Source organism: Lygodium microphyllum, chromosome 20 (genome assembly GCF_053477565.2).
Source record: "Lygodium microphyllum isolate KBCC chromosome 20, Lygodium_microphyllum_v1.1.10, whole genome shotgun sequence".
Taxonomy (NCBI): domain Eukaryota; kingdom Viridiplantae; phylum Streptophyta; class Polypodiopsida; order Schizaeales; family Lygodiaceae; genus Lygodium; species Lygodium microphyllum.
Window position 1 is genome coordinate 138699329 of NC_141154.1, and position 144179 is coordinate 138843507.

Sequence of the window (144179 nt, forward strand, 5' to 3'; positions counted from 1 at the left end):
TCAAACCACTCATAAACTATCTCAACCTCTCATACAGAAAGAAAACAAACTCCCACAGAGGCAAATTAGACCTAGCACCAAACAGACACACCACAGAACCTATCATAATATCATAACTCAACAAAAAACCATCATGAGCTTCTCAAACCTACTTAAACCATCCCAGCACACTCCAAAACACTTACAAGGCCATCAAAAACCAATTAATCAACCACAAAATTAGCCATTGAGCTCACAAAAACAACAAAAAAATGTCCAAAAAACAAGTCAGTTAAGCCTGCAACAGTACGTTTACATTTGTACATTTGGAGGTTAGCTTGTAGATCTATATTCTTGATTAGATTTATTAGAATGCATTTTGGTTAGTATATTAGTTAGTAGGTTACTACTTTTGTACATTAGTAGTTATGTTTGTTTATAGGCTAGTAGACTAGTTTACTAAGATAGTAGCTATTAGGGTTATTAGACTAGTTGTAGTTTAACAAGGTCACAATTGTATAGGCATAGATCTCTCTCTCTCTCTCTCTCTCATTCATGAAATACTAGATAAGAAGAATTAATAATTTTAAATTAGTATTTTGATATTAACCATTAGATTAGACTAATTTTTATTTAAATTAGCTGATTATTACTTGGTAGATGTAAATAGTGGATTAAAATAGTGTATTTAATGTTTTCTAATTAATTTTAAGATTAATAATAAAGTGTCATTAACTTGCCAAAATGAGTGTAGGGTTTTAGCTTAACCAACTCATTTATAGTTACAAGAAACTTAAAATCAAGTAAATTGTAGTGGTGGAGGTAGAGAATAATAAGGAACTCAAAATGGTGGAAAGAAGGTGATCTCACGATCCCTAAATTTGTAAAACAAACTTTAAAAAGGCTAACATGAACCCCTCACAATAATTGGATAAACCACCACAACGTAGGAGGGGTATTTTATAAGCACCCTCAATATAGAGATAGAGAGGAGCTTTAGAGCTAAGGCTTAGCACCCTAGTTCCTCCTTTGACCAAGGTTGATGACCCAATAGACTACTATGCTAGGAGAAACCCTATGTCATTGAAATATCTAGATCTTTAAGGAGTGGTTATCTCTAAAGTGAGCCCATCGCTTGTTTAGGAGAGATTTTGAATTAGTATTGCACTACTCAGTTGAGTGGGTGATCTAAAGTGAGCCCATGGCATGCTCAAGATAGCTCTTGACTTAGTATTGCACTACTCGATTGAGTGGGTGCTTGTGGCTTTAGAAATACTAAGTGTGTGGAAAGATCTCAACTCTTATTGGCCCAAGCGAGACACTATCCACCCTTTGCATGAGGTTTGGTTGAGCTTAAGTTTATCTTAGTAGGTAGATGAAAGTTGGGTGTTTAGGAAAAAAGGGAGAATTAAGTTTTTATTGTAAAGATAGTGGAGTTATAAGATGCCCCCATGGACTAAGAGGTTTGCCTCAAGATGACCCCAAGGACTTTAAAAGGTTTGTCTCAGCACCATTAATATACAAAACCATTATTAGATACATAGATTGATTGGCTAGATTAGTAGATGCAAATGATTAACTAGCAGTAGATATAGGTATAGTAGCAAGTTAGTTGTAGCAGGTTAGTAGATCTAGGGCATAGAAGGCCATTGGGCCTAGGGTCTAGTAGAAATAACAATAGTAGGTTTAGAGTCTAGGCTTTACTAGGTTATTAACTTAGGGTCTATTAGCTTAGCAAATCTAGCAAGTTAGTATTGATAGCTGAGTAGGTTATTAGGCTTAGAGTTTAGGGCTTTGTAAGTTAGTAGGCTATAGATTTAGGGTTTAGGGTTTAGTAGGTTCGTAGGTTTAGGGGTTTAGGGCTTAGGATTTAGTAGATTAGTATGTTATTATGTTTAGGATGTACAATTTAGTAGGCTAGTTAGTATTAGTAGATTAGTATGTTATTATGTTTAGGATGTACAATTTAGTAGGCTAGTTAGTATTAGTAGCTTAGCATATTATTAGGTTTAGCGCCTAGTATGTTAGTAGGTTTAGCATCTTAGAATTAGTACTAGGTTTAGTAGGTTAGAATCCATAGCTTATCATGTTATTAGGTTTAGGGTCTAGCAGGATTATAGGTTATATATATAGTGATTGATCTAGAATCTGTAGCTTAGTAGGTTATTAGGTTTAGGGTCTAGTAGGTTAGTAGGTTATAATTATTCTCATTGATTTTGAATCTAGGCTTTTTTCAACTTAAGGTTTCATTAATATTTTTTTAAATTAGAAATGCATTTATAACATATTCTTGGATAATATTCTAAGTTGACAATCCTAGAGTTTCTTCTACTAAAGATCCTAATGTAATTTTTAGAAATAAAATTGGATTTTCTAAATAGGTTTAATTAAGATGATGGTTCTATCCTTATAATAAAACTTTGATCTAAGATTGAATTTGCCTTAAGTGAATTTTGAATTTATAAGTTTGTAGATAAAGGTTGAGGAACAACTTTAACATTCAAGGGTGTTGTCATAATCTTTAGTTGATACCCTAAAATTTTGTGTATAAGAAAACATGACATGCCTTAGGAAATGAGTTTCATGATCTTTAAGAAATCTAGGAAACTTGAAAATTTTTGTTGATGTAAATTGTGGCTTTCATAAGTATGAAAAATTTGATTGTGAGAGAAAATGTTTTGCCTTTAAAAACTAGAGACATTATAGCATTTTTCTTAGTTGAACGCTACACTTTGGGTGCCATCTTGTTGCTAGTGGTACTTGATGTAGTGGCATTAGGGGAGTTTCGAGGTCTCGAAAATGCCATGTAAGAGATCCTAGAGAGAGAAAACATTCTAAGAAATAAAATCATTTTATAGAGTTTTTAAAAGATTTATATTTTGGTAAGTAAAAATATAAAAAATCGTTAATAAGTCATTGTCGTGATATTCTCATGGTTACATCAAACCTAGAAATCTAGGTCGCCATAAAGTTGGCAAAGGTTGTCATAATGAAGATCTTACCTCTCCTCATTAAAGTAAAAACTAATATTCAATTTGAATTTTGGTTGACATTTGATTGCCTCCCTCCCTTGTTTTCGAAGCCATTTGTGGTTAGGACTATCAGACAGAGAGTTAATAACAAAGTGATGGGATTCTAGGTGAGCCTTTCCATATCAAGACTAGCTTCAAGGGCAAGAAAAAGGAGGTTACATTCAATGAATTTAACAATATTTTCCTTGACTTGTCCACCCTACAATGCTTAATGATCAAATTTTATGACTTGTCAATAGTAGAGGCACAGGGATTGACTAGATTTGTGATTAAACTTGACGAAAGTGAGATTCTGAAATGTAAAAATTTGGAGAGGATCTCTATCATCTTGATGAATAGAGCACTTTCATCAGGTCATTGCAATCACTCAATGTTGTTTAGTGTTCAATCTGAATATAACATCTAGTGGCTAGGAGCATTTGAGGTAGATACTGAGAATTTTGATATATTATATTTTTACATCAAATATCAATACCTGATGTTATTCAAAGGCAACAAGAAGGGAAAGAGCTATTTGTTGAAGGATTTGGAAACTACATGATTGAGTGGCACATAGCTGGCGACTTAAAAACACTCAAATGTATGTATGTGCCAAAGGGAGCTAACTCTAGATCTCCTTGCTTATACTGTATGTTCCTAGGTGTAGAGTTAAACTCAAGAAATTGGAATAGAGCTCCCTCTAGGCACAATAAGGATCCACAACTTAAACTAGTCTTGGACATTCCTTCAGCGAATGCCCATTTTTGTACACTTCATGCACCTTGTAGGATAATTGAAAAGTTTATTTATCTCTATATAGGATTTGCATGAAAGCTGAAGCCATTATTAACTAGAACATATGCTATAACAAAGATTGAAAAAGCTCTCTCTGCAATTGGTTTGCATGGTGGCAATGTTGTTATTGAACCAGATCTTTAGAAGTCTAAGGATGGCAATTGTGTCCCAAAAAACTATCTATTGGTGGAGTGAAGGCTAGAAGGTTTCTAGGCTTTCATGGGAGACTTGGCAAGATAAACTTGAGAAATGGTGGCTCAAATATTAAATATAATCAGTGGAAGTCCCTACATAATGTAGTTAAGGACCACACTGATAATGGACAAGCTCGGAATAGAAAAGCTAAAGTTTGGGAAACACTAGACAAAGTATTTTTTTATTGTGATAAGACTGAACGGAATGATGACGATCTCAAAGACTTTAAAAACCAATTGAACCTTTTCAAAAAGGCAATGACAGAAGCTTGGGGTGATCAACACTTTACTCACTATATGGTAAGAAGTTTGCATATGTATAAATCCATTGACTTCTAAACCCTGCACATGTCTATCATAAAACTCTCTATAGTCCTTGATTTTATCTTCAAGATCAGCTTTGCAAATCAAAGGGAACATTAAAAATTGCTTTGATATAGCTGAACTTAGAAGAATTCCCAGTTTTATGAAAAAAATCAAAAAGCCTATCATCAGATGTCTCCTCTAGATCCTCATCATCCACTCCTCCAAAGATAGCTTCCTCTTAGTCATCTTGACTCCACAGAAGATATATCTCTGAAAAGGAAAAAGGAAGTTAAGCTAGCTGCCATGACCGATGAAACACGAGACAGACAAGGTCTAGAAGACAAAACACAATATCAATCACGTTTCATCCGACAGAATCAGAAAAGAACAAAAAATCCACCAAGAACCGGTGAAACGCGAATATGCTTGACAAATGCTGGTTTCTTATAGTAGCTATTCTCGTGTCTCACCAGACAACAATTGAGAAGGCAAAAGAAAAAATACTAACTATCAACTTGTAGCATATAAAACGCAAAAACTAGCATTGTAGGTTTTTTAAGCAGCAAGATATTGCATTTCACCAGCAAAATAACAAAAAGCAAAACAAACGAATTTCTTTTCAACATCTCTCAAATTTTTTTCAACATCTCCCAAAATTTTCAACAAATGTTACATTTTTCTGATTATATCGATCAAACATTCTTCGAATAATAATTTCCATAATGAAATTTAATTACCTGTAAAGTTTGGAGGTGTTCTTTCCATTCAAAATCGTTGATTGCTGCTCGCTCCCTGTTTGAACAACTCTGAAAAAATTTCGAGAGAAAACAATGACAATTGGAAAAGATAGTGGCAAAAAGATTTTTATATTACTTAAGTAACCACATTAAATTTGGAACGTCGGCCTAGAATTTTGCGCCAAAAGGTACTCTTGGTGACTACAAAATAAAAGCCTTCTCCAATTTTCAAGAAAATCTTAAAATTTTCGCGGGTCTGGCGGTGCCATTCTACTTTTTAGAAAGAAAATCGCATGGAAGCTCGTGCACACTTGTGCGTGTTGAATTTACCATTATTTATGGCATGTACCTTTAGCACGTGCAAGTAAATGCCTAAAAAAGGCCTCAAATTGACAAATTTTCTAAATGTTTTTCAATTTCAACGCTTATCAAGCCAGCAGCTTAACAGGAGACCAAAACAAGCAAGAATCTTGTCTAGAGTTCTGAGCTTACAATACGGTAAGATCAACCATTCCATGGCTCAAATTCCTAGTTCATTTAAGCCTTACTTCGGTCCCTAGGATACTTACTTTGCTAACAATTTTAATAAATGGAATGAAGCATTCTTGTCAAATGCAAGAGAGCTGTGCAAAATTGTCACTGAAAAAGAGCTTCGCATTTTATACGTCATTTTGGGCAGATTTATGTTCTCGCTTTTGCTCCAGTTTTGCAAGGTGCCGTTCTAGTGAAACACAAAATTCCCTTTGCACTACTCTTTCGGTAGCCTACTCTTGCGTTTCACTGGTAGGGACTACATTCCTTACTTTGGAAAGCATTGGTTCCAGTGAAAAGCGGGACGTGTTCTAAAGGCGTATTTTTATGACGTTGCCTTTCGTGTTTCAAGGGCAGTTGTGGTAGTGATAGAGATAGGCCTGTTGGTTAAATTTTTTTTAATGTGGTGTGATTGATAGTTTTTGTCCTAGATTTACACAGTGAGGAGATTATGGATTATTTATATTTTTCTGTAAATTTTTACGTGTCGAGTGAAACGTGAATTTCTCTTGTGCAAAGGAGGGTCTACTTGAAGAATTTGTGTTTCACTGGACATTGTAGAAATTTGTCATTTCTTTTTTTCCAGATGGCCAAGACCAAGTCTACTACAACAAAGGAGAAGATTGATCCTAGGGGCCTTGCATTAAAGATCCATTAGTCTTCCAAGCCTACCAAGCATCCGAGGAAATCAAAGCCAAAGAGAAAGTTTTCACAACATGTCAGGTGCCTGAGGGAGATTAGGAAGGCAATGAAGGCTCTAAACAATGCAATTCCAAAGCTGCCTTTCCTAAGGCTTGTCAGGGAGATTTGTGACAAGTATAGTCTTGATAGTTTCAGATGGACAAGGACAACTTTTAATTGCATACATGAAGCCACATAAGATTTTTTAGTTGAGTTTTTTCAAAATTCTTATATTTGTATTGCTAATGCTCATAAGCTCATACTTATGGACAAAGACATGGTAATTCTTAGGAGGCTGAGATATAGATTCTCAAAGGTCCTTGAGCCAGTTCCCCTTACTGATGAGAAGACATTTAATATTCTTAATGTCCCCCATCTAGGAGAAAGAAAGATGATCTTGGTCCCAAGGTTGAGGATGGCACCCATGAGAGGGACACAAGGCAACATGAGAAAGAGGAGAAGGCTAAAGAAGAACATGCAGATAAATGGAGGGAGTATAGGAGGCAAAAAGATGAAGAAAGGGAAGCAGAGGAGCTAGAGTCCTTTGAAAATGAGCTAACCACCCTTCTTGAAGTAGCTAATCATTTTGCATTTTACCTCGTGACTTAGGCAAAAGAGCTGACATTATCTCCTTTAATGTTGAGTGTGTTTAGATTCTTAAGGATAAAAGAAGAGAAGTAAATGACTATATTATTCTTGCTGGGCCATTAGGGGAGTTTTGAGGTCTCGAAAATGCCTTTTAGGATGTGGAGAGAGAGTGCTCTAGACCAATAGGAGCAAAGCCTCCATAACGAAACTTTTATTTAAAAAAATTTAAAAATAATTTTACAAAAACATATAAATATAATAATATTACGAATTTGTATTTTTATTATCTATTTTTAGTCTCTTGTATTCATGATTATGACATCTTTTGCATTAATGGCATAGAGTCTCGGCTACTTTTATTTAATGATATATCTAGATTAATGATAATGACTGATATAATCTAAATTCAAATTAGTGAAAAGCATGGCATTCAATTTTTTCCCTCCTTTCTTTTATTTCTCTATTGTTTTTCCCTCTGTTGTGATAGCCTAGTCCTCTATGTGTGTGTGTGTGTGTGTGTGTGTGTGTGTGTTTCTCTCTCTCTCTCTCTCTTCTACCATGGATACAAAAATTCGACCTTTAACAAGGCGTCCAAGCTCCCAAATCACATCCATATCAGTGTTTAACTCATTCCAAAATGATGGAAGATGGATTCCTACTATCATTAGCAAAGGTAGTTGAATCACCACGCAACAAGCAAAACGTGGAAAAAGGCAAAGACATGAGAGCTTGTTTATCTCTGCTTGGAAGGGTAGAATCTGAGATTTTAATCTGGGAGCAAATAAGAATAGCATCAAAGAGGTACTAGTGCAACATGTGTTCATGCGTAGAGAGCTGTGTTTGGAACCTGGATCTTCAAAGCTTCTAATGCATAGACCAAATTATAAGAATTTGATTCTTAAAGTTTTTCCTTTCTTAAACATGGTTTAGGTTTTTCCATTATAATATTTGTTTGTCTTGTAGATGTCTATCCCTCTAATCTTGAGGAATGGCAACCAGTGGAGTCTATTGTTGATGTTATTGATGTTATACATGGTTAAATTGGAGAAGAAATGTATAGAGGGAGAAAGAAGACAGAGCTTGCAGAGAATGGAATATTCTTTTATGACCATTCTTATGTTATTCCTATGCGGCGTTGCCAATGGAGATCAATAAACCTCCTTCCTTTGCCAGATTTTTCAAGCTTTGAGTGGCCTTTGCCAAGTCCAGCTACTAGTGAGGGCTATAGATGTAAGATATTTTCTGAGATCCAGAAAGCATTAAAATCTAATATCTCAAGTAGCCTAAGCAAAGTTACTTTGTTTATGCCTATTAATATATTTATTGATTTCTTCTCTAATATGGAGATAAGAATAACAAAAACCATGCTCTCAGGAGACTAACATATGATCATGTCATACAATTTGTTGATGAAGGATGGGATACAAGGACAAAAGGAAAAATTATATGTAAGATAGATCAAGACTCTATAGCTTGTAAATATATGATTGCTACTCAAAATTTTATCCTTAGCTTTTACTATAGTTGATGGCATTTTGTTGGTAGTAGTCTAGTTGCTTTAGACCAGAATCTTGATGATTTTAGCAAAGATCCTATAGTGGATCTTGATATTTGGTTTAATGAGGATACTATTGCAATATTAAAGATCAGAAAATCATGTACGCTACATCAAGTGAGGATGGATTTACAAAATGAAGACATTGAACTATCATGCTCCTTTGTATTGTAACTTGACAAGAAATGAGTAAGTTTTCACATCATATTATATCTACTTAGATGTATATCAAGATCTCACTTTCTAACTAACAAACATTTGTAATTTATTTTTTGCAGATATTGAAAAGGAGAGAAAATAATATACATTGCAAGGAAATTCAAGAAAAGATATCTTTACTGTCAATATAAAATATATGTAAAAATTTTGTAGCAGATGTCTATCTGCCATGTCTATGAGATATATAAGGGCTGAAGGGCAAATTTCTATATATGAAGGCTTACAAGGCGATATGGCAAAGCTATTTCTTTTTTCGAGAACTATCCTTTCTAGGAGTCCTTTTGCCTTTCTTTGATGCCTTGGGTATAGAAGATGTGGGTAAAGGTGTTGAAGATGTGGCTTCACCTTCCGTGGTTATAGGCATCACATCTCCTTCATTGTGTAAGTCCCCACCAATCTCTGTTGTTGGTTATATACAATTGACCATTATATACTTCAAGAGGTTTGCTCTGATGTACCAAACATGCTCAAATGCATAGCAATCCTTCGAAAACTTTCACACATTTATAAGAAAAAGAGTTTTAGTTTATTATTGTTCTTACAATAGACTATATTTTTATCATCAATGGACTATTTGCAATGAATATCTATCTTAAAGTTTAGCATCTTTCATATTACATTTACATGTTTATCATCATTAAGATAAATAACATTAACCATTCTTCTAGCATTTGCAATCACCCTCCATCTACAAGAATGGCTATCATCCTGATGAGGACACTACAACCACCAACACAAAGTAAAACTATGAAATTTACAAATGGTAGTTCATAGAATAAACTTATGTTTCAATTATTTTAATCAATAACTTACTGCAACTTTTCTATATTGCATTGTTGCAAGCAAATCAGATGGCATAGGGGGCCTTTTCTCTAGCTCTTCAATTAATCTTTTTGCACCTCTATATATAAAATATATTGAAATTTAGAGTACTTACAAAAAAAAAGAATTGAAATATCAAGGAGCCCTTGGATAATATAACTTACAATTTAGCATTTCCATGGCTTCCTTTCATAGAGTTGATTAAAAAACATTGCTTATCCACACAGTCTATTGCAATCAAGCTCCAATGAGAACTAAAAGCAATCATATATCAACAAATTAGTAGGATAAAATCTCAAAAAATCTAATAGAATATTGAATCACTTACTTTTCATTATATGGAATTATAAGGAGCTCCAAAGTATCGAAGTCAATCAGATTGAACCACTGCTCAACAAAACTTGTATCAAGCACGTTTCTCATAAAGTATGAGATAGATGGATCAAGAACCTCAATTTTTTGTTGCATATTCAAAGGAAACTCATGCATTACACACCTAGAAAAGGCATAGAAATAGTGAGTATAAACAAGAAAAATCTTATTGTTAAAAAAACATCAAAAAGTAGAAGTAATTATGGGTGGATATAACTTAGGCTAGCAAGAGTAATATTGTCATTTATTTCTCTTCTTTTATCCTTAAAAATCTGAACACATGCAGCATTAAAGGAGATAATCTCAGTTCTTTTGCCTAAGTCACCAAGTAAAAAACAAAACACATTGAATCCTTTTGGATTAGCTACTTCAAAAAGGGTGGCCAGCTCATTTTCAAAGGGCTCTAGTTGCTTTGCTTCCCTTTCTTCAATCCTTTGCCTCCTATACTCTCTCCATTTATCTGCATGTTCCTCTTTAGCTTTCTCCTCTTTTTCATGTTGCCTTATATCCCTCTCATTGGGTGACATCCTCAACCTTGGGACTAGAATCATCTTTCTTTCTCCTAGCTGGGGGCACATTAAGGATATTAAATATCTTCTCATCAGTAAGGGGAACGGGCTCAAGGACCTTTGAAAATCTATATCTTAGCCTCCTAAGAATTACCATATTGTCCTTGTCCATGAGTGTGAGCCTATGAGCATGAGTAGCACAAATATAGGCATCTTGAAAAAACTCAACTAAAAAATTATCTGTGGCTTTCTGTATACAATTAAGGGCCGTTCTTGTCCATCTAAAACTATCCAAAGTATATTTGTCACAAATCTCCCTGACAAGCCTTTGAAAAGACAGCTTTGGAATTGCATTGTTAAGAGCCTTTATTGCCTTCCTAATCTTCCTCATGCACCTTACATTTTGAGAAAACTTTCTCTTTGGCTTTGACTTTCTAGAGAGCTTCTGAGGCTTTGAAGATTGATGAATCTTTGATGCTAAACTCCTAGGATCAATCTTCTCCTTCCTTGCTGTTGCTTTAGTCCTAGCCATCTGCAAAAAAAAGACATGTTACTTCTTGTCCAGTGAACGCGAGTTTCAGAAGAGAGACCTCCTTGCAACATATTATTTTCACGTTTCACCAGACAACACATAAATAGCAAAACAATCAACAAAACTAAGGAAAACAAAACATTAACCTAAGGAATACCATAACAATTACCTACAATCTCTACACCATTAAAGCCATAGAAGCAATGTTATAAAACATTAGGAAAAAAATAATTCTTTATAGTACCACTAGATTATATCATAGACATTAACTTTTCAAACGCGAGTCAAAGGAAAAGTGCAGAAAACCATACCTTGTCTTGCGCTTTGCTGGAAAAAGTCCAAATTTTGTGAATAACTTTGGTGAAATGCAAATACGTTCTTCACAACCACAGCTCGAAGACCCTGCTGCGTGACCACGAAAATGTGCTCCATGACCACGAAAATGTGAAACAAATTTGGCCGTTGTTTTCCTTTATTGGGAGACTTTTCTAAAAATTGATGGTACATTCATTACTTGGCGATGTGTTAAGTGGAACATGTGCGACGTATTTTGAGACTGTTATTCTCAAAAAAATGGAGTGCGCACGTCTTCTGAGATATTGCATGTGGTGTGTTAAGTGAAACACATGCGCACGTATTCTGAGGTATTTCATGCGTGCGGAAATATTGGAAATTTCCTTAAAATTTGCGGTCGCCTTTGTTTTGCCATCATTACGTTAACTTTTTCGTTGGAACTATCAACACACGTTTGACAATCAACATAAAATCTTTTCGAAATCATCTTCTCTGATATTGTCTTTCTTTCTCCCAAAAATTTGCTTCAATTTGCCTTCAAGGTCCTTGCTTCCTGTTTGAAGAGCACTTCAACAATTTCTGATAGATAACAAAATTTTGTTATTACAAGTATTTGAACAAAATTTCATTGATTAGTATGGAAATTTTTTTTAATAACACTTGGAAAAATCACAAATGTCATGTGCTTTGTGTCTTTCAAAAGGAGCATGGCACTTCCAGAAAGGAATTTATCATAAATTTCTGTGTTTTAATAGAATTAATTCATAGTTTATGTTTCTCTTCTTGTTCTGCATCTATTGATCAATGAAACGTGAAATAATGTCTCTGGTTAGTGATATCTTGCTAACTGTCACGTTTCACCCATCAAATGTTGAAATAATGCTTGTTTTCAAGTAGTGTCTAGTGAAACGTAAGTTCTTCACCGGCTTTGGTCTCTGGACACCTGTTTTTGCGTTTCACTGGTCACATAAAATTTTTTCTCATTTTTCGATCTTTTGTCTTGTGAAACACAATTTTGGGGCCTCTTTCCATGGTTCTATCGCGTTTGATTGGACATTGTTGCCATTCTGCTTTGTTTGCAGGGATAAATCTTTTGTTGGTCAAGATGACAAAGAGAAAGCTATCTTTGGAAGGAATGGATGAGAATGAGCTAATGGAGACTTCTAATGATAGGCTCTTTGATTTCTTACACACAATTAGAAATTCTTCCAAGTTTAGCTATATCAGGGAAATTTTCAATGTTCCTTTTGATTTGAAAGAGTTATTGGAGGATCTTGAAGATAAACTCAAGGAGTACCTATTTTTTTATGATAGACATGTGCAAGGTTTAGAAGTCAATGGATTTGTTCATTATAGTGATGTCATGGGAGCCATCAGTATAGCCAGATCAACTTTGCTAGGCAGGTTCAACCTCATTGATGAGGAATTTAGGAAGAGAGAAACATGTTTCCCTTTCCATAGGTATCAATACCAATGCCTTCTGATCCACAAGGATGTTGGATTTATTGTGTATCTTCAGTACTTGGAAAATTCTTCTCCAGATGTAGCCCAATAGAGAAAGCTAGAGGATATTGCAAGTATGGATAAGGAGGTCGAAGAGAAGGAGGAGATGTTCCAAGAAGATATTGAGAATCAACTTATCCAAGGTTTTGATGTAGGTTTGTTTAAGAGTGACAATATCACAATGGTGGAAGAAAAGGAGATCAAGCCAAGTGCACAGGTTGATGAAGAAGGTCCTCTTGCATGTGTTCCAATATTTTCGACTTATCTTATCAACAAGAAGAGATATGTGTTGCCAAATGATATTCAACATCTTTTTGATCTTAGAGAAGATTATTGCTTAGCAATCCTTGTAGGTTGGGGCCAAAATGATATGAATTTTATAGGTTATGAACAAGAACCACTAGCAAGTCTTGATGTTGAGGGAGAGAATTTCCAAGATAGCTCTATAGCCTTACATACATGTATTAATCAGATCGTAGAATACGAAAAGGAGGGGCTACCTATAGAAGAATAGTTATTGCAGGTCCAGCAGAGACTTCATATTGATGATGTAGGATATGAAGAGAGATTGAAGTCTCCATCAGATGAGAAACCTAAGATTTTCAATAAATCTTTATGATGATAGTCTTCTCGAAGAAGACGAACACCCTAAGGTATGAAATATAATTCGAAGTTACCCATTGAGTTTATGTTAGACTTTATTATGCATTATAAATAAATATCTTATATCTTATACTATTGTGGTTTGTTGTGTAGATTGAGATTGAAGATCTAGACAACTTTCTTGAAGGGCCAAGGGCTCTAGGCCAATGAAGCTTGGGAAAAATCAAAGCCTTAGCCATTATATTGGAAACTTAAACAATAAAACAATTGTAATATATCATAGTAGATTGTCAAGCTCTCCAAGTCTACCAATGATGGCTTTGAGAGCTATCTCAAAGGTAATTGGATCTCAAGTTTTCAGCAGAGGTTTGGACAAGATCTTTTTAGTGGAGAAGGAAGAAGCCATAAGAGTTTTTGGCTTCATGCCTGGATACAGTGGATCTAGAGTTGGATATTTTGGAGTTCTTGGCTCCTATTTGCTCTCTTATGTAGGAGATAGTAAGAATTTGAAGCTTCTTCTAGACAATCGAAAACAGGAGTTTTTGAAATATAGAGGTTTTATTGAGTGGGATGAAACAAAAGATTCCTCTAGAGGCCCTGTCGAGCTATCTGAAATCAAGGACTCCTCTGAAGGCCCTGTTGAGGTGCCTAAAACTAAGGAATCCTCTAGAGGCCCTGTCGAGGTATTTGAAACTAAGGACTCTTCTGCAACACAATCAAACTAGAAGATGCCAAAGATCAAGGGTTTCTTGAAACCCATATTTTCCCAACTCGTTGTTTAGTTTGTAACCATTCTGTAAATCTTTGCTTTGCGTCGAATTTAAATTTTTTTTGGGTAACAATTTGTATAGTCCTTGCTAAAGATGATATATTGCTTGATGTGGTTGTATCTTTAAGCTTGAATTTATGCCAGATTTGTCGATAGAACCATTGAAAGACCTCTAATAAACTGTTGGCTTTGTGTCTTCCACCTCCATGTTGTTGAGATATCGAGCTCCACTCATGATATGCCAGGGTGACCGTTGTGCATTTATGTCACCGACTTGTTAGCTGTAGATGCGGTTGGTACACCGCCCATGAATAATAGCTAGATGACAGCTATCCTTATCTACTCTAGTTCGTGGCTTAGTTAGTATGCCACCTTAGTTAGTTGAGTTTGGTTTGAGATCCATATATAGGGTTTTTCTACTTCTTTGTATTAGAGTTCTTTTGGCTTACACAAACTAAGAAGATGAAAATTTTTTTCAGCCTCCACCCTTGTGTGTATTCCCCCATTGTGCAAGCAAGAAAGCTACAAGTGAGACTCCTTCCTTCTCTCCCACAATCTTGACATGGTATCAGAGCCTTGTTCATGGTAAGGAGCTCAAGAAAGCAAGCCAAGTTCGCGGTGTTCTGGTAAGAGGACCAGTGTTGCTTTCATTCTTCTGTTTTGGGAGCAAGTCTCTGAGGTAGCACAGCCGGAAAGTACAAGAGTGCATTGTCTCAAGTTGAGACGCCCTTTGCGGTGAAGCAAGAGGGCAGTATATGCTGCGGGGGAAGCCTTTAGCCCTCGGCGACCCTGTTTTTTTTATTTGAGGCCATTTCGGGGCCTATTTTGGAGGTAGAAGTTTTCTGCACACACTCAGGAAAAGGCCTAGTTTTATGCTGTGCGACCACTGTTCTACAAGTCGGTGAAAAGTTACTGTAGAAATTGCATCGTATGCCTGTGCGCAGAGACATTGGGAGTTACAGAATCATCCTTTTTGCCTGTTGATGCAAAATCGTCACTAGGAAGTGACTGTGTGGTCAGATACCACTTTCGCCAGTTTTGCAGATTTGCCCTTGTGAGGCTGAAGCTGTGTTCTTTGCAATGACAGAATTTTTTGCAGTGTTCTGTAATGGCGTCTGATTCTCTTTCACAAATTGTCACTGAAAAGCTTGACAAAAACAACTTCCAAGCATGGAAGTTCAGAATGATGAATTTCCTTATGAGAAAAGGATATTGGGAATTTGTTGCAGGAAATGAAGAAGAACCAGTTCTTCATGATGTTCCCAATCAACAGCAAATGCAGGCATTTAAAGCATGGCATGAGAGAGCCAGGAAAGTTATGTACTGGTTGTCTATCAGCATTTCAGACTCTATGATTGTGCATATTCAAGATGCAAGTACGCCAAAGGAGGCATGGGATACTTTGTCAAAAATGTATAGCACAAATACGCAAGCCAGGAAAATGCAGCTCAAGCAAGAGTTGCACAATGTGCAAAGAGAAAACATGAGCATCAACAACTACCACATGAAGGTGAAGAAGATTGCAGATGCACTTGCTTCCATTGGATCGCCAATGAAAGATGATGATTTAGTTTCTGTGACCTTGAATGGTCTAGGAAAGGATTATGCACAGTTCTGAACATCCATTTCCATCCGTGAAAGATTTCCTGATTTTGAGGAGTTGATTGCTCTTCTAATTTCCGAGAAGCAGAGAAATGGTGGTGCATCTTCTTCAGGAGGAACTTCAAAAGAAGCTGTCTTCTACTCAAATGCTGGAAGAGGTAGAGGCAGAGGTAGAGGAGGCCGATCTGGAGCCCGTGGTAGAAATCAGAATATGCAGCAAACTCAAGAAAACCAGTCCTATGGAGGAGGACGTGATGACTCTAGAGGCAGGGGGAGCCAAAGAGGTCGTGGTGGATGGCAAAGAGGCCAAAATGCAAACAGTAATGTTGAATGCTACTACTGTGGTAAAATGGGTCATATGGCTAAAGACTGCTATAAAAAGCAGAATGACATCATGAATGGAAAACTGCAACAAGGGAATTATGCATCTTCTAGTAGACAGGGTGATGACAGAAATGAGCATTTGTTTATGGTGCAGCACATGAACAATTCTGTGACAAGTGCAGAAGAAAGCAATGATGTATGGTATGTTGACTCAGATGCATCAAACCACATGACAGGTCATGCAGAATGGATGGAGAATGCAAGGAAAATGGAAAAACCAGATTTGTGGAGACTGGTGATGATACTGCACATCCTATTGTGCAGATTGGAAAAATTCATTTGTCTATACAGGATGGGAAAAAGAAATACCTGTCCGATGTATTTCATATCCCGAATATCACCAAGAATCTGATTTCTGTTGGTCAAATGGTTGAGCAGGGCTTGCAGGTCAGATTTAATCCTCATGGATGCTTTGTTGAGGATATGAAAAATAAAGGTCGCTTGATAGCAAAAGGAAAGAAGAAGGGCATAATGTTTACATTGGATGAAACATGCCTGAATTGAGTGCAACAATGTTTGCACATGGGACTGGTGTAGTTGCAGATATTGATATCTGGCATAAACGCATTGGTCATGTTAATGTACAGCGACTTAAATCAATGTAGGCCCAAAATATTGTTGCAGGATTGCCTAAATTCAAGGTTGCAGAAATGCATAAGGTATGTGAATCCTGTCAGTTTGGAAAACAGGCAAGGAAACCATTTCCTAGACATGTTCAAGAGAGTAAGAAGCCATTGGAATTAATCCATTCTGATGTGTGGACTACTAAAGCTACATCTCTTGGAGACTGTCATTATTTTGTCACTTTTATTGATGACTATAGCAGAAAAGTTTGATTGTATTTTATGAAAAAGAAAAGTGAAGTTTTTTGGTATTTCAAAACTCTTAAAGCTATGGTTGAAAAAGAAACAGGCCTGCAAATAAAATGTCTAAGGTCAGATGGAGGGGAAGAGTACCTCTCAAATGAGTTTGCAAGGTTCCTGCAGGAGCATGGCATAAAGCAACAATATTCATGCAGTCATATCCCACAACAAAATGGAATTGCAGAAAGGAAAAACAGGCATATTGGAGAGGTATCTCGTGCCATGCTCAATGAAAAAGACTTGTCAGATTTTTACTGGGCTGAAGCAATTGCTACAGCAGTCTACATAATGAACAGGACTCCCACTGCAGCAATACATGGGATGACTCCAGAGGAGAGGTATACTGGTAGGAAACCATATATTTCTCATTTGAAGATTTTTGGTTGCATTGCTTATGTCCATGTGCCAGATGAGTTGAGATCCAAGTTGGGTCCAAAAGCTGAGAAGTGCATCTTTATTGGTTACTCTCTGCAGAGCAGAAAGGGTATATATGCTATAACCCTTCTACTCGTAAGTTTACAGTGAGCAGAGATGTTATTTTTGATGAGATGAGTAGCTGGTATAAACCAGTAAATGTGATTGATAATGTAGATGCACAAAATGGTAATGCTGCACAGAATTCACAGCAGCAGTCACAAGATATTAGTGGACCTGGAGCGTCCTCTAGCAGTGGTTCACATTCTTCGCCATGGACAGGCAGATTGAGATCAGGAGAATCTTCTCAAAGCAATGCAGATAGTGGTATGCAGGTATCACGAAAAGGAAAAGAGAAGGTAGATCAGCCCATGTTTGATGTGAATGCAGGTCACTCTTATGTGGATGGTGAATCCAGTGGCTTAGAACAGAGCATTGATGATGAGTTGGGTATTCCTTCTATTGTTGCACCTGGAGTAAGGAAGACCAGGGATGTTTTGAAAGTATCTGGGAGTGAACCCACTTTGCGCAAGTCTATCAGAGCTAGATATCCTGTGGATAGGCTGAAATATGATGGATTTACAGCCATTCACTATGCATATATGGTCAAAGTGATACAGGAACCAGAACCCACTTCTTTTGAGCAAGCCATGGAAAAAGAAAAATGGGAGAAAGCCATGGATGAAGAAATGGATGCCTTGGAAGCAAATGCTACATGGGAATTGGTACCTTTGCCTAAATTTAAGAATGCAATTGGCTGTAAGTGGGTTTATAAGGTGAAGCACAATGCAGATGGTTCTGTGAACAGATACAAGGCAAGATTAGTAGTCAAGGGGTATACACAAACATATGGCATTGATTATGAAGAAACATTCAGTCCGGTTGCAAGGATGGCAACCATAAGAGCAGTCATTGCTATGGCTACATCAAAAGAATGGTCTTTACATCAGATGGATGTAAAGAATGCCTTCTTGCATGGTGATTTACAAGAAGAGGTATATATGGAGCAGCCACCAGGTTATGTGCATAGTGTTCATCCTGAGTTTGTTTGCAGGTTGAAGAAAGCATTGTATGGCTTGAAGCAAGCACCTAGAGCATGGTCTGACAAGATAGGACAGTATCTTGTCACTATTGGCTTTCAGATTTCCAAGGCAGATTTCTCACTTTATGTGAGAAAAACAGAGAAAGGTATTATGCTACTTGTCATTTATGTTGATGATTTGATTATGACAGGTGACAGTGATGAAGATATCCTTCATGTGAAAATGCTATTGAAGCAGAAGTTTGAGATGAAGGATTTGGGAGAGCTGCGTTATTTCTTGGGCATTGAGGTGATTAGATCACCAAGTGGGATACAGCTCTTGCAGAGGCAGTATGGATTGGACATGCTATCCAAATATGGGATGACAGGTTGTAAGCCTATTTTAGTTCCTTTGGAGCAGAATGTGAAGCTAAGCGCAGATGCAGATGAGCTTCTGGAAGATCCTACTATGTACAGACACATAGTAGGAAGTTTGATTTATATGACTATTACCAGGCCAGATTTGAGCTATGTTGTTGGATTGGTAAGTCAGTTTATGCAGGCTCCAAGGAAACCGCATTGGGATGCTGCTAGATGCATACTCAGGTATATGAAGTCCACATTGCAGTATGGACTATTTTATGAGACTGGGGTTCATATATAGTTGCATGGATACACTAATGTTGATTGGGCTGGTAGTATTTCTGATAGACGATCTACCAGTGGATATGTTTTCTCTTTTGGGAGTGCTGCAGTCACTTGGAGCAGCAAGAAATAGCCTACAGTTGCCTTGTCGAGCACAGAGGCTAAGTACAGGGGTGCAGCAATGGTTGCATGTGAGGTAGCTTGGTTGCATAAGCTACTTTATGATATGCATCAGCCTACAGATGGGCCAGTTGTCATTTATTGTGACAACATGAGCAGTATACACTTGGCAAATAACCCAGTCTATCATGCTAGAACAAAGGACATTGAGGTGCATTATCACTATGTGCAGGAGAGGGTTTTACTAGGTCTTATTGATCTAGTTTATGTCAGCACAGAGGATCAGGTAGCTGACATATTTACAAAGGCATTGGGTGCAGACAAGCTGCGCAAGTTCAGAGACCTGCTTGGTGTGCAGGAATTGGGATTGAGCTCGAGGGGGAGTGTTGAGATATCGAGCTCCACTCGTGATATGCCAGGGTGACCGTTGTGCATTTATGTCACCGACTTGTTAGCTGTAGATGCGGTTGGTACACCGCCCATGAAGAATAGCTAGATGACAGCTATCCTTATCTACTCTAGTTCGTGGCTCAGTTAGTATGCCACCTTAGTTAGTTGAGTTTGGTTTGAGATCCATATATAGGGTTCTTCTATTTCTTTGTATTAGAGTTCTTTTGGCTTACACAAACTAAGAAGAGGAAAACTGTTTTCAGCCTCCATCCTTGTGTGCATTCCCCCATTGTGCAAGTAAGAAAGCTACAAGTGAGACTCCTTCCTTCTCTCCCACAATCTTGACACATGTCTTGTGTGTCTGAATAATTTTGTTCTTACTTAATAATGTGATTTTTCCATACCTTGGGTTGACCAGATAGATAGAGATCCATATTGTTTAATAAAGTATGGAGCATGGTTGTATAAAATATGTTGCATAGTCAACAAATAAAGAAAGTTATTAAAAAATATTATACGAGTTCGACAATGAAGAAACAAACATACACAAAATTCTTACCATATAGTGAGTAAAGTGTTGATCACCCCAAGCTTCTGTCATCGCCTTTTTGAAAAGGTTCCATTGGTTTTTAAAGTCTTTGAGATCATCATCATTCCATTCAGTCTTATCACAATAAAAAAACACTTTGTCTAGTGTTTCCCAAACTTTAGCTTTTCTATTCCGAGCTTGTCCATTATCAGTGTGATCCTTAACTGCATTATGTAGGGATTTCCACTGATTAAATTTAATAGTTGAGCCACCATTTCTTGAGTTTATCTTGCCAAGTCTCCCATGAAAGCCTAGAAACCTTCTAGCCTTCACTCCACCAATAGATGGTTTTTTTGGGACACAATTACCATCCTTAGACTTCTGAAGATCTAGTTCAATAACAACATTGCCACCATGCAAACCAATTGCAGAGAGAACTTTTTCAACCTTTGTTATAGCATCTTATAATGGCTTTAGCTTCCACGCAAATCCTATATAGAGATGAATAAGCTTTTCAATTATCCTGCAAAGTGCATGAAGTATACAAATATGGGCATTCGCTGAAGGAATGTCCAAGACTAGTTTAAACTGTGGATCCTTATTGTGCCTAGAGGGAGCTCTATTCCAATTGCTTGTGTTTAACTCTGCAGCTGGTGACATGCGGTATAAGCAAGGAGATCTCGAGTTGGCTCCCTTTGATACATTATACATACATTTGAGTGTCTTTAGGTCACCAGTTATGTGCCACTCAATCTTGTAGTTCCCAAATCCTTCAACAAATAGCTCTTCTCCTGCTTGTTGCCTTTGAATAACATTAGGTATTGATGTTTGATGAAAAACCCAATATAATATATCAAAATTCTCAGTATCTACCTCAAATGCTCCTAGCCACTAGATGTTATATTCAGAATGAACACTAAATGATGTTGAGTGATTTGCAATGACCTGATGAAAGTGCTCTATTCATCAAGGTGATAGAGATTCTCTCCAATTTTTTACATTTCAGAATCTCACTTTCATGAAGTTCAATCACAAATCTAGCCACTCCTTGTGCCTATGCTATTGACAAGTCATAAAATTTGATCATTAAGCATTGTAGGGTGGGGAAGTCAAGGAAAATATTGTTAAATTCATTGAATGTAACCTTCTTTTTCTTGCCCTTGAAGGTAGCCTTGATATGAAAAGGCTCACCTAGAATCCCCATCACTTTGTTATTAACTCTCTGTCTGATAGTCCTAGCCACAAATGGCTTTGGAAGTATGCAATTGCGTACCTGTCCTTGCTTCATATTTGATTGTAAAAGCTGGATAAGTTGCATATAAGCATCTCAACTGATACCAACACTATCTAGTGTCTTCTGTACTAACTCAGAATCCAAAGAATGATTCTTTACAAATGACTCCAAGCATTGTTTCTTTGCCTTTTTAAATTTCTTCTTCTCCAAAATATCATTTGAAACTACTGAAGGAAGAATATGATAATAAAATTGAGCTGCTTTTAAAGGATCTCTTTCACTTGCATTTGGTTGTAGAAGAGATCTAAGCAAAATTAACATCACAAATCAATGCAAGTAATTTAAATAAAGCCATATTTAAGATTTTCAAAGTAAAAAAAAAATATACCTTACTACTTGGATTCTTTTACCACAGCCTCCTCCTCCTCGTTTGAGATTCTCAATATTTTTAAGAGCTCTTTGTCGATTTCGAAGGCCTAATAAAGTTTGCTTTCGTTGATAAGCTTTGATACTCTTTTCCAATGAATGAATTTTTTGTTGACAATCCTCTAGCTTTTGCAACAACTCTATATTGTGTTTCATCAAAAGATGATTCTCTAGTCCAAGGATATCCTTTTCTGTAACAAGGTTAAGTGTATAACCTAAAAATCCATTGTAGCCATCACCAATAAACCTCATTAATGATGAGCTATTATAGAAAGGAGGAGTCCTATTTCTGCTAGGATCTTTGGGATATAGCTTTCCATCTAACCAAAGATCAAAATTCTTATTTCCTTCAAACCTCAATATATGTTTCATAGACTTTGTAACCGTGATAGATTTTGTTCTCTTTCTTATTGGTTCATACTCACTATCAACTCAATATGAAGATGATAGAGAGGTATTTTATGAGAGCTACAGAGATCATTGGATGATTGATCCATAGCCGAGTTACAGAGATCATTGGGTGATTGATCCATAGCTAAGGATATGATTAGAAGCAAGAATGAAAACAAAGAAGAGACTACTAAGAAGGAGAAAAAAAGAAGAGAGAAACGATGGAGGGAGGCAATCGAGTATCCACCAAAATTCAAATTGAATATTAGTTTTCACTTTAATGAGGAGAGGTAAGATCTTCATTATGACAACCTTTGCCAACTTTATGGCAACCTAGATTTCTAGGTTTGATGTGACCACGAGAATATCACGACAATGACTGATTAACGAATTTTGATATTTTAACTTACCAAAATATAAACTTTTTAAAAATTCTATAAAATGATTTTATTTCTTAAATTTTTTTCTCTCTCTAGGATTTCTTACAGGGCATTTTTGAGACCTCAAATCTCCCCTAATGTAAGGTATGTCCACCCATAATAATTTTTACTTTTTGATATTTTTCTAACAATAAGATTTTTCTAGTTTACACTCACTATTTCTATCCCTTTTCTAGGTGTGTAATGCATGAGTTTTCTTTGGATATACAACAAAAAATTGAGGTTCTTGATCCATCTGTCTCACACTATATGAGGAATGAGATTGATACAAGTTTTGTTGACCATTGGTTCAATTTGATTGACTTTGATACTTTGGAGCTTCTTCTAATTCCATATAATGAAAAGTAAGTGATTCAATATTCTATTAGATTTTATGAGATTTTATCCTACTAAATTATTGAGATATGATTGCTTTCAGTTCTCATTGGAGCTTAATTGGAATAGACGGTGTGAATAAGTAATGTTTTTTCATCAACTCTATGAAGGGAAGCCATGGAAATGCTAAATTGTAAGTTGTATAATCCAAGGGCTCCTTGATATTTCAATTATTTTTTTTTGTAAGCACTCTAAATTTCGATATCTTTTATGTATAGAGGTGCAAAAAAATTAAATTAAGAGCTAGAAAAAAGGCTCCCTATGCCTTCTGATTTACTTGCAACAATGCAATATAGACAAGTCACAGTAAGTTCCTGATTGAAATAATTGGAACATAAGTTCATTCTATAAACTACCACAAATAAGTTCCATAGGTTTACTTTGTGTTGTTGGTTGCAGTGTCCTCATCAGGATGATAGTCATTCTTGCTGGAGGGTGATTACAAATGTTAGAAGATTGGTTAAGTTCACTTATCTTAATGATGATAAACTCGTAAAGCTAATATGGAAGATGCTAAACTTTAAGATAGAGGTTCATTGCAAACAGTCCATTGATGATAAAAATATAATCCATTGTAAGAACAATAATGAACTAAAACTCTTTTTCTTATAAATGGGTGATAGTTTTCAAAGGATTGTTATACAACTGAGCATGTTTGGTACATAAGAGCAAAGCTCATGAAGTACATGATTGTCAATTGTATACAACCAACAACAGAGAGTGGTGGGAATTTGCATGATGAAGGGGATGAGGTGCTTGTAACCACAGTAGGTGAAGCCACGCCTTCAACACCTTTCACCATGCCTTCCACACCTAAGGCATCAAAGAAAGGCAAAAAGGACTCCTAGAAAGAAATAGAAGTTCTCAAAAAAAGAAATAGCTTTGCTATATTGCCTTGTAAGCCTTCGTATATAGAAATTTGCCCTTATTAGCCCTTGTATAACTCATAGAGATGGCATATAGAAATCTACTACAAAATTTGTATATGTATTTTATATCGAAAGTAAAGATATCTTTTCTTGAATATCCTTGCACTGTATATTCTTTTCTGTCCTCTTCGATATCTACAAAAAATACATTACAAATGTTTGTTAGTTAGGAAGCAAGATCTTGGTATACATCTAAGTAGATATAATATGATGTGAAAACTTACTCGTTTCTTGTTAAGTTGGAATATGAATGAGTATGATAGTTCAATGTCTTCATTATGTAAATTCATTCTCACTTGATATAGCGTATATGATTTTATGACCTTTAAGATTAATAAAAGCTAAGGATAAAATTTTGAGTAGCAGTCATATATTTACAAGCTATAGAGTCTTGATCTATCTTACATATAATTTTTCCTTCTGTCCTAGTGTCCCATCCTTCATCAAACAAATTGTACGACATGATCACATGTTAGTTTCTTCACTGAAAGCATGGCTTTTGATCTTCTTATCTCCGTATTAGAGAAGAAATCAACAAATATATTAATAGGCATAAACAAAGTAACTTTGCTTAGTCTACTTGAGATATTAGATTTTAATGCTTTTTGGATCTCAGAAAATATCTTACATATGTAGCCCTTACTAGTAGCTAGACTTGGCAAAGGCCACTCAAAGCTTGAAAAATCTGGCAAAGGAAGGAGGGTTATTGATCCCCATTGGCAACGCCCCATAGGAACAATGTAAGAATGGTCATAAAAGAATATTCCATTCTCTGCAAGCTCTGTCTTTTTTCTGCCTCTATACATTTCTTCTCCAACTGAACCATGTATAACGTCAATAACATCAACAATAGACTCCATTGGTTGCCATTCCTTAAGATTAGGGGGATAGACATTTGCAAAACAAACAAATATTATAATGGAAAATCCTAGACCATGTTTAAGAAATGAAAAACTTTAAGAATCAAATTCTTACAATTTGGTCTATGCATTGGAAGCTTTGATGATCCGCATTCCAAATACAGCTCTCTATGCATAAACACATGTTGCACTAGTACCTCTTTTATGCTATTCTTATTTGCTCCAAGCTTGAAATCTTGGATTCTACCCTTCCAAGTAGAGATGAACGAGCTCTCATATCTTTGCATTTTTCCACGTTTTGCTTGTTGCATGGTGATCCAACTACCTTTGCTAATGATAGTAGGAATCCATCTTCCATCAGTTTGGAATGAGTTAAACACTGTTATGGATGTGATTTGGGAGCTTGGACACCTTGTTGGAGGTCGAATTTTTGTATCCATGGAGAGAGAGAGAGAGAGAGAGAGAGAGAGAGAGAGAGAGAGAGAGAGAGAGAGAGAGAGAGAGAGAGAGAGAGAGAGAGAGAGGAGTAGGCTACCATGATGGAGGGAAAAACAATGGATGAATAAAAGAAAGGAGGGAAAAAAATGAGTGCCATGCTTTTCACTAATTTGAATTTATATTACATCAATCATTATCATTAATCCAAATATATCATTAAATAAAAGTAGCTGAGACTCTATGCCATTAATGCAAAAGATATCATAATCATGAATATAAGAGACTAAAAATAGATAATAAAAATACAAATTCGTAATACTATTATGTTTATATATTTTTGTAAAATGATTTTTAAATTTTTTTAAAATAGAAGTTCCGTTATAGAGGCTTTGCTTCTATTGGTCTAGAGCACTCTCTCTCCACATCCTAAAAGACATTTTCGAGACCTCAAAACTCCCCTAATATAAGGAATGCGGCAACCTCCACCTTTGAGCTTCCCTTCCAGCCCATGCTAACAACTTCCTAAGACACCTAGTGAGAGGGGGGATTGTGGAAAGTGGTGTTTGAGAGGGGGATGCTACACTTTGGGTGCCAGCTTGTTGTGAATGGTACTTGATACGATGGTAAGGAATGTGGTCACCTCTATCTTTGAGCTTCCCTTCTAGCCCACGATAGTAACTTCCTAGTACACTTGGTGAGAGGGGGGATTGCCAAAAGTGGTGATTTTGAGAAGGGATAGTCAATGCTCACTACAAATATATCTAGCACTCACCTTGAAAAATGTTTGTCATAGGTGCCACATCTCATGTTTCATTTTCTTATAGTATTGTAGTATTGGTGTTTGGGAGGTGCTTTGTGGGTCTAGTTCTTGAAGTGGTTAGTGTCTTGGGATCTCATTTTGCTTGTTTGACATTGTGTGACTCTCCAAGTGCCACATATGGTTGAAGAGTATTGGGTGGTCTTCTTTTGAAATTTGAAGAACTTTTTCTTGGTCTACCTTAGAACTTGGTGAGCTACAACTTGAGAGATTTTTTTCTTAATCCCACACTTTATCCTTGAGGAATATACTTTGTGCTACCTTTGTGGCACATCTAGTTTTTATAGGATGGAGTCATCCATGCTTCCTACACATTGTTGACTTCTTTATGACATTGTATTTTGTTGGTACTCATCATTATTGAGTATCAAGAGGGGGTGTTAGAAGATTATATGCTACTCTAGAAAGTGTTTTTTGGGTATCTCTAGGAGAGTGCTATAGTAAGTTTTATTGAGTTCTCATACCACTTAACTCTCTTGAATCTCATCAAACTTCTTGTCAAACTTGTATCCTGTATAAAGGCTCCCCACATATAGTGTGCAACAATAAGTGTCATTTTCTCTAAGTTGGTTTATCATCATCATCATCATCATTACTTTTGTTTATGCTTTATACTATTTTGTTACTAACAAAGTGCATGATCTTGTGATGCTATAAACATTAATTGTTTAGGTCAATCTCAGTTTTGATAGCATAAGAGACATCCTTTTGAGTTTCCTAGACAATGAGCAAACTATTTATGGCATACGTAACTAGGTCACTTAAGGAACTAGCATGATCTTTGGTTGTTTAAACAACCACGTGTTTAGTTTCTTGGTGATTGTGAACTAAGTTGTCACCTATGTGACTACTATCCAATTTACTTTTATCACTATTTCTGTGGCTTACACGTATGTTTTTGTCATGTGATAATGAGGAAATACATTTGTCTAGAGAGTGACATGGTGTCCCTAATCAACATGCAATCACCTATGCCCTAGTGGCTAAAGGGAAGGGAAGGGAAGGAAATCAATATGCAATCACTAGTGGCTTGAATTGGTTATTTTTTAAGCCACTTGTATGAAATTGTTTTCACATTGGGAAATATTAGAACTAGTTCACTATTTTAGTGAATTGGTTCAACTAGTCTATGTTCACACTACAGAGACGAAAACTAGTTTTTGGAAGGCCTAAAAAGCTATTTCTATGCAAGTTTTTGGGGGTTGTTTTTCCTTGGAAAATCTATCAAAAAATTTCAAAATTTTTAAAGAAAACTTAGCATGCATTGAGAAGTGCTTGGAATTTTATTTTTGGGCATCAGAATTTTTCTATTTAACATTTTTTTGCCATTGGTTGGGTATTATTGTAGTACTCAGTTTATAGTACTATTGGTATTCTTCTTGGTGTAGTTGACGTTATTTTGGTTGCTTCTTACTTTGTATCTATTCCAATGGTTATGGCTTCATCATCTACTTTGCAAAATGCACTATTTAACATTGAAAATTTGGATGGTACTTATTTCTCCTATCGGAAGGAACAAATCTATAATGTTTTGGTGCAAAAGAAACATGTTAAGCCCATTAAATGCAACAGTGTGAAGATTGAGGGCATAGATAGAGATGTTTGGGATAAATAAGATGAGCATGTATGCTCTACTATCATGTTGACACTCTCTAAGTTATTTTACTATAATGTAAATGACACAAATATTGGTGCATATAGTGTATGGAGAAAGCTTTGTAACCTCTATGAAAAACAAAGTCATGCAGTCCAAGTTTACTAGTTGAAAATGTGCATTGATCTTTTTATGAAAGAGGGGAAATCTATGTCTATCCACTTAAATAATTTTGATACTTTTGAGGACTCTGTCATAGCCATATTTTTGCTTGTGACCTTTCCTAAAAGTTGGGATACTTTTATAACTACTACTAACAATTTAGCACCTACTAGAGCTTGACTAGTTCAATGTTGAGAGCTGTTTGCTTACTAAAGAGGTCAACCGAAAGAATAAAATGCAACTCCTAAAGGTTCCAATGAACTTATTACAAGAGGGAGGTAAATGCAAGGGGAAAATCTTGCGAGGAAACTCTAGAAGCAAGTTTTGCACAAGGATGGATATAGAATGTTTCTACTATGGAGAGAGGAAGATTGCTTCAAACAAAAGATTTCTGAGTATGGTAAAAAGGAATACAAACCCAAGGAAAAGATTGAAGAAGTAAATACCATTTGCAATAATAATGATGATCAAGATGTCTTGTATGTCTCTACACTTGATCTGGCATTTCTACTTGTCTTTGATGATGGCATTTTGCAGGACTAGATCATTGACTCATGAGCATCTTTTCATGTTACTCCACATAAGGAGTGGTTTGCATTATATGATATGCAGGTAGAGTAGGTCGTGTTTGTTTGGGCAATGATCATACATGTAAAATTTTTGGAGTGGGAACCATTAGCAAGAGATGTATACCTATCTCTTGCTAATGGTTCTTCCTTTGTGCTCAAGAATGTATGACATGTACTAGATCTTAAAAAGACATTGATTAGTACTCGATAATTAGATGAATGTGGATACCATGTTGTATTTGATAGTCACTCACAGAAGATTTGCAAGGGGTCTCTTGTTGTTGCACAAGGGCCAAACTCTAGCACTTTATACTCTGCATGTGTCTAGTGTAAAGGATCATATTCTAGTTGTGACTAAGCAACTGTCTGCATCTCTTTGGTATCATTGTTTGGTCCACATGTCTGTGATGGGATTGAAAACTCTTTCTTGTTTGTAGTATCTTCATTTTAAAAAAAAATTAGACTTTGAGATATGTGATTATTGTATGTATGGGAAGCAAACTAAAGTGTCACATATTTTTGCCTCACTTATACACTTGACCCATTGACCCTTAAGCCTTTCACAAACCCTCTTTGTAAAGATGCTTGAAATTCTATGAGCATTCGTGGTAGGGAAATCACAAACTCTCTTCCTAGATCCACTTGCAATACTCAGTAAGTTCGTGATGAGAAAATCACAAACTCATGGATCAAATTTATTTAAAGAATAATGAAAAACACTTTATGTTCAGCCATGAAAGCTCTACTCACACATAATCACAAAATTCATTCAAAGCCCCAACATTTTCATGGAAACTTGTGGCCTCACCTCTAATTGCATAGTTATGACATCAATTTGGTGATTGGAAAACTCGGGCTTTCTACATCAGTTCACCCTCATTCTAATTTTTTGGGAGGGCACAGAGATGCATGCGGTCTTGCCAGTTTTAGGACTAGGGGATGCCACAAGGAAAGGGATTGTAGACAGAGGGGCAGGAGTCAGTGTACTCAGCTGCACAATGCTCCAGGCTTGGGGTAACCCACCTATTGAAAATGCTAGGTTTAATATCACGTTGGCCAATGGGATGAAAGTAAAGCCATTTGGAGTGTTGAGAAATTGGCCATTGAAGATCACAAGAGTCAAGTTCTCGGTAGACTTCATCATCATGAAGGGAGTTGACTATGATATCCTGCTAGGCTGACCTTGGATGCGGAATGCACGAGTCATCGAAGATTGGGGAAACGGTCTAATATTTTTAAGCAACTGAATGGAAGTAGTAAGGGTAGAGATGGATACCTGGAAGACTACGCCAGTTGATCTAGACACCATTTCAGCCATGCTGAAGGGAGTTGTGCAAGTTAGAAAATCTTACGGACTGCTAACAAAGTATATCCCTTGCCCTGAGGATGAACGCGATTGGATGCATGTGCTAGCCACAATCGATCTACCATTCTCGGACAATGAGAAATACAAAAAAGCTACTAAAACAATCAGTGAGCCCAAGGATAAACCCTCAGTATTAGTTTGTAGTATGATGGCTAGAAGCTTCGGTAGACGGCCCACACCTATCACATTTCATATCCCAAAAAACAAAAGAGATCTCCACAAGATCTTAGAGCACTTGATAGACAAGCTAGCCAACAATCCAACCACTAATCTTAAACTCCTCAAGGATCTCTTGGATGAACCCAAGTGGAGGTGGACCAAGGTGTACGATTTGAACTTGATGTACAATTGGGCCCTAGTCACCAATGAGAAGGAGGAGAAGTATTGAGACCTAGAAGATGACAAGTAGTTAGATAAAGATAGTTCAGATGACAAGTACGAAGGTTGTTGTTCCTTTAGTGAAGAGAATGAAGAGGAAATCGGCACGATAGAGTACGACAATGAAGGACACATAATCAAGAAAATATGAGTGGACTCCAAACCGCAGAGAAAGAATATCTTTAGGATAAAAAAAGGAGTCATGAGAACGGAGTGTGATTGCATGTGGTTCGAGCGCATAGGGGCGATTGACTACGAATAAGTAGGCCTCGCCCAACCAAGTGTCACACCACTGTTTCGAACAGAATCACTGACAGAGCTACAACCACCATGGGAGACTCCCTCTTCTAGCAAGGATGGAGAGTTCAATTCCGAGTCTAAAGTAAGCTCAGATAGCAATCCTGAGATACCCTGACAACGTAAGACCAAATGCACCAAGGGAGACCTACCAGTCCACCTAAGGCGCCGATGGTTAAAGGAGGAAAGAAAGAGACAACCTAGAAATTCAGAAGGTAGAGAGCAGAAAAACTGACAAGACCTATCGAAGTGATTCACAAAGTTTAAGAAAGGCAATATAGTAGTGATCTTGCTGGATGCCAAGAGGCAAGGACAAGCGAACGAATCTATAGAAGGGCATGTCAAAGTCAAGGAGGTTAACCTAGCTGAGAAAGGGGAGAAGTCTTGACCTATCTTCATAGCGGATGACTTGACCAAGCAGGAAGAAGCAAGTCTCATTGCTTTCTTACGAGAGTACATAGATGTATTTACTTGGTCCCTTGACGAGTTGCAAGGGGTAGATCCGAGTGTAGTGACTCATAACAACCTCATGACAGCAAATGCGACACCAATCAAGCAGCAACCATACCCGATGAATCCCAAGCACGCTCATGTAATCAAGCTGGATTCATTTATGAAATTGAGCACACAGACTGAGTTTCGCCCATCGTAATCGTCCTAAAGAAGAACGGAAAAATCATAGTGTGTGTCAATTATAAGAAAGTCAACGCTACCACAAAGAGAGACAATTATCCATTGCTATACACTACTAAGCATATGCTCAAGAGAGTGGTTGGCAAAGAGGCCTACAGTTTCCTAGACGGCTTCTCAGGTTACAATTATATGCAAGTCTATTCGGATGATAGGAATAAGACCGCATTTGCTACCAAGTGGGGAGACTTTGCCTACATAGTCATGCCCTTTGGGTTGACAAATGCCCCAACCATGTTCCAATGGCTCATGTGTGCCATCTTTAAGGATATGCTTAGGCAAGAGTTAGAAGTATTTGTTGACGATTTTTGTGTTCACTCAACCTGGAGGGAACACCCTTGGGAACACCTAGACAAACTCCACATAGTCTTTGAACGATGTAGATTGTATCGTCTCTCGTTGAATCCCCTTAAGTCGCAGTTCTGGATGAAGCATGGATGCATCCTAGGACACATGGTGTCCAAGAATGGCATTGCCAATGACTTCTCGAAAGTTTGGGTTATTTTCAACCTTTCACCACCAACCGATTACAAGGGAGTTCAGTGCTTCCTAGGGCATACAAGATACTACCGACGATTTGTGTTGAACTATATGTTAATCGCTAGACAACTCTACAAACTGCTCATAATATTCGAATGGACCGAGGAATGCCAACGTGCATATGAAGAATTAAAAAAGTCTCTGACGACTGTACCAATCCTAAGAGCCCCAAACTGGACCATAACCTTCCACGTTCATATTGATGCCTTGAAGTTTACTGTGGGAGCTGTGTTGTGCTAGCCTGGTGAACGTAATATTCGAATGGACCGAGGAATGCCAATGCGCATATGAAGATTGAAAAAGGCTCTGACAATTCTACCAATCCTCAGAGCCCCAGACTGGACCATAACATTCAATGTTCATATTGATGCCTCGAAGTTCGCTGTGGGAGCTGTATTGTGCTAGCTTGGTGAACAAAATTTATACTACCCAGTGAGCTTTGCTCTAGCAGACAACTCACTAATACCGAAATGAACTATTTCACGACTAAGAGAGAAGGTTTGGCCATGGCGTTTGCTGTAAAGAAATTTCAGCATTATCTTCTAGCTACGCCTTTTACTTTCTTTGTTGACCATCAAGCCTTGCTTTATCTTGTTAATAAACCTTGCGCTACAGGACACATTGCTTGATGGTTACTTCTGCTTTTAGAATTTGACTTCTCCGTGGTTGTAAGTAAAGAAAAGTAGTACTACATGGCTGATCATATGTCTCACATCCCCATAGGAGAAGCCGTGGGACAAGGCATTATAGACACTTTGCTAGAGGCGCATCTACGTAACTTGTCTAGGGACAAGGACTTGTTTAGAGCTTATCTAATGCCATACTAGGCAGATGATATAGTCCAAGTGCTAGAGCACGGACTACTTGAAAGAGCTATCAAGAAGGCTCGGTTTAGGCGACTTATCCTCAAGATACAACCTTATCAGTTGTTTTAATAGCTAGTCAACTTTATAGGTTAGGACAAGATGGCTTACTATGACGATGTGTGTGTGAGCATGAAATGCATGATGTACTTGTAGAAGCACATGGACGAATTACTGGAGGACACTTCAGCAGAGACATGATAGCCCGCAAGGTTCTACACTCTCAACTATGGTGGCCTATGCTTTTTCGAGATGCTACACGTTTTGTGAAGTACTGTGATGAGTGCCAATGGACCAAGGTCCTAGTTTGCAAGGACAATATGGAGCTAACCCCAATCATCGCAAGACAACCATTTGAAAAATGGGAAACTAACTTCATCGGGATGATTAGTCCTGTAGCACAATACTCACAGGCCAAGTACATTATAGTTGCCATGGATTATCTCACAAAATGAATAGAAGCACGAGCCACCAGGAAAAACGATGCTAGAACCACTGCTAAGTTTCTTTGGGAGCAGGTGATCACGCGATTTGGCTGCCATATCAAACTAGTTAGTGATCAAGGTACGCACTTCATCAATGAGTGATTGCTCACCTCCTGTCTATCTTTCTGATCATTCATAAAAAAATCCTTACCTTACTACCCTCAAGGAAATGGCTAGGCTGAATCTACAAAAAAGATCTTGGTAGACGTCCTGAAGACCAATATAGTCTCTGCCTCATACAGCAAGACTGGGACAACAAGCCGATGGCATTGTTATGGGCCTATCGAATAGCCTATAAAATGGTTGTAGGACAAACTCCCTTTAGGTTGACCTATGGAACTGAAGCTATTCTACCTGTAGAGTTCTTTGTCCCTAGTGTGAGAGTGGCCTCAAGAGAGATGGGATGAAAAGAAGGTATGGACGGAATGCCTAGTTGAGCTAGAACTCATATCCAAAACTCGACTTCTAGCTACCCATGGGCTGATTTGCAAAAAGGCACAACGTAAGAGCTGGTTTAACAAGCATGTCAAGCAATAAGACTCCGAGCCAGGCAACCTTGTATTGTTACACTCAGTGAAAGGCAATAAGTAGAAGATGAAGTTTATTGACGTGTAAGGACTTAGGCATTGAGTGTAGCGCCGAGCTCGATATTTGTGTCACTGTGCCGTGGTCATGCAAATCAGTTGCCCCTTGCTCGATTGGCCCTTCCACCCATTACTTCAACTCTTGCCACAATGTCGGGTGCTACTTAAGCAGGTCTCCTAAGCTCGAGGTTACAGGGGTGGTTACTAGCGTTGTAAGAAGATTTCTAGCTGCTTGCTTCCTTTCTAATCCCATGCTTCTTGGCCAATGGCCCTGGCTAGCCTGATGTCTCATGGCATTCAAGCTTTGTCTAATTGGTACTGCTTGAGGTGTAGTGGCATCTCTCGACTTTAGTCGTGCAGGTGAGACCGGTGTGCTCATGCTAGAGAGATCATCGAATTTATCTTCTAATATGGGCTCACCATCCTTCAAGTGTTCTTGGGCTTCTCTCACTCACTCGTTGACCTTATCTATGGCTTCGAGTTGACGCCTCGAATTGGGATACTCCTCGACCTTAGCACTCCCTTTTTCCGTAGTCTTCGGAGCGGATGTTTTTGCCTCTACGTCCATGACTTTCTTCCCCATAGGTAGTGTTGTGGCACTCTCAGTTTTAAGTGTGACCTTTGCTTCGATTTTCTTCTTTCGTCGCCTATGGCTCTGTCTTCCTATTGAGGCTACGTCTAGGTTACTAGGCCCTGGTAGCGATATGCTGGCTCGCTTCATCCGTGCTCTAGTCATAACATGCAATGGGATGGGCATAGCCTCTCCATTGAGTGTTTTGACTCCAAACATCCCCAATGATACTATGGTCACGATTGCCTAGCTAGAGGATGGTTTTCGTCTAGGGAAATCAGCAAACAGGTGGGTGATTTTGCACAATGTGTATCTGAGGTTATATTTTTCTCAATTCACTTGCTCTCTCTCGAGGTAGTGCGAATAAATGTATCTTGGGTGACCATAAGTCCAACAAGCAATCGATTCTTGGGTCTGTCCTCCTAGGTATCTACCTCTACCTTTGCCTAATGCCATCACACTGGTACTGGTTGATAGTCCATAAGAATTGGATTATCCTCTTCGTCGTAAGAGACGTAAGAGTTCACATATGCCTCCTCAACATTTGGATCCTCCATGTAGTGGACTAGAGCATCGCACGGTGGGTGGGTTACGAAAGGTTTAGGCAATCTAGTATGACTGTGGGATTAATTTCCATTCTAGGGATGGCTAGTTTCACATCATTAGGTGCCAAAAGAGCCAATGGGGCTCCCTTGCCAAAGATATTTGGTGGCCTATTCCCTAGGTATGGCTGCTTGTAAGGCTTCGAGTATGGAAGTTTCCTTGGTAGTTTACAATGCATGGCATCATGGCCGAATCTATTGTAATTGGCACAAGGTCAAGACCGAGGGTCTTGACACTCTATTGGAAGGCGGTTTCCACCACAATGTACGCATTGGACATGTGGGCGCGCATGTCTCCTCACAATCTCTTGCACTCTAGCTAGCTTCATCTTCATCTCTACTAGCTCTTAGCTCTAGTCAACACTTTTTCCTTTATCTTGGGTGCTCGGGACTGACCGTTTGCTAGATGTTGTGGCCCTTTCTAAGGATCTAGAATTAGCATCATCTTGATTTGAGCTTGTGGAGCTTCTCTCCTTGAGCTGGTTGTCCACTCGTATGGCCTCTTCAAAGACCCTAGCTAGTGCGTCTCTTTGCAAGCTCGAGTTTCCTCCAAGGCCTTGGCCTTGGAGGGTTCTTCATTGCGTATTCCATTGATAAATACTGTGGAGACCGCTCTCTCGGTGGGTCGTTTGTAGTTGGGATTCTCTTATAGAGACTCCGCATGTGGGTAATGTAGTCCCTAATGTCTTCTTTGTCCTTTGGCTTGACATTCATCAACTGAACTATGAGATTATCGGAGTACCTAGCCTCAGAAAATCTCTTAATAAAGAGATTCTTGAGGTTGTTGAAGTTGTTGCATTCTATAGTGTCTAAGCTCGTGTACCATATTCTACCCTTGTTGCCTAGGCACAGGCCAAAGGCTTGTGAGCATTAGGTAAGATTAGTGAGGTCTTTAGCCTTGCAGACTTGCTCGAACTACTCTACAAATTAGTATGGGTTATTGCCTGGCTGATATTTGTGTAACTGCTTCGCAACTGTGGGGATTTTTTATTGGCTCTTGGAGCCTTGGGTGACTCCTAATCCTGTAAGTAATGAGGTTGCTTGGTAACCATAGGCGAGTGTGACCTCCCTAGATATGTCCTACCCTTGATTTGACCTAAGCGGGGTTAGGGATTGGCTGACCGAAGCCACCGGACACACCTAACTTGAGGGCCCCTAGGTGCAGCGACTATGACCTATGTGGAGTGAGGTGATTCATGTACTTTTTCTTGTGATTCTTGTGTGTTGTGCTTTTATTCTTTTCTTTTCTTCTTTTCTTTTTCTCTTTCTTCTTCTCTTCTCTTTTCTTATTTTTTTTGTTTTGAATAGAAGGTAGTCTAATCCGTATCATCAGAGTCATTATGGAGAGGACTTGGGGGCTTAATGGATTTATTAAGGAATTGCCAACTCTACATGTACCCCTTGAGGTTCAAGCGTACTTGGAGAGTGGTGGTGGAGAGAAATTGATGATTGCAATAGGTAAAGCGGCTATCATTTATATCTTCCAAGAGGGCTAGGCAAAATGAGGGGAGTAGAGTAGCTCGCATCATCAATCTAGCCATAGCGCAGCTGTCTATGTCATTGGGATAAAAAAAGAGTACTGGGAGGCGATGTTTCTGTGGCGTGGGATCTTGTCTAAGTAGAATCCTAAGCAGTCTAAGATAATTACATGTAATGACGAAGGCGGGGTTGAGGCAAGAAGAGAACTCATCTATGAAACAGACTATTGAGTCGTATAGGTCCTCTGATATAAAGATGAGGGTCTCTTCAAGTTTAGTAGCATTTGCATTATAGATTCATGGAAAATCATAGCGCCCGAGGATGCTTTTGTTAAAGTCCACTTATTACGAATCGTGTGGTGGGGGGACTTGCTCAAGATGCTACCCCGAACACACACAAAATGCACAAGGAGAAGCTCACTCAAGAGACAAGAAGAGAGATGGAGGCCAAATTTTTTTCTTGCTGGTTTCTTCTTCTTTCACACACTTTACAATGTACACAAAGTATAGATAAGATACAACATAAGGAAAGTGTCCTACTAAGTCAAACAATACATAACCGACTATACTAGTCGACTGGTGCTATAACTATGCCAGCTGTAAATAGGTGTAACAACCTGAATTTAATAAGTAATGAGTCAGTGGCCATGTGAGAGTCATGATGACCACTGACATGCTACATGTAGACGTGTGGATCCATCTAACCAAGCGGTCCATCATCAATGTCCGCATGTGTTGAGCTTGCCATCCCAACACTCCCCCTCAAGCTCAACTGCATCTCTGCAACTCCAAGTAAGCTTCGAAACTTTTAAAGCTTCTCTGTACCCAATGCCTTCATGAAGATGTCAGCTATCTGATCATATGTGCTAACATACACCAAATCAATCTCACCTGCTAGTACCTTCTCTCTCACAAAGTGATAGTGTACCTCAATATGTTTTGTCCTGGAATGAAACACAGGGTTCCTAGCCAACTGTATGCTGCTCATGTTGTCACAATAAATGACAACTGGACCTTCGATCTACATATCTAAATCATCCAATAACTTTTGCAGCCATACTACCTCACATGCTGCAACAACAACACCTCTATACTTAGCCTTTGTACTCGACAAAGCAACTGTAGATTGCTTTTTACTGCTCCAAGTAACTGTTGCACTACCAAGAGAGAATATGTATCCACTAGTAGATCTTCTATCAGACATACTACCAGCTCAATCTGCATCTGTGTATCCAAACACCTGTACATCTGTACCTGCCTCATAGAAAAGTTCATAATGTAATGTGGACTTCACATATCTCAATATGCGTCTGACTGCATCCAAATGTGGCTTTCTAGATACCTGCATAAAATGACTCACAAGAACTCCATATTAGTGAATTTGGAAATCTCCCAATTCCAATCTTTGAATTTTTGAAAAAGGGGGCTCCAGATAACATATCCCTAAGTATCTCAAAATCCCATCATATGACCTATCATTGGAAAGTGCTTTGAAAATGAAATCTAATGAGCTATTGACTGTAAAATTTGAAGCAATAGTATTCAAGTTATGATCAAAACAAAGTTTTGACCATGAGTCCCAATCTTTTGGGAAATTCCCAAATTCACCAATATTGTGTTCAAGACCAACAATGTAGCTCAAGTCTGGCCTTGTAATGGTCATGTAGATCAAACTCCCCACTATTCTCCTGAATATAGTAGGGTCTTCTATCTCATCCCCAACATCAGCACTCAACTTTACATTCTACTCCAATGGGACTGAAAGTGGCTTGCATGCTGTCATACTTGGACAACATATCCAAGCCATACTGTCTTTGGGACAGCCATATACCATCATCACATCTGATTATCTAAATACCAAGGAAGTATCTTAGCTCACCTAAATCCTTCATCGCAAACTTCTTCTTCAAAAGGTCCTTGACTTCAGAAATCCCACTACCACTATCACTTGTAATAATCAAGTCATCCACATAGATGACTATGACGACCAAACATGCATCTCCCTTTCTCACATAAAGTGAGTGATTAGCATCAGAAACATAAAAGCCAATATTGACAAGATACTCTCTGATCTTGTTAGACCATGCTCTAGGTGCTTTCTTGAGCCCATAGAGCGTCTTCTTCAACCTGCATACATACATGGGATGCTCTAAATCTTCATAACCTGCTCACTGATCCATATACACTCCTTCCTGCAAATCACTATGCAAGAAGGCATTCTTCACATCCATTTGCTGCAAACTCCAACCTTTGGCTACTGCCAAAGCAATCACACATTTGACGGTTGCCATCCTAGCAACTGGATTGAAGGTTTCTTCATAATCTATGCCATATGTCTGGGCATAGCCTTTTGCAACCAGCCTAGCTTTGTACCTACTAATAGAACCATCTGCATTGTGCTTAATGTTATAAACCCACTTACATCCGTTAGCTTCCTTGCCCTTCGGCAATGACACTAGATCCCAAGTCTTATTGGCCTCTAATGCAGCCATCTCCTCATCCATTGTTGCATCCCAATGAGCATGACCAACAACCTCCTCAAAATATGTGGGCTCAAAATCCTCAATCACTTTCACCATATAAGCATAATGGTGAGTTGCATAACCTTCAAAACCAAATCTGTTAATAGGGTATCTCACCCTGCTAGACCTGCATACTACTGGATCACTCAATGGAGTCTTTGCATTGATGCGTGCTCTTTGTACACCTGGAGTCCTCGCTGAAGGAATACCAAGCTCATCATCCAATCTCTCTGAGCCACTGAGTCTCCATCAAGAACTACATCAATGCCATCTGACACTTTATTCTTTCCTTTGTCTTTACCTGTAGTGCTACTAGATGCACCTGAAGATGTAGAGCTACTCCTTAGTCTCCCAGACCAAGGACTATCAGATGATGTCTCTGGTCCACTAAGAGTCCGTGATTCTTGCTTTTCAGCTTGCACATGAGTATCATGATCATCATCATCATCCAATGCATCACCACTAGATGCATACCAACTACTCATTTTATCAAAGATGACATCCCTGCTCACTCTGAACTTACATGTGACAGGGTTATAACAACGATACTCTTTTTGCTATAAAGAGTATAAAGACACACTTTTCAGCCTTTGGATCAACAGTATAAATAGCCTCATATAAAAAATGCATAGGCACAAGGCGTGTGCAACTTCTGCAATATGCCTGTTTTTCCTTTTCACAACCCCATTTTGCTGTGGGATATACCTGCATGTGAACTGTCTCTTTATCCCATGAGACCTCAGAAAATCACTGAACTCATTCGAGAGGTACTCTTCCCCTCCATCTGACCTCAAGCACTTTACTTTCAAGTGTGTTTCTCTTTCAAGTGCAGCCAAACGCTTCACTCTTTTCCTTCATAAAATATACCCACAGCTTTCTAGAACAATCATCAATGAATGTGAAAAAGTATGAACTGCCTCCAAGAGATACATTTTGTGTACGCCCCAAATATTTGTATGCACAATATCAATGATATTTCTGCTTACATCTCTATCATGTGAAAAGGGTTGTCTTGCTTGCTTACCAAATTAACATGCTTCGCATACCTTATGAAATTTTGCGACTCTAAATGTAGGCAAACGTGTAACCAACCCTTTGGACTGCATTAATTTCAACCTTTGAACATTTGCATGCCCAATGCGTTTGTGCCAAATTTCAATATCTGCAACAACACCTTTGCCTTTAGCATACATAGCAGCATTCATAGTAGGAATTCCACCATCCAGAGTAAATATATATCCAACTCTACTTCCCTTTGCAACCAACCTACACTTGTCATTGAAGTCTTCTACAAAGCAGCCCTTTGCATTAAACCTGACTTGCAGCCCTTGCTCTACCATTTGACTGACTGACTGACACCAAGTTCTTTGTAATAGATGGCACATGTAATACATCTAAAAGACTCTTTGTCTTACCATCATGCAAGGACAAGGGAACTTTTCCAATGTGTGAAATTGGGTGGCATAAATCATCACCCATCTACATATAACCTATATTTTGCAAATCTTGCATCTCTCCAAACCATTTTGCATGGCGGCTGGTCATATGATTGGATGCACCTGAATCAACATACCAAACATCATCATGTGTTCTCTTTCCTGTAATAGCATTCAACATATGCTGCATAACAAACAAATGTTCATTTTTGTCTTCATTCTGTCTCGTGAAGACAATGCATACTTTCCTTGTTGTAACTTACCATTGCGAATATCATCTTTCTTAGCATAACATTGGGTTGCAATATGACCTGTTTTGCCATAGTAGTGACACACAATACCAGAAATGTTAGAACCTTTGTTCTGCCATCCACCTCTTCCTCTAAAGCTCCCCCTACCTCTAAAGTTACCATGACCTCCTGAAACCTGCATGTTGCCAAATTGCTGATTCAATCTGTTTTGCTGGTTGTCATAACCACGACCACTTGAAGAGAACCTGCCACGTCCCCTTCTTGAACTGGACTAGAAAGCTTGGATCTATTCACCCCCTTTTTCAAATATCTCACTCTACATGTTGATCTCTTTAGTGATCATAAGGAAGTCCAACTCATCAAAATTTGGAAATGGCTTTCTGGCATATACAGAAGTTATAAAAGACTTCCAAGCCTTTTCATTGTTAAGTCCACCTAAGGTAGACGACACCAAATCATCATCATCGGGCATTGCATCAATCGCTGCCAAGGCATCTGCAATGCTCCTTACCTTCAGTGCATACTCATTGATAGACATCTTCCCTTTCTTCAATGTATTCAACTCTTGCTTGAGTTGAATCTTCCGTGCCTTTGTATTTACGAAAAACATACGTTCAAGTATGATCCAAGCTGCATATGAATTCTCTGCATTTCTGATATGTCCCAGCATATTATTGTCAATTACTGTAGACAGCCGATATATGACCTTTTTGTCTTTTGCATTCCATTCCTTCCATGCCTTTGTTTCTTCTGTAGTTGGAGGATCACTCACATACGGCTCCTTTTCTTCACCTGAAACAAACTCGTAGAGGTCTTTTCCAATAAGGAAGTTCATCACACAGAACTTCCATGAAGGGTAGTTGTTCTTGTCGAGCTTCTCAATGATGGGGTTTCCACTGTTCTCTGACACTATTACAAAACTAATACCAAACAGCAAGCAAATCTTCTGCAACCTTTGACCTGTAGTGCACAGCAATACACCATATAACCTTTTTCACTGTCTGCTCAACAATACATGCAATCTGCAAACCAGTTTGCAGATAAACCTTGTGTTTATTCGCTAAACACCTTTGAACTTACAGATATGAAATCTGTAACTTGTGCACCTGTATACGGCAGACACATCTAAAATTATAGGATACCTCGAACTGCTGTCCACAACCTTGCAGGTATCAAATGGGGCCCAAAATGACCTCTGATGGCCAAAACAACAGTGGGAAAGCTCCTAAAGGGCTAATCTATAGAATACACATCACTCTTCGCGCATACTAAATCTCACTGCAATCTGAGATTTTTGCTCTGCCCTACTTCCAGTGCCTCCACAGGCACTGTCCAAGAGAAAGAGTGGAGAATGGGAAAGCTTCTTACCCATTGCTTGCTTGCTTGAATCCTTGGCTTCTCTCCTTTGCTTTAGCCTTCAAAACCAGTCTCAATCAGTGGTGCAACTCTGAAACTATGTCACAAATTGCATGGTGGGGGGACTTGCTCAAGATACTGCGCCAAACACACATAGAATGCACAAGGAAAAGCTCACTCAAGAGACAAGAAGAGAGATGGAGGCCAAAACGTTTTCTTGTTGGTTTTTCTTCTTCTTTCACATACTTTACAATGTAAAGAAAGTATAGATAAGATACAACATAAAGGAAAGTGGCCTACTAAGTCAAAAAATGCATAACCGACTATACTAGTCGACTGGCGCTATAATTATGCTAGCTATAAATAGGTGTAACAACCTGAATATAATAAGTAATGAGTCAGTGGCCATGTGAGAGTCATGATGACCAGCAACATGCTAAGTGTAGATGTGTGGACCCATCTAACTAAGCGGTCCATCATCAATGTCCGCATGTGTTGAGCTTGTCACCTCAATACCACTTCTACCCTTCTAGGATATGGCATGAATATTGGGTTATTTCTTTCGAAGGGTAGGGTATTACAAAATGCCATCCAGGTATCCATGTTTACATTAAAAACATGCCTTCTCCTTGTAGGTTAGCATTCGTAGCTCGTCACTACTCTAGGCACTTCAAAAACTTTATCTTGCCAAAACTTTGCATCTTCTATCCCCCACAAGGTAGGGTTTTTCTCTCTTTCGGAGATCCATCTCTCTTCCAGCTTGCTTCCAACATTAACTACCTCTTCCACCACCTTGAGTGGTAGTTCTATGTGCAAGTTGGTGGGGAATCGAAAATTAAAGTCGAAGGGGTTACGAGCATTTTCTTGCTGCTCCCAATTTATGAGCTCTGCATTAAAGCTTGATGGGAAGTCATCTTGACTTGGTGGGATAGGAGATATTGGCACCATTGTTGGTTGAGCATTCAGTCTTCTCCTTGCTTGCTCCACCATCTGCTGTCTCTTCCTCTTAAGCTCCACTTTTCTTTTAGCGGGCAGAGGTGTCCACCTCTGATGCTGTTCTTCTGGTCGTGGGGAAGGAGGCTATGGGACAAGTCCTTCTTCTTGAGGTCCCATCTCAAAGCTTGTTCCGGTCTCTTCTCCTTGCCTATCCTCCTATGGTGCCCCCTCAGCAAACCCTAATGCATCCACTTCTTGTGGGGTCAAGCCTGCTTGTAGTAGATAACTTCTTTGCTCCTCGAGACTAAGGCTGATACCCACGACTTGCACTGGCATATGCAAACCTACTAACAGGGCCCTGCGAGTAATCCCTAGCTTCTCAACGGCCTCCTATTCGTCTATTTGAGTAATATCTAGTAGTGTGTTCAGGAAGGCTCATTGTTGGGTGTCTAGGCTCACTTAGACAGCCTTTGCCATGCTCTCGACTAGCACTTTCTCTTTTTCCACCCGGGCTAGACAGCATGCCAAGTCCTTGACTCTTCTTTTATTATGATTGGCCTAGTCCTTTGCTCTCTTCTTCATTTCCTCAGGGCTCTCTCCTTGTCTTTGAGCAAGGATTATAAGTCTTTGCTCTTGATCTTCAATTTCTCTCTCCAACCTCCTTTGCTCCTCTTGCCCCAAGGCTATCTTTTGTTTCAACTTTCCTATCTCTGCTTGGTATCTGCGGGCTCTTTCCTCTCTTTCTACCTCTAACATTTCTATGGCATCCTAGAGGTTCTTCATTTTCCCTTACAGCTCTTTGTACATCTCTGATAGCTTCGCATTATTTTGCTCCAAGTCAATGAGGCCTAGTGTCTGTTCATCCAGCTTCACTCACCAGTTTTCTTCTTCTTCCTCCTTTTCCTTGAGCTCCTGCTTCAGCTCATATATTTCTTTTTGGCACATGGCTACTTGTCGGGTTTTCTCTAATTGGAATGTGGCCATGGACTCCTCAGCTTCCAACTCAGCTCGGCTACATTTTTCTCCTCTTTAGCCTTCTCTAACAGGGAAAGAAGCTCTTTGACGTACTCATCATAGTTTGTAGGTAGCATCATCATTGTGGGAATGGAGGTCGTGGAGGTTTCTACCCTCTGCCTCTTCGGGTCCTGTCTCGACTCAGCGTTTGCTGATGCTGCCAGTCTCTTTTGTCCAACCCTTCGGGTTTTACACTCTTTCCCTGTGCTAGTTCTCTTTCAATAAGAAATTGCACCCATGCCACAAGATTGCTAGAATCAACCTTGGGTGGGGTGCCTTGTGTGGGTGTGACAGCTGTGGTGGTGGGTACTAGGGAAGGTGGAATGGGGTCGATTGGGGCTTTGCCCTTACCTTCCTTCACTGCGGGTGGTGTGATCTCTAGCACTTGTGCACTTGAGCCTGGGCCTTCAACTTTTGGTGGGCTCATGGCACTCAGCCCATCTTGTCTACACTGTTGCTCTATGGATAAGCGTGTTGTCAGGGCTAGGCCTTCTTCCTTTTTTCTCTTCAAATCTTCCTCTTCTTCAGCTGCCTTCTTTCATATGTCCTCCTCAGCTCTCTTCGATTATTCCTTCAACCTATTGGACTCTTCTTTTTCTTTCTTCTTCATTTCTTCCTCTTCTTGCTTAGACTCTTTTTTAGCCTTTTGTAAGTTAGCCTTCTCCTTTTTTCTTGCTTTCCTCTTTTGCCTTCTTCTGCGAGGTCTTCTTTTTTGCCTTTCTTGGCTTTCTTTGGCTAGATTGGGCTTCTTGTTCTCCCTCTTCATCACTCACCGTTCTCTCACTTGAATGCATCTTCTCATGGTGAGGTGATCTGTGTGGTGTTGTTTCATCAACTCCTTCTCCTTCATTTTGCGCTTCTTTCACTGCCTCTTGGATAAGAGCAATCGGGACTCCCCCATACCCAATGAATGAGGCTTTAGATGATGGCTTCTTTCTTTTAGCTCCTCCTTTCGATGTCGGGGATTCCCCACCTAGCTAGTTTGCTTCCAAGGGCTAGTGCCTTGGTGGATTGGTCGATAGTTTTCTGCACATAGCCATTCCAGTCAACCTCATCCGATGAGTGAGCTGCTAAGCTCTCCAGCATGGGTACATTGATTTTTTGCATGAGCGCATTACACCTCTAGCTGGAAAACAAGAGTGGATGCCTGCATCCTTACCTGACTTGTTTCTTCTTCATGTTCAACATGGCATAGACATCCCGCTTGGGCCTCCTTTCCACTTTGTGCTCCAGGCCCAATGCCTTCTCCACCAAGGCCTTTCTGAGTTGGACCTATACCTGCTTGGCTCCTTCTCCTCTTCCAACTATCACCATGTCGCAAGCTCTCTCAGGGTCATAGGTTCATAGGAACTCTACACACTTGTTGTAATCTGCTTCCTGCCCAAACTTTTCCACGTACTTGGCCAGGTTGCATTGCTTTACAACTCTTTTGGTATCCTTCTCCTTGGCTACCACTTCTTCAATGCTGCTTTACGAAAGACGGTGGGCTCAATCCTGCTGTGCTGCCATTTTGAGTTCCTGCTATGGTGCCATAGTTCACAACTAGTGTTCTTAAGATAATTGTTACTAAAGATAAGTAGGAATTGATTGTGCGCTTATGGAAAGGATGAAATACTTAAGTAAAGACATAGAATTTTCCTTCAAGCAGTCCGGCTTCAAGTCATATTCATAGATAGAAAGCATTTACAAGATTGCCAGGGCCTATGTCATGGTGGGTGGGTGGAGCTATCAACGCGCTGCGACACGACACCAACACCGTGGGTGAGGGAGCTAGAGAGGTCCCTTCAATCACCCTCATCTTCTTTTGCAGCTCAAAACGAATTTGGGATGGGGCCTTTGCCCGGTTTCCACTTCCATACCTTAGCTTTTCCATCAAACCTCGTAGGTCACACTCTAGATCATAAAAATCATCAAGAAGGCTTTTTTTAAAAAAATAAATATACTCCACAACATCAATTCTTGACTTTGGCAAGGCACTCTTCGGAGCTTTCTCAACACACCTCAGCCCAGGCTCCCCAACACGGGGGTTTGCACATGCCACCTGCGAAACTTTTATAATACTTTTTCTCAATCGCAAGTTGATTTGGATCTATTTTGGACATTGATTAAGGCTTTAAACTTTTCCTTGCGTGTTCCATTCACCTTACATGTTTGATTTAACCTTAAAGATAAGCATGAATTGATTGTGTGCTTATGGAAAGAATGAAATGCTTAAGTAAATGACACATTTTCTCAATCACAAGTTGATTTTCATCTATTTTAGACATTGAGTGAGGCTTTAAATTTTTCCTTGCATGTTTCATTCACCTTACATGTTTGATTTCACCTTAACCCCTCCCCCCTTGGGAATGAGAAGAATCCTTCATAGGATAGAGGTTAAAGGGTTAAGCACATTGAACACCTATTCGTGGGGCTTCACTTTTGCATGAGCCAAGTGTAGAAATTGGGGTTGTATTTTATCTTAGCATAGCGGTCCATGTTGAAAGGTTGGATGCCTATGTGTTCTTCTAGGGATCGATTATGGATGGTGGTCAACACCCTATAAGAAGTTGGAGCTACATAGGTTGGGTCATATTCCGCGTTGTTTTGATCGGGCATCTTTGCTCAGCATTGGTCATGATTTGGCATCCTTCTAGCTCCCATTGGAGTTGAAGAGTGTACCATTTCTGCAAGAAAAGTGAGTTGTTTTCAGCAAGCTTTTAACTCCTCAATTTCTTAATCTGTGGCTAGGATCATGCTCTTGTTATAAGAGGTAATGAGGCATTGTTTATGTGCTTGTTCTCTGGATATCTCGGTGGTGATTAACTCTTTAGCTGCCTCGGGAGCCTTAACGAATACAAACTCAGATTCTTCCCAAGAGCAAGGGAGTGTACACACCTCTCCGTTGCTATAGGTTCGTTCAAAAGACCTAAATACAAGCGATCATAGCTTTTTGAAAATGTCGTAAAGGCAGCGTCTAAGGCAATCAACTAAGTCATCCCTCGTATTTTCTGCTAAGTCTACGGCCAATATTAATCAAAGAAAATTGGCAAGGATGCACAAGTTGGAAAAAGTAAAGAGAAACGCAAATCAAGCAAAGGACGCAAGGCACATAATATTTCTTGGTCAAATCTCATAGTTGTAGAATTAATTGTAATATTATTTTGAAAGCTAGGCATTGCCTGTGCAAGTTGTAATATTTTTCATAGCTTGGCAAGGGCATGGGAATGAGCTCCTGTTCACTTTCATAACAGTCAATTAAATCCAAATATAAACCACATAGATTAGGCAGGGCCTGGCCAGAAACCAAATAGGAAAGACAGGCGCCCAACTTAAGTGGAAGCCCAACTCAAAGCCCATGTATAAAAGTTGAAAAGTGAATGGATAGACTCATTCTTGTGGTGTACACAGCTCCTACAGCAAATTGCGAAGTGTCAATACAAACGTGAAAGGTGATTGTCTAGTTTGGGACTCTTAGAATTGGTGCGGTGGTTAGAGCCTTTTTCAATTCCTCATATGCGCGTAAGCATTCCTCGGTCCATTTGAATATGATCAACAATTTGTATAAAGGTCTAGCAATTAATGCGTAGTTCAACACAAATCACTGATAGTATCTTGTGTGGCCTAGGAAGCACTAAACTCCCTTGTAATCTATTGGTGGTGGAAGGCCGACAATGACCCTAACTGGAGGGGAGCTATGGAGCTCTACCTCGAGACCTACAGACCTCTTATTGATCAAGCGTTTCAAGCCGAGCGGCTATGGCTACCTCTCACATAGCCGACGCGCAATGCCTACCTTACGAGTGTAGTGAGCTTACCTCCATGCCAATTGAGTTACCTCCTCTCCCATGCACTCCGGTAGCTCCACAATCCAAGTGCAAGCTTCAAGCAAGCTCCATCCAAAAGCTCCACGCTCCAAGCTCCATAGTCGTGAGCAAGAGAAGAGAAGAGAAGAGAAGAGAAGAAGAGAGGAGAAGATGGAGAGCTTCTCCTCCTTAGTCCCTCACCCTCACACACTCACTCCCTCACACTCTCACACTCCCTCTCTCAAGCACAAGCTCAAGCAAGTGAGAAGAAGAAGAAGAAGAAGAGGAGAGCCACTTTTGGCCACACACAAGAATGAGCTTCTCATTCACTTTTCAACTTTATATACAAAACCCTAAATCCCTTTTTGGGCGGTCATCCCCTTATCCCCTTTTTTACGGCCCTTTTTTCCATTGTCCTTCTATCTTCCTAGCTTCCTTTCCACTGCCCGTCCACATTTACAAATTGCATGGGTGAGAGCTCGACGCTCCTTAAATTAAATCACGATGTGCTTGCGCTCTTTTACAAAAGTATTGACTTGCGCTCTTCCTTATGCGCATTTTTCTCTTATTTAGGACTTTTCTGTGCTTCTTGTATTTCTATATTTTTCTTGGCGTACCTTCGTCTTTGGTTTCACTTTTTCCTTGGCCTTGTCTTTTGCTTCAGCTTTTTTGGATTTTCCACCTTTGTTCATTTGAGGGGTTAACATTACCCCCCTCCTAGACGAGTGCCAGTCCCATGGTAGTCACCGTCGTAGGTAGCACGCTTTGGTATGCAGCACTGAAAACGTGGGTGGAAGGGACATTGGTGGCTGCCGTGGAGGAGTATTGGTGGTGGTGTGAAGGAAGGTCATTGAGGGCATGTTGGTGACCTAGGTGGCTGGTGGTAGGGTGGTTGGAGTTGGTGGTAGGGCTGTTCTTTGTTGGGGATTGCATTGATGGCTAGCACCATTGTTTGTTTATTGGGGATTCTGCACATGACAATTCTTGGCCGGCTTACAGAATGATAAAGAATTGGTTGTCGATAAAGAGCGAACAACACTTTCGTTGGAGTCTTCAATACTTGCAATTGAAAACTTCTCATAGGTGGTCTCTCCCTAGGGGTAGTGCTAGTCTTCTCTATCGTGCACAAGACATAGTTCAATTAGTTTGGGAGACAAGTCGGAACTCGAAGCAAGCTGAGACTATTGTCCTGCACTTGAGGACCCAAACTGTGTATATATTTTGGTGCAGATATTATGTGAGTGCTCGTGCATACTTAGATATTACGTAGTTAGAAGACCACAGGCTGGTTTCTCGTAACAATGTGTGGATAAAGCAAAGTTGTCCATGTTGAGAAGAAGTACACGTGAAGGTGTATGAGACATCCTTTGCATTGTGAGTGCATGACGTAGCATAATTGAACACAGGGACACTACACTTTCGATAGTAGCTGGGAGCTATTGGAATTGCTTGATGAGGACGGTGTACTTTTCATGGCCATTCGTGCGGTGCTTACCACAATTGATTGCAATGGCAGAGTGCAAGAGGGAATCGTACGAATGGGTCAGGGTGACAGGTCTAATCTTAGGCGAGGCAAGCTCCCTAGGTATGTCCTGCCCTTGATGTACCTTGAACAATTGTGGGTGATGCTAAGGGGCTAGGAGACTAGGGATGGAGCTAGTCGAAGGTCACTGGACGTACCTAATTTGAGGACCCCTAGGTGCTGTGCTGTGATTGTGGGTGCTTCATATCTATTTCTTTTTTTTTTCTTTTTTTTTCTTGTATTTTTTCTTTCTTTCTTTCTTTCTTTTTTGGGACTTGCCTGAGTACAACCATTGCAATATGTTGAGGCTATCAGCCTTTCAATGGGTTGGGAAATGTCAAGCTTCGAAGGCTTGGGAAATGGATATTACAGTGATGATTGTTCCCTAGCCTCATTGTTAGAGAAGCAGTCGTTGAGAGGGGAGATACACTTGAGATATTGCAACCCTCTTTGGAACGTGCGATGTTGGTACAATTGGGGTAACAGCTGCCATGAGTGCCCAGCGTAGTGTAACCCAAAAAGAGTAAGTAGTTAAGTTCATGCTTTGGCCCATGCGACATGGGCACTCGTATGGGTGATCTTTGCTTTCGGCAACGTGGCTTTGTTGTGGCTCTTTGTGGGGTCGGTGGACTTGCGGTGACTTTGGCATTGAACACTTTCGCACAAAGACTTGCATCATTCTGCATCCACTTGTCACTTCATGAGAGCACATGCACGGCATATGCTGCAACTAGAATAAACCAGCACAACGCAAGGAGGAATGACTTATCTAAATTCCATAGTGTTGGCTTAGATACTTATCACTTGTGCTTGATTAGCTTTTTCTTTTGCTAAAGACGTGAAATATATTAAACGCAGATATGAAAAGTTTGTAAAATTGAGGAACATGTCAGCACTTAACCATTTAAAGACAAAAAGTCATGGCCAGGTAGCATTTGATAAGCCTTTTATACAAGATGGGGATACTCTATTTGTACGAGGCGGGGTTAGTCTGGGTGGTCGAGCGACTGAGGCTGTGTTGGTGAGGGGCTCCTGTGAGGTTGGGCAGGGAAAATGTCGGCTGGGACCTGAATGGTGTAGTCCCTGGCCGCAACTGTTTCCAAAATGCTTTTAAACAATGTGTCAAATTCTTGCTTATCTCGAGCTGCCCTCTCCTCTTTTGAGCACCTGGTGCCCGAGTGCTTGATGGGAGCCTGCACGATCGGTGTTGCCATACCCCATGTGCTTTCTTGAGCTTCTATTCCCGTGGCCTAGGGATTTTTTGACCTACGTCTGACGCGGTGTTGCTTGGGGCCTCGTTTCTTTGCATACCTTTTAAGGGTAGGTACGTAGTGTTCTGGGAAAGGAGCTTGTGCTACATGCTCCCTTCGACATCGGATAGCGTCCTTGCAAGCCAACTGCATTGGGTGCTCCATGTCGGCTACCGTAGGGGGACCTGCAAAATGCGAACCAAGGATTAGGCCTTGAGGCAGGATAAAATTGTTCGCATGGAAGGGATTATACAGTGGGTTATCAAGTGCACATGACGAGAAGGGGAGAGGTGATGCATGCAATGTTTGTTGTAGAGGGATGGTCCCCCATGATGATGTTCCTTTGGCCTCCAGCCATTAGTAGATCTTGGCTCATGCTAAGTTGCATGACTGGTCGTCATGGAGTGGCATCCTCGAAAGGATAGACCGGAAAGGGGGAAAGGTGTATAGAAAGGGACGGTTCCCTGTCTACACTATCAGAGATGTTGGTCAGGGCTTCCTATGGTGGTAATGAGGGTTACATACCCTCCACCTGGAGGCGGGAATGGTCACAAAACTTCTAAATGTGTGGTGAGAGGAGGACCCGAGGAGCTTAGCTTGTTGAAGCCAACTCTTCTTCCTGCGCTTGACTATCATTGCTTGTGTGTGTTGATATTGTCTATACAGGGTCACAAAAGTCATGGTTTATTTATATACATATCTATGAATCCATGTCACTTCACGAGGATAAAAGCCAATTGTAGAACTCCGGATTGTATTGGAGTGTGGCACACGCATCTAGTACTCGTGGTAGCTTACTCAATACCAATAGATATTTTGCAACATCGAGTAGCATGGAACCTTGTCCAAGTCTATTGGCAACATGTAACTCCTCCTCAGTGAGAACCTTATCAGATAGAGAGTTATCTTGGCTAGTTTCAGCTAAGTCCGTACCCTGAATGGTAGTTAGCACACTCAAAAGGAAGTTGGTACCACATAGGTTGGGTCTCTTTGAGATCACCATTTGGCCAATTGCTCCTCTGAGATTGTCATGATCTGGGCTCCTAGTCCGGCCATTGCAACGTAGTTTTCACACCAACGTTGTTCAAATTGACTTCAACCCTCTGATTGTCGCTTTAGTTGCTCTAACTCTAAGAGATTTGTTACAGTTAAGCATAGTTCGTCAGGTTCCTCGTCAGAGATGAGTCGCATGCATTCATACATGAGCTTGTTATAGTGCTCGTCAAGATGTTCTTGCTCTTCCCACGGTAAGGAAAATGGAAAATATTCTTCAAGCTGCTCTTTAGGGAATGTGCCCATGTCTGCTAGAACATAGACACATGCAAACACTTTGAGCTTAGCATCCAACTCGGTTAAGCATTCTGTGACACTTCTATGTTCAACGAGGGCTTGCTCATTGCTATCTTATGCAAGGTTCTAGGAGTTTGCCCAGGCTTTAGCATAGCTGGGGGCTCAGGCCTAGATGAGCAAGATTGGTCAACTCTAGAGTTGCTTATGCTCTTTGGGTTTCCATGTTTCTCTTGAGGCTTTGTTATTGCATCATAGTTCTCCTTGGATGTGACTGGTATAAATTTGTCATCCTGTTGTGACAGCGTTGTATCCACTCTTGATTGGTCAATGCGAGTTCTGTTATTGGTGGATTGAGTGTTGCAAGCAACCGTTGATGGTAACGACTGCTTTGATTTTTTAGAGCACACGGATGTGTCTGAGGTTTCACCATTATTAGGAGAGGCATCAATGGGGTCATTGGTAGATGGACTTGATGCTTTATTTTTCAGTTCTCCAGTGCTCTTGGTGTCAATGTTCTTGGGGTCTACAACCACTTGTAACTGTTGTTGTTTTCACTGTTTTCTCCTCTTTTTCTTGGTCAGTGAAGGTGCATCTCTCAACGACTCAGGACCTTGGACTAGGTCAACTGTTGATGTGCTTGGTTGGGCCTCATCATTCTCTTTTTCTAGTGTGTCCTTATGGAACATAGCCGTGGACTAGGTCAACTATTGATGTGCTTGGTTTTGGCCTCATCATTCTCTTTTTCTAGTGTGTCCTTATGGAACATAGCCGTGGCTTGCTGAATGGCCTCGCTAGGTTGTGAGGGTACAACTGCCTCCATTTTTGGAGAGTCTAGCTCTTCCCTTCTGTTTAACTCCTCTAGCCTAGACTTTAGGCGCTTTGGAAGTGTTGGAGTTGTCAATGAAGTTGGTTGCGACACCTTCTCCACAGGTAAACTGCTAAGGACATGTTCCGCAAGGAGCATTATCATGATCAAGGGCTGTGACAGCTGTGATCCTTGATAGGAAGTAGTGGCCGCTATTTTAGTGGACTGGCTACTACTAGTAGATTGCAGTGTCAAGTCCCTAGGGCGATCGAAAGTGGTCGTGTCTTTTGTTGCCCTTTGAGCATTCACCTGTGTAGATTGAGCATGAGTTGATTTAGTCACCTTAGATTGCACAAGCATATCCTTGGGTTGAGAGCTACGGATGGTGTCATGTCCCACCTCTTGGACATTTGGAAGCTCAGATGGAGATAGAGATTGGGATTGAGCAGCCAACCTTGACGACTGCTATTGTGTTTCTTGTATCTGTTTGGAAAAAGAGGGTGTAGGAGATCTAGGACTCTTAGGTGGACTTGGGACTGGCTGAATGATTTGCTCGAGGCTATTAGACGATTGTGCCATTTGCTTTGTTGAGCAATCAGCCTTCTCACGAGCAGCGCTATGCCTCTGGTGCTCATTATCCTCTTGGGAAGTCAAAAGCTCCTTGTGTACTAGTGGTCTTTGTGCACGCTCAATGGTTATATATGATATCTGCTTATAAAGTATGCTAGGCTAAGGCTCTTTCTTTCGAACACTCATGTTTGGTTTCTTGCCTCAAGACCTAGAGTTTCTCTTAGATTTCCTCTTGTGCTTCGTTGCTTTTGATGCAATCTGGTCTTTAGCTGATAGAGGTGGTTTAGTAGGGGGTTTTGGTACTCAAATCCACCGGTTACCTGCATAATACCCTTGAGCACGTAGCAACGCTTTGGATATCCATCTCGGCATTATATTGACCCTCCATCGATGCCTTCGTCTATAAGGCTTGGGCTTCTTTTGGAGTCTTCTACGATATTTGTAAGTCCAAAGCCCATCCTTGGCATTGTCTCTTGACCTTCTTGTTTCAGGTATGGCCTCACTCACTGGTTCTTGTTGTTCGATCTGTGCTTGTATCAACTCTTCCAACAAGTCCTTGCTCTTGTTAGCAGGCTTGATTGTTATGTTAGTACCTTCCTTGCCTTTCCCTTGAGGTTCGATGAGGTCACCCTTGCTAAAGGTTGTGACTATCCTCACACCTGGTAGTGTCAAGTGTATCCTCTGTGCTACATAGTCGGCCTCACACTTGGTTGCCCTTTTGAAGGGTCTTCCTAAGAGAGTTTTCTTCCTGTAATTAGCACTATTTGGAGGAACATGAAATAGGATAGGTAAGCTTTCAGTTTCAATTGTTGCAAGGATTTTGCACTTCCCTATAAGTGCTTGTGGGTGTCCCTCGTAAGGGCTAAGAGTTGCATTAGTCGGTGTGAGTTCTAGTTGGCCCAGTAGGGTCCATGATTCATAGGTCAAGATATTAAAATATGCTCCTTCATCAATCAGAGCATCGATAGTATGCTCTCTTTTCGCGATGAGCTTTTCCCTAAGATAAGTAGGTGGTACTATATCTTCGTCTTCCAGGTCTTGGCTTGTAAATTTAAGCCTTCTGACAAATGCCCTTGAGTCCCCAACTACACGACCAAATGTGGATTCTCCACTGATGTCTTGGATCGTTAGTGCAGTGCTATTCAAGGAGCATCTATCGTCAGGACTGCCATATCTAGTCATTCTCGCTGTTGTAACTTGATGTTGTTGCTTTCTGCTTTGACTAGATGCAGTCCGAATGCAACACGTATGTGTTTTTCCAGTGTGGCCTTTTTGCTCTTGTTGGCTAGATTGGCCCATTGATGTTCTAGGGTCTCTGTTTCTCTCTGTTCGGATATGGGCTTTTGGTTGCTCTTTTGCAAGTGAGAATCCATGCTCGTGTAGAGCCATTACTATACTAGGATCCAATTTGGAGGATTTGTCACAATGCACGTTTTCTCTCCAACCTACTTGGGAGAGGTGCAGAGGGGACAGAGCCCCCTCTCAGGGGTCCACGAGGGGGGGTGTCCCCCCTCGACCCACAGGGTTGTTATGGTAAACACCATACGCAATTTGGAGGACTATTTATAGTTAAATTTTGAACTAGTTGCTCTAAGTTTCAGCCCAGTGAAATTGATCTATGATATGGTTTCGGTTCTATATGGTCTCTTGGTCAGTTTCAGGTCTATGGGTTAAAATTTGAAAAAATTCAAATTCGGCCCAACAAGTCCGAGTTGCAAGGGCCGAATCCCCGATTCGGCCCGTCCGAGGGCCGAGTAGAAAGGGTCGAATGTAACTGGTCCAAATGTCAAATTCGACCAGTCCTAGTTTGGTTATTCGAGGGTTGAGTGGCCAAGTGGGCCAAGGGCCGAGTCAGGTGGGCCGAGTCAAGTGGTCCGAGTGGTAGTGGGCCGAGGGCTGATTTTGGGACTCGGCCAGGGTGGTCCGATTCAGGGAATCGGATAGGCTGGTCTGATTGTGAAAATTGGACAGGGTGGTCCGGTTTTGGCATTGGGTTTGATTTTTACTTTGGTTCGATTTCCCTTATCGAATAGGGTGGTCCGACTCTTATGATAGGACACAGTGAAATTAATCTATGATATGGTTTCGGTTCTATATGGTCTCTCAGTCAGTTTCAGGTCTATAGGTTAAAATTTGAAAAAAGTCAAATTCGGCCCAACAAGTCCGAGTTGCAAGGGCCGAATCCCCGATTCGGCCCGGTTCGAGGGCCGAGTAGAAAGGGCCGAATGTAACTGGTCCAAATGTCAAATTCGACCAGTCCGAGTCTGGTTGTTAGAGGGTCGAGTGGCCAAGTGGGCCGAGGGCCGAGTCAGGTGGGCCAAGTCAAGTGGTCCGAGTGGTAGTGGGCCGAGGGCTGATTTTGGGACTCAGCTAGGGTGGTCCGATTCAGGGAATCGGATAGGCTGGTCCGATTGTGAAAATTGGACAGGGTGGTCCGGTTTTGGCATTGGGTTTGATTTTTACTTTGGTTCGATTTCCCTTGTCGGACAGGGTGGTCCGACTCTTGTGATAAGACACATGGTCCGATTTTGACACTAGGTCTGATTATAGCAGTCGGACGAAGTGGTCCAATTTTTGAAGTAGTCCGATTTTGGGAGTCGGATCGGAAAAGTGGTCCGATTTTCGGAGTAGTCCGATTTTGGGAGTCGGATTGGAAAAGTGGTTCGATTTTCGAAGTTGGACGGTTTGACTCCCGGAATCGAGTAGTCCTATTCTGGGACTCGGACGGCCTGGTCCGACGGTGCGGACAACGGCCTGCGGGTTGCATGCGATGCCTCAAGGTCAATGCCCACTCCACAGAATCATGCCGTGCCTTCCAAATAGGTGCAAAATAATAGAAGGAACTACCAGGCATACCTGGAATCAATGCGGTGCTTGAATCGATTGGCACTTCAACGATCTCCCCGTAGCTCTCTCTTTCTCTTGCTCTCTCCCTGGCTCTCATGCTCACTCTCTTCTCAGAAGGAAGAATGCCAAATGTGGTGTTTCCTGGTTCCCTGGGCCTTTTATTGCCCCATCCCAGTTTGCTGTAACCTAAAAAATTAATCCCTCATACTCTTCTAGCCAGAATCTGAATCTGTGCCCTTATTTTCCTGTTTCTAGCAGTGGAATCCTTTCTGTTTTCGTTCTTTTTCCTATCCTAATCTTAACCTAATGTAACAGAAATAAAAAACAGAGATGGAGATGGATGGTCCTACTCTAATATTCAACAATAAATCAAAATACTTACTTGCTCCAAGGATTAAAACCTCCTAAATCTCCTAACTATCTTGAGCACTGGTTCAGGCTGCAAACCCTACTTCTATACTTGATTCGATGCGTGCAACGCTCAAGGCTCGATTCCGTCGGTCCCGGCAATGGAACTAAAATGGAGGGGAGATACGAAGCTCTACCCTGAGATGTATGGACCGCTTATTGCTGAAGTGTTTCAAGCCGAGCGGCCATGGCTACCTCTCACATAGCCAATGCACAATGCCTACCTTACGGCTGTAGTGAGCTTACCTCCATGCGGATCGAGTTACCTCCTCTCCCGCGCACTCTGGTAGCTCCATGATCCAAGTGCAAGCTTCAAGCAAGCTCCATCCTCAAGCTCCACGCTCCAAGCTCCATAGCCGCGAGAAAGAGAAGAGAAGAGAAGAGAAGAAGAGAGGAGAAGAGAGGAGAAGATGGAGAGCTTCTCCTCCCCGGTCCCTCACCCTCACACACTCACTCCCTCACACTCTCACACTCCCTCTCTCAAGCACAAGCTCAAGCAAGCAAGAAGAAGAAGAAGAAGAAGAAGAGGAGAGCCACTTTTGGCCACACACAAGAATGAGCTTCCCATTCACTTTTCAACTTTATATACAAAACCCTAAATCCCTTTTTGGGCAGTCATCCCCTTATCCCCTTTTTTACATGGTCGGCCGTGGTCTAGACCCTTTTTCCCATTGTCCTTCTATCTTCCTAGCTTCCTTTCCACCGCCCGTCCACATTTACAAATTACATGGGCGAGAGCCCGACGCTCCTTAAATTAAATCACGATGCGCTTGCGCTCTTTTACAAAAGTATTGACTTGTGCTTTTCCTTGTGTGCATTTTCCCCTTATTTAGGACTTTTCTGTGCTTCTTGTGTTTCTAGATTTTTCTTGGCACGCCTTCGTCTTCCGTTTCACTTTTGCCTTGGCCTTATCTTCTGCTTCTGCTTTTTCGGATTTTCCACCTTTGTAAGTTTGAGGATGCTTGAGCTCGCATCTTGAATTGTGGAGCTACTGGAATGGGTGAGGGAGGAGGCAACTCATTTGGGCATCAAGGTAAGCTCACTACACCCCGATAGGATCCAAGGCGTGTCGGCTAGGTGAGAGATAGCCATAGGTGCTCGCTTGAAACACTTGAAAAAATAAGCAATCCATGGGTCTTGGCGGTTGAGCGTGAACGCCCTCTATATTTTGGTTCCATTTTCGGGACCAACTTGCGTGTCTCTAATCAAGTGACGAAGTAAGGGTTTCATCCCCGAACTGGTACTTGAGATAGATAGGCAATTTTGGGTTTTAATCTTCTCAACAAGTAAGTATTTTGGTTATTTGATGATTAGGCAAGGAGGAATCATTTCAGTATTTATTGTCGCATTTAGAGTAGGATATGATCAAGAAATCGAAGCGAAAAGGCTTTAGGGTTGCTATTGCAAAACATGCCCAAACAGTGCACAAATGGGGAAAAAATGGAAAAAAGATCACTTAAATGGGTTAATGTTGCAAAGGGAGTGATTGGAGAGTTTAAACCCTAGTTGGGCAAGGGTTTAAAACTCAAGAGGCCAAGGAGGGCAAAGCTCCTTTGCAGCAATAGCATTGAGAGAGAGAGAGAGAGAGAGAGAGAGAGAGAGAGAGAGAGAGAGCCACTCATTGCAACGAATCGATCATCTATCTTGGGAGTTTTTCGAGCGCGTCAGGTATATACACACCCTCAGCTTTGTCTATTGATTCATTCTAGAAGTGCTTGTCATTTGCCATGCATCCAATCATTTGATTTGAGAGAAAATGGAACCCTGCTATCATGTTTGGCCTGTTCAAGTCCCAGACTCGGACGGCCGTGAGGGGCCGAACCCTAGAATCGGCCTTTCAGCCTGTGCTGTCATGTTTGGCCTGTTCAAGTCCTAGACTCGGACGGCCGTGAGGGGCGAACCCTAGAATCAGCAATTCGGCCCTACTTCATTTGTCCCTCGAAATTCGGCCCACTTCATATTCGGCCTACCTCATATTCAGCCCACTTCATATTTGGCCCACCTAAATATTTGGCCCACCTAAATATTCGGCCCACCTCATATTCGGTCCTACTTCATATTCAGCCCACCTCGTATTTGGCCACCTCATATTTGGCCCACTTCACATTTGCCATGTGGCATTCGGATGACCCACTTTTCATTCGGCCCAGAGCCACTTGAACGAGCTGAATCTGACATTTGGACCCTGCAATTCTGTCCAACTTGGTCAATTTTGAATTTTGCCAAATTTGAAATCTATAGACCTTGATGATCTAGAGCGCAGTCGTGTGAACCCTCAGGGGACACACTGGCAAAAAAAACACCTTTCTGTCGAAGGAATCATGAAAATCAATAAATCTCAGACCTAGACGAGACGCTAGCCACCTAGCTAGTTGTCCACCCCGCTAAGAGTGCCGAGCTGAACCATAAACCCCCAGATAGACCTTAACTGAGTGCAACGACACAATGCAAACTCTAGAAACCAGCGAGAGTGGCCAAGAACCGAACTTAAAGCCCTATTAGGCCACGTACATAAATGAGAGTACAAGAGCCGTGATTATCACCTTGTATTCGCACTCACATTACTTCCAGTACTTAAAGCACACTTATATCGTTGAAATATAATACAAAAATACATGCAAATTTGTTTTGAAATGTCATGCGTTGCCATTGAAATCAGCATTGGTATTGCAATTAGAAAGATCAAAGCCACAAATATTGACTCTGACAATGAAGAGCTAATACCATCAACATTTTTTACAATTAAACGCATTGCTAAGAGAGAGTGCATCACTGATGGTCTCATAGATGAAGAAGCAGATTTCAATATCCTGACTTATAATGCATGGACTAAGATCAGTAGTAGCTATTAATCCCTGTGAAGGATCCCCATATTCCTCCTAGGTAAATGCAAAATTCTCATGGCCATAGACATTCAAAACATGAAAATCATGTTTTACTTACTTTTGAATTGAGAAGATTGGGAAAGGAAGTCCTACTTGGAAGGCCCTTCAAGAATGGGACTAAATGCGATATCAAGTAGAAAGCACAATGACAATACTTGAACTTAGCAAGTGTTAAGATTATTACAGCTTTTAGTAAAGGAAATATAGCCTATTGTCAAAGGAAAGGAAAGTAACTAGCCATTAGGGGAGTTTTGAGATCTTAAAAATGCCTTTTAGGATGTGGAGAGAGAGTGCTCTAGACCAATAAGAGCAAAGCCTCCGTAACGGAAATTCTATTTTAAAAAAATTAAAAAATCATTTTACAAAAATATATAAATATAAAAATATTACGAATTTGTATTTTTATTATCTATTTTTAGTCTCTTATATTCGTGATTATGACATATTTTGCATTAATGGCATAAAGTCTCAGCTACTTTTATTTAATGATGTATCTAGATTAATGATAATGACTGATGTAATCGAAATTCAAATTAGTGAAAAGCATGGCGCTCAGTTTTTTCCCTCCTTTCTTTTATTCCTCTATTGTTTTTCCCTCCGTTATGGTAGCCTAGTCCTCTCTCTCTGTCTCTCTCTCTCTCTCTCTCTCTCTCTCTCTCTCTCTCTCTGTGCATGTCTCTCTCTCTTCTACCATGGATATAGAAATTTGACCTTCAACAAGGCGTCCAAGCTCCCAAACACTCCATATCAGTGTTTAACTCATTCCAAACTGATGGAAGATGGATTCCTACTATCATTAGCAAAGGTAGTTGGATCACCATGCAACAAGTAAAACGTGGAAAAAGGCAAAGATATGAGAGCTCGTTTATCTCTGCTTGGAAGGGCAGAATCTGAGATTTTAAGCTTGGAGAAAATAAGAATAGCATCAAAGGGATACTAGTGTAACATGTGTTCATGCATAGAGAGCTGTGTTTGAAACCTGGATCTTCAAAGCTTCCAATGCATAGACCAAATTGTAAGAATTTGATTCTTAAAGTTTTTCCTTTCTTAAACATGGTTTAGGTTTTTCCATTATAATATTTGTTTGTCTTGTAGATGTCAATCCCTCTAGTCTTGAGGAATGGCAACCAGTGGAGTCTATTATTGATGTTATTGATGTTATACATGGTTCAATTGGAGAAGAAATGTATAGAGGCACGAAGAAGACATAACTTGCAGAGAATGGAATATTCTATTATGACCATTCTTATGTTATTCCTATGCGGCGTTGCCAATGGGGATCAATAAACCTCTTTCCTTTGCCAGATTTTTCAAGCTTTGAGTGGCCTTTGCCAAGCCCAGCTACTAGTGAGGGCTATAGATGTAAGATATTTTCTGAGATCCAGAAAGCACTAAAATCTAATATCTCAAGTAGGCTAAGCAAAGTTACTTTGTTTATGCCTATTAATATATTTATTGATTTCTTCTCTAATATGGAGATAAGAATAACAAAAACCATGCTTTCAGTGAAGAGACTAACATATGATCATATCATACAATTTGTTGATGAAGTATGGGATACAAGGATAGAAGGAAAAATTATATGTAAGATAGATCAAGACTCTATAGCTTGTAAATATATGATTGCTACTCAAAATTTTATCCTTAGCTTTTACTATAGTCGATGGCATTTTGTTGGTAGTAGTCTAGTTGCTTTAGACCAGAATCTTAATGATTTCAGCAAAGATTCTATAGTGGATCTTGATATTTGGTTCAACAAGGATATTATTGCAATCTTAAAGATCACAAAATCATGTATGCTACATCAAGTGTGGATGGATTTACAAAATGAAGACATTGAACTACCATGCTCCTTTGTATTCCAACTTGACAAGAAACGAGTAAGTTTTCACATCATATTATATCTACTTAGATGTATATCAAGATCTCACTTCCTAACTAACAAAAATTTGTAATTTATTTTTTGCAGATATCGAAAAGGAGAGAAAATAATATACACTGCAAGGACATTCAAGAAAAGATATCTTTACTATCAATATAAAATATATGTACAAATTTTGTAGCAGATGTCTATCTGCCATCTCTATGAGATATACAAGGGCTGAAGGGAAATTTTCTATATATGAAGACTTACAAGACGATATGGCAAAGCTATTTCTTTTTTGGAGAACTATCCTTTCTAGGAGTCCTTTTGCCTTTCTTTCATGTCTTGGGTATAGAAGGTGTGGGTAAAGGTGTTGAAGTTGTGGCTTCACCTTCCGTGGTTATAGGCACCGCATCTCCTTCATGGTGCAAATCCCCACCAATCTTTGTTGTTGGTTGTATACAATTGACCATTATATACTTCAAGAGCTTTGCTCTGACATACCAAACATGCTCAGATGCATAGTAATCCTTCGAAAAGTGTCACACATTTATAGAAAAAAGAGTTTTAGTTCATTATTGTTCTTACAATAGACTATATTTTTATCATCAATGGACTATTTGCAATGAATATCTATCTTAAAGTTTATCATCTTTCATATTACCTTTACATGTTTATCATCATTAAGATAAACAAAGTTAACCATTCTTCTAGCATTTGCAATCACCCTCCAGCCACACAAGAATGGCTATCATCCTGATGAGGACACTGTAACCACCAACACAAAGTAAAACTATAAAGAGGACGGATGGTAGTTCATAGAATAAACTTATGTTTCAATTATTTTAATCAATAACTTATCGCAACTTGTCTATATTGCATTGTTGCAAGCAAATCAGACGGCATAGAGGGTCTTTTCTCTAGCTCTTCAATTAATCTTTTTGCACCTCTATATATAAAATATATTGAAATTTAGAGTAATTACAAAAAAAAAAGAATTGAAATATCAAGGAGCCCTTGGATAATATAACTTAAAATTTAGCATTTCCATGGCTTCCTTTCATAGAGTTTATTAAAAAACATTGCTTATCCACACAATCTATTGCAATCAAGCTCCAGTGAGAACTGAAAGCAATCATATCTCAACAAATTAGTAGGATAAAATCTCAAAAACTCTAATAGAAAATTGAGTCACTTACTTTTCATTATATGGAATTATAAGGAGCTCTAAAGTATAGAAGTCAATCAGATTGAACCATTGCTCAACAAAACGTGTATCAAGCTCGTTCCACATAAAGAATGAGATAGATGGATCAAGAACCTCAATTTTTTGTTGCATATCCAAAGGAAACTCATGCATTACACACCTAGAAAAGGCATAGAAATAGTGACTATAAACAAGAAAAATCTTATTGTTAAAAAAATATCAAAAAGTAAAAGTAATTATGGATGGATATAACTTAGGCCAGCAAGAATAATACTGTCATTTATTTCTCTTCTTTTATCCTTAAGAATCTGAACAAATGCAGCATTAAAGGAGATAATCTCAGTTCTTTTGCCTAAGTCACTAGGTAAGAAACAAAACACATTGAATCCTTTTGGATTAGCTGCTTCAAGAAGGGTGGCCAACTCATTTTCAAAGGACTCTAGTTTCTCTGCTTCCCTTTCTTCAGCCCTTTGCCTCCTATACTCTCTCCATTTATCTGCCTGTTCCTCTTTAGCTTTCTCCTCTTTTTCATGTTGCCTTGTATCCCTCTCATGGGTGACATCCTCAACCTTGGGACCAGAATCATCTTTCTTTCTCCTAGCTGGGGGCACATTAAGGATATTAAATGTCTTCTCATCAGTGAGGGGAATTGGCTCAAGGACCTTTGAAAATCTATATCTTAGCCTCCTAAGAATTACGATGTCCTTATCCATGAGTGTGAGCCTATGAGCATGAGCAGCATAAATATAGGCATCTTGAAAAAACTCAACTAAAAAATCCTATATGGCTTCTTGTATACAATTAATGGTTATTCTTGTCCATCTGAAACTATCCAAACTATATTTATCACAAATCTCCCTGACAAGCCTCTGAAAAGACAACTTTGGAATTGCATTGTCAAGAGTCTTTATTGCCTTCCTAATCTCCCTTAGGCACCTGACATTTTGAGAAAACTTTCTCTTTGGCTTTGACTTTCTAGAGAGCTTCTGAGGCTTTGAAGATTGATGAATCTTTGATGTTAAACCCCTAGGATCAATCTTTTCCTTGCTGTTGCTTTAGTCCTAGCCATCTGCCAAAAAAAGACATGTTACTTCTTGTCCAGTGTGTCTAGTGAAGCGCGAGTTTCAGACAAGAGGCTTCCTTGTAGTGTGTCCAGTGTATCCAGTGAAACACGAGTTTCAGACAAGAGGCCTCCTTGCAGCATGTTGTTTTCGCGTTTCACTGGACTTCTTGTCCAGTGTGTCCAGTGAAACGCGAGTTTCAGACAAGAGGCCTTCTTGTAGCATGTTGTTTTCGTGTTTCACTGGCAATACATAAATAGCAAAGCAATCAACAAAACGAAGAAAAACAAAATGTTGATCTAAGGAATGCTATTAAAATTACCTAAAATCTCCACAACATTAAGGAAAAAGTTTGAAGGATTGCCTAAAATCTCCACAACATTAAGGAATGCTCACACTATGGAAAAAAAAAATTTATAGTGCTCATAAGCTCATAATAATATAAAAAATTAAGGAAAAGTATCAAAAAATGCATTGAATGGATGCCTGTGCATTGAGAAGGACGGATGCAGAAAACCATACCTTCTTTGGCGCTTTGCTGAAAAAAATCCGTTTAGAACCAATTTTGTTAATAGCTCTGGTGAAATGCGAATACTTCTTCATAACCACAGCATGACCATGAAAATGTGCTCGAAGACCCTATTGCATGACCACGAAAATGTGCTTCATGACCATAAAAATATGAAACGAATTTGGCTGTTGGTTCCCTTTATTGGGGGATTTTTTTAAAATCGATGGTACATGCATTACTTAGCGAAGTGTTAAGTAAAACACGTGTGACGTATTCTCGAAAAAAGGGAGTGCGCACGTCTTCTGAGAAATTTGATACGGTGTGTTAAGTGAGACAAGTGCGTACGTATTCTGAGGTCTTTCGTGCGTGCAAAAATATTGGAAATTTCGTTCAAATTTGTGATCGCGTTTATTTTTCCATCATCATGCAAACTTTTTCATTGGAAAAATCAACACACGTTTGACAATCAATATAAAAGCTTTTTGAAGCCATTCTCTCCGATATTGTCTTTCTTTCTCCCGAAATTTGGTTTCGACTTCCCTTCAAGGTCCTTGCTTCCTGTTTGAAGAGCAGTTCAACAATTTCTGATAGGTAATAAAATTTTGTTATTACAGTATTTGAACAAAATCAATTTGATTAGTATAGAAAGAATTTTTAATAACACTTAAAAAATTACAGATGTCGTGTGCTTTGTGTCTTTTAAAAGGAGCATGGAACTTCTAGAAAGGATTTTATCATAAATTTTTGTATTTTAATAGAATTAATTCATAGTTCATGTTTCTCTTCTTATTTTGCATCTTTTGACCGAGAAATACGAAATAATGTCTCTGGTTAGTGGTATTTTGCTAACTATCGCGTTTCACCGGTGAAATCTTCAAATAACTTTCGTCTTCAAGTAGTGTCTGGTGAAACGCGATTTCTTCACCGGCTTTTGCCTTAGACACCTTGTTTCACGTTTCACCGGTCAATTAAAAACATTTCTCCTTGTTTGATTTTTTGTCTTGAAAAATGCAATTTTGGGGCCTCTTTCCATGGTTCCATCTTGTTTTATTGGACATTGTTGCCATTCTGCTTTGTTTTCAGGGATAAATCTTTTGTTGGTCAAGATGACAAAGAGAAAGCTATCTTTGGAAAGAATGGATGAGGAGAAGCTAATGGAGACTTTTGATGATAGACTCTTTGATTTCTTACACACAACTGAAAATTCTTCCAAGTTTAGCTATATCAAGGAAATTTTCAATGTTCTTTTTGATTTGAAGGAGTTATTGGAGGATCTCATTAGGGCAAAAAATGCTTCAAAAAATACACTTTTGTTGATCACGGGATTAAGGAAAGGGCCAAAGAGAGTTTGCCACGTGTGCAAGAATATGGTATTCTTGTCTCCTCTTTTTTAGAGATAGTGGAGTCCATTTCGTGATTCTCTTTTCTTTTTTAGCCAAAATCCCTAAAGTCTGACATGTTTTGGAGTCCCAAAGACGTTATTTACTTACAAATCTGACAAAATGCGTGACAGAGATGTGATAAAATTAATAATGAGTTTTTTGAAAGTCAGGAGATCTTTTAATATTCTTTTTGGCGCCCAATACATACTCATTTGTGTTCTTGGCGCTACTTTTTAGTTCATTCACCCCTCTTTGAGCTTCTTTCTCTGCGCTTTCATTCTTTTTATGGCTTCCTCTAGGCACCCTTCTCGTTTAATACACTCTTGCACAGTCTATAGCCAGGGAGTAGATGAAAATTGGGAGCCCAAAACCTTTACTGTAAACGATTGGGTTACCATGCTGCCATCTTGCAAGGTCTCTCACATAAGATGAAAAGAAGAAAATGAGATGATATAAAACATCACTGGAAGGGGCGTATCATTGCCTTCAAAATTATACCCGAAGGGTAGTTTGTCAAGGTGTAACATGTTTACATGGCTAAGGATATGCACTTGTCTCCAAACGAACGTGTTCCCCAACAAACACATTGTAAGTTATTAGTTGAATAACATATATAATTCTTTTCCATTTAGGCAAGTTCTAACAACCGGTTCGTCATTGCAGATATCTTTGCGTCAACAAGTATTGAATGGCAACTTGTGGAAAGCCTAAGTGGGACTTTCCATGCCATTCATAAGGTACTGGCAGACATTGTTTATGCCGATCAAACTGTGTGTTTTTTTAGTAAATGCAAGGTTTTTATATATTATGCGCAGTATGTGGTTCCCTCTAAAGCGGATAGGTATGGGAATATCGAAGATTTGCCATTGCCAAGCCTTTCATCTCTAAACTGGGAGATTCCTGACAAGGTAACGGTGCAGAGTTTCAAATTCAAAATATCTCAGGATATTCAAAAGTCCATGATAGCTGGAAGGATCTCAAGAAGAATACGTTTATTATGGTTTGTACCCCTCCATATCTTCGTGGCTTGCTTCAAAACAGCAAATTTACAAAGAACGAAGGTATCCTAGCTAAGTAGAAACTTTTCGGAAGAGGATTTGGACAACACTATAGGGATGCTTTGGAAATCTACAGAGTGCAACCATAAGGGTGATATCTTGAGGTGCAGTGCATGCCCTCAATCCTTGGCTTTGGCTTACAGTATCCCTCGGCAAACTCTTGCTTTGGGCTTTGATTACAGGAGATACAAACTAAGATTGGGTATTTGGGTTCCCTTGGATTCCAATACAGATTGCACACCATATAAAATTGCGGTGCACATTTTGCCGCATGAAGAAGTAAAGAAGGTGAATGTTACTTCCAATTGGAGTCTGAAAGATGTGAGGGATACCTTGGAATTGCTAGACAATACATCCCCTAGATATAAGTTCAAAGTGAATGGCGTAACAATTGGTAAAAGAGCCAAGCGCTCTTTCTCTTGTACGAGTTGTTTGTCTCCCACAATTGTGAGTTTTGAGCCTTGAGAATGAAAACTTTGCAAGAATTTATCTTAATAGACTGTCCTTAAGTTATTTTTTAGTGGGAACTCATAAGCTATCATGAAGCAAGTTACCTTTCGAATGTATATAAATAAAATGTACATTACATTCGATTTATAAGTGAAAAAATTCATTACATCATGAGGTACAAAAATGTCATATAAATGTACAAAGCCAAAATAATAAGGCTTGTGTATGCTTATGTTTGCTCTTTTGATTCTTTATCTGCTGCCTTCTCCTTTGTTGGCTTTGTGGTTTCTTTATCGATTTCTTCAAAGATGTTTTTTCTCACAGGGCCTTTCTTTGATTGTTGAAAGAATTTCACCTTTACAGGTACTCTCTTTTCTTGGGATTTAAGAGGGGATGGATCAAATTTCAGAGGAGAAAGCATTGGCATTCCTTTTTTTTTAGACTCTGCAGCAGTGGTCCCCTTGCCCTTGCCCTTGCCCTTGCCCTTGCCATTGCCCTTACCATTGCCTTTATCCTTTCCCTTGCCCTTTCCCTTGCTTGTGCCCTTGGCCATTGAAGTTTTGGGAGGAAGAGGGGAGTCAGGATCATATGGTGTGATTGCCTTGTCCAAAATCAGCTCAATGCATCTCTCCCTTATCCACCAAACATATGAATCAGGATAGTCTCTACACTGTAAGAATAAATGTTATAAGTTAGTGAAAAGAAATCATGATAAGGGTTACACAAAAATCAAATGAAATTAACTTACATTCACTCCTATTTGTAACAACTTTGAATCCACTGTTCTGCAAATATTTGATATAACTCTCCATCCACAAGAATGCGCATCGCTTTGCAATGGAACTTCTTGTAGAAGAAACGTATAAGGCTTTTGAGGATCAGCAAGATCCTCATATGTAGTATCCAAAAATGTAGAAACAAGTCTACCAGCACTGCAAAAGGAAGCTTTGTAAGTTCAAAATATTTTTTGTAAATATAATCAAAGCAAGTAATTTTCTTTCAACATACATTCGTGCTTAGCCATGAACACCGCTGAGAGAGTTCATAAAGATAATTTCTCTAGTAAGACAGTTAATATAGATGAGACTCCAATGCCCTCTGTAAATTCAAAATAGAGGTGAGCAGAAGGGTGAAAGCAAATGAATATAAATTTTCCTCTACAGAAAAGAAAAATACCTTTCTACATAAGGGAAAAATATGTGGTAATTTGTCACACTATCGAAAGTACGAAAGAATGGTGCAATATTAGACCCAGATCTTGCAAATAGTTTCACAGAGAGAAGTGGATCAACAATATATATGGTTCTACGGATATCGAGAGTGAGAGAGGAGACGAATGCCCTGCAGTCAATAGCAAAAGCTATTTGAATAAATCAAAATCAATACAAATTACATATAAAATATACTTGAACCTATATATATATAAGCCTTACCTTATGCAACAAAAAACAACAGAGTCAGATAGTTGGACATCCCTTTTCTCCAACATGGGCTTGTCCTCGGGAGATATACTAAGGTATTCCTCCTCAGGTTCCATAGAAACATTCACAAGTGTTTGCCCATACACTTTACCCATCCTCTCGTTGTTAACGGGAGCGAGTGATACGGCTTTCCTCTTGTAAACTTCGTCTTCAGTTTCCAACACCTCCTGAATTTTTTCACTCAAGATAGACTCTTGCTGGGTGGCACCCCTTGTAGAGTAAAGGTGAGTTACATCCTCAATCTTTAGCTTTTTCCCTTTCCTGGACAATTTCGGGGGAATGTTAAGGATTTCAAGGGCTTTTTGATCATTGGAAGGCAAGGGCCTCAACACTTTATTGAACCTATACCTGATTATGCTGATGATGCTGAAATCTTTATTCATAAGGGTAATTCTATGAGCATGCGCAACAGCAATGTAAGCATCGTTCATGAAATCAATAACAAAATCTTCTGTGGCCTCTTGTAGAGCAAGAATGGCTGAGAGTTGCCACTTCTTATTTAGACCAGAGACAGTAGCCACTTGAGACAATCTATCAGAGATCTCTTATGAAAGCAGCCTTTGAAAACACGTGCGCTATAGCTCTCTGGGCTTTTCTAATCTTACTGAAACACCTCTGATGTAGAAGAACTAGGACTTCCTCTTTCTCTTTTGTGGCTTGGGAGGCTTAGTGGCTTCAGCAGATATAGGCTCAGGTGCAATTGGAGGGGATGAATCCTTCACAGGGCAAGTCTCACCCTTTGCTTCTTCAACTTCAGGAAAAGAAACATTCACTGCACTAAAATGCTTTGACTCCATGGAAGATGTTAGGCTAACACCTGGTGTAGGGGGGATTTCTGTGGCAAAATGCTCTGGGGCCTCTGATGGCCCAGCTTTAGCAATATTTGAAGAGGGCTCCTCCTCAGATTCATCAAATTGTAACTTTTTTCTACCCCCAGTGTCCTTCCTATCCACATACACTCTTCTTGCAGTTTGCTTTGTCCTTGCCATACAGAGGAGAAAATAGAAGAGCCAGAAAGATAAAAAGTGATATAGGAACTTTCTCGAAAATCTGACAACAACTCAGGAGGCCCAATATGGTATGAGAAGGAACAAACAAAACAAACGAATCGTCACGTTCGCGCCGTATCAGAGACGAGAACAAAAATGCTGATATGGCGCGAGATGGAGATTGGAAAGACTACGGAAGGACGCCCTTGCTCCATATCGGAGATGAGGACAAGATGGCCGATATGGCGCGAGATGGAGACTGTGAAGACTACGGAAGGACGTCCTCACTCCGTATCGGTGCACCGACTAAAGACCACCGAAGTGAGGAAATCAACAAAGAGACACACTCGCTCTGAATCGAGGACGGGAACTGATACGACGCGAGAGAACAGAAATGTAGTAAACGCAACACTGGGATCGCACCATATCGGCAAGCAAGACGCTAGAGCTTGAGAAATGTAAAGTGTATACGTAAGCAAAATAACCCCTTATATACCCTCGTCAACCATGACACGTGTCAGACACGTGTCTCGCACTAATTGTGCCGCGTGTCCGCCTATCGTCCATATGCCACGTGTTGACTAACGATCGGTCCGCGTGTTTGCCACGTGTTTGTCGGCCAAGTGTTGGCCAATGGCTAGTGCCAGATGTCGAAGCCCAACGGCTACTGCCACGTGTTGAAGCCCAATGGCTAGTGCTAGGTGGCATTATTACGCGCCTACATAAGGGGGTGTCCCTTATCCGTACGGCTTTTTTCACTTTCTTTGTGGACCTCTGTTTCTTCTCTTGATACGGTGCAAGAGCGAGTGTTCCTCTTTTGCACTTTCGCCTGTTCGCGTCGTTTTGGGCTTTCTTGTTCTGTGCGCGAGGGTGCGTGATCACTGATTTTGGCTTTGCCTTCTCGCTTCATTATGGTAGCGGCCCTTTTCTTAAAGTTGCTGGTTTGCATTACTGATATGGCGCGAGTACGAACATCCGTATCTAGCGTTTGAGTCTTATCGTGCCGTATCAAGCACAAGCTGGAAACATGTCTGAACCCACAGATTTTCTAGGCTCCAAGGTTTTGCCAGGAAACTGGGAAAAGAAGAAGGCTTTCAAAAGGCTCAAGGGCTTCAACATGTGATGAGCCTGTGCATTCTGTTTCTTCTCCATGCTCTGGCACTAGTGTCAGAATGCCAAGCACATCTCCAGGGAAGCGAAAGTCGGCAATGAGAGGTCTTGGAGTATCAGAGCTTACTCATGTCACTCCATCAGAGAGGATTCTTGATTTTATCCTTCAGAATGGCATGGATCTCTCTTTCTATGGAGTTGTGAAGAATGTCTTTAATCCTGATTGGGACCTTGATAGTGTTTTGAAATATTGTAAAATATATATTTTGGAGGACTTTTTGGAGTTTGAAAATCTAGCAGGTCCTTCTATTGAAGTTGGTACAAATGAATATGTCCATGTTCCCATTGGGTCAACAGGAAATGAAAAGTCAGTGTTTACTAAAAAGTGTGGTGCCCACTCTCTAGACAGGTTTTATACAAGAGACATATTGTGCTCCACTCATTCCAAGAACTGCAAGATGATGACAAAATTTGCTTCTTTTATTGTTTTCACCCTTGTCAAATATCCTCTGAAAGCTGATGAGCAACAGTTGGAAGGAGCAAAGTCTGCTAGCTTTTGCATGTTAGATGATCTGGCAGATGAAAAGGAAACAGAGGAGGTTGTAGATGCAAATTTTGAGGCTTCTATTGCTGAGAAATTGGATATTGCTCACTTCAAAGCTGAGACTATCATTGAGGAGAGCCAAGGAGATACAAACCCTGCAATTGATGAGAGTTCTCACCATACTATTCCTTCTCTACCATCTATACCTTTCAAGGAGAAGGAGTACATTTTACTGTCAAATATTCCAAAACTTTTCAATCTTAGGGAAGATTATTGTCTAGCAATTATTGTAGAGGCTTCTGACGCTGCAAATGGGATAATTGACACAGAGAATGAATCAAAGGAAGAGATACTCAAACTTGATAAAGAAACTCTAGACGATAAGTTTATTGATGTTGGTGAGGCCCTCTCTCTTTGTTTTGAAAAGGCCAAAGAAGGTGAGAAAGAGTTGAGTATTACTGATGAGGACTTCGATCGCATTCAAATCCAACTTGGAATTTCCAATTTTGGAAGAGAGGAGTTTGAATACGTTAAAGAATTGATTAACACCAATGAGACATAATCATTAATAAATTTATGAAATCCAGTTAAATTGGAGTACGATGAAAACCAAGTGGTAAGATAATTATGAATTTGCTTTTACACATTGGTAGGTTTGCATTTCACGCTCATTCAGTATGGGTTTTATTTACAGTTGGAGATTGCTGATTCAGATAACTTCTTGGGACAAGGCAAAGGATCGAGAGCTGGTGGTCGTACATTGAAAGACATTGCACTCGGCCACTACTTGGCTAGGATTAACCCTGATTCCTTTTTAGTACTTCATAGTAGTTTCTCAGAGGATGCAGAATGGCCCATACTTTGTATTAAAGCTCTTACAAGGCTTCTAGGTTTCTCAGGATTACAATATAATGCCCACAAAGTAATGGTTTTGGAAAAGACTGCAACAATTAGGATTTTTGGCTACGGTCCAGGTTACTCTACTTCTAGAGCAGGATACTTTTTGCCATTCACATCCTACGCCTTGGCTGTAAACCGAATTGATGTAAAATCTATAGCTGGCTATAAGAGAAAAAAATTTCTACGTTATAGAGGAGAGATTCCTAAGGAGGAAGAGAATGTGAGAGTTTTGGAAAGCTAGCTTTGTATATATTCTTTCTTATATATAAAAGTGCAACTACTCGTGTCATCGCCGTCTTTTATTTGCATTCTTTGAAGTTATCATCGAAAAAACCAATTTAATAGCTCCTCCAAAGCATTGCTTTTTGTAACTCCTCCCCCATGCCTTGTGCTTCGAAAATAACTTGTGCGTGCTTGATAGTGGGATTTTTCCATGCCTTGGTTACTATAAGTTGCTAAGGGGCCATGCTCCTCCACAAAGTAAGGCCCATGAATATGAAGAATATGCTGCAATACAAAGTAACACTAATTTTATACCAATTGAAAAACCTGTCAAAATAAATCCATATTAAATAATTGTTACTTTACCATATAAAAAGTGATATCTTTTTCTCCCGATGCCTCTTTTATTGCTTGAACAAGATTTGTGATTGATCTTTTGAACTCTTCCGCATATGTATATGTTTTCTTATGTTGCCTGAGGAGTTTCAGAAAAACATCAAGGTGTATTCAGACCTCCATTCTAAAAACGCAAGCCTTGGCGTGCTTGCAACATTTGTTGTGATCTCACATAGCTCTCTCCAACACTGCCAAGCCACATTCACCTGCTTTCCTGAATGGTTTCCTAAGAATCGTCTAGCTTTTGAGCCTCCCATAGAGACATCGGCCAAGATATCTCTTGTTTTTCTTGAAAGTATTGGATCCTTTCTCAAGTGAACTTGGCCCCCATGAAATCCCATTTTCGATAGTAATGCCTCGCATTTATCAATACACTCATCTGATAAAGATAATGGCTTAATGGAATATGCGTAGTCAAGATGCAACCTGAGAAGCTTATCGCTTATTCTAATCTCTGCATGCAAAGTACAAATATGAACATTCTTAAGAGAGATTAAAAGAATGGGATTCTAGATGTCTTCTATGTTTTTAAATTTACTCAAATCTATAGAGACTTAATGATATTTGAAATACCTGTATGGTTAAACAACCATTTCAACGTTTGATGATTTTCAATTGGTACCTGGGGTGCACCAATCCACCAAATCTCCATCTCGAATTGGATCTTATGAAATGGAGTTTGGCCCTCACCATTGCTATGGTCCAATGCCATGTTCATGAGGCAAATGCTAATTCTTTCCATCTTCTCGTGAGGTTGGGCAGGAAACATGTTGGCCGAGACATGAATGGTGTAGTCCTGGGTCGCGATCGTTTCCAAAATGTCGTTAAACAGTTCATTAAATTCTTCCATGTCCTAGGCCGCCTTTTCTGCCCTTGAGCATCTGGTGCCCGCGCGTACGTTGGGGGTTTGTGCCACTAGTGTTGCCACATTATGTACGCCTCCTTGAGCGTCCACTCCCCTGGCCCGCGGATTCTTCGGCCTTAGTCTGGGGCTGTATCACTTAGGGCCACGTTTCTTGGCGTACCTTTCAAGAGTGGGCACGTAGCGCACCGGCGGAGGGGCGTATGCTGCATGTTCCCGTCGACTGTGGAGAGCGTCCTTGCAAGCTAGCTGTCCTTGGTTCTCCATGTTTTCCTCTCCGGGGGCCTGTAAGATGCGAATCAAGGATTAGGATTTGTCACATGATAAGACCATTCATATGTAAGGGATTATAGTACAGGTTATCAAGCGCATAGGACGAGAAGGGGAGGGGTGGGGCATGTAGTGCTTGTTGTAGAGGGATGGCCCTCGTGATGTATATTTAGCCTCCTGCCATTAGCAGATCTTGGTTCACGCCGAGTTACGTCGGTTGGTGGTCCTACGTTTGGAGGGCTCATCCTCGGAGGGATAGGCTGGGAAGGGAAAGTGTGTAGAGAGGGACTGCACCCTGCTTACATCATGAGGGACGTTGGCCAGGGTTTTCCATGGTGGCAATGCGGGTGCATGCCCTTTGCTCAAAGGCGGACATGATTTGGTGGAAGGGGAACCGGCTTAGCATAGCTTGTTAGCCCCGATTCTTCTGTCTGCGCTTGGGTTTTTATTGCTTGTGTGTGTTGATGATGTTTATATAGGGTCACAAAAGTCATTGTTTATTTATATACATATCCATGAGTCCATGTCGCTTTACGAGGATAAAAACCAATTGTAGAACTCATGATTGTACTCGAGTGTGGCACACGCATCCAGCACTCATGGCAGCTTACTCAGTACCAATAGATATTTTGCCACATCAAGTAGCATGGAACCTTGTCCGAGTCTACTGGCAACATGTAACTCCTCCTCAGTGAGAACCTTATTAATCAAAGGGCTCTCTAGGCTAGTTCCAGCTAAGTTCGTACCCCGAATGTCAGTCAGCACTCGAAGGAAAGTTGGTGCCACATAAGTTGGGTCTCTTTGAGACGGCCATTTGGCCAATCGCTCCTCAGAGACTATCATGATCTGAGCCCCTAGTTCGGCCATTGCAACGCGGTTCTCACACCAACGTTGTTCAAATTGACTCTGGCCTGTTGATAGTCACTTTAGTTGCTCTATGTCTACACGATTCGGTCGGCAGAGCACTTTATTGAATGTGACGGTTAAGAGCAGTTCGTGAGCCTCCTCGTCAGAGATGAGTCCATGCGTTCGTATAAAAGCCTGCTATAGTGTTCATCAAGGTGTTCCTGCTCTTCCCAAGATAAAGGGAAGGGCAAGTAATCTCCACGCTGCTCCTTGGGGATTGTACCCACGTCCGCAAGGATGTAGACTCGTGCGAACACCTTAAGCTTAGCATCCAACTCAGCTAAGCATTTTGCGATACTTCTATGTTCAACGAGGGCTTGCTCGGTTGCCATCTCATGCAAGGTTCTAGGAGTTTGTCTAGGCTTTAGCATAGCTGGGGTTTCAGGCCTAATTGAGCAAGATTGGTCAACGCTAGGATTGCTCATGCTCTTGGGGTTTCCATGTTTCTCTTGAGGCTTCGTTATTGCGTCATGGTTCTCCTTGGGTATGACTGGTGTGAATTCGTCATCCCATCGTGACAGTGTTGTATCCACTCTTGATTGGTCGATGTGAGTTCTATTGTCGGTGGATTGAGTGTTGAAAGCAACTGTTGATGGCAACAGCTGCTTTGATTTTTCAGAGCACATGGATGTGTCTGAGGTTTCACCGTTATTAGGAGAGACATCAATGGACTCAATGGTGGATGGACTTGATGCTTTGTTCCCCAGCTCTCTAGCGCTCTTGGTCTCAATGTTCTTGGGGTCCACAACCACCTCCAACTGTTGTTGTTTTCGCTGTTTTCTCCTCTTTTTCTTGGTCAGCGCAGGTGCATCTAATGGCTCAGGATCTTGGGCTAGGTCAACCACCGCTGATGTGCTTGGTTGGGCCTCAGCATTTCCCTTCTCTAGTGTGTCCTCATGGGACCTAGTCGTGGCCTACGGAATAGCCTTGTCAGGTTGAGTGGTTCGATGCGCCATCTCCTTGACCACATCTTTGAGAGGTTTCTCCTCAAGCCTAGGCTTTAGGTGCTTAGGAAGGGCTGGACTTGTTAATGAAGTTGGTTGTGACACCTCCTCCACATGTAAACTACTAAGGACACGTTCCGCAAGGGGTCTTGTCACGGCCAAGGGCTGTGACTGCTGTGATCCCTGATTTGAAGTAGTAGTAGCTAGTTCAATGGACTTGCTTCTATTAGTGGATTGCGGTGTCAATTCCTTATAGGAATTTGGAAGTGGTCGTGTCTTTTGTTTCCCTTAGAGCATTCACTTGCGTAGATCGAGTATCCGTTGATTTAGCCACGGTGGATTGCACAGGCACATCCTTAGGTTGAGAGCTAAGGGTGGTGTCATGTCCTATCTCTTGGACATTTTGAAGCTTTGATGCAGGTCGAGATTGGGATTGAGTAGCCGCACTTGATGAGTGTTGTGCTTCTTGTGTCCGTTTAGGGGAAGAGGGTGTAGGAGATCTAGGACTCTTAGGTGGACTTGGCACTGACTGAATGATTTGCTCGAGGCTATTAGACGATTGTGCCATTTGCTTTGTTGAGTGATCAGCCTTGCTTTGAGAAATGTTGTGCCTATGATGCTTATTCTCCCCTTGGGAAATCAAAGGCTCTTTGGGCACTAACGATTTTTGTGCATGCTCAATGGCTACATATGACATCTATCTATTTAGCATGCTAGGCTGAGGCTCTTTCCTTCGATCAATCATATCTGGTTTCTTGCCTCAAGACCTAGAGTTTCTCTTAGATTTCCTCCTGTGCTTCATTGCTTTTGATGCACTCTGGCCTTCAGCTGATAGAGGCGGTTTAGCAGGGGATTTTGGTACCCAAATCCATTAGTTACCTGCGTAGTACCCTTGAGCCCGTAGCAATGCTTTGGATATCCATCGCGGCGTTGTGATGACCCTCTATCGATGCCTGCATCTATAAGGCTTGGGCTTCTTTTGGGATCTTCTACAATATTTGTAAGTCCCAAGCCCGTCCTTGGCATTGTCTCTTGACCTTCTTGTTTCAGGCCTGGCCTCACTCACTGGTTCTCGTTGTTCGACCTGTACTTGTATCAGTTTTTCCAACAAGTCCTTGCTCTCGTTAGTAGGCTTATTGTTACGTCAGCACCTTCCTTGCCTTTCCCTCGAGGTTTGATGAGGTTACCCTTGCTAAAGGTTGTTACTATCCTCACACCCGGTAGTGTCAAGTGTATCCTTTGTGCTACATAGTCAGCCTTACACTTGGTCGCCCTTTTGAAAGGTCTTCCTAGGAGGGTTTCTTTCCCGCGACTAGCACTATTTGGAGGAATATGAAATAGGATATGCAAGCTTTCTGTTTCAATTGTTGCAAGGATTTTGCACTTCCCTATGAGTGCTTGTGGGTGTCCCCCATAAGGGCTAACAGTTGCACTAGTCGGTGTGAGCTCTGGTTGGCCTAGTAGGGTCCATGATTCATAGGTCAAGATGTTAAAATCTGCTCCTTCATCAATCAGAGCATCGATAGTATGCTCTCTTTTCGCGGCGAGTTTGACCCTAAGATAGGCGGGTGGTACTATGTCTTCATCTTCCGGGTCTTGGCTTGTAAATTTAAGTCTTCTGACAGATGCCCTTGAGTCCCTAACTGCACAGTCAGGCGTGGATTCTCTACTGAGGTATTGGGTCATTTGTGCAGCGCTGCTCAAGGTACATCTATCGTCAGGACTGTCATGTCTAGTCATCCTCACATTGATAGCTTGCTGATATTGCATTTCGCTCTGACTAGACATGGTATAAACACAATGTCTTTGTGTTCTCGTGGTGTGGCCTTTTTGCCCTTGATGGCTAGATTGGCCCATTGATGTTCTAGCGTCTCTGTTTCTCTCTGTTCGGGTATGGGCTTTTGCTTGCTCTATTGCAAGTGAGACTTCATGCTCGTGTAGAGCCATTGCTACACTAGGGTCCAATTTGGAGGACCTGTCACAGCGCACGTTTTCTCTTCAACCTACTCGGGGGAGGTGCGGAGGGGGCAGAGCCCCCTCTGCGAGGATCCGGGGGGGCAGTCCCCCTCGGCCCGCAGGGCCGTGACGGTAAACACCATGCGCAATTTGGAGGACCGTTTATAGTCAAATTTTGAACTAATTGCTCTAAGTTTCAGCCCAATGATCGATCTATGATATGGTTTCGGCTATGTATGGTTTCTCAGTTAATTTCACTGTCTTCAGGTTAAAATTTGAGAAAATCTAAACTCGGCCCAACAGGTCCAAATTACAGGGGCCGAATGCCCGATTCGGACCGTCCGAGGGCCGAGTAGGAAGGGCCGAATGTGACTGGTCCGAATGTCAAATTCGGCTAGTCCGAATCGGAATGTCCAAGGGCCGAGTCGGCCGGGCCGAGTGGGTTGCTCAGACGGGCCGAATGAGTTTTTGGGCCGAGTCGGCCGGGCCGAGTGGGTCGCTCGGACGGGCCGAGTCAAGTGATCCGAGTGGTAGTGGACCGAGGGCCGATTCCGGGACTCGGCCCAGAATCGCCGTCACTCAGACACGCCGAGCGCGGAGCGTTTTTTGCCGGCGCGATGATAAATCGCCCACATCACACGATTTAGGTCACAGCCTGTCATACATATCTCCAGATCAAAGCTATGGATAGAGGGGAAGAGTTGTATATACTTGGAATAGCCAATAAACTCCAAAATGCAAATCGGCAAAGCAAATCAAACCCTCTTTCCCTGTTTTGACAACAGAAACCCTAATGCTGATTTTCTTTGTTTTTCTTTGTTTTCTCCTACTCTAATGCATCCAAATCACAAAGTAAATACCTACACTACTCCATCTCACAAGATAAACCTCAAACAAAACAAAAACCTACTTGCCAAGGAGATTAAATACTATCTTCAATCCCCTCACTTCCTACCTATCTCAAGCATCGGTTCGGGGAAACCCTTACTTTGATGCTCGATTCGAAGCACGCAAGCACTCAAGGCTTGAATCCGTTGGTCCCGGCAACGGAACCAAAATGTGGGAGCTTTCGCTCAACTAGCAAGACCCACGGATTGCTTATTGTTTCAAGCGTTCCAAGCCGAGCACTAATGGGCTATCTCTCACATAACCGACGCGCCATCCATACCTACGGGTGTAGTGAGCTTACCTCCGTGCCGCTTGAGTTACCTCCTCTCCCGCGCACTCCGATAGCTCCACGATCCAAGGGCAAGCTTCAAGAAAGATTGATCCTCCCGCTCCAAGCTCCAAGCTCCATTGCCGCGAGCAAGACAAGAGAAGAGAAGATAAGAGAAGAAGAGAGGAGAAGAGGGAGAGCTTCTCCTCCTCGGTCCCTTACCCTCAATGCTCACTCCCTCACACTCTCACACTCCCTCTCTCAAGCACAAGCTCAAGCAAGCAAGAAGAAGAAGAAGAGGAAAGCTACTTTTGGCCACACACAAGAATGAGCTTCTCATTCACTTTTCAACTTTATATACAAAACTCAAAATCACTTTTGGGCGGTCATCCCCTTTTCCCTTTTTTTTACATGGCCGGCCGTAGCCTAGGCCCTTTTTTTCACTGTCCTTCTATCTTCCTAGCTTTCTTTCCACCGTCCGTCTACATTTACAAATTGCACGGGTGAGAGCCCGACGCTCCTTGAATTAAACCATGATGCGCTTGCTCTCTTTTACAAATTTAGTTTTGACTTGCGCTTTTCCTTGTGCGCCTTTCTCCCTTATTTAGTACTCTTCTCCTTGTGCGTCTTTGTCTTCCGTTTCTCTTTGCCTTGGCCTTTGTCTTTGTCTTCTGCTTTAGCTTTTCCGGATTTTCCACCTTCGTTCGTTTGAGGGTTAACATCATTATAGATAAATATCTTATATCTTATACTATTGTGGTTTGTTGTGTAGATTGAGATTGAAGATCTGGACAACTTTCTTGGAAGGGCCAAGGGCTCTAGGCCAATGAAGCTTGGGAAAAATCAAAGCCTTGGCCATTATATTGGAAACTTAAACAATCAAACAATTGTAATATATCATAGTAGATTTTCAAGCTCTCCAAGTCTACCAATGATGGCTTTGAGAGCTATCTCAAAGGTAATTGGATCTCAAGTTTTCAGCAGAGGTTTGGACAAGATCATTTTAGTGGAGATGGCTTCATGCCTAAATACAGTGGATGTAGAGCTGGATATTTTGGAGTTCTTGGCTCCTATTTTCTCTCTTATGTAGGAGATAGTAAGAATTTGAAGCTTCTTCCAGGCTATCGAAAACAAGAGTTTTTGAAATACAGAGGTCTTATTAAGTGGGATGAAACAAAAGATTCCTCTAGAGGCCCTGTCAAGCTACCTGAAACCAAGGACTCCTCTGAAGGCCTTGTTGAGGTGTCTGAAACTAAGGACTCCTCTAGAGGCCCTGTCGAGGTGCCTGAAACTAATGAATCTTCTGCAACACAATCAGACTAGAAGATGCCAAAGATGAAGGGTTTCTTGAAACCCAGATTTTCCCAACTTTTTGTTTGGTTTGTAACCATTTTGTAAATCTTTTCTTTGCGCAAGAATTTAAATATCTGTCTTTTCTTCTTTGGGTAACAATTTGTATAGTCCTTGCTAAATATGATGTATTGCTTGATGTGGTTGTATCTTTAAGCTTGAATTTATGCTAGATTTGTCGATAGAACCATTGAAAGACCTCTAATAAACTGTTGGCTTTGTGTCTTCCACCTCCATGTCTTGTGTGTCTGAAATATTTTGTTCTTGCTTGATAATGTGATTTTTCCATACCTTGGGTTGACCGGATAGATAGAGAACCATATTGTTTAATAAAGTATGGAGCATGGTTGTATAGAATATGCTGCATAGTCAAAAAATAAAGAAAGTTATTAAAAAATATTATATGAGTTCGACAATGAAGAAACAAACATATACAAACTTCTTACCATATAGCGAGTAAAGTGTTGATCACCCCAAGCTTCTGTCCATCGCCTTTTTGAAAAGGTTCAATTGGTTTTTAAAGTCTTTGAGATCATCGTCATTCCATTCAGTCTTATCACAATAAAAAACACTTTGTCTAGTGTTTCCCAAACTTTAGCTTTTCTATTCCGAGCTTGTCCATTATCAGTGTGATCCTTAACTGCATTATGTAGGGATTTCCACTGATTAAATTTAATAGTTGAGCCACCATTTCTTGAGTTTATCTTGCCAAGTCTCCCATGAAAGCCTAGAAACCTTCTAGCCTTCACTCCACCAATAGATGGTTTTTTTGGGACACAATTACCATCCTTAGACTTTTGAAGATCCAGTTCAATAACAACATGCCACCATGCAAACCAATTGCAGAGAGAACTTTTTCAACCTTTGTTATAGCATCTGTTCTAGTTGATAATGGCTTCAACTTCCATGCAAATCCTATATAGAGATGAACAAGCTTTTCAATTATCCTCCAAAGTGCATGAAGTGTACAAATATTTGCATTCGCTAAAGGAATGCCCAAGACTAGTTTAAACTGTGGATCCTTATTGTGCCTAGAGGGAGCTCTATTTCAATTGCTTGAGTTTAATTTTGCAGCTGGTGACATGCAGTATAAGCAAGGAGATCTCGAGTTGGCTCCTTTTGATACATTATACATACATTTGAGTGTCTTTAGGTCACCAGCTATGTGCCACTCAATCCTGTAGTTCCCAAATCCTTCAACAAATAGCTCTTCTCCTGCTTGTTGCCTTTGAATAACATTAGGTATTGATATTTGATAAAACCCAATATAATATATCAAAATTCTCAGTATCTACCTCAAATGCTCCTAGCCACCAGATGTTATATTCAGATTGAACACTAAATGATGTTGAGTGATTGCAATGACCTGACGAAAGTGCTCTATTCATCAAGGTGATAGAGATTCTCTCCAATTTTTTACATTTCAAAATCTCACTTTCATCAAGTTTAATCACAAATCTAGCCACTCCCTGTGCCTCTACCTGACAAGTCATAAAATTTGATCATTAAGCATTGTAGGGTGGGCAAGTCAAGGAAAATATTGTTAAATGCATTGAATGTAACCTCCTTTTTCTTGCCCTTGAAGGTAGCCTTGATATGAAAAGACTCACCTAGAATCCCTATCACTTTGTTATTAACTCTTTGTCTGATAGTCCTAACCACAAATGGCTACGGAAGTATGCAATTCCGTATATGTCCTTGCTTCATATTTGATTGTAAAAGCTGGAAAAGTTGCATATAAGCATCTTGACTGATACCAATACTATACAGTGTCTTTTGTACTAACTCTGAATCCAAAGAATGATCCTTTACAAATGACTCCAAGCATTGTTTCTTTGCCTTTTTAAATTTCTTATTCTCCAAAATATCCTTTGAAATTACTGAAGGACGAAGATGATAATAAAACTGAGCTGCTTTTAAAGAATCTCTTTCACTTGCATTTGGTTGTAGAAGATATCTAAGCAAAATTAACATCACAAATCAATGCAAGTAATTTAAATAAAGCCATATTTAAGATTTTTCAAGTGAAAAAAAATATACATTGCTGCTTGGATTCTTTTACCATAGCCTCCTCCTCCTCGTTTGAGATTCTCAATATTTTTAAGAGCTCTTTGTCGATTTCGATGGCCTAATAAAGTTTGCTTTCGTTGATAAGCTTTGATACGCTTTTCCAATGAATGAATTTTTTGTTGACAATCCTCTAGCTTCTGCAACAACTCTATATTGTGTTTCATCAAAAGATGATTCTCTAGTCCAAGGATATCCTTTTCTACAACAAGGTTAAGTGTATAACCTAAAAATCCATTGTAGCCATCACCAATAAACCTCATTAATAATGAGCTATTATAGAAAGGAGGAGTGCTATTTCTGCTAGGATCTTTGGGATATAGCTTTCCATCTAACCACAGATCAATATTCTTCTTTCCTTCAAACCTCAGTATATGTTTCATAGACTCTGTAACCGTGATAGATTTTGTTCTCTTTCTTATTGGTTCATACTCACTATCCAACTCAATATGAAGATGATAGAGAGGTCTTTTATGAGAGCTACAGAGATAATTGGATGATTGATCCATAGCTGAGTTACAAAGATCATTGGGTAATTGATCCATAGCTAAGGATATGAGTAGAAGCAAGAACGAAAACAAAGAAGAGACTACTAAGGAGGAGAAAAGAAGAAGAGAGAAACGATGGAGGGAGGTAATCGAGTATCCAACAAAATTCAAATTGAATATTACTTTTCACTTTAATGAGGAGAGGTAAGATCTTCATTATGACAACCTTGCCAACTTTATGGCAACCTAGTTTTCTAGATTTGATGTGACCGCGAGAATATCACAAAAATGACTTATTAATGAATTTTGATATTTTAACTTACCAAAATATAAACCTTTTAAAAATTCTATAAAATGATTTTATTTCTTAAATTGTTTTCTCTCTCTAGGATCTCTTACAGGGCATTTTCGAGACCTCAAAACTCCCCTAATGCTTGGATTGAATCACAAACCCTAGTGGGGAAAGCAAGAAAGTAGTTAAGGAATTGCTCAAGGCTCAAGAGGAGAATCGAAAGCCACTCAATACCACACCTCTTAGAAAAAGAAAAAGAGAGCCAAGGATGAAGTGTCTAAAGCACTCAAAACCTAACATTATATGTGTGGTAGCCTATGTAAACATGTGCACACACTTAACAATCGCACGGTAACTTATAACCAACCACAACATCAACCACCACCTACCAAAGTACTAGAAGTATTCTTCATCTTCACTAGCAAACAATCACCATCGCTCCTCCAACAAACCACATCACAACCATCTCCAACATTCCACATCTACGATGCAAGCTATAGCATGCTACGTCTGATGATGAGTACCAAGGGCCTTGCACTCCTCTACTAGGGGGGTAATTTACCCTTAAGGAGCGAAGAAGGATGAAAAGTTAAAGTGACGGATTATTTTTTGGGCTTCAATATATTACCTTAGGCAATATCCATCCATAATGTGAAATTTTAATTTAATTTATTTATTTCTTGTGAATGAAAGAGTAGTTTTATTATTGTAATATTATTTGAGATTCGGGATTAGTTTTGCACAAGTTGTAATATCTCCTAGAGATAGGTTAGAAGACTTGCACTAAATGTAAGGGTTGCACCTTTTATTCACTTTTGTCTATACTAGATCTAACTAACCTAAGCTATATACATATATCAAGAGAGGACCACTCAAAAACCCAAAAGTGTGTAGGGTACCCAACTTTGGGTGGAAACCCTAATCCTAACTCTAATTTATAAAAGCAAAAAAAGTAAATAGAGACATCACTCTTTTCTAGGCACTTTGAGAGAAGCCCTTCTCTCTCTTCTATCTTATTCTTTTGTGCACCATAGTTGAGAGTGAGGAAGAGAGTGAGGGTGAGAGTGAGACCTTGAGTGAGGGACTTGGAGAGCGAATATCTTCTTCTCTTCTGAATTTCCTTCTCGTCATTCCCTTCTTGTTCCATAGCTTGGAGGGTGAGAAGTAGAGTGAGAGGTCATGAGGGTGAGGGCATGTGCAAGAGAGTGAGGAATGGTTGGAGAAGATCTTCTCCATACCTTTCTTATTCTTTGTCTTCTCTGAATTTCCTCTCTTTGGTGGAGCTATTGTGGATCAACTCGGATGTGGAGGAGTGGAGTTTCAAATCAAGGAGCACTACATGAATCATGTGGCCACAAACAAAGCTTCTACGGCATTTGGACTACAACACACAAAGGTGAGAAGGTGAGTCTACTATGGTCTCTTTAGTTGCTTGATTTTCTTGATTGTGTTGGAAGTGCAAAAGTGAGCACAATGCCTTGGAGTTTGGAATGCAAGCTAAGTAGTTGAGCCATTATATAGTTGCAACTCGTGGAAGAATAGAAGTCCATCTAATGTCCCATTGTTGAGCATTGGGCACAAACTTTTAAGTGTCCCACTTTGCATAGAGTATCCGAACCAAAGTGGACCCGTGTCGCACTTGGTTCAAAGCGAGTGAGAAACGAGGGGGAGTACAGCATGTCAACCCCTCTGCCCATTAGCCATAGTCTCACTCCGGTCCCCTAAACCGACATGGAGTCCAGGGTTCTATCAAACTTCTTACATTGGTCATCACAATTCCTAACCTAAAATGTAATTCTTAAAAAGAAGGTCCTAGCTAACAGGGAGGACCACCCTACCATAGGGTGGATCCGTCGGGAATCACATCCTCGTGCTTCCTTGGGTTAAAATGGATCATCTTTAGTTAACTAATTACTACCATAATTATATGGAACACATACAAACAACTTCTTTAATTAGGCCTTTTATACATATGGTTCATTCACTAAATTAAGGCACTGACACAAAAACAAGGTAAGATAGTCCTTTGTCAAGCAGTTCTAGATAATTCCTTCATTTATCTTCTTATTACAACTTCGCTTCCATCTACACAGAAGCATTATCATTCCTTCTTTCCCTCCCATGGAATTAATCACCCGAAGGTTTAATCCCACCAAGATTTAGTCCTTAACTAGTATTAGGACCTCCAAGATCCCATCTTGAGTCATGTAGGGGTTAGACAGATCCTAGGAGCGTAGAGGAATTTACAGCCAGAGCCCCCTGGAACCACACCTCCTCCTACCTAATGGCTCCCTATGGAGTGACCATTCGCTCTCATGGGTAGCGGTCCCAAGCTCATCAAGGCGATAAATTTTGACCCCCTTGGTGTAGGGTTATGCAACTAGACTGGGGGGTGGTTTAGAGCAATCCTTCCTTTTAATCCTTTTAAGATTCCATCAAAATCCAAACACAACCAAGGCAATCAACCTATCCTTAACAACTGGAAAATATTCATTCTATCAATCCACCAATCACTTTGCTTCCCAACCAACTGGTCTCGTCTAGGGAAGACCATCTCTTTTCCCAAAGCAATAAACTAGTTCAACAACTCAAACAATATTCTTAAAATAATACGTAAAGCAGATACGATAATCAATTACCCTTGAGTTCGCTCTTCCCCTTGGGATTTATGTGGATTTCAGTTTATTTACCAAGGTTCTTAACATTGTTATCTTGCAAGCACCTATTCCCTTTTAGGTTCTTTTTACCCTCCACTCAAACTTTGATTGGTTACTCAACTTATCAAGAAATTGATAGGATTTAGTCGAGGTAGCTTTTGTTTGAACAAGGATCCTTTTAGATCAGTTTATTTGATCTTATACAGTCCCTCTAGAACTTATGCCCAATCTAAGCCCATTTTATTAGAGTGATTCCCTAACAAGTCCTTGACTTGTTTGATCAAACCTTTTCCTTGAGAGTCCTTAGCGTATGATAGCACAAGGAATTATCAATGATTGGTTCCTCAACCATGAAGATGGTTTGCCTCATATTTACCTAAAGATAGCTATTCTCTATCAGTGTGGGTGGGTATTTGGATCCTTTCTTTATTTGTAACTATGCGATCATTCATTGATCAGATTGTATCTCTACTAGAGTGAGTCGTAGGTAACCTATCCTACTTGCACACGAAAAAAAAACTTAACTTCTTTATGAATTACAAGACAAAAAAACTAAGATGAGGTCTAACCATCATGGGATGCAAACAATAACATCCATTCCATCTTTTAATGCAAAATCAGTTCTATTTATCATTCCAATGCGAGATAGTTAACCTTTCTTGTGATTGCAGACCTTTAACCTTTCATGCAAATGCAACACCATTAATCTTTAATGCGAATTCAAGACCATGAAAATTTAATGCGATACTATGTAGAATTTTAGCCTATCCTTTATCTTCCTTTTTCCTAAGGTAATTGATGCAAGACGAGTTATCTCAATCCTAAGCTTTCAGATGATGCAGGACCATTATTCAATGAATGCAATGAAGAGATGTAACCACTATTCCCTTATGGAAAGAGAAATCCTAACTACTCTTCTTATGCATAGTTCCATGCAGTTTTTCTATGCATTACATAATATATGCATGACTTTTAATTTTCCATACTGTACGCATGACGTCAATGCAGCTTTTTCTATCGTGATACAAAGTTAACCTTTCCAAATTAGGGACTTCTCTATGCATGTTACTCAATCATTAGACAACATAGAACCTTGGTCTGAGCAACCAGAAGCGGAGTGTTGCTTGTGTTTTTGCCCACGTTTCTAATTGCTCCTAATGATCCCGCAGCTCCTGTCACACCCACGACTCTCGAGCTCCTTCTTTTTGGCACCATGGGAGATCGCATGACTAAGATAGCTTTGTCAGACTCGAATGATTCCACTTGGATTCCAATGGCATTAAGGATGTCGATGATGAGAGTCGAGCTTCGGATGGAGATAAGTGTGATAGTGATGGGAAGAGACGTTAAGGCCATTGAAAGGCTTCTTCTCTCATCCTCACCTCTCCCTTTATCTCTTCCAATCTCTCTAAGTCTCTCTCGATCCCTATCTCTCTCTCACTATCTCTTTCTCTCTCAAACTCCCTATATCTCTATCTCTATCCCTCTCCCTCCCTCTCTTTTTTTTTTCGTAAAAGGTAAGGTACAAGTTTACATGATTACATGATTACAAAATACACGAGGGGTCGAGGCCAACGTGTGTAAAATCCCAGTACTGAGCCACGAAAAAGTTACACAAATCATGGCAAAGACGCAGAGGAAATTGCCATATGCGAGGGAAGAAAATCCTCCCGAGGGAGCAAGTCCGCTTGCCTAATGAGATCTATCTGCCAATGCAAGAGACCTTTAAGCCGAGCAATGTGTCTCTGTACATTAGAGGCCGAATCAAAAAGAAAGGCATTCCGCGTGGTCCAAATGTTCCAGCATCCCCAGTATCTGGAAAAGTGGAATAAGATCTTCATATGCAACTGTGGTGGTGTGGGGTAGTTTGAGCGTACAAAAATCCAATCGAAAGGAGTTAGAGAGGACCCCACCACTGTGCGCCAAACTTGTGACAAGAGTGACTAGATCTTCTTGGCGAGCGGGCAAGAAAGAAATCGATGTCAGGCCGATTCCACAGTAGTGGTACAGAAGAAACAATTGCCAGTCGAGATTCTACGCTTGGAAAGGGCCGAGGCAAGAGGAAGACCACCAATCATCACCCGCCAAAGAAAGACCTTGCATTTGAAAGGTGTCTTATTCAACCAGCCCTCCATCACAGTTGCCTTCCACCACAACTGAGATTTCCGCAATCCCCATACAGTATTAGCTTTCACACCCATTGATGATCTTTAATGAGAAGATGATACACCTGGGTAGCAGAGGCGTTTTCCAGACTCAACGGCCTGCAAGGTCCCAATCCTGCCAAGGACGATCCACAACCAGGGCAGGAAAGGGTTGCCTACCCCGAAGCACGTCTGACAAAAGCTGTTCCCATAAATCACGGTATTCGCGCGGGATCCTGAAAAGTCTCCTGGCAGTACGAAACGATGTGAAGACATTGCGAGTGGCAAGGGTAGCCCGCTGTCCTCAAGAAAATAACAGCCTATAATGGTCCACGGGTGATGATCCACACACATGGCACGAAAAAGAGACCAACGAAGAGCCAGCATATGAGTTTCAGCATCCAAAATAGCTCCACCACCCATGCGTTTAGGGGCACATGTATGTGGCCATGAAATCCACGAAATACCTGCTTGTAATGAGTCCTTCTTCCATAACATGAAACGAGTGGGGTGAGTGAGAGCCTTCAAAGTAGTAGGAGTCCACGGCAACAATGGCAAGAAATATGTGAGCATTGGAAGCATAATTGTCAGAGCCACTTTGAGGCGGACATGGAATGGCCACGCTTGCGTCTTCCAATACATAAACTTCACTGCCAGTTTTTGTGAAATCCAGTCTAGTAGCTCCTTTGGCCGCTCTCCCTCCCTCTCCCTCCCTCCCTCCCTCCCTCCCTCCCTCCCTCCCTCCCTCCCTCTCTCCCTCTCTCCCTCTCTCTCTCTCTCTCTCTCTCTCTCTCTCTCTCTCTCTCTCTCTCTCTCTCTCTCTCTCTCTCTCTCTCTCTCTCTCGCGGCAATGTATTAGAATGACATCACGGCAATGTATTAGAATGACATCGCCATCCTATCAAAAAAATAGTGCATCATAAGGTTTTAATTATAAGGCTTTATATAGGCTCTTGGGGGGGGGGGGGGGGGGGTGTTTACCCTCCCTCTCATCTTCTACCTCAGCCATCTCATCTAACCTATAACCCACCATGTGTCCTAGCATGTGCCTGCATGGCTTCTATAACTGCCTGATAATAATTGAGAAGATGAGGAGGGTGTCAATGATGCCAGACCTGATATTGATTCGGATCGTGATGTTGATAATGATAATGATAATGATCATGACATTGACATGTGGCGGCAATTGAAGATGATGTCGAGACAACCACACGACTCTCAGGTAAGCTTAAACCTTTCATTATTTAAAATGTTTAATTTTTTTAAATAAAAACCTTACTAACCTTTAACTTCTAACTTTTGCATCTACTAACACATGTTTCCATGTGGAGGGGTGGGTGAGAATATAAAAGTCCCAAGGAGGTATTTCATGCACAGAGGAGGTGAAGGAAGAAGAATTTGAATTGAGAATAATGCTTCAACCTTCAAAATAACGTTTTTAGATATAAAGGAAAACCCAGGATAGTTGTGTCCCACATGATGCGAGAGACAAGTAAAACTCTTAAAATCCCGAGATATTACACAACTCTAAGACTATAGTATAGACTATCCTAAATTTACTCATATTCTAGAATAGCTGTTGAATTCAGTTACTGTCTAAGTTCCATATTGTTGAAGGTACTATGCTTATAGCTAGTTCTAGATATAAGAATAAGTACCTACGCAAGGTAGTCTTGAATGGTGGATAATGAATGATAAGAAATAAGTACCTACGCATAGGAACAAAGTACCTATGCACAGGGACAAAGCACCTGTATAGGTACTTTTGGACAGACTAGGTACTTCTAGACAGAAAATACAGAAAAGCATCACGACTTATAGTTGGAGATAAAATCATCATAGGATGACATTGCATAAAGATATTCCATCTTGGATTTTCCATTTTACATTTGTATGGTCAAAGAACAATATTCTAGGCCTAACTTTTATCAACAACTTGACTATTTTTCCTACATTTCAGGCTGTAGGATACAGCTAACTTCCAGGGTAGATCTGGAATAAACTAGCCCCACTGGAACAACTTGGTGTCTTCTAAGAAGTTGTTCCCCTACTTATGATCTATATCCCCACCAGTCGGATTGACCAGATTTTACTTCACCTAACTTTGAATCAAAATTTACTGATTTGTAGATTTCAAATAGCAAGTATTCTTTGACAACCACTATTATATAATGAGCAAGTCTCAACAACTCATTGTACTTCTTATCTTGAACCAATACATTGTCTTCCTGAGTGTATTCAATCATTTCTACTACACATTCTTTGCTTCCACTGACGTCTACTTAGTTGTGAGCTTATTCCAATCAACTTTCTGTGTTATCTTCTTATCATCTTCTTTCAAGTAAGTTAGTTGAAGTGTTGTGCATCTCATTTCCAAAATTTTATGATGGTGTCAGAGCTTAGTCATCTTTCAGCCCTCTATTTAGAATCATCACTCCCTCTCTTTCACTCAGAATCAACAAGAGGCTAGAGGGACTCTTCCTAGCTCTTGGCTAGAGGTTATTCCTAGCATATTTCCTCCACACACCTTCAAAAAATATTATTCTTTAGATATCTCATCATCTAAAATGGCTCCAAATGATATCTCCCTACTAGGTGATGTAAGAAAACTAGACAAAAACAATTATAGTACATGGAAATTCAAGATGCAAACTCTATTAATGATTAAGAACATGTGGAAGATTGTTACGGGTGAAAAAGTCAAACCATCTCATGGAGGTGAACAAGAAATGATTGGGATAGAAGAGCAAGCCAAGCTCAAGGGTTCATCAACATCAATGTAAGTGATAACATGGTTGGCTACATTCGACATGCAACAAGTGCAAAATAGGCATGGGACATCTTAGCAAAGATGTTGGAGAGTAAGAGCACCATTAGAGTAATGCATTTGAAGTCTAAGCTAAATGAAATATCTAAAAACTCAAATGAAAGTGTACATGATTACTTGCTGAAGATTAAAGACATTGAGGATAAGCTAACTGCATTGGTTGAGACTGTCAAAGAGGAACAAATCTCACAGGTTATTCTCAAAGGTGTGAAGAAAAAGTACAAGCACTTTGTCACTTCTATTGGTGTGAGGGAAAAATTTCCTTCACTTGAAGACCTCAAAGCCCTTCTTATTGAAGAAGAAGAAAGGTTCAAGGAAGACACGCCCTTCTGCAATAAACAAGAATCAGCCCTTGCAATGGTAAGAGGAGGAAGAGCAACCAAAAGAGGAAGATATGGAAGAGGAAGAGCAACTCATTTCACCAACAACTCAAGATTTCAAAACCAAGATGAATATTCAGCAAATCAATACACATCAACAACCAACTAAAGAGGAAGATGCAGCCATATGCAACCAAGAGGAAGATGATATTCACCAAGAAGACAAGGCAAATGTAACTATTGCAGCTATGAAGGCCATTGGGAAAGAGATTGTAGAAAGAAGTTGGCTTATCAAAAACAAGGAAAAAGGCCCCTACTTCACAATGGACCAACCACCAATGGAAGAGCTTCAAATACCAACTACGTGGCATCCACCTCAAATTAGCCCAACAATGGTGGTGAGCAAGTATTCATATCCACTTGTGTGATCCACTCAAATTAGCCCAACAATGGTGGTGAGCAAGTATTCATATCCACTTGTGTGATCCACTCAAATTAGCAACTACAAGATGAATGGTACATGGATTTTGGAGCCTCTAATCACTTGACTCATCACTTTGAATGGTTTAATTCAGTTCAGCCCCTCAATACAACACAAATAGCAACCATAGGACATGATTCATAGCACACTATTGAAGGAAAATGCACTATTCCCATTCAAATGTCCTCGGGCAAGGTAAAAGACTTGTCTAATGTTTGTTTAGTCCCTAGCATTACTAAGAATCTACTTTTAATTGGTCATATTGTTGAGCAAGAACATGAAGTTAGATTCAATCCAAATGGATGTTTTGTACAAGAGTTTAAGAGAATGGCAAACTAGTTACACAAGGAGAGAAGATTAAAAGGTTTTTTTAAATAAAGACATTTACCCCTCATCAAGCAAACTACTCTAGCAAGACTCCCTCTACCTCAATGACATTATGGCATAGACGATTTGGATACATGAACAACAAAAGCATCATGCATTTGAAGAGAGAGAACCTAGTTGAAGGGCTACCCATACTCCAGTTCAATGAAGATAGCCATACAGGTTCCACATGCTACTTTGGGAAACAACAAAGAATAAGGTTCAAGAAAAGTACATATAGAGCAAAGCAAAGACTTGAAATCATCCATACATACATATAGGGGCCAGCCCAAACAACATCTTTAGGTGGCTGTAAGTATTTTATCATCTTTGTTGATGACTTATCAAGAAAGGTATGGATTTATCCCATCAAGTTGAAATCAAAAGCATTTCAAGAGTTCAAAGCAATGGTAGAGAAGAAATGTAATGCATATATCAAGGTTTTAAGATTAGATGGAGGGGGGGGAGTTCATCTCAAATGAGTTTGAAGAATTTTGTTGGAAACATGGCATAAGAAGGCAATACACTTGCAAGTATACCCCTCAGCAAAATGGGGTTGAAGAGAGAAAAAAAAGAGTTATTGTTGAGCATGCTAGGTCTATCTTAAATGATGCTAATCTTTTGAATGCTTATTGGGATAAAGTTGGATATCTCATGAATAGAAGTCCTATAGAAGCACTTATAAATCTCACTCCTGAAGAGGCATATATAGGTAGAAAACCGAATGTATCTCATCTTAGAGTATTTAGTTGTGTTGCATGCATGCATATTGACAATGAGTTGAGAAGGAAACTTGATTCTAAATCTCAAAGATGCATTTTTATTGGTTACTCAGTTCAGTCCATAATCATAACATGACCTAAGCTTGCCTTTGCTGTAAGTGTTGTCAGCCAGTTCATGCAAGAACCAAAGCAAACTCACTCGATTGTAGCCAAGCAGATCCTGAGATATGTCAAAGGTACTTCAGATTTTTTATTGCATTATAACTCTACTTTAGCCTTGAAGTTATTTGGATACATAGATACTGATTGGGCTAGAAATATTGAGGATAGAAGGTCTACTTTAGGATATTGTTGCTCATTGGGAAGTGGTATAATTACTTGGTCAAGTAAGAAGCAGCCCACAATTGCATTGTTATCTACTGAAGAAGCTGAATATAGAGGAGCAGCTAATGTCACTTGTGAGGTTGTATGGTTGAGAAGAATGCTTGCATATATTGGTATACCATTTGAAGGACCAAATGAAGTCTTTTGTAATAATCTCTCAAGTATCGACCTTGCTAATAATCCTATCTTGCAAGCCAGGACTAAACACATTGAGATACATTACCACTTCACTCGAGAGAAAGTCTTGAATCAAAAAATTGATTTGATTCACTACTCCACACATGATCAAATTGCAGATATCTTCACAAAGCCACTTGGGCCATATAAGTTCACCATTTTCAGGAATAAGCTTGGTGTATGCAAGTACACTTCTGTACTTGAGGGGGGATGTTAAAGATACTATGCTTATAGCTAGTTCTAGATAGAAGAATAAGTACCTACACAAGGTCGTTTTGAATGGTAGATAATGATTAACAGGAAATAAGTACCTATGCAAGGTAATTTTGGATAGTTTTTGACAAAAAACAAAGTACCTATACACAGGAACAAAGTACCTATATAGGTACTTCTGGACAGAAAAGACAGAAAAGCATCACGACTTATAGCTGGAGATAAAATCATCATAGGATAGCATGGCATAAAGATATTCCATCTTGAATTTACCATTTTACATGAATGCTTCCTCATTACTATCACTTGGGTCTTGCTCTCTACAAACTACAGCTGCTGCACTTGATGTTTCTTCAAGTGGTGCATGACTGATTGCATCAGCTTACACTCGACAGATCACATTGGTGTACCACAACTCACTAAGGCCTTCCTATGTGGAGTAGCCTGTGAAGCGCCATATGCAAATTCTGCCAGCATATGAAGAAGCTGCCAAATCATTCAAAGGAAAGGTAACCTTCGTGCGTGTGGAGTCCAACAGTGAAGATGTTGGAAAGCCTATTGTGAAATCTTTTTTGGTGTTACTGCTGCTCAGAATTTTTTTTTTGGAGTTACTGCTACTCAGAATGAGTCATTAGTCATGTGTTCTTGGATGCGGAACATTTGAACCTGCCCTTCTTTGTTTCAAAGGATGGTCTCTCAGCAGAAAATCTGGTGGAACTTATCTCATGCTCTGTGTCTCGATATCCAAAATATCAAAGACCTTGGGCTATGTCATCCAATACTATTTGCTCCACTAATTAGAAGAAAAGACCTTGGGCTATGTCATCCAATATTGTCTGCTCCACTGATCAGAAGATCTGCACTCAGTCATACCCTGTGAAGGACTATTTCTTAGCCCTCTTTGTGATCGTGGTGTGCCTTGTTAGCTTACGCATGCTTCTTTATCCTAGCTATTATTCCTGGCTCAGACTTTCCTCAAGAAGGCGACATGGACAGCAATAGCAATCCATTGAAGAAGGGCAACCTTCTCATCCAACAACTTCATTTGACAATCTCCGGGGAGCTATGGAATCTTGAATTCCTGCTGGAGAGGAACAAAGTGTTTGTGTGATTATTGCAGGTCAGGATAGACCCGCTTTCATTGCGTAGCCAGCTCCTTTGGCCTCATTCAGAAACTCAGATTACCTAGCATTGTTTGAGAAAGGAACAGATGCAACCAAATCATAATGGTCTGCCTGCTGCTTCAAGTAAACCCACCAAGGCATAGAAGGCTTGTGACAAAGCTTTAGTGGAGTCCCCTGACACACAATTGAAATTTCCGACAACAGTTAACTCAAATGAATGGCATGCCACATGGTTGCAGAAAAATGCTTCAATAGTTTTTCGTGATGGTTTGCTTGAGGCGACCACTGTGCAGGTGAGCAAGGATTCCAAAGCCTGGTTAACAGCTATGGCAACAATAAAAACTGAGCATATGTCATGGAAATGCCATCCAGAGAATTAAAATGTGTATATTGGTAGTGTTGTCCGACCTTCTGAAACTGACAAACAACAAGTACTTTGGAGGTTACAAGACCTTGATGTTACATAACAGCCTGTAGCTCTAGGCCTGAATCTTCCCCCTACTGTCATGCACACAGCAGCTGCCCCAGCAATGCTCTGCCCAAATTGATGGTGATGATAGATTCCTAAGTCTGGTAGATGACAATACGTTCCTTACTGTGGATACAACTACCAAATGTGTGAGCCCTAGCTCAAAGGCTCAGTGATCAGTAGGAACAGCTTGTAGAAAGAGAGCTGATCACCAGTGGTTAAGAAAGCTAGTTTTCCCTCTCCAGATCAAAACTGGATCCTCCCTTCCATCTAATCTTGCATTTGACTTGGGGTTATTTGCCCAACCTCTGAAATCTACACAGATATTGGACGAAGTCTCTTTCTTCCTCATTTTCTGAAAGATTGTTTTCCAAACAGATCTAAGGAAAGGCCTCCTTGTTGTCTTGTGCACTACCAACAGAAGAGCCTGAGAGCCCATATTGCACCCAAGTTACCAGTCAGAGATAAGTGCCAAAGACATTTCAAATTTCGATTGTAATCTGTGGGATGGATGTATCACAAAGATCTCCTGGACACTCGGATTCACCTTCAAGTCCTGCATCCAGGGAGTGGCTGATTTTGTCACACTGCAGGCTTTGCATACTCAACTAGTCTTCCATACCTGGCAATACATTCCAGTTCACATTGAAGAGATCTGCAATTTCTTTACAAATGCTGGAGCATCACTGCTACTGCTACTACTATTTTATCTGCAAACAAAGCAATGTTTCTACTGCAACCATTTGTGTGTCTGAGGCTTATTCTGCTGTAAAATGTCTGCATGTAATCATTCAAGACCAACTTCCATTCACCATCTAAATCAGGCCATTGCCTACAAAATGATACTTCCTAAGTGCATCGGTATCTATGTAGACTGAATCTGTGGTGGCTTTATCAAAATACCACCTGGAGAGAGAGCTGTTGAAGGTTTCAATGGATGACATCTTCACAACTTTTGATTTGCCCATCAGGTGAAACTTGCCTTGTAGGTGTTCTCATTGTTACAAACTATTCTGCAGCAGATGGGTGAATACCAACAGTAGAACTAGCTATGCCTTGGTTGCACCACATTTGATGCATATGGATATACCCTGCATAATCTCATGGGCGTCTGGACCACACATTGATGCTCCAAGAACTCATCAGATTCTGCATCCACAATAAGCTTCATCAGTGTTTTCTCTTGCCACCCTGATACTGTGTTCTTCATTGTACTGAAAAAGAATGGAAAGAAGAGAGTGTGCGTCAATTATTAGAAAGTCAACACTGCTACAAAGAGAGACAATTTTCCACTACCATACATTGAGCATATGCCTGAGAGAGTAGCTGGTAAAGGGGCCTATAGTTTCGTGGATGACTTCTCAGGATGCAATCAGGTGCAAGTGCATCCGAATGATAGGCATAAGACCACGTTCGCTATCGAGTGAGGCATCTTCACCTACATAGTCATACCCTTTGGGCTGAAGAACGCACTAGCCACATTCTAGAGGCTCATGTGTGCCATATTCAAGGAGATGCTTAGGCGAGAGTTAGAAGTGTTTGTTGATGACCTGTGTATTCACTCCAGGTGGAAGGAACACCTAGACAAACTCCGAGCAATCTTTGAACAATGCAGATTATATTGTCTCTCGTTGAACCCCTTGAAATGCGAGTTCTGGGTAAAGCATGGATGCATCCTAGGTCACGTGGTGTCGAAGAACAACATTGCCACAAACTTCTCAAAAGTCAAGATTATTGTCGATCTTTCACCACCAATCGATTACAAGGGATTTCAGAGCTTCCTAGGCCATACAAAGTACTATCGGCGATTCGTGTTGAACTATTCGCTAATCGGTCAACCACTTTACAAATTGCTGACAGTATTTGAATAGACAGAGAAATGCCAATGCACATATGAAGAGTTGAAGAAGGCTCTCACAACCGCACCAATCCTAAGAGCCCCAAACTGGACCATAACCTTCCACGTTCATATTGACGCCTCAAAATTCGTTGTGGGAGCTTTGTTGTGCCAGCCTAGTGAACAAAATTTAGACTATCCAATGAGCTTTACTAGCAGACAACTCATGGATACTAAAATGAACTACTCCACTGTAGAGAAGGAAGGGTTAGCTATGGTGTTTGCTGTAAAGAAATTTTGGCATTATCTTTTGGCTATGCCTTTTACCTTCTTTGTTGACCATCAAGCATTGCTTTATCTTGTTAACAAACCTTGTGCTATAGGATGCATTGGTCGATGGTTACTTTTACTTTTAGAATTCAATTTCTCTATGGTTTTACACAAGGGGAAGCAGCATTACGTGGCTGATCATATATTCTGCATACCCACAGGCAAAGCTGCTAGACAGGGTCTTAGATGACTTGCCAGATGCGCATCTCTTTAACTTGTCTAGTGAGAATGATCTATTTAGAGCCGGTTTGATGCACCTGGGCATTTCAAAACTCTTAAAGCTATGGTTGAAAAAGAAACAGGCCTGCAAATAAAATGCCTAAGGTCAGATGGAGGGGGAGAGTACCTCTCAAATGAGTTTGCAAGGTTCCTGCAGGAGCATGGCATAAAGCAGCAATATTCATGCAGTCATACCCCACAATAAAATGGAATTGAAGAAAGGAAAAACATGCATATTGGAGAGGTATCTCGTGCCATGCTCAACGAAAAAGACTTGCCAGATTTTTACTGGGCTGAAGCAGTTGCTACAGCAGTCTACATAATGAACAGGACTCCCACTGCAGCAATACATGGGATGACTCCAGAGGAGAGGTATACTGGTAGGAAACCAGATATTTCTCATTTGAAGATTTTTGGTTGCATTGCCTATGTTCATGTGCCAGATGAGTTGAGATCCAAGTTGGATCCAAAAGCTGAGAAGTGCATCTTTATTGGTTATTCTCTGCAGCAAAAAGGGTATAGATGCTATAACCCTTCTACTCGTAAGTTTACAGTGAGCAGAGATGTTGTTTTTTATGAGATGAGTAGCTGGTATAAACTAGTAAATGTGATTGATAATGTAGATGCACAAAATGGTAATGCTGCACAGAATTCACAGCAGCAGTCACAAGATATTAGTGGACTTGGAGCGTCCTCTAGCAGTGGTTCACATTCTTCGCCATGGACAAGCAGATTGAGATCAAGAGAATCTTCTCAAAGCAATGTAGATAGTGGTATGCAGGTATCACGAAAAGGAAAAGAGAAGATAGATCAGCCCATGTTTGATGTGAATGCAGGTCACTCTTATGTGGATGGTGAATCCAGTGGCTCAGAGCAGAGCATTGATGATGAGTTGGGTATTCCTTCTATTGTTACACCTGGAGTAAGGAAGACCAGGGATGTTTTGAGAGCACCTGGGAGTGAACCTACTTTGCGCAGGTCTACCAGAGCTAGGTATCCTGTGGATAGGCTGAAATATGATGGATTTACAGCCATTCACTATGCATATATGGTCAAAGTGATACAGGAGCCAGAACCCACTTCTTTTGAGCAAGCCATGGGAAAAGAAAAATGGGAGAAAGCCATGGATGAAGAAATGGATGCCTTGGAAGCAAATGCTACATGGGAATTTGTACCTTTGCCTAAAGGTAAGAATGCAATTGGTTGTAAGTGGGTTTATAAGGTGAAGCACAATGCAGATGGTTCTGTGAATAGATACAAGGCAAGATTAGTAGTCAAGGGGTATGCACAAACATATGGCATTGACTATGAAGAAACATTCAGTCCGGTTGCAAGGATGGCAACCGTAAGAGCAGTCATTGCTATGGCTGCATCAAAGGGATGGTCTTTACATCATATGGATGTAAAGAATGCCTTCTTGCATGGTGATTTGCAAGAAGAGGTCCATATGGAGCAGCCACCAGGTTATGTGCATGCTGTTCATCCTGAGTTTGTTTGCAGGTTGAAGAAAGCCTTTATAGCTTGAAGCAAGCACCTAGAGCATGGTCTGACAAGATAGGACAGTATCTTGTCACTATTGGCTTTCAGATTTCCAAGGCAGATTTCTCACTTTATGTGAGAAAAACAGAGAAAGGTATTATGCTACTTGTCATTTATGTTGATGATTTGATTATGACAGGTGACAGTGATGAAGATATCCTTCATGTGAAAATGCTATTGAAGCAGAAGTTTGAGATGAAGGATTTGGGAGAGCTGCATTATTTCTTGGGCATTGAGGTGATTAGATCACCAAGTGGGATACAGCTCTTGCAGAGGCAGTATGGATTGGACATGCTGTCCAAATATGGGATGACAAGCTGTAAGCCTATTTCAGTTCCTTTGGAGCAGAATGTGAAGCTGAGCGCAGATACAGGTGAGCTTCTGGAAGACCCTACTATGTACAGACGAATATTAGGAAGCTTGATTTATATGACTATTACTAGGCCAAATTTGAGCTATGTTGTTGGATTGGTAAGTCAGTTTATGCAGGCTCCAAGGAAACCGCATTTGGATGCGGCTAGGCGTATACTCAGGTATGTGAAGTCTACATTGTAGTATGGACTATTTTATCAGACTGGGGTTCAGATACAGTTGCATGGATACACTGATGCTGATTGGGCTGGAAACATTTCTGATAGACGATCTACCAGTGGATATGTGTTCTCTTTTGGGAGTGCTGCAGTCACTTGGAGTAGCAAGAAACAACCTACAGTTGCCTTCTCCAACACAGAGACTGAGTACAGGGATGCAGCAATGGCTGCATGTGAGGTAGCTTGGTTGCATAAGCTACTTTATGATATGCATCAGCCTACAGATGGGCCAGTTGTCATTTATTGTGACAACATGAGTAGTATACACTTGGCAAATAACCCAGTCTATCATGCTAGAACAAAGCACATTGAGGTGCATTATCACTATGTGCGGGAGAGGGTTTTACTAGGTCTTATTGATCTAGTTTATGTCAGCACAGAGGATCAGGTAGCTGACATATTCACGAAGGCATTGGGCGCAGAGAAGCTGCGCAAGTTCAGAGACCTGCTTGGTGTGCAGGAATTGGGATTGAGCTCGAGGGGGAGTGTTGAGATATCGAGCTCCACTCGTGATATGCCACGGTGACCGTTGTGCATTTATGTCACCGACTTGTTAGTTGCAGATGCGGTTGGTACACCACCCATGAATAATAGCTAGATGATAGCTATCCTTATCTACTCTAGTTCGTGGCTCAGTTAGTATGCCACCTTAGTTAGTTGAGTTTGGTTTGAGACCCATATATAGGGTTCTTCTATTTCTATGTACTTGAGTTCTTTTTGCTTACACAACTAAGAAGAGGAAAACAGTTTTCAGCCTCCACCTGTGTGCGTATTCCCCCATTGTGCAAGCAATAAAGCTACAAGTGAGACTCCTTCCTTCTCTCCCACAATCTTGATAGCCATATTGGGCAAACAACATCGTCCAAGTATTAGATCACGGAATACTGGAACGACCTATCAAGAAGGCCCAGCTTAGGTGACATCCTCAAAATACACCCCTATCAGTTGATAGCAGGTCAGCTCTATAGGTTAAGGCAAGACGGATTGCTACGTAGATGTCTATGCGAGTATGAGATGCATGATGTACTTGTAGAGGCACATGGTGGAATTGCTAGAGGAAACTTCAGCGCAGACACGATAACCCACAAGGTGCTGCAGTCTCATCTATGGTGGCCTACTCTTTTCCAAGATGGAGTACGATTAGGGAAGCACTGTGATGAGTACCAACGAGCCAAGGTACCTGTTTACAAGGACAAGATGGAGCTAACCCCAATCATTGCAAGGCAACCATTCAAAAAATGGGGGATTGACTTCATTGGACCAATTAGTCTTGCGGCACAATACTTACAGGCCAAGTACATTATAGTTGCCATACACTATCTCACAAAGTGGGCAAAAGCATGAGCCACCAGGAAAAATGACACTAGAACCACTGCCAAGTTCCTTTGAAAGCAGGTAATCTCGCGATTCGGCTGCCCCATTGAGGTAGTTAGTGATCAAGGCACGCACTTCATCAATGAAGTGATTGCTCATCTCCTGTCTACCTTCCTGATTATCCATCGGAAGTCTTCACCTTACTATCCTCAAGGGAACAACTAGGCGGAATCAACAAATAAGATCTTAGTGAATGTCCTGACCAAGGTAATCTCTGCTTTGCACAGCGACTGGGATAACAAACTGATGGCAGCATTATGGGCCTATCACACATCCTATAAAACGGCTGTGGGACAGACTCCATTTAAGCTGACCTATGGAACTGAAGCTATTCTACCATTGGAATTTTTTGTTTCTAGCCTGAGAGTATCCATCTAAGAAAAATGGGATGGAAAGGAAGCGTGGATAGAGTGCTTGATCGAGCTAGAACGTCTATCAGAGACTCAACTTCTAGCTATCCATGCACTAATTTGTGAAAAGGAACGACAAAAAAGCTAGTTTGACAAGCATGTTAAGTAGCGAGATTTCGAGCAGGGTGACTTAGTGTTGTTGTATTTAGTAAAAGGCCATAAGCAGAAGATGAAGTTTAGGGGGTTAGGGTCTTTCAGAGTTTGCACCATCAGCTGAACCGATAATATAGAACTGGAAACCCTAGATGGAGAGGGCATAGCCTTGTCAATGGTAGCCACATAAAGAAGTACTACCCTCCCACACACCCACTACACGAGCCTCCAATGCTAGAATCCCCTATAAACATACGAGTGGCTACTATCACGAAAATTGAAGATGAAGATGAGGAAGCAATAGCATCTGCTTATCTATGCATCACGGTCACTACCCAACAAACACATGCTTTCAATGCATTATTCAATAAGGGAGATCATTTTAATATCTTAACTCATGATCATTGGACTCAAATTGGTCGACAACCCCAGCCTACAAATGCTAGACTCAGCCCATTTGGGGGTTGATCATATGCACTCTTGGAAAAGTGCAAAGTTATAGTCTCTATCGAGTCTAAAAGCATACCCGTAATCTTTTATGTATTGCCGAATACAAAAGATGCTGGTAAGGAATCGTTGTTAGGACACGCATTTAAGAAGCAGACACATTGTAATGTTGACTATGAGTCATAGCACATTCACCTTGCCATCGGCGATGTACGCATAGTGACAGCTTTTAGCAAGGGTTGCGTGGCTCCATCAAGGTCCGCAAAGCCACCGGTAGAGAAACCAACTAGCAAGCCTAAGGAGGGGGGTTGTGACATGTCACCACCCGCCCAGCCTCAACACCAGCAAACTGTTGAGATTAGAACCAAGGCTCAAGAACCCAAGTTCAAATGGGTGCCTAACCATCAAGGACAGCCACCTAGCAATAGGCAAACATGGCCTTGCAAGGCTAGGAACTCATACTTGAAACCTAGGAAGCAAAGAAGAAGTTATAGGCATCGACGAATGGTCAAAGCCGCGATGGGTCCCCAAGACTCTATTGCGGGTACAAGGCTATTATGAGGGCAATGCTTAGATATGGGTTCCTAAGGTCAAACTGGTCAAAGGCACTAGTCATGTGCAACCCTTGATAGTAACCACACAAAGCAGCACAATAGATCGGGCGCACTGAGACCACAGAAGACTCAAGAAGACTCAAGCTACGAAACCCATAGACTTTCAAACACCTAAGCTAGCAGAGGCTAAACAAGTCTATCGCCAAAAACCATAGCCTACTACTCACAAACCAACTCCACCTAGTCCAGCTAGTGCCCCAAAAGCCTCACAAGCATGTAGTAGTGCACCATCAATAGCTCCAACTAAGCCCATCGCACAAGAGGCACAACTGTGCCATCAGGAACAACCAAAACCACAGTCATCAGCTGTTGAATTGTCTAGTTTAGTCAAACCCCAACCACCTGGCAGGCCTTAAACCTTCTTACGAGTAGAGATTAATCCTTACCTTTATCTCGGACTTAACTAAAAATATACGAGATGACTTAGTCACTTGCATTTGGCTCTTGGATGCTACATTTACAAGGCTTGCTAAAAGCTATGACCGATTTGACTTAAATCTTTTGGAAGAGCCTTTGGCAACGTAAGTGCACACACTACCTTGCTCTTGGGAGGAAGCAGAACTTGTACTCCTTAAAGCCCCTTAAGCAACTAAGGAGTTAATTGCCACAGAGATATCTCGTGAACAAGCATGTAAACAACGTCTCATTACATCATATGACAAGAGCATAGTCTCTACCAACAGATCAAGAGATCGAGGAGTTGAAGCAATTAGCAGACAACCAGACCTCAGTCCTTAAACCAGAAGAAAACAAATAAAAATCAAATTATGGTTGAGGGAAAGGGTCATAATTTTTTTGGAATGTATGGACTACTTGAAGGAAAACTCTCTTTTTGTACTTAAGCATTTCAATTGTCCATAAGCACATAATCTTTTCCTTTCGCAAGAAATTATCTCAAGAAAACTTATGGTGAGCATGGTTTTATGACGGGAACCTACAATGGTAGGACAAGAAAAAAGAAACAAATTTCCGTTCTCGAAGAAAGAGCGGGCAAAGTATGGCCTCTTAGTGGAGAGGAGGACCTTTAACCAATTCAAGTTTAGGCACGTCTTGAACTTGGAAGATGTAGCCATGGAAGAGCAAGCTGTAAAGCATATTGTGGAACAATGCAATCTACAGAAGTACGTGGAAAAGTTAGCCAAGCAGTGGGCTATAGTCAGTGCACAGAGTTCTTCAAACCTTCAATAGGAAATGCAGCACTATAGCTGTGCGGCAAGGAGAAGAGACCCGCCAAGTAGAGGTAGAGCTGACTCTTGAGCTGGTAGAGAGAGCGTTAGGCTTGTCCAACAAAGTTGAAAGACGGGCCAAAAGGGATGTGTATACCATGCTAGGCATGGACAAGGTTCTGGTCCATTCCAATGATGGCATAAGCCTCGCTGATATCCCAAACCCTGAAGTCCAGCTACAAGCCAAGATGGTGCATGCCTTGTTTTCCAGTCAAAGGTACAACGCACTAATGAGCAGGATCAATGTGCAAATGCTGGAAAACATTGCAACCAAATCTTTAGATGAAGTTAACTTGAACGGCTTCGTGTGGAAGACAATTGAGACCTTAGCAAAGGCACTGGCTATAGGTGGAAGACACGCAAGTGGAGAGTCCCCTACGTCCAAGGCAAGAAAGACGTCATCCTCTAAGGCCTTGACATAGGATTTGGTGGGGTCTTGACTGCCATCATCGGGGAGACATTCGGGGAAGCTCAAGGCAAAGAAGAAGAAGTTGTAGAACACCAGACAAGTCACCTCCCCACCATGAGCAAGAGCAATCCAGTGAAAGAACTGTGAGTGAGAAAGGAGAACAGGAAACACAGTCTAGCCAAGGAGGGGCCAAATAGTCCAAGAAAAAGACTCCCCAAGAGAAGGCCGAAGAAGAGAGAAGGAAGAAAGAGAAAGCTGACCTGCACTCAAGGTGTAGGTATTCAAATGAATGCTAAATGTATGCGGAGACAAGCTCCAAATTCCTTGCTCTGATACCAATTGAAAGGTGAGAAGGATCGAGCATGAAGGAGCACAGAGGTGAGAGCTATGGCAGATGGAGTAGGAGCAAGAGAGAGAGAGAGACTCCAAATGTGGGAACTCCAACAGTCACAATGTGTGACCGGCCTTTCCTTTATTCAAATGTCACTAAAAGAATAAAGAATGAAGTGACAATGATGGGCGCCCGCCGCCTACACTATGCAGGTGCGGGTAATGTCAGTGTAGTAATACATGGGCAGCTAGGCAGAGGTGCCTTTACCTCCAACACAAGGTGATTAGCGTTGGAAGGAGGTTGGGGGATAGATGACTCACTGAGAGAGAAAAGAATCCTCCCCTATGGGGAATGGAGGCTCCAGAGTACTGAGAGAATAAAATCATGGAAGTGTCTAGAATAATGCAGGGCTATGAGTCCCAACTGAAGTGGAGAAGGAAAATCTGGGATGTCAACATGGACGCCTTGATATCATTTTGCAACACCCTACCCTTCGAGAAAAATAACCCTACTTACATGCCATATCCTAGAATAGAAGGGTAGGAGTGGACTTCAATCCAGACATCCATGGTTAATATGACTTTCCAAAGATATACAATGTCAACGCCCCAAGCCAAGGAAGGCCTCACCTTCATTGAGCAAGACTTATACGACTCGATTACCCATTTTCTTAACAAGTTCATGTCTTGCCCACATCCTGTCTTTATCACAACATGTAATTATCTTAGATTGCTTAGGGTATTGCTTAAAAAAGATCCCACGCCGCAAGAGTTTTGCCTCCCGCTACTCTTTTTTGACCTAAATGCTGGCATAGATAGTTGCGCAATGACTAGGCTGATGATGCGAGCTGCTCTACTTCCATATTTTTGCATGGCTCTCGTAGAGGACATGAATGATAGCCAGTTCACCAAATTTAACCACCCATTTTTGTCCACAACTCCTCTAAACATCCGTATGAACCTAAAACCAAATGTGGAGGGAAAAAGCTTCCTTAGCAAGTGCCTTAAATCTCCAACTCCACCCTCTCATGATTGTGATGACGAGGATTAAGTCTTCGTTATATTCAAAAAAAAAAGAGAAAAAGAGACAAGAAAAGAAAAGAAAAGATAAAGGAAAAAGAAAAGAGGAAAAGGAAAGAAGGAATAAGAGAACAGAGAAGAGAATCACAAGAAGAGAGCGAGTAACTCACCTCACTACATGTAGGCCATAGTCACTACACCTAGGCATTGGAGGCATCCAGTGGCCTCGGTTAGCCAGCTCCATGTCTAACCCCCTAGTCCCTTTTTGCCTCCACCTCACGCTTAGGGCACATCAAGGGCTGGACACACCTAGGGAGGTCACACTCACCTATGGTTAGACCTATCTCCCTAAGCTGCACTCACTGCATATCCCCTATGTATGAACTGGGTCCTCAAGTGTGGTACAAAACCCAGGCTTGCTTGTGGTTCGACCCAACTCCTAGTTCCACTAGCACTGACACAATACACTGCACAGTGAGGAAGTCACATCCTTGAAGTAGTGCACCTTCTTTTCTTTTCAAGTAAATATGAATGCTATAAACCACAAACTTCGAAGGCCCCCGTTATACACTCAATCATTTGATAAGCTTCTCTTGGCCTCCACCACTTCAATCATTTCATAAGCTTCTCTCTAGGATCAATCCCCATAAGGCCCCATCATCGACTCACATGACCACCCTTTAGATCATCAAGCCAACACAGACCCGCAAGTACAATGGCACTGGCACTCGACTAGGAGGGGAGTAATATTAACCCCAGTACGAGACAGAGAAAAAAGAAATCCAAGAAAACTAAAAAATGTAGACACAATAGAAGAAGCAGGAAGGAAAATGCCAAAACGTGCAAGGGCAACCCCCAGAAGCCCAAAGTAAGTGTAAAAGACATAAGGTGCAATTTTAAATACAAGGTGCCCCTAAAACCTTTGTAAAAGAGCGCAGGCTCCCTCCTGTGCAAATTGTAAAATGTGGATGGGCATAGGTGAAGAGATAAGGCAACTAGAAGGGAATAGGAAAAGAGGACCTTGGGAAGATGCCCGGTCATGTAAAAAAGGGAATGGGTGCCCAAAGGGATAAGGGCTTGTATATAAACTCAAAAAGTGAATGAGAAGCTCATTCTTGGTGTGTGGCAAAAGAGGATTCTTCTTCTTCTCTTCTTCTCTCCTTCTCTCTTGCTTGTGTGTGCTTGAGAGAGGGAGTGTGAGAGTGTGAGGAAGTGAGTGTGTGAGGGTGAGTGACCATGGTGGAGAAGCTCTCCATCATCTCCTCTCTTTCTTCTTCTCTTCTCTTCTCTTGTCTTGCATGTAGCTATGGAGGATGGAGCTCAAAGGAGGAGGCTTGAGGTTGCTTGAGCTTGCATCTCGAATCGTGGAGCTACCGAAGTTCTTGAGGGAGAAGGCTACGCATTCAGGCATAAAGGTAAGCTCACTACACCCGTAGAATCGAAGGCATGTTGGTTAGGTGAGAGATAGCCATTTGTGCTCGCTTGAAATGGTTGAAGCAAAAAGTGGTCCATGGGTCTTGGCGGTTGAGCATGAGCTCCCACTACACCCATCGACTTTAGAGGCCCCGTCATCCATTCAACCCACTCTTGGCCTCCACCACCTCAACCATTTTGATATGTTTCTCTTCCATATCAAATCCCCGCAATGCCCCATCATTGATCAACATGGCAACCCTTCAACCACCCGAGCCCTCATCAACAACTATCCACAAGTGCCATGGGACTGGCACTCAACTATGAGGGGGTTAATGTTAACCTCAGCGCAAGAAAGAGTAAAGGGAAGCAAAATAAAATTCAAAAAAATTCAAGAAACAAGAAGCGAAAATGCCAAAAGCACAAGGGCAACCTTAAGAATCCAAGGCAAATGCAAAGGGAAAAAGGTGCATTTTAAAATGCAGAAGCGTCCCTAAATTTTTGTGAAAGAGTGCCAGACTCCCTCCTGTGCAATTTGTAAGGTGTAGACAGGCATGGGTGAAGGCACAATGTAAATAGAAGGGAGTAGAAAAAGAGTACCTAGGCAAGATGGCTAGTCATGTAAAAAAGGATATGGATGCCCAAAAGAGATTAGGGTATATATATAAGCCAAAAAGTGAATAGAGAAGCTCATTTTGTGTGTGGCCAAAAGTAGCTCTCCTCCTCCTCTTCTTCTTGCTTGCTTGAGCTTGTGCTTGAGAGAGAGTGTGTGAGGGTGAGGGACCATGGTGGAGAAGCTATCCATCTTTTCCTCTCTTCTTATCTTCTCTTCTCTCCTCTTGTCTTGCTCGCGGCAATGGAGCTTGGAGCATGGAGCTTGAGGATCAAGCTTGCTTGAGGCTTGCACCTTGGATCTTGGAGCTCCTGGAGTGCTTGAGGAAGGAGGCAACTCGATTGGGCATGGAGATAAGCTCACTATACCCGTAGGCTTGAGAGCGCGCATTGCTAGGTGAGAGATAGCCATTGCATTCAGCTTGAAATGCTTAAAACAATAAGCAGTCCGTGGGTCTCGGCCGTCGACCGTGAGCTCCACAGTCTATTTCTTTGCTTGTGATCCACTTGCCCAAAACCAAAAGTCATATATTAGTCATATATCCTTATAGCATGGGTCTCAAAACATTAGAGAGAGATATTGAATTACACCTAGTAAGCTTGCCTAATCAATAAACGATATCTTGTATGTTTTTTGCTAGAGGAAACCATCAATGGACAGAGGAAAAATGTAATGCACACATGAAATGTATATACTTAGAATTACATGAAAATCAATAAAAATATACTCAATAGTTAAAAAATAAGTTTCAATTTAAGGATTTTATACCAATCACAGGTCTTAAGAGAAGACAAAGTGGTATCATATGCGGTATGTAAGTCTCATAATGATTCTCCATATCCTTTATGTGTCCAAATGGAACATATTTGCTTGTTTATCTTCAAGTTTTCCTACTGCGTTAGAACCTAGGAAGCTAGAGTGTACTCAATATTAGATCCCCGTCTGGAATGTATTGGCGAAAATGGTGTTTTAGAATTTTGTGCCCTCGTTCTTTCTAGATGGCTCAATATCCTTTGAGCCAATGAGATATTTCCACAGGGAGTATCCAACATTCTTGAAAATATGCATTGGATCAAGAAGATGTGTGATCTTTAAATCCTTCCAATACTCCAAAGAATATCATATGAATAGTGAGGGAGCCATCAAACACTTCCCAATGGCTTGTAAACATTCTTGGTCCTCCTTGTTTCTCATGACCTCTGACAATGGATCAATGAGTGTACCTTTAGTCCACTTCTTATACTAGTCCATTGGAGTTTGACATATAGGATATCATCCATTTTCAACCTTTCTCTTGATTTGTCATGCTTGCACAAGATTATGTAGTGGATGGTCCTTGACTAGGAAGCATCAATGACAAAGATAAATATTATTGTTCAAACTTTTGCTATAAATCCATCTCAATCAGTTGCTGCATATTGAACAAGCCTTGTAGCCTTTAGTAGATAGAATAAAAACAATCACTTTAGTACTCATATCATGGTGTTGAATACAAACTTGAAGTCAATACAAACCGAATGAACATCACACATACCTAAGCAAAATCCATAATCCAAGAAGTCATGGATAGTCCAAGCTATGATATCGCAAACTTTGAAGCTTTGCTTGCCTCAACCACATCTATCCCATTCAATAAAATCCTTATTTCATTAATAAGAGGTTTTAAATATACAATTATATCCTTTGCTTGGAATTTACTTGAGATCAATAAAGGCAACATCAACTGCTCTTTTTTAGCAAAGAAAAGGGTGCAAATTTTCACTTTATCACCACAACTAGTCACGACGTTGGCCATTTTCTTAAGCGCATGGAGAAGGGATTAACACCATCCAATGCTATACCCATCTTGATGTTGTATAGCTCTATTCCAAACTCTGGCCGTGGTATCAATGTGCTTGAAGGAGGCTGGACAATTGGCTAGTATCTGCATGATGTTCTCTTTGCTTGCATTTTTTGGATTCCCACTCTATAAGTTCTAATAATTCACGGCTTTGAGAAATATGCTTTATACGTGGAGTGAGTGTAAAATGTTGTAGTACTTTCTCCGGCACCTTGTTTACAATATCTCTATACTGAGCAGTAGAGCACTTCGAACAAGTGGTCAAATGCTCATACTCACCACAAAACAAGATGTAATCATTGATACATGTATCGATCATGATGTAGTATATACCAAGTTATGTCATCATTTTTTAAATCTCGTCTCTAGACTTTGGGAGGATATTGTTCATGGGGAGAATCTTAGTTGAGAGATACCTATGAACAAGAGAGCATAAAAATTACACATTGATTATTACAAATAGGATAGTTGACCACATTAAAAGCAAGAGACTTACTTTAGTAGTTCCATTATAGATATATTTCTCTAAGCATATCAATTTTGGAGATTAGGGATATATAAGCTTACACTTAGTTGCGTCAAAATTCAAGTAGAATAGAGAGCTTGTAGGGCTTCGTTTTGAAGGTCAGACTCATTGCCTTCCTGGCAATGTTCATAATTTGTAAACCACTTATCAAGTATTTTATTGATACAGCCATCAATGTCATGGGCAATGACATTGTCGAGAAATATTCATGATAGCCATAAGTCATAGGGACTCACAAGATATTCAATAGGAAAAAGACAGAAAACAAAACAACTGATGCCAAGTATTCAATGTATAAATGCCAAAGAATCCAATGATACAAGTGGAGTAGAACCCTAGGGCTAAAAACCTTGATAATATGATACAATGAAGCCAAGAGAGCTCTCATGAATAGCTAATAGCTGAGAGAGAAAAGTTGTTAAGACTTCTCAAAAATACCTTGAACTCAAGTTCAAGTCATGTAGGAAATCCCACAAGATCTATCTTTCCAGTAGCCTTTTTGGACTAAGGCCACTGAATCCCGCAAATCAATCACAAGCGCTCGTACAAGTCGACGAAGATCCCTTACTTCAGATTGTCCAGGCATGTCTCAACTTGAATGCTCTCTATTTGTAGAGTATAACAGTCTTGCTTCAGGCCAAACTCAAAAAGCACAATGCTTTTTCTTCATTGTCTACATTAAAGCTTTCATCTTGCTATTTATGATCAAGATCTTATTTAACTAATCCATTGAAAATCACTCTCAAATTTGCCTACCTTTATCTCTATTTCTCAGACCATAAACATGAATTAAATTTGAAAATATAAGTGCCCAAAGATTAATGAGTAAGCTTAATGCTTTAAGCTTGGCTCCTTCTTTAGCCTTAATTGTAGCTTTTTTTCGTTCTTCTTGCTTATCCACTAATCAATATGATGAGATTAATCATCTAGTAACTCGTTCATCTTTTGAGCTTTATACACTTGAAAAGGAAGTGATCTAGCTTGGGTTAAGCTAGTTCAAAATTTAGGATGTTCACACTCATGTCTGTGTGAACCAGTCTGAACAAGAGGAATTTTAAACTTTGAAGCTTTCTTTCTTGGTTTTTAGGCCTTGTTTTTGCATGGATCTTCTTGGCTTCAACTATTAAGCTTTTCCATTAGTTCCCATGGGGTTTTTTGGCTTTGGCATGCCACACATAAATACATTGGTATCATTTTTTATTTTGCTTTTATGCACATGTAGATGTTCATACACTCCTAAGCACACATGCAAATTCATATTTACAATGAGAAATTTTGAGATCAGGTATGCTAAAATGCAATCTAAGGTGGAAAATAGCATTGCACTCCAAGCAAGAATTTAAAATCAAAAGGCAGAAACACACATGCAATGTATGAAAATAAACCTAAGGCGTAAGTCACACACAAAATCACAAGGAAAAAGACACTATCATGGAAGGAGTGCAAGCCTTTTGGATCTCGCTATCTCCCAGTTTTCTACTCGTGGATGCACAACATCATGTCATCCACCCCCTCTAAACCTGCACATCCTTTGGATGGGCCAACTGTCCATTCTCATCTCCACCGAGGTCAACTGTAAGCTCGATCTCTTCATCTTTTGCTTCACGTATTCCTTCATTATCTTCTGCAACTACGTCCCCACTGTCATTGTGCTCTTCTTCAATGAAATTATCCACTAAAAATTCTTATTCATCTCTCTTCTTAAACACCTTGGTTCTCTTTCTAGCAATAGGAATTCGTAAATCAGTACCATCTAGCTCTGTTAATGAATATATGGCATTATCATGAGCATGCTTAACAACATAAGGCTCAAATCACCTGTGTGCCATCTTGCGGATAGTAGTATGCTGGTTCTTAAGACTGCTATCATAGGCAGGAACCTAGTCTCCCTCTTCAACTACTCTTAGTCTCAACTTGTGCCTTCTATCAAACTTGTCTTTCTTTTGCAAAGTAGGAACCTTTACCCTCTTAATTTCTTTTTGGACATCTTCTCGCCTTCTTTCAAACTGCCCTATGCAAAGGGATAAAAGATATTCCCTAAACATATCATCTTGCCAAGGTAATACACTCCAAGTCATTGGGCACATCTCCATAGGCATAATCGACTTTTGTCCATACATAAGCTCAATAGGAATGAACCGAGTGGTCACACTATGCATGGTATGATTAGGCCACAATGTGAAGGCAATAATCGTGGCCACTCTCCAATCCTTTCGGTACAAACTTTAGCCAATGCCTTCAAGATAAATTGATGGTCTCAATCAATTTTTTCATTCCCTTGTGGATTATAGGTAGACATCAAACCTAGCTTGATGCCAAGCCTAGGAAAGAACTCCCTAGCCTTAGCCGCATCTATCTCTCCTTGATCCGTAGTAACCTTCCCAACGTAGCCATACCTGCAAAAGATATCTTCCAATAAAAACCTACATACCATAGAAGTGGTCTTCGTCCTGAGTGCTCTTCCCTCCACATGATTGGTTAGGTCTTCGCGAGCTAAGATAATATACCTCATTTTCCAAAGACCCAGTGACATAATAATCGAATCAAGCACCCAATCTTTCTTGATGCACTACATAATCTAATCCATCATCTACATACCCAATCTTATGTGGAAAGAAAGCAAAGGCTTTCCCATGACATGCTAGCATCTCCTCAAACATCTCCTCTCTTTAGGTAGTAAGAAGTCTTCATTCCCAATTCTCAGCTCTTTCAGCATCTCTACTGAAAATTTATGCCCAATACTTGCAGGATCTCTCAAGTTGGGCTGCCTAGTAATCCTCTTCATTTGCTCTTCACTATCAGGCGTGGTGGACTTGAAACTAGCTTAACTTTCTTATCCTTTGTCTTGTACTTGGTTTCCACTCTAGCTTCATATTTTCCCCTGTTAAATCCAATCCTACTACAAATTTTATGCATAACCCAAATCTTGCTACAAATAGTCAGCATCCAACCTTGTGAGCTGAAAACAATCAGCCCTTTTCTCATTGGACCGCATAAGAACTAGACCCTGTAGGCTTACATATATTAGCCTGTAAACCCTATTTGCTAAATTATTTTAGCACCCTGCAACCCTTTTTACTGATTAGATTTAGCAAAGAACCCTTTTTTCTTAGAGGTTTTAATACCCAATCCATGTTGCAACATGGATTCAACAATTTTAAAATACATAGCCAAAGAGTGAACCTACACAATACTAGACAACTCCTGATTCTTAGTTTTCAACATAGACATGAGTTCTGCAATTGTATCCGAGCAAGACAATCCATCATAGAACCCCTCAATCCCATCATCATTCTATAAAAGACCTACAAGTCTCAAATTTTTCTCTTTCCTTATTACATATTGCATGGTAGCCCTAGGCATATCCGTGACCCTACAAAAGCATAAATAACTCTCTTCAGATACACTAAGAACCCTAAGGAAAGGCCATCACTGCGAGGAGGCGAGAGCTTCCCCTTTCTCATACCACCATCGCTCTGCAGGACCATGGTACCTAACAAAAATCTGCTTCTTTTGTGGACAAAGGGGACTCTCGCAAAGTATCTTTGTTCCTCTAATGGTTCACGCACACTGTCATGAACTCCATTACTCTCCTTCCATCCTTGCTTCTGACTCGCGCATAAGCAAAGGCATCATCCATGACCTTCGTCTCCATATGTGCTTCCGTAATAAAGGGCTGACCTAGAATGACACGGTAGGAGCACAAATCTTGGATAAAAAAGTGATAAGAATCATTAATATCATCTATGGCAACCTTCATCTTAGGGCACGTAGCATAAAGCTCCCCTTGAGTGTTGTTGGTAGCCCTCATCCACCAACTGTGCTCAACATCCATTGGCCACTTGCTACTCTCATAAAGACTTCATACCATGACATTGATTTTCGAACCATGATCCTAAAAAGCAATACAAGTAGTCCTATTTTTCCCAATTTTGACTACTGTTTCCGTAGTCACCTGTACATAGTGACTTTGAGAGAAGTCACTGTTTCGGTAGTCACCCGTACACAGTGACTTCGAGAGAATTGACTGCGGGGAAGTAACCTAGGACCATCATCCTCTTCAGCATACTGCACTAGTTGAGTTCTCTTTTCATCTCACTTACAGGCAACACTTTCCTCAAATATATCAGCAGGATCTTCATCACAAAACAATCCTCAATTTGGATAGCCTCAATAATAGACTTTGCAATGATCTCTGTCTCATGGTGGATCATAGCCTTAGGAGGCTCTCTAATCATCGACATGTTATTCTTGATAATGTCAATGATCACCTCACAAAATTCCATTTTCACTACTTCCAAAATTTCAGCGAAGGTGAACTCAATCTTTGCATTTAGGATCCTATCTTCCAATACTTTCTTGAGATCAGTAACAGTCTCAATATCCAAGAGAAGCTTATAGCTAGACTAATTTTTCTCTCTAGGTTCTTGATTCTTGGGTTTCTACATATCTTTCATGCTCTGCTCAAGACCGAAAGTAGAAGGCTTAGAAACAGGATCACTTCTTCTAGTCACATGCTTTGTAGTCCCAAGCATCTCATCACCTCTCTTTCTTTTCTCTTCAATCATAACTTTAGCCCCCTAAATTTTTGCAATGTAAGCATAGATCAAATAGGTATCCACTAGGGAATCTCACCTAGTCTCAGATCTAATCTTTCCACTAGCTAAACTAAGCTCAGTTTGTGTTATTTTCCCCTTGTCTACTATCTGTAGAGCAAAGGACCATAACTTTGACTTAGCCTCAGCAGCTTCTTCTAACTGCAAACCATAGGCCACTGCATCTCTACCTCTCTCTCTAGCCACAAGAAAAACACAAGAGCATCTCTTTGAGAAGCTTTTTCATGCCTCCTTTCCCAAAGTTCAAATCAATAGGCTATCTTGAATCTGCATAGCAAATCTTATTATCCTTCCATGTCACTAATATCAACCTCTGTGCCTATGCAAAAGCCTAACAATTCTTACGCTCATGATTAGTGCTGCCACACCACATACATCTACGAGTATCAGTGGGAGTTCTAATTGGAGTAGAGAGAGCTAGAAAATTACTAGTTCTCTCCTCCATCTTAGTCATGTTTATCTACAAGTCCCATATGTCTTTAATTAAATCATCCATAGGCTCTTCTCTAGGTGCAACCATGGAAACTGGTGGTTTTATGGCAACTATCAACAAGGATATAGGCATAGGCATAGGAGCGGGTGTAGGTATAGAAGTAGAGGTAGGCATAAAAGAAGAGATAGGTGTAGGTGTAGAAAAGAAGCTAGAACATTTGATTGCATCCTTGCTCTTCGTCGCTTGATTTTCACAAGCAACAAAATAGTATCTCTTGCATCCTCCATGCATTCTTCAAACCATTCTCTTGCATCTTGGCTTCAAGCAATTGCTCTAACCACAATTGCAAAGTAGGGTTTGCAACAGCCTACACCAACAACTCCACCTTCTTTGCATCAAAGATTGCCCTTTCAGTATCATCCAACTGCTCATAAACGGATCTCAAACTCCCACAAGAGCTCGGTAGCAAAACAAGACCCTTATTGGGTTTCCTAATCCACTCTCTAAATGTGTGGATAGTAATCAACCTTGTATCTTCCAAGAAGGACTTGTCGTTCATGGTTTTCTTGAAGTCATCCCAATCATGATTACATGCACTAATTTCTGTAATTCGAGCCTTCAAGAATAGAGTGCATGTGCGGACAAAGAACTCGCTCATTCGATGCTGACGAACCCCAAAAAACTCCATCTTTGAGACATATAATTTCAAGAATTCTAAAACCTCACATCCATCAAACAATTTTAGTTGATTTTCCTTGGCCTACAGAGCCTTGACAGTCACAGATTCTTGCTTAGAAACATATTGCTCTCTTTGTTATTGCTGCTGCTGCTACTGTAAAAGTATTTCATAAAGAATTTCCTCATTGCATGGTCTGTCATTCCAGAAGAACCTAAAGAAGGAGGCACTGTGAATCCGGTATTCTGAGTCTCTCCCATCTTGCTAAAATACATGTGGCTCTGAAATAGAGCTCATCAAATGTCAAGGGGTATTCGTGATAGCCACAAGTCGTAGAAGGGACTCACAAGATATTTAGCAAAACAAAGATAGAAAACTAAAATAACTGGTACCAAGTATTCAATGTATTAATGCCAAGAATCCAATGATACTAGTGGAGTAGAATCTTAAGACTAAAAACCCTCACCATGCAATACAATGAAGCCAAAAGAACTCTCATAAATAGCTAATAGCTGAAAAAGAAAACTTATCAAGACTTCTCGCATAATACCTTGAACTCAACTTCAAGTCATGAAAGAGATCCCACAAGAGCTATCTTTCTAGTAGCCTCGAACTGCCACTCAATCCTGCAAAGCAATCACAAGCACTCGTATAAGTCGATGAAGATCCCCTACTCCAAATTTTCTAGGCTCAACTTCAATGCTCTCTATTTGTAGAGTATAATAGTCCTACTTTAGCCCAAACTCAGAAAGCACAATGTTTTTCTTCCCTATCTGCATTAAAGCTTTCATCTTACTATTTATGATTAAGATTTGATTTAACTAATCCACTGAAAATCACTGTCAAATCTGCTTGCCTTTATCTTTGTTTCCCAGACAGCCATGAACTAGATCTAAAAATATAAGTAGCCAAAGCTTAATGAGTAATCTTAATGCTTTAAGCTTGGCTCCTTATTCAGCCTTAATGGCAACATTTTTTTGCTGCATTTAATCGTCTCATCCCTAAGTATGTTTTGAGGCTCCACGTTTACCACAAAATTATACCGATAGGTGTTCGGAAAGCATAGTGTTAACAACACCTTGTTTGACATCATTAATAGTGGGCTAATAATCTTCTTTCTTATACACTAATCATTGTTCTCAATTATGAGATTAATCATCTAGTAATTGATTCATCTTTTGAGCTTTTCACACTTGCAAAGAAAATGATCTAGTTTGGATTAAACTAGTTCAAATTTTAGGATGTTCACACTCATGTTCATACTTCAACAAGACTTGGACTATGAGACTACCAAGGGTGCATTCCTTGATAGGTTTTAGAAGAAGGAGAGTGAGACTGAGCTTTGGTTGAAAGTCAAGACTTGCAAGCAAGGAGCAGATCAATGTGTTGATGATTTTGTTTGGGAGTTTGAGAGCTTATGGATGAAGTGGAATTTGTCTTTGGGTGAGGGACAGTGTGCCCCAAACATGTTGAAGACCGTGTATTTCATTGAGAGGCTGAGACCTGAGTGGGGAGTTAGAGTGGAGTTGAAGGATCCTAGGACCTTCAAGGAGGCAATCAGACTCGCTAAATACCAAGAGAGGAAAATAGAGAAGAAAAGAGAATTTCAACTGACTAGAGAGCCAAGAAGATTGCAATGTAGAGGAGGTGTTGCAAAAGATCCAGATCAACTTTTGGATACAAGGAAGAGAGCTACCATGACCCATACTAGCAAGGATTTCATTTGTCATGTGCCAAGCTATGTGCACCAAGGGGCAAGATGGCCTTGTAAGAAATCAAGTCCTGCTTGTAGAGAGGAATGTCTTAGAGACGTTGACAAAAAAGAACCTAATCTCATGTGGAGGAGTTCCAAGCATTTATGATACTCCATCAGTTGGATAGGATGGCTGTGAGAAGAAGGTTAGTGCTTGGCTCAAAGGGAATGTGCAAAGTGAGGAATCAATGAGTTTGGACTCATATTCCATGAGCAAGAAGAGTTTAGATGGTCTAGAGAAGACTTTGTCAAAAGACATGTATGTCTCTGCTAATGAGGAGGTGATCGTTGGTTTTGAGAGAGAGAGTTTTGAGAGCCATAGTGAGAGTCTGATGGATAACAGCGGGAGAAGTGAAAGAGGACCAAACATCCTCATTAAGGAAAAAAATATTGAGGATGTTGCATGCAAAGATCCTTATGTTCCAAGAACTGAAGAAGGAGGTGTCCGTTGTAATATCCCGAAGGCACGCGTGAACTGCCTCAATAGAGGATAATAGAATTGGATAATTCTTTTGTTTTAGCAAAATTTTTAAATTATTTTCCCTCTCCTCCAGCCGATTGTCGAGCTGGAGGAAGAGGGGAATAGCAAGAGAGGCAAGCTCCTTGCTGGAGCTTGCCTAGGAAAGGAGGCATGCTCGTCGATGCATGGGGGAGGGAGGATCCTATCCCCTCCCCCTATATAAACCATAGCTGCTAGTGGCTATGGTAGCCTGGGGGAGGAGGACGAGAAGGAGCCGAAGACGCTGTGAGCAAGTGAGAGGTTGAGGCGCTGCCGCTGCTGTGAGAGGGAGAGGAGGAGTTGAGGGAGAGCGCTGCAAATCGATGCCAGGAGGGCGCTGTCTCCCATCTGCTGCACCCAGTCGCCTGGTCGTCGCCGCCGCCATCTGACGGCCTCCAAATTTCCCCCCCACGTGGAGATATGAACCTCCCCCTCCACGTGGTCGTGAGCCTCTGGAAGCTTAGAAGCTTCCAAGGGGGGCTTCCTAAGCCCCCCTTCCTTTGGGCTTTGGGGTTACCCCCGTCCCTCCAAATTTTCTTTAAGGGCCTTAGGCCCCATTTCTATAGCCTTTAAGGCTACTTTTTTTTTCCCCTGGAGTTTCTCCCTTAGGACTTTATAAAGCCCTTTTTCCCCCCAAGAAAGGATTTTTCCCAAAAATCCCGTGAGAGGCCTTAAGTGGTCTTTAAGGCTCTTTTCCCCCCGTCAAATTTCCCCTTGAAGCTCTATAAGACCTTTTTCCACCAAAAGATGTTACCTTAAAGTCTCTTCCTTCCCGGATCTTAAATCCCTTTAAGGGCCCCCTTAGGCCATGCAAAAATAACCCATCTAGCTCTCCCATACCTTGTTTTTTTCCCCACACATAAAAGAAAAGAGAATATTGAGGGTCTTTTGACACCTTCCTTTCCTACTCAAAAGCCCTCCCAAGGGATTCTACACCCTTTTATTCCCTGTTCGTGTGAGTATTTATAAGGCCATTAAGCCTTTCCCATGGCTTTAATGGGTCTTATTCGCGAAAGATTTTGAAACACCCCCTTTCGAAATCCCTATTTCAAGGAGGAAGCCTTCTAAAACTGCTTTCGACGGATGGTGCAAGTTATTGCAAAAGGGAGCCACGGTGGAATTTCAAAAAGGAGTTGTAAAGCTGTATCCACGACGGGAAGGCTACATTCGCGATGCCTCCTAAGAAAGCCCAAGGCGCAACCGCAGGAGGATCGTCTCCTAGCATCCACGTGGACATCTCACCCCAAGCCCAGGTTTTCCTTCCTAATTTTTATTTGGTATTGTTATAACTCAATCATGCAAAGGATAATTCTTGGAAATAGGATGCATTTTGTTGTCTTAAATAAATTAGCCCACGACGAAGGAATTTAATCATTAATATTTTCAATAGAACAGGCAAAATAAAGGGAGCATAAATGCATTTCTAGGAAATAGCTTTATGCGGTGCAATGAATTAAAGTTAGATTAATGTCCATTGTTAAAGAACGGAATTAAAATAGTATACCTCATTTAAACATGGAAGTATAAACTGCATATCGCATCATTAAACCATATCCTCTTCGCAATGAATCATCATGGAAAGTGCTAGGAATCCTTAAGAAAGCGCAAGGCATGAAATGATTCTTACAATGCATAACTCTAGGCAATTATCGTTTGTCAACTGCATAAATTATCAAGAAAAAGGTTGCTTGTTTAGCATGAATTTTTAGGAAGATTAGTTGGAATTAACCTGACCTATGCTTGACCTTAAAAACGATAAGTTAGGGTTTAAAAATCAATTTATGCGTAGACAACGAGTCATGTGTTTATGGAATGATAACATAACTATCTTCAAGAGTTAAACAAATTGGCATAAACCTAAAACACCTAAACCATGGAGTACTCGTTAGAATGAGTTAAATTCCAAGAAATTCACTAGGAAATTAATACATGACCTAATCGTACGTATTGCTAAAACTGAAACTCCCATACCTTAAATACTTGCACACATTCACTGAATGTAGGGACAATGAAACATATTTGGGAAGTGAACTAGGGTTTGTCCCTAAGAATCTTACGAGATGGAACTTGGAACCCTAGGACTGACAACGTCAGCCTAATGTAATCAGGAACAGATTGTTTCGTGACTCCATTCGATGAATAGAATAGTCTCATAGTTCGATGAGACACTTGCGCAACAAGTGCGGAGTCATAAGATCTTGTGATTGGATCACAAGGGAATGACCAATTCTTGCAATAAGGTTGGCAGGTCCTTATGCAAGTTTTCTTGCAAGAGGATGAATAAACATCCTAATTTAGTATCTTTCTTGAGTAAAGATAATTGCTTGGAGCAAAGGACAAACCAATAAATTGGTATAACATATGAACTTAAAGTATTGACCAAGTTGGGTTAATAGGGTACGCCCTAACCCAGGATATAGGGGAACTTGCCAAGTTGAAAGTCATCCCGGATTGAGTGCTGGACACATTCGAAAGGAAGGACTCATTCCTTAGCAGTTTGCCAACAAAAACGACCAATGGAAATGTTTGTACTTGCTACAGATTTCAAAGCACTATTTGGTTTTGTTTGAACAATGAATTAAAAGATAAATGGATATCTAATACTTCAGGTTGAAGGCCTGAAGGGAGAGGCAGCTTTGGTTACCCCCAACTGCCTGCTTGACCCTAACCAAGGGGGTTGTTAACCGCGTCAAGAATGTGGACCGAACCCACTGCAAGAGGTCTTTTCGTTGAGCGCTACTTGGAGTAGGAGAACGCTTGGGTGCCAGAGGGGGCTCTGGCCGTAAATCCCTTGCTTTTCGGGCCTTGCACAAGAGGCTAACATGACTCGGGATTGGATCTCGAGTCCCGCATACTAGTCTACGGGCAAAAACTTGGATTGGTAATCCCTGTGGATTGCTGGATAGCCTTCGGGTGGATTGTGGATAATCCTATGGGCTAGACTTTTTGTATTTCAAAGATAAATATGATATCTTGTTAATAAGGAACTTGTTTGACATTGTTTTTCTATGTCAAGTGATATGATTACGTGAAAGGACTAGTGCCTCATGGGCTAATTAAAGAAGCTGATTGTTATATGTTCAACTAAGTGTGTTAGGTAATTAGATAATTAAAACAACCCGAGGAAAGTGCGGTGGATGTGGCCATAGGTCCGTCCTATGGATGGTGGTCTCGGTTGGCCGAAAACTTTTCTCAAATCACAATGGACATCAGGAAGATCGTCAAAGAACACGAACAACAAAAGCGTTGACCTAGAGTTATGATTGATCCCGATTTACGTTGTTTTAGGGGAACGGAATGGGACTATGTCTTATGGCAGAGAGGTTGAGCTTTGCATCCCTCTCGTTTCCCATTCTCCTTGAACCAAGTGCAGCATGAATCCAATTCGGACCTGGCGTTTCTGCGTAAAGTAGTTTGCTTGGGTCCGACGCTAGTTGTCATTAGGAAATGACTAATAAGGAAAACCCTAATTCAGGTCGATCCTAAGTGGGAACGACTGGAATACTTCCGTGACGTGGCAGATGCGGAAAGCCCTAGATTGTAAACCCCATAACATTCCATGGGAGTGCCGGGGGGAGCTTTCTAGACAACCTTTTCGATGGATTGCTAAGACGTGTCTTGAAGATATAAGTGGACACGTTACAGTTGGTATCAGAGCCAACCAACAACGGAAATGTTTTTATGAAATCTTAATAAGATCAAGTAAAGCAAATGTTGATGTTCCAAACATTTTCTTACTTCTAATGCTGTCTTGTAGAATTACGAAGCATGGAACAAGTTCTTGGTATTCCGCATCATGTTTATGACTACAATGCATTCTCCGCATTATCGACAAAGGGTTGAGATGATGAACATCCTAGAGAAAATCTATAATCCATCACCTTTGTACATGGAATGAAGATGGACGGGTGCCTCAAGAATCTACTATATAGCCGTCCACTAGTTTGCTTATCTACAAACCAACCTAAAGAGGATCAAGTGGTTGGAAGACCTGAAAGTCGTGAAGCTGTTCATTTTTGCGGAAGCTCACGTAAACTCAACTTTATATCTTCACGGTCGGAGAGTGGAGATGAACTCATATGTATATGAGTAAGTGACCTGTGTAATCCCCGCCGACAAGATTAAAGTGTTGGGGCACCATGAGAAGAATGGGTTCCAAAGGAAAAAATACCCTGAACTTCCAATGACTTACCGATTCCTGAAGATCCATGACCCTAAACCATACTATTATACAGTTCCTGTATATAAATGTAATATAACATTGTTCTCCCCAAACTAAATGTAACAGTTGGCTTATCATCGCAAGAAATGTTGTATTCCGAAAGGGCTATGCCCATATAAATACAAATAAGACTTCTTTTTATCAATGTCTGATTGTGCATTAGAATTGATAAAAAGTTAAGTGGTTAGATTGCTTGGTTGATAGCGGAATTGGAGATGTAATATAAATCAATAATGATTATCGTGTAATAACGTCAAGAAACCTTTATCCAGGCACAACCCCAAGTACAGGTTCCTAGTTCGCCTCCTACATCAAGTACTGTTGTAATCCAAGAGAAAAAGTTTCTTCTCAAGAAGATTAAGCCGCTCGAGTTTGACGAGAGAGGCAGGTTCGTCCAAGCAAATGCTGAAATTTGGATTGAATCCATTTGGTGCAGGGATCAAGGGATCGCGGAGGGATCCGTTACCTGGGAGAAGTTGAAGAAAGCCGTGTAGGGAAGATACCTACCACTTGTGTATCGCACGCAGAAAATGAATGAGTTCTATGAGCTAAAACAACTGGGACTCACTCTTGATGCATACTATTCTAAATTCGTCTCACTTTTAAAGTATGCGCCGCAGATGGACATGACACAGCAGGTGTCCAAATTCTATGCTGGTTTAAATCCACCAATAAATACCCGTCTCGAATCTATGCATCCATCAGATCTTCAGGACGCTCTCATTCGAGTTGCGCCTATAATTCAGGAGGTGCAGGCTAGACCAAGGGGTAACAAAACTTGGTCTTATAATGACCCGAACAGAGGAGCATTCAGACCTCAAATGAAGAGAGTTCAAGGTCATAATCAGGGACAAAGAAAGAAAGCAAGGACTAATAACGTCAACAACTTTGTTCCTACTCAAAGCAATGGCCGAAACCTCTGTTGTTTCCACTGCAACGAGCCCGGTCATTTCAAGAGGCAATGTCCCTAACTTGGAGGAGGACATCGCCAAGCACCTTTCCAAGGAACGGGCCATGGTCAAAGAGCCGCTACCCCAGGCAGAGGAAGAACTGCTTGCGTTGCCAATAGGCAAATGTGCGAAGAGGAAGAACTGCTTGCGTTGCCAATAGGCAAATGCCGCTCTACACAAGAAAGGCCCGAATCGCCAATTCTCGGTGATTCAGACACTGTCGGACTATCAAGGTAAAAGTCTCAAGACCTTGATCGATTGTGGCATTACACATTCCTTTATCTCACCATCTTGTGCAAAAAGATTAGGAATAGCCACAGTAGAAGCACCTATCTTGCTTGTGGAATTGGCAAATGGTGGTGAGGTTACTTGTACCAGGCAAACTGCTAAGGTGGAATTCTTTCTGGGAGGAAAGAAGACTTCGGTCAAATTTAGAGTCATGAATTTAGGTATCCATGAGTGCCTACTCGGAATGGATTGGCTTAAGCCCACATTCATTGTGGAAAGGGCCAAGTTTCCTTTCAGAACTCTAAAAGGGAATTAGTCACAACTCAAGGTGAGGCTGGAGTGCCAAAAATCCAATTGGCCAAAGCATCTCGGATCATAAAAGGAGTCAGAAAAGGATTACCTGTCTACTTAATTAAGCTCAAAAAGTTAGATCAGAAGCAAGAGTCTAGTGAAGGACCTTCTTGGCTAAAGGAATATGCGGACGTATTCCTTGAAGAGTTGACAAAACTCCCGCCTCAAAGAGAAGTGGATCATGAGATTAAGTTAGTACCAGGAGCTGCGCCAATTGCAAAGAGACCTTATAGAATGTCCATACCAGAAGCAATTGAGCTGAAGGAACAACTCAAGCAACTGCTAAATCAAGGCTACATCCGGCCTATCAGTTCACCATGGGGAGCTCCAGTACTATTCCAGAAAAAGAAAGATGGGACACTTCGATTATGTATTGATTACCTAGGGTTGAATCAATCTACAGTCAAGAACAAGTACCCTATTCCTAGAATAGATGAGCTTCTTGATCGTCTTCAGGGTGCAAAGATCTTCTCCAAGATTGACCTCAGGTCAGGTTACTATCAAATAAGGATCAAGGAAGAATATATCCCCAAGATGGCCTTCAATACAAGATATGGGCACTTTGAGTTCCTAGTTATGTCATTCGGACTTACGAATGCACCTGCCACCTTCAATCAGTTAATGCAAGATATCTTTAGGCCATATCTTGATGATTTCGTGCTTGTCTTCTTCGACGACACTTTAGTCTATTCCAAACAGGAAGAAGATCATGAATCCCAACTTCGGATTGTCCTTGAGACAATGAGGGCGCATAAGCTGTATGCTAAGATGAAGAAGTGTGCATTCTTCAAGCGTCAGATTGAATATCTAGGATTCATAGTATCAGTAGATGGAATCTCAGTGGACCCAGCCAAGGTCAGAGATGTGCTAGAATGGCCAATACCAACATCTGTCAAAGAAATACGCAGCTTTCTTGGATTGACAGGATGGTATAGGGTCTTCATCAAAAACTATACTTTGATTGCAGCACCTCTGACGGACTTACTGAAGAAGCAAACAGCCATTGCATAGTTAACTCCTGAACAAAATAGCTTCAACAGATTGAAGCAAAGTTTGGTATCAGCACCTATTCTAAAACTTCCAGACCTAAATAAAGAGTTCGAGGTAGTAACTGATGCTAGCACACTTGCCTTGGGATGTGTGCCCATGCAGGAAGGTCTTCCTGCAGCATACTCTTCAAGGAAATTAAAGAGTCATGAGAAGAATTATTCTACGCATGATCTGGAATTGCTAGCTGTCATCCATGTTCTAAAGCTTTGGAGACACTACCTATTGGGTAACAAGTTTACACTAGTAACTGATCATAAGAGTCTCAAGTGGATCTTTACCCAGAACGAGCTCAACATGAGGCAACGTTGGTGGATTGAAGTACTGGAGGAGTATGACTTTGAAATCAAGTACCGACCAGGGAAAGAAAATGTAGTTGTTGATGCACTTAGTCGCAAGGCATTCCTTAATTCCCTAATCTTGCAGAATCCATCAACAGCTAGATCTCTAGCTACAAAAGTATCTATGCCAAACACATAATCCAGCCTATCAAAAGATGATAAGGGAAATCTCTATCAAAGATTAGGATCAAAAGCTGCAGGCTAAGTATCATGAATTCTCTATCAATAGTGGACTTGTCTACTATAGAACAAGACTGTGTATACCAGCAAGTTAGTCACTTAAGTAGAAGATATTGTGGGAAGCTCATGATTCCCCTTTCGCAGGACATCCTGGCTATGCCAAGACTCTCAATGCAGTTAGGAAGAGCTACCATTGGGAGAGGCTTAAAGGTGACATTCTCAAATATGTCACCGAGTATTTATCTTGTCAACGTATAAAAGCCGAACATGTCAAGATGCAAGGAAAGCTGCAACCGCTTGACATTCCCCAAATGAAATGGGAATTCATTAGTATGGACTTTGTTGTTGGCCTGCCCCAAGTGCAGGGAGGATACAACTCCATCATGGTTGTGGTTGACATGCTTACTAAGGTTGCACACCTTATTCCAGTAAAGACAAACTATAAAGCCTTAGACATTGCAAGATTATTTATTAAGGAGATATTCAAGCTACATGGGCTACCAAGAAGAATCGTTAGTGATCGTGATTCTCTTTTCACATCACACTTCTGGAGAGCCATCTTTGAAGCCATTGGAACCCAACTCTGTTTTAGCACGGCTTACCATCCCCAAACGGATGGCCAAACAGAACGAGTCAATCAAATCATCGAGGATATGCTTAGGGCATACTGTTGTCGTGAGCCAAAAAGGTGGATTCAATACTTGCCTTTGGTTGAATTTGCCTATAATGCTTCTTACCAACAAAGCATTCAGATGACCCCTTTCCAAGCATTGTATGGTCATGACTGTCGAAGCCCCCTAAACTTCTCAGATCCAACCTTGAGGGTTGAAGCTTCAAGGCAAATGTTGGAAGAGATGAATGACCAAATAAAGTCAATAAGACAGGACATCCAAGCTGCCAAGGATAGACAGAAAGCCTACATGGATTTGAAGCATCAAGATAGAGCCTTCAAAGAAGGAGACATGGTCTTCATTCGCGTACGCCCTAAGAAGAGTTCCCTATCCTTAGGAGATTGCAAGAAGCTAAGTCCAATGTATTGTGGACCGTACAAGATCCTGAAGTGCCTAAGACCTAATGCTTATAAACTGCAACTCCCTGAGAACCTAGAGGTACATAATGTATTCCATATCAGCCTATTGAAGCAATATGTACCTAATCCTAACCATGTACTTGATGATCAACAAGTTGTAATGCCTAGTCAAGGAGTCCTTGAAGTAAGGCTTGACAGGAGCTTAGATGTTAGGGAGAGATAACTAAGATCCAGAACCTTGAGAGAATGCCTCATCCAGTGGAAAGATTATCCCAAAGAGGATGCCACTTGGATAGATGAAGGCACTCTCAACCATCAATATCCCCAGTTTATCTCGAGATGAGGACATCTCGATTCCTCCAAGGGGGAGAGAATGTAATATCCCGAAGGCACGCGTGAACTGCCTCAATAGAGGATAATAGAATTGGATAATTCTTCTGTTTTAGCAATTTTTTTTAAATTATTTCCCCTCTCCTCCAGCCGACTGTCGAGCTGGAGGAAGACGGGAATAGCAAGAGAGGAAAGCTCCTTGCTGGAGCTTGTCTAGGCAAGGAGGCATGCTCGTCGACGCATGGGGGAGGGAGGATCCTATCTCCTCCCCCTATATAAACCATGGCTGCTAGTGGCTATGGTAGCCTAGGGGTGGAGGACAAGAAGGAGCCGGAGACGCTGTGAGGAAGAGAGAGGTTGAGGCGCTACCGCCGCTGTGAGAGGGAGAGGAGGAGTTGAGGGAGAGCGCTGCAAATTGATGCCAGGAGGGCGCTGTCTCCCATCCGCCGCACCCAGTCGCCTGGTCGTCGCCGCCGCCATCTGACAGCCCCCAAATTTCCCCCCCACGTGGAGATATGAACCTCCCCCTCTACGTGGTTGTGAGCCTCTGGAAGCTTAGAAGCTTCCAAGGGGGGCTTCCTAAGCCCCCCTTCCTTTGGGCTTTGGGGTTACCCCCCTCCCTCCAATTTTTCTTTAAGGGCCTTAGGCCCCATTTCTATAGCCTTTAAGGCTACTTTTTTCTTCCCCTGGAGTTTCTCCCTTAGGACTTTATAAAGCCCTTTTTCCCCCCAAGAAAGGATTTTTCCCAAAAATCCCGTGAGAGGCCTTAAGTGGTCTTTAAGGCTATTTTCCCCCCCTCAAATTTCCCCTTGAAGCTCTATATGCCTATTTCAAGGAGGAAGCCTTCTAAAGCTGCTTTCGATGGATGGTGCAAGTTATTGCAAAAGGGAGCCACGGTGGAATTTCAAAAAGGAGTTGTAAAGCTGTATCCACGATGGGAAGGCTACATTCGCGATGCCTCCTAAGAAAGCCCAAGGCGCAACCGCAAGAGGATCGTCTCCTAGCATCCACGTGGACATCTCACCCCAAGCCCAGGTTTTCCTTCCTAATTTTTATTTGGTATTGTTATAACTCAATCATGCAAAGGATAATTCTTGGAAATAGGATGCATTTTGTTGTCTTAAATAAATTAGCCCACGACGAAGGAATTTAGTCATTAATATTTTCAATAGAACAGGAAAAATAAAGAGAGTATAAATGCATTTCTAGGAAATAGCTTTATGCGGTGCAATGAATTAAAATTAGATTAATGTCCATTGTTATAGAACGGAATTAAAATAGTATACCTCGTTTAAACATGGAAGTATAAACTGCATATCGCATTATTAACCCATATCCTCTTCGCAATGAATCATCATGGAAAGTGCTAGGAATCCTTAGGAAAGTGCAAGGCATGAAATGATTCTTACGATGCATAACTCTAGGCAATTATCGTTTATCAACTGCATAAATTATCAAGAAAAAGGTTGCTTATTTAGCATGAATTTTTAGGAAGATTAGTTGGAATTAACCTGACCTATGCTTGACCTTAAAAATGATAAGTTAGGGTTTAAAAATCAATTTACGGGTAGACAACGAGTCATGTGTTTATGGAATGATAACGTAACTATCTTCAAGAGTTAAACAAATTGGCATAAACCTAAAACACCTAAACCGTGGAGTACTCATTAGAATGAGTTAAATTCCAAGAAATTCACTAGGAAATTAATACATGACCTAATCGTACGTATTGCTAAAACTGAAACTCCCATACCTTAAATACTTGCACACATTCACTGAATGTAGGGACAGTGAAACATATTTGGGAAGTGAACTAGGGTTTGTCCCTAAGAATCTTACGAGATGGAACTTGGAACCCTAGGATTGACGACGTCAGCCTAATGTAATCAGGAACAGATTTTTTCGTGACTCCATTCGATGAATAGAATAGTCTCATCGTTCGATGAGACACTTGCGCAACAAGTGCGGAGTCATATGATCTTGTGATTGGATCACAAGGGAATGACCAATTCTCGTAATAAGGTTGGCAGGTCCTTACGCAAGTTTTCTTGCAAGCGGATGAATAAACATCCTAATTTAGTATCTTTCTTGAGTAAAGATAGTTGATTGGAGCAAAGGACAAACCAATAAATTGGTATAACGTATGAACTTAAGGTATTGACCAAGTTGGGTTAATAGGGTACGCCCTAATCCATGATATAGGGGACGTTGCCAAGTCGCAAGTCATCCCGGATCGAGTGCTGGACGCATTCAAAAGGAATGACTCATTCCTTAGCAGTTTGCCAACAAAAACAACCAATGGAAATGTTTGTGCTTGCTACAGATTTTAGAGCAATGTTTGGTTTTGTTTGATCAATGAATTAAAAGATAAATGGATATCTAATACTTCAGGTTGAAGGCCTGAAGGGAGAGGCAGCTTCAGCTACCCTCGACTACCTGCTTGACCCTAACCAAGGGGGTTGTTAACCGCATCGGGAATGTGGACCGAACCCACCGCGAGAGGTCTTTCCGTTGAGCACTACTTGGAGCAGGAGGACGCTTGGATGCCAGAGGGGGCTCTGGCCATAAATCCCTCGCCTTCCGGGCCCTGCACAAGAGGCTAACATGACTCGGGATTGGATCTCGAGGCCCGCATACTAGTCTACGGGCGGAAACTTGGATTGGTAATCCCTGTGGATTGCTGGATAGCCTTCGAGCGGATTCTGGATAAGCTTACGAGCTGGAATTTTTGTATTTCAAAGATAAATATGATAACTTGTTAATAAGGAACTTATTTGAAATTGTTTTTCTATGTCAAGTGATATGATTACGTGAAAGAACTAGTGCCTAACGAGCTAATTAAAGAAGCTGATTGTTACATGTTCAACTAAGTGTGTTAGATAATTAGATAGTTAAAACAACCCGAGGAAAGTGTGGTGGACGTGGCCATAGGTCCGTCCTACGGATGGGTGGTCCCGGTTGGCCGAGAACTTTTCTCAAATCATGATGGACAGCAGGAAGATCGTCAAAGAACACGAACAACAAAAGCGTTGACCTAGAGTTATGATTGATCCCGATTTACGCTATTTTAGGGGAACGGAATGGGACTGTCTTATGGTAGAGAGGTTGAGCTTTGCATCCCTCTCATTTCCCATTCTCCTTGAACCAAGTGCATCGTGAATCCACTTCGGACCTGGCGTTTCTGCGTAAAGTAGTTCGCTTGGGTCCGATGCTAGTTGCCGTTAGGAAATGACTAATAAGGAAAACCCTAATTCAGGTCGATCCTAAGTGGGAATGGTCAGAATACTTCCGCTACGTGGTAGACGCGGAAAGCCCTAGATCGCAAACCCCGTAACATTCCATGGGAGTGCCAAGCGGAGCTTTCTAGACAACCTTTCCGATGGACTGCTAAGACATGTCCTGAAGATACAAGTGGACACCTTACATCTGTAGAGTGCCTTGTGATTTAGTTGATATGATGGAGTCCCATGTGTTTGACAGGAGTTTCTTAGAGGACTGTGAGAAATTGCTAAAGGATAGAGAGGAAACCCTAGAAAGAGAGCAAGATGGAAGTGAGGGTGAAGAGCTAGTCAAGGAAAAGATTGTAGAGACTGAGAAAGTCTTGAGTCATACTGAGTTAGAAGAGCCACACTTGGGGGTGGGCTCAGATTCTATGCCCTTAGGGGTGGAGAGTTGCGAGATGCAAAGAGGATGTGACAATGAGATTGGGGGCCTGTTTGGAAATACTAAGTTGGATGTGGGAGAGGTTGAGCCTGAGATAGAGGAGTTTCTCTCCAATTTGTTGCCTATTGAAGAAGATTCTGGTGAAGTTGTGTTTGAGAGTGAGTCTCTCAGAGTAGAGATGAGAGTTGGAGGTGCAATTGCAATTGTTGATGGCTTGTCTGATGTTGCTTGTTAGAATGACTCGTTGGAGAAAGAAAAGCTCTGTTGTGTTGAGAGTCAAGGTGTGATCCTAGGTGTGGGGGTCTGCTTTGGTAATGTGGGGAGTCCTAGGCAAACTCCTATTGTTGAAAGAGGTTTTGGTGATGCGAGTCCTGGAGTGACTCAAGTGGATTTAGATGATAGTTGTGGCATTGAGACAAGCGAACCTTGCCTAGCACATTTTGAGAGGGGTGTAGCTGATACTCGAAACCTAGTTGGCAACAACAATGAAGAAGAATATCCTCTATGTGTTTCTCATGATCTCAAGGAGGTTCTAGTGGATTAAATTTGGGAGAGATGAATGATTTTGATGGTGACCTTTTTGACTTTTTGGATGAAGTTGCTCTAGGTTTTTTTGGAGGAATATGCAAATATATGGGGACTCATGATTTCTTACCAATTGCATGGCAAGAGAAAGTGTTAGAAGAGTTGCATAAGGAGTTAGGGTTCCAATCGGGGAACTTGGATGCTGGAAGAAATGGACTACATGTTGATGGTACTTTGGAGATGGATGATTGGATGCATCCTTCCAGAAGTTCTAACTTAGGTTCTAAACCAATTGAAAATGAAGGTTTGGGACATGAGGATCAATGTGATGACTTGACCATTGAAGATGATCATGTGGTGTAGATCTTACAAATAGAATCTTGTATGGAACAAAATGGTTGTGAAAAAGAGTCAATGGACTCTATGGAAAATACCTATGAAAACTTGGATCTAAAGGAGAATAAAGAAGAGATTGAAGCCCCTAGGTTGTTATTTCATGAGGGTACTGTTGAGGTGAATGAGTGTGGGGAGAAGCTTTTGAATGCAGAAGCAAGGTGTGACGACATTAGGGCAAGTGTCAAAAGCCCACTGTGTGTTGAGAATCATGGTAGTGGCTTGTTGGATCCATGTTTGACTGATATTGAGGTGGTAGAGTCTCATGCAATTAGTGATGAGAGTCTAGGGAAGACCCTAGAGAATGTTGAGAGTGGTTTTGAGCATGAGAATGTGATGGGGTTGAGTGGAACTTGCCCTGAACATCTCACAGGAAGTTTGGATGAAAGAAAAAATGAGTCTAGCAACAACATGAGAAACGAATCCTCTTCTAAGGATGTTGAAAGATCCTTGGGAGTTTTAAAAGAGCAAGATGGAGGAGAGTCTTTTGTGCAAGAATTTGCAAATCCACTAGATGATTGGCACTGGATAGACACTGATCAGGAAAACAAAGTAATAAAAGTGCCTTTTGATGGAAGGATCATAACGAGTTTTGGAGGAACCCCCCATGTTAAGAATTATTTTGTTGATGAGGAGAGTCCAGAGGAGACTCAATATGTGGAGAGTAATGAGAATGGTTTTGGGGCTGGCACTATGTTTGACAAACCACAAGCTGGCATATTTGCTTTTGGAGACAATGGGAGGGAAAAGCGAGTTCTTGTGAGTCATGTTATATACCTAGAGGGTAAGTACTTTGATGCTTTTTGTGTGCCCCAACAGGAGCTGCTCGTGAAAGTTTATGTAGAGACATGTTCAGTGGGTCTCAAGATGTTTGAGACCCAACTTGTGGATACATCTCTAGATTCAATCTTTGCTTGGCTGATAGATATTTCTTCTTTGTATGTGAACCAAAGCTACTAAGCATGAATGCTTGCAGCTTGGGGGTTGGGCTAAATATGACACGTCTTTTCAGAAAACCGGAAAGTCCCCTAGGGAATGACCAACCGGCCTTGCAACACTTGTATGTACAGTTGCTTTGCTTTTTTTAGCTTTGTTGAAGAATAAAACTTGAACTCCAATATGAATAGGGCTCATCCAGTGTTTATGGTTTGTTTTTTGTAAAGCATATATCTTCTTGCTTGTTGAGTTGGCATGTGTTTGCAGGTGAACGTGGCACAAATTAGAGTTGGAGTTCAAACTGCCAAGTAAGAAGGTGATATTTTCTCAACCCTAAACTTGCACACCACATGGGTTAGGGACACGAGCACTGGCACTTACACATGATGTCTTGTCACTTGCATAGGGGTTTCCTATGCCCCTTCTTCAATAATTCCATGCCATGGGAGGGATCCTACATTGGATGCACCATTTAGAACACTGCACGGCATGAGGTCCGTCAGAACTTTATCTGACAATCTTAGTTGCACGAACACATGAGTGTGCACCCTATGTGAGCACACACTTTATGGCACATCACTGGGCAATCATCACTTGCTAGGAACCTTTTGGGGTTAGAGGCAAGGTGGTAGGGAGAGCGAGGATCGTGATGGTCTACACCAACCATGAAGTGAGGTTTCTTAATCGGCTCATTATACATGGTCGAATTGCCTTGAGAGATAAGTGAGGGGAATGGGGTTAGAGAGGAGTTCTATCTTTCTATCATGAGAGGGTGAGGCTGAGAGAGAGAGCAAAATGAAAAGGAACCTTCATGTGCGCATTTGCATGAGCACTTGCACACTAGCAGGCTGGGCACAACTCCTCTTATTGCATGCATCTTTTTATGTAAGCATGGCCTACTTGATATGCATAGCATTTTCTTCAATTGCATGTCTTCTCCAAGCATGGTATGAATGAGCACATGGTCCATCAATTGCATTAGCATGTTTTAGAGGCACACAAGGGTCGTGAGGTGCCCTAGCGGTGGGCCCTAGTGTGAGGAATGGGATTTTCCAACATTGCCACATATTGAGTTGATGAGGGGCGGGGTGAGTATAGATCCTTCACATAAAGAGAGGTAAGGATGTGAGAAGAACTCTTCTTGCTTACGATGGGATACTTATGTATTTATATGGCCCTTGTGTTTGCGGTATAAATTTAAGAATATATTTGTCGATTGTTGATGGGCCAATTACATCTCTTGTGTATGGTGTGTTCTGCCTTCGAACGCGTGCTTTTAAATGTGTTCATGTACTTCGTTATACAGGTGCATATGCTACTGCGTTGGTATATGTGTGGGTGCCATGTGAGGATGCTGGTGCATGAGTATGTAAATACGTAAGTGTGCATGTTCGTGCTTATGTGTGTTTGAGAATGTATGTATGTGAACAGGGGTTCTGAAGAAAGGGAGGCCTATCCCCACAGCCCCAGAAAGGAATGAAAATCAAGAAGGCACGTGAAGGAAAGATAGATGAAGGTGTTGCCAATTTGGGAAGGAGATCAGATTGGAGGTCGACTCTTCATAAAGGGGCAGGCTGATGATGGAGAGGCGGGACGGCAGTTGTGAGGGTGGGTCTTCCTCTACCAGGCCTGCCACAGGGAGATAGAAGGGGAGGTTCAGGAGTGAGAACAGATCTTCGAAAGGGTGTTTCCTGACAAAAGATGGACCAGCTACTATTCAAGGACTGCCTGTGATGTCGAGGCTGGTCCCGAAATCAGCCTACACTGCAGGTTTAATTCAGATGTAACATCCCACTAGTCCGGCAAGCTTCCAGCAAGGCGGCTCACTTGGCAAGACTGAAAAGAGATGACGGCAGCATCAGAGCAAAACAATGGGACTCGGGAGCACTGTTTTACACCAGGGTTGCAGTGCTTTCTGTGCACCTAGAAGAGACAGCTTCGAGCCGGCTCACGTTAGATACCAAGTGGGGTTTTTTATCCCATGTACACGTTTGCAGTCAACAGGCCTCAGGACTATGTGCCACGGGGTCCTGAGAGTTGGGATCGACGGTTGAGGGGGGCCCGTTGATCGCGGGGTGGATCTGGGCCCTTACTTTTTCGCCCAGGGTAAACCCGGCCCACGATGGTGAACCCCGCCAAGAAAGTAAACCCCGCCTAAAACGTAAACCCGGCCCATATTGTAAACCCGGTTCGGCGGGGGGGGGGGGGGGGGGGGGGGGGGGGAGGGGGCCGGCCCGCCGGAAAAGGGTGGCCTTCGGTCGATTTGACGGGTCAACTTGCATGTGGATGGGGCCCGGTATATTCGCCGGGCATAGGGTAGGGGCATTGCGTGATGGGAGTAATGGAGCGCCGGCGAAAATATGGTCCACGCCTCAGGGGTGATGGCGGGAAGTCACACAAGATATTTGCGCGCGTGGGGAGTGGCGATTTTCAAAGTGGACCAAAAGTAAACCCAGCCCGAACAGTAAACCTGGCCACCTTTTCGCCACAGACCCGCGCAAAACTGTCGCTTGGAAAACACTCTCGGTATTATGTGAAAATGCTCCCCCAGAGATATTCTGCATGCCAACGATATACGTTGTATTCGAGCTCAAAGTTTGAAAAGCCATGTTGGCACTAGTTTGTCAATAGTCGCAGGTATCTTGTTTTTGTAGTCAGAATTAATGGATACTTATAGAGGTTGCTTCATGAATACAATGAAATTTTGGTTTGGTTTTTTCTTTGAAAATGAAGTTAGAAGTGAAAAGCTGGAATTGAAGGTTTGATTTGATCTTAGGTGGAAGGCAGAAAAATGAATGTTTCTTTTCAGAATCGTACTGCCCTCCTTCAACACCATTGTCTATATTGATTTGTTATTGTATGTTGACAGATGTATTCTGATTTGTCATTACATATTGATCTTTATTCTGTTGCTGATGTGTAAATGTGTAAAAAATGTATGTTACCTTTTGCATGTAGAATTATACCACGTGCTTCATATTAAAGTGAACATATAGTCAACGACTGTGGATTATGGAGAGTGATCCTGAGTTTGAGGAAGTCGATACCGATGAAGAAACATCGGATGAATCAGCAAGTGATGCGGTTGAGATGATTGACTTCTTTGCGAAAGGCAATGATTCAACAATACAAGAAAGCAGCGGCATTGCACCAAGCGCATTTAATTTCACCTCATCAAAGTACTTCTCATTCGACAGGGAGAGCTACGGATTAATGGTAAGTGATTTGAACGGAGAAAAAGCCATCACTTTGGGGGTGCTCAAGCAATACGACAAAAGGGAGCTATTAGACCTGAAGAAGTGGAGAAGGATCAAAGAAAGTCTTTGCATGGGAAGAAACGATGATGGACAAGTTGTGCTAGCCCTTAAATCGGAGCCATCATTGCACATTGCATGTATAGAGGAATGGGAGAGTATTTTCCTTGCAAATCACATAAATAGGATTACAGGTGCTCACACAAGCATTAATGCCACAGTGGACTCCATCAAATCCAATTGGTGTATGGATATGAGAAAGCATGGCATCCCTCTCGCTTATGTGAAAAAGCTAATCGGTGCTTGTACTTACAAGGCATCCACAAAGCCCCATGGGTTTGACGGAAATGTACCTATCTTGGAGCTTACCTCAGACATATCTCTTGTGGAGTGCCAACTTCAAGAGATCATGGTTCAACACAAAGCCAGGCTAGTCAAGGTTCGCTCAACCAAAACGCATAGTCTAGGGAAGACAATAGTGGAATATGCATGTCATCGTGGTGGTAGCGCAACTCGCAAAGGCTCCCAAATTCGCAGATTGAGAACCTCGAAGAAATGTGGTTGCCCATTCAAGGTGCAAATCGAGTATAAAGATGGTCTCCACAAGGTTACTCTACGAGTATATGCTCTACACGAGGGCCATACACCCGGTTCTCGCAATGATTTGTATCACTTGCCAGTGCATCCATGTGTAGTTGATTGCTGCAAGGACGATCTATTTGATGTGGGGACATGCCGCCACGTCACCAAGATGAGCTTGACGAAAGAGCAATTTCATTTCAAAAATGCCTCTCCATTAGATGTGTAACGTATAGATTCTTCATGATTCCAAAAGAGGTGCAAACACTATCTTACCAAATGCGAAATGAAGGTATGTTCTCATCTTTTAAGTTATTGTTCAATGGTCTTGTGCTACCTTGAGCATCAATGCTATTGGTATATTGCAGGCAAACTTTCTAAGGATGATTGGACGGCGATGTACTTGGAAGCAATTCGTCTACGAGACCAAAACAAGGTACTTGTCATATTTCTGTCAATATTTATATGTTATAGTGATTAGTACATCTATTTGATAAAGTAATCTTGGGTCCTTTAGGTGCTACATTGCCAACCATATAATCCACATGCAAAAGAGGACAAGGATAGACCATTCATATTGGTTGTCCAAGATGAATGGATGCTAGAAATGAGCAAGAGGTTCTCGAAGAACAGTGCATGGGCGATTGATAGCACATTTAAGACCCATGTGTTTGGCCTTCCTCTCTATGCAGCGGTTCTACCAAACCAACATGGAATGGGCATTCCTATTTGGTTTATGTTGTGCACATGTGACAATGGGTTGAACCAAGAGGTCATTGCTTTGCAGATCACAATGAAAATAGTTCTCTCTAGAATGGGGGACATTCGCCCTTCGGCACTTGTCATCGATAAGTCTCAACAAGAGTTGGAGGCACTCTCAAAGGTCGTCTTCGATGATCCTCATTGCTGGACCGCCAACTATCTCGATGGCACTAGACACCAAGTTGCATGCCATATTATTCTTTGTTGGTTCCATACAAAGAAGGCTTGGGTTGAGAATCTTCTCCCACAGGTACACATTGCTATGATTGTTTTGATCTTAAGAACTACCTTTCATGTGTTTCAATGAGCTTGGTAGTGATTAATGTCCCATGTGCTCGTGGATGAAGGTTCCATCAGATGAGTGTGATCAGGTATTCGCATCCTTGTCCAATCTCATGCAATGTCCAACAGAATTGCAATTTGACGAGCTGTTTCAACAGCTATTGCACCGCTACTCCTCTCATCCAAACGTGGTACGATACATTAAAAATGGATGGTGTGGAAGAGATTGTATATGGCGTACAAGATGGCCCAAGTTTGGTCACATTTTTTCGCATGGTAATGTTGACACCACCAATCTAATTGAGAGACTATGGCAGTACATCAAGTACACTCTACTTGATGCCAAGATCAATAGGTCTATATTGGATCTATTGCACGCCCTTGTTGGCAACTCATCATCAGGATCGAGAATGGGTGGAACGGCACTTGAGTTCTTCAAACAAAAGCAAGAGATAGGTAATGTGCTTGATTTTGAGTTGGAATGTTGTTTATCATTTTGGTGTGATACATTATGTTCTTGAAAGGGACTATTTTCTCGTAGTTGACTCTAGGCGCTTCAAAGTCTATGGGTCGAGCAAGAGCCACACAGCTAGATTGGCAGCAGGGGAGAGGATACTCCAGCGGTTCAAGGTCGATCCCTTGTCTCTTCAAGTCATTCATGAGGGAACCATGCTCTTCAAAATGGCAAGTGCAACACAACAAGACAAATGGTATAATGTAAGTGTGCAAGCAAACTATTGTGATTGTGCTGATTGGGTTGCAGATTGTAAACATCTCTATGGCTTGCGGCTCATCTTGAGGAGCTATTTTCCTCACCTTCATGAGGTTCTACCCATCATCGACAGTGCACGGGCCTTTGATGGCACACCGCATAGTCCTTATGGTGATGAAAACCTAGTATTGGAGAGACCATGCACCGATGGATGTGTGCAGAAAGAGGATCTTGTGTCCTCTATTGAGGACTTCAGAGGGCTCCTCAAACGCATTGAGGTTGAGTTTTCTTCCTATACCTCAACACAGAGGGAAGTTTGTATGCGCCAATTGCAAAGTGCAAGGGAGTCTCTTGTTCGCATGTTTGCCCCACATGAGATTGATATGCCTACGAAGGGTGGGATCTATCAAGTCCAGGCAAATGTCACACAGACACGCTTGGGACATGGCAAGAGTGACCATCCTCGACCAGACGAGGAATGCAGATCCTCCTCGCAACCGAAGCATCCCCACACCACAGGTGTATTGAGACGCAAGCATCAACGAGGAAGGGGCCGCGTTAGATTCAATGCAAAACCACGCATCTATTGTCCTCACTGCTGCACCAAAACATTCTTGGTGGATGCTTCGGTTGTTTTTTCATGTCACACTTGCCATGCATTGCTTCCCCTTACCTTACGGTACGTACCACATACAGCGATGTCTATCTTGATTGGCAGGATGGTGCGCCTCTATGACGAGAGTTACAGGGGCATCTGCACTATTTCTGATTGTGCATACAGCGGTGAGAATGAGGAGCGCCAGTTCACTCTCTCATTTCCCAATGGGTCAGCGGTGACACATGTGTTGGCTTCTAGACTCAGGATGTTGGTATTGTACTCATGAGCAGCACACCCTCAAGGATGATGTAGTGCAAGACTCTCTTTGGAATTTGTATAGTACTTGATACACATGTTGTATAGGCTTTTGAGTAAACCTTGCTATGTGGATCATACTCTTACATTGCCTAATTCATCGCATATTTTGTTTTTATGACTCGTGTATAACGAATAGAACAACACATAATTTTTGGCATGGCATGTGTTTCGTCTAGGGTGGGCGAGGCACTCTAGTCAACATGCATGCTAATCTTGTTGCCTACTTGTAGTTACCAAGCATGGAAACGACAAGTAAGAGTAAATATGATGTCGTGGGTGTTGAATGTGGACATGCTTGAAAGCGCTTCAAAGCAAGGGGGTGGCCAAGTTTTGGATGCATAGTTAACCCTTATGTAAGGATTTCGGGCGGGTTCTTAGTTCTTGATTGGCACCCCTTAATGGGCCTGAAAATATCAGGCCTGCAACTTCATCCTAGATTAGGTTTTCAATTTTCTAAAATGTTTAATAGTGTTGTGCACCTAAGAGCAAACGTCTTGTCTATGGACACTACTGCGTCTTTGTTGTGTGCTGGTATTACTGTCTAATGCCATTAAAAGCCAAAATTCATATCATAGTAATCTTATCTCCCGACCCTCTACACCCCAAGCTTCTGCATCTACCGCTGCATCTTCCTCATCTGCTCAGACCACTGACATTGCCGATCCAACGAGCTCTTAGAAGTCGCCTGTGGTTGCGGTCGTCCTCGCAAAATACATTTGAAAAAAATACCAATGTAGGTGTAATCGTCTACAATGATTCCAGGAGTGTGCCATGGAAGTTGAGTAAGTTTGGGGGACAATCATCTCAACTAGTATATGAACCCTTGTATTAGGGCTACATAACCTTATTTGTAGTGTAAATATTTGAGTTGAAAAGAGAAAATGCTAGCTACTATTAGACCTCCTCTTTAGTTAGCAAATTGAGCTGTTTGTATGTGTACATAGTAGTTACCTAGTTGAATCACCCCAAAAATTGCAATTCTATTGGACATTGCATGAGATTGGACAAGGATGTGAATACCTAATCACGCCCATGCGATGGAACCTTCATCCACGACCACATGGGACATTGATCACTACCAAGCTCATTGAAACACATGAAAGATAGTTCTTAAAATCAAAACAATCATAGCAATGTGTACCTGTGTATGGAACCCAAGCCTTCTTTGTATAGAACCAACAAAGGATAATATGGCGTGCAACTTGGTGTCTAGTTACCTAGTTGAATCACCCCAAGAATTGAGGTGCAATAATAGTTTTTATTAGCATTGTTTACTTGCATATAGGAATGTACCAGTAGTTCCAAATGAGGTTGCAAACTCTATAATCCCCATTAGTAGAAATAAATAAGGAGTCTAAATTGGTTATTTCATGTTAGCTTCACATATTGCCATGGAAGGCACAAAAGTAGTGGATAAGGAAGTCATGCAGGAGTTTTATCCTTGAGTTATGAAGGAAATAACCCATTTGTAGCATACATAATGTAAAATACAATACCTTATGAAGGAAATAACCCATTTGTAGCATACATAATGTAAAATACAATACCTACCATAGATTGTGGTAAAGTTTCAACAACCAGGGAGCCAATTGATACATATTGCATCAAACACCAAATCTTTCGATGTTGGCTCAACCAATGTATGGGCTCTATTTAAATAATTGAATGTCAACATTATTTTCCCCAACATCATGTTGCTTGAGTTACTTTATAAGAATGCTGCTACTTGGCTTGTTTAGTTATGAAGAAACAAAGGGCGTGCATGTGACAACTTTTAAAGTGGTTTTAAAAGCAAAGTTCATTCTCAAGGATGTTGGCCAAAATAACTTGGTGCCTTGGATTATCTCAATAGAAGATAAATTGAATTACCAACAAAGTTAGCACGGTACAATTGTGGCATATATGCTTCAAATATAAATCAACACTCATGCTTAAGATTCTAGTAGAAATATGCTCCAAAAATGATCATCATTATGCATGATATAGAAGTTTGTAATCATTCTCATCAAATTAATGTCCATTTTTATCTTTTTGATTCATTGATGCTATCCTTACATCCACATGTTGCAACACACGAGATATTTCATTGTTCATTATAAAATGACAAATTTTAATTTATGGACTTGCACTTTGTAGTACTTAAAATGCGTACTAATAATTGATTATATGTGCATTCCATAGGCATAGTTTAATTAAGTCAACAACAATGATATGCCATACTTTGGCCTCTATTGCAATGACATTAATTTTCAAGATTCACTATTGGATTGCTTGAATATTCTTTACTATAATAATATGCTGCATGATGTAATATTAAGCATGGCTTTAGTTCTTTTAGGGGCTCACATGATAAATATTGTATTTAAATTAGCTTGTTTTTGGGTTGTTTTCACAACATTCATTTTAATTATTTAATCATTTATTTTCATTTATTTTCATTTTCCAACAATGATTTTAATCATGTTTTAAAAAAAGTAAAGTTATTTGGTTAAACTCAACCATATTTTTATGCTATTAACCCATACTTGAATCAACAAATTATTTTAACTCCTTTTGGATTTTGGCAACCCTAACTACATTTTTTTCCTTATCCATAAAGAATGAACGTTGTATGTTAACTACACTTGTATTTATATTTCATAGCGCAATATTAAGTTTTTTAACTTGTGTTTAACTCAAATCGATTTTTGGGGGTCATTAAGCCCTTCCTTAATAACAATACAGAACCCTTTCATTGGCAATCCATGCCAACACGTATGATTTTTGCATTTAGGAACCAACTTTGTGCTTGACACACTCATGATTTTAATTATGCGGTGATTATGGCTCCACCACATTTGGGATGGCGCCCACCCTAGTTCAAGTAATCCACATACATATAATTGCATATAGTTCTTTGTCATGAAGGGTTTATTATCAGTTCTCACTTGATATACGTGTGTGCTTACATCACATCCAAAATTGTGTGCCCTATGAAGTGTCATGGCTCCTTATGAAGTGACTCATGCACCGATTGTGGACATTCAAGGCAAGATATAGTGTTTTGTCCAACTTCTTTCTTTATCCCACCCTATGTGCTAGTGTCAATTCACAACCACAAAACCGCAGTCTTCCTTACCTAAGGCAACAACAAATAGCATTGCTGCCCATTCAAGGAGCAACGACTCTTAAAGGTTGAAATGACTATTGCTAAATTATTACCAAAAACTAGTAATTATTGAATTAATACAAATTACAACCTAGTGTAACTACACTATTGCTACCAAATCACACTAAAACCAATAGACTATTATTACTAGTTACTACTTAACACTAAAATTAATTACAATTTTATAATTGAGCAATGATCCATGATCCAATGAAAATGTTTATACTATCAAAAACCAAATAAATCATTTTTATCCAGATGTTCCATAGATACACATTTTTATTGAAAGTCCAGGCCACAAGAGGGAGGCAATGGCAAGGTGGGCAATGTCAAACCTAGCATAATTATCCATCACAATAGACATCACTTTGCAAGCACATCAAGAGACCACTTGTGAAGGTCCTCTCTGATCTTGGCCACATACGTACTATCGAACCATGTCCTCCTTAACTGCAATGAGCAAAGGCTAATGCAACTAAGCAAGGCAAGCTACAAATCCAAACAAAAATATCTATAAAAAGTAAAAGTTATGCATACCCAATTCCTTGTTGGCTTCCCCACCACACCACCGTCAATAAAGGCCTTCATGTATGCCATCACATAAAACCCACAATCAATCGCATTTGTTTGACGGGGGGCCTGCAAATGAAACCATAAGACAATGGGTTAGCGAAAAGTAAAGCAACAAACAATGTTAGCGAGCTTTATGCAAAAGAGATTTATGCCATGCTCTAGTTGCAATACCTTTATATGGATCAGCTTCATCTCATCAATGGCAGATAATGTCTTGAAACTCTCTAGGTCTAGACATCGCTTTGACAAGGCATTGATGGCCCTGGCATGCAGACATATTAGAGAAAATATTCATCCATGACAATAATGCATGCTACGTGGATGTGTATAGGGTTGAAGGTACCTCTTCACAGTTCGTAGACACTCCATGGCATCCCTGCATTCCAACGAGTCAAGGTACATGATGGCACCTCGATCATTGGGTAGTCGATCCACTCTTTTGACACGTGGATTATAAACCATGTATAGACTCCAATGCCCTCTGCAATTGAGACATATTTTAATATTGCAAACTCTGAACACTTATGAAACCAACCGTGCCATGCGCAAGCAAGTGCAAGTTGCAAGCCCTAAGCTCATACGTAGTTAATTGAGTCATGTAAACATAAAAGCACATAAAAGCACATTGCGCTCTGTCTCCTCAAGTAGGTCCCACAACTCCTGGGCTCGAGCATACTGGCCTCTCTCATACTTTCTCCTAGCCAACTCTAGCTTTCTCTCTACATCGCTAAACCATGCCTCTGTCTTCCGTTGCCACGCATCGACAGTGGTGCGGGCATGCGATGTATCAGTCGGGCGACCTGTCTTCCTATGTGGAATGTCGCACTCAAGGCCATGCTCAACTCTTAGATGCTCCACCATCCGTGCCCTCTTCACAATATTGACATGGCGCTTTGGACACAGGATGTCCGCACGACACTGGCGAGCCATAGTGCCGTCGGGTAGAGCAACGTCCACATAGGGTGCATGACCCTACATACACATACATGTGCAGTGAGTGCCGCTTCTATCTTACATTATTGAAAATTCTATAATAATAAAAAATCACACTTTCATAGCATCTATCCAATAAACATACTCTTACCGAGGGACTGGAGAGGTCAACGTCATCATGTGTCTCAGATGCAATGTCCTCATGATCACCTCTATGCACCCGACGACAAGACGATGAAACCTGAAAAGAACACAATTTGAAAATAACACAAATTGAAACAATCTAGAGAAACTGCTGCACGCAATCCATATTCCAAAAGAAACAAGGAAACTTACCCTTTTCTTCACACGCATGGTCGAAGTACCCGCGGAGGACTGTGCACGCGACGAGGCCTGACTCCTCGTTTGCGGAGCCATACAAACAACCTGCCAAGCAATCAATGCACATTTGACAAACCATGTTGCGAATGTTAAGGAACCAAAAACACGTTGAATGTAAAGCAATGTAAAAGAAGTTCTTTATACTCAATTTTCAAACAACTATTCATGTGTACAAAGGTATCAAATTCACTTTCCACTACGTGTGCATCTCACATTATTGAACAACAAACGTAACCAAAATAAAAATCTGCATTTGTAGGAAGTTTGAAATTCCGTACCGAGGTGTGTAGAAACTTTAAACATCTCCAAATAAGTACCTTGAGGAAGAAGTTAAGCATAACAATTTTTTTGCCATATGGTTCTCTATGAAGCTCCACCCAGTTAAACACATAGAATTGGTCCACACAGGATAATTCTAGATGATTTCGAATGCAAGCAAGTGTTCGTGATTTTTTTGTTTACTTAAGTCATCAATTTCAAGCTATATGAATACAAAGGCCAGTGCAACTCTAGAAAGTGGTACTAAAAATATTTTTAAGATTTTGGAGCACTTTGGCTAGCAACCTAGCTAATTGATTTCAAAAATAGTATTTTTTGAGGGTATGTTCCTATTACAAAGAAATTTTCACAATTAACTCTAAAATTTCAAGACCTTGAATTATGGATAATATCATTAGAAAATATCAACATGAAATCTCTCCTTCCTAAGATCTTACTCCAACACCACATCGGACTTCAACCCAATCCATTGAAAGTTATCAAAGTACTTCAAGAGCAAGAGCATCAAAATCAAGTATCACAATCCAAGAACGCCTACATTGCTTGCATCCTTTGAAACATCTTTGATGCACAACAAGCCAAGAAGGGCTAGAAAATTAGGCATAAGTCTTAATCAAGTTTTTAATTTAATTAAGAAAATAATGTTAATTTTATTTTAGCTTGGTTGAGCCAACAAGATAATCGTTTTGACAAAGAATCTTTTCCCAAAAGGATAATTACTTAAATCTTCACGTTTGTAAAACATTCTTTGTCATAGCGGTGACTATCCTACCACTTGGCACAAATTCCAAGAAAAATGTAAAGGCACATTCCTTCTCAATTTCACCTTGATGCTATGCGTGATTAGCTAAATCTAGCATCCAAGCAAAGCTCAATGATCTTAAGCCTTCGTCACTTATGCTCATGATGTAGAAAATGAATTTTGAACCATTGCACAACTAATCCAAAGTGAACAACCAAATAATCAAGCTTCACAACACCCCAATGTAGGTTACATCATCACAACACTAAAAAGGAAGCCAATGTGGGCAACACCCCAATGTAAGTAACACCACAACATAGAAAGATCTCAAC

At 40.7% G+C, this 144179-nt stretch overlaps 2 protein-coding genes across 2 annotated transcripts; both read left to right on the top strand.

Moving 5' to 3' along the window:
* The first annotated feature begins 135516 nt into the window (after positions 1 to 135516).
* Positions 135517 to 136684, top strand: LOC148019464 (uncharacterized). The gene is made up of 3 exons (XM_087701355.1): positions 135517 to 135555; positions 135637 to 136131; positions 136229 to 136684. Exons 1-3 carry the CDS (start codon positions 135517 to 135519, stop codon positions 136682 to 136684), a joined length of 990 nt encoding a protein of 329 aa, XP_087557481.1.
* A 95-nt stretch (positions 136685 to 136779) lies between these two features.
* On the top strand, positions 136780 to 137759 carry LOC148019465 (uncharacterized). Its single transcript, XM_087701356.1, has one exon. The coding sequence runs from the start codon at positions 136833 to 136835 to the stop codon at positions 137757 to 137759; it is 927 nt and encodes a 308-aa protein (XP_087557482.1). The 5' UTR covers positions 136780 to 136832.
* The last annotated feature ends 6420 nt before the right edge of the window (positions 137760 to 144179 follow it).

Coding starts and splice junctions, on each gene's coding strand:
- LOC148019465 (XM_087701356.1), top strand. CDS start 136,833: ATGCTCTTCAAAATGGCAAGTGCAACACAACAAGACAAATGGTATAAT.
- LOC148019464 (XM_087701355.1), top strand. CDS start 135,517: ATGTACTTGGAAGCAATTCGTCTACGAGACCAAAACAAG. Junction 135,556..135,636: donor GTCTACGAGACCAAAACAAG/GTACTTGTCATA, acceptor TGGGTCCTTTAG/GTGCTACATTGCCAACCATA. Junction 136,132..136,228: donor TTGAGAATCTTCTCCCACAG/GTACACATTGCT, acceptor TCGTGGATGAAG/GTTCCATCAGATGAGTGTGA.